Here is a 139674-nt window from a genome sequence, read left to right as displayed (position 1 = left end):
GCTACACCAAAGGCACCAAATCAATAGCCCAATCGGCAACACTTCAAGCTAACTGTAGATAGAGCTTACTGTATGTGTGTTCTTTTGTTTGCAACATACAATACAAGGTGAAAATGCAATATCAAAGTTTGCATTAAATATAACCTTTGGAGCTGTCCGACTGACCTGTACCAGGGCTCTCCGGCAGAGCTTGGCTTTCACAAGAGATTTGGCCACCCAGCGGGCTGCGTACGCCCCAGAGCGGTCCACTTTAGTGTAGTCCTTCCCTGAGAAGGCCCCTCCGCCATGTCCCCCCCACCCTCCATAGGTGTCCACTATGATCTTACGGCCAGTCAGTCCGGCATCACCCTGCCCAGAAGAGTACACAGCTTAACAGTTTACATGCACATCCACATTCCCGGGAGTTTTGTTTCGGACATTGCAATATGTACAGCAATGTGGCAAAATACCATTACAAATTTGGTTAATAATCATCTCTAAGCAAGTGTGTGTTGAAATCAATTTAACATTTCAGTGTGAGGAAACATTCACAAACATTTAAAAAACATATACAGTGGGGAGAACAAGTATTTGATACACTGCCGATTTTGCAGTGTTTCCCACTTACAAAGCATGTAGAAGTCTGTAATTTTTATCATAGGTACTCTTCAACTGTGAGAGACGGAATCTATAACAAAAATCCAGAAAATCACATTGTATGATTTTTAAGTAATTAATTTGCTATTTATTGCATGACATAAGTATTTGATACATCAGAAAAGCAGAACTTAATATTTGGTACAGAAACCTTTGTTTGCAATTACAGAGATCATACGTTTCCTGTAGTTCTTGACCAGGTTTGCACACACTGCAGCAGGGATTTTTGCCCACTCCTCCATACAGACGTTCTCCAGATCCTTCAGGTTTCGGGGCTGTCTCTGGATAATACAGATTCTCAGCTCCCTCCAAAGATTTTCTATTGTGTTCAGGTCTGGAGACTGGCTAGGCCACTCCAGGACCTTGAGATGCTTCTTACGGAGCCACTCCTTAGTTGCCCTGGCTGTGTGTTTTGGATCGTTGTCATGCTGGAAGACCCAGCCAAGACCCATCTTCAATGCTCTTACAGAGGGAAGGAGGTTGTTGGCCAAGATCTCGCGATACATGGCCCCATCCATCCTCCTCTCAATATGGTGCAGTCATCCTGTCCCCTTTGCAGAAAAGCATCCCCAAAGAATGATGTTTCAACCTCCATGCTTGGGGTTGTACTCATCCTTCTTCTTCCTCCAAACACGGCGAGTGGAGTTTAGACCAAAAAGCTTGATTTTTGTCTCATCAGACCACATGACCTTCTCTCATTCCTCCTCTGGATCATCCAGATGGTCATTGGTAAACTTCAGACGGGCCTGGACATGCGCTGGCTTGAGCAGAGGGACCTTGCGTTTAATCCATGATGGTGTAGTGTGTTACTAATGGTTTTATTTGAGACTGTGGTCCCAGCTCTCTTCAGGTCATTGACCAGGTCCTGCCGTGTAGTTCTGGGCTGATCCCTCACCTTCCTCATGATCAGGTAATGAGTGGAGAACAGGAGGGCTTCATAAAGAAAAACTAACAAGTCTGTGAGAGCCAGAATTCTTACTGGTTGGTACGTGATCATTTACTTATGTCATGCAATAAAATGCAAATTCATTATTAAAAAATCATACAATGTGATTTTCTGGATTTTTACCTCTACATGCTTTGTAAGTAGGAAAACCTGCAAAATCGGCAGTGTATCAAATACTTGTTCTCCCCACTTTAAGTTATTTGGTTAATGTGTAATGGCTCAGTAAGGAAAGCTGTTATGAAGTGATTCACTGCTCATTCTCACCTGAGGTCCGCCCATGAGGAACTTCCCACTTGGCAGCAGGTGGTAGATGGTCTTGTTGTCTAGCAAATGGGCAGGGATGACTGTCCGGACGACCTTGTCCATCAGGCTGCGGCGTATTTCCTCCAGACTCACCTCGGGGCTGTGCTGCACAGAGATGACCACCGTATGAACACGCATCGGCTCCAGGGCTCCACTGTTCTCACGGTATTCCACTGTCACCTTGCAGACAGAGGGGTGACAGACAGGTCAGAGGTCACAGTTTGGGTATCACTAAGGTTTTCTATAAATACCTTTCCTTTGTGCAAAGATAATATGCTTAAAAAAATATTGATTCATGTTTAATTGTACTAGTATTTTATCTGATACATTTTTTTTATCATTTTTAGAATCAATATGTATCACCTGTTTTTTACATTTACAGTACTGTGAGGAGCACATTACTATAATTTTCTCTTCACATATTAGGATATTTCAACTTTATTTCAACCCTACTACCAAACATAGGCAACCTTATTTAACAAAAATGCTAATGCAATTTCCTTGTGTGGAAAAAAGATGTACACCCTAGCTTTACATGTACACCCCTTTAGCAAGAATTACTAAATAAATTACTTTAAGTCTCTAACCTCAACTACAGGGATTTGTTTTGCCAGCTATTCCTTACGTAACTGTTTCAGCTGTGCGATGTTTGAGGGCTGTCTTACATGTGTGTCCCGGTTCAAGTGGGCTTTGACTGCCATTCCATTAACCCCTCCCCTTTTTATTTTGTTTGGCCATTGTTGATGCTGATTTGCTGGATCCATTTTTGGTAAAGTTTCAGCTTTTTGACAGATTGCTCAACATTCTCCAATGTGGAATTCATGGCTGATTCAATGATGGCAAACTGGCCAGGTGCCAAGGACAGCCCCCCCATAATGCTCCCTCACCACGCTTTAGAGTTGGCATGGGATTCTTCTTGTCAAAGGAAATGTTTTTGTTCCAGCCAAACATGACTCACCTGTCCAAAGCAAACTTTTTCCAGTAGTGTCTTTTTCTTTCCCCAGGAGTTTTAGTTTATGCATTCTGTTTCAGAAAATTCAAAGGGTACCCCATTTTCAAACTTTACAGCACTTTGGTTTTATTTCTGACGTTACGGGTTGGGACGCTATGGGACATCCACTGACAAGGTGCTATGTTCCTCTCACTGATGGGTCGACGTCTTCACTACGGGGCTCAGCTCATACCTAGACTATCGTGCACAGCGAAGTGTCTGAGGATTACAAGCAGGACTCACCTGAGTTTTAGAGTCAGGTCTGATCCAGGGACACTCCCCGTTGGCAGACAGCTCCTTCATCTTGTGGTTGAGTTTGTGAGCCAGGAGGATGGTGAGTGGCATACATTCTTCAGTCTCATCGGTAGCATAGCCAAACATCAGGCCCTGGTACAACCATAGGCCACGGCATTAGCGTGGCAATGTAGAATGCAGTGTACAACAAGTATGTAGAAAATGCATCCAATCACGATTTTAAGTCTCTTTGGATAAAAGCGTCTGTTAAATGAAACATTATTATATTAGACTTAATTAGACCCTAGGATATCCAGGAGATATATTAACCATTAAATTGACACTGCGTTATTATTACTAGACTGCAGACAGACTATGGTTGTAAAGTCTATGAAGAATCAGATAATGTAAATCACAGTAGATAAGGTAGAAGTCCACAGTGTACTTGAATACCAATACCTGATCTCCGGCTCCAATGTTGTCCTGGTCCCTGCCTTCAAACACACAATCCGATATCTCCACTGCCTGGGGTTCCAAGGCCACCAGAACATTGCATGTCTTATAGTCAAACCCTGTAGCAACAGATAAATACTGTACATGAGTTATTCAGTCACAGCACTTCAGTTATACAGTCACATCCTATAGGACAAGGTTACATTTCTTAAAGTCAAACCCCGGAAGAAATGCTGCTGCTTATAGTCATTGAAAGCCACAGCGGCTCTACATCACAGCCACTTTCACTCATGAATTCACCTCATGGTTTACCTTTCAAAACCAATTTGTTGTATTTTCTATTTAAATCATAGACCAATGTTATCATGCAAAGATAAGGATAAGGCTACACCTGCCCTGTACCTTTGGAAGAGTGATCGTAACCAATCTTCTTCACAGTGTTCCTGACCACATCCACGAGGTCCACCACAGCCTTGGAGGTGACCTCACCGCACAGCATGATCATACCGGTCTTAGTAACAGTTTCTGGGGCATGGAGTTCAGTCACACAAAAGTGAAAGGCAAAACATTCATATCAAAACTTTAAACAAGGAAAGGAAACTATTGTCAAGGTCATCAAGCTTGTCTCAAAGCTATAGAGGATGGACACGACTGGACACTCTTACCACAGGCCACTTTGGAATCAGGATCCTGAGTCAGGTATGCATCCAGGACAGCGTCACTTATCTGGTCACACATTTTGTCTAGGGGGAGATTACAGTGTATTAAATGATAGAGTAGTGAAACCATAATCCTACTCATCATTCCAAAAGGTAATAATGTCACCTTTTCTTCAGTGGAATGTATGCATGAAGTAGTAGGACATTGGTCCAAGTGGTTCTCGCTAAGCAGCAGGACATACACCTGGACCAGGTGACAGGACCCTGGCCAATAAGGAGACCATAGTGCCCAGTGAAGGAACGTCTCTAATTGGGTTGTCTTCCTTTTTTTACTCTTTCCCTTTTATTTATGCACTTTGAGATTATTCCTCTATAATGAAAAGCACTTTAGAAATGCAATAATCATTACAATTTATTATTTACGCTTTCTGGTAAATGGTTGGGTCCTGTGTGTTGCATGCATCCACATCTTGCTGAAGGCTGCTTTATTGAGTAAAGTGTATTTACTATTACTGGGTTGTGTGGTTGTCCCACCTAGCTTGAAGTAACTGTGGATAAAACGGTCTGCTAAATTACTAAAATATAAATGTGTTACATTATCAACTGTTATCTGGCGTGAATAAAGTGATCAAGAGGATTTAAACTACTTCTGACTGATTGACATATATAAAGCACATAACAAAATGAATAACAAAAATATTTTTGTAGACCAATCGGTCACAATTCTTTCTGTTATGATCCTCTCGATCATCTCCAATGCCCTTTATCTAGCAGTGGCATAGTCCATTGACAGTGGATGATGTAGCACCCAACTGTGCTACTCAACGATACGATATTGGTAGGCAGAAGTTTTTTCACGTAGTCAAAAAGCTGTGAAACGCACCCAAACTAAGTTTATATTATACCAAACGTTGTAAACTAGTAAAGATTGGATGATGATAATAATAATGCAAACGAAAACTAGCCTATCCAATACAAAGAAAAAGCACTCATGCACGACGAAAGCAAATGCGTTTTCTAGTTCACCCATTGTACAACTAAGACACAATGTAGCCAACAGACACATGAAAACATATTTTGGACTAAGTAACCAACCAACCAGCATGTCCCTCTCCAACTGATTCCGATGTAAACAAGAATGTTTTCCCACTGGACCTGTTGCCGCTGGGATTCATCTTGACTTGTGTTGGTCGGTTCAATGCAAAGTGCTACTTCAAAAGCTTGCGTTGAGTAATTACAGGTTACAACAGAATCACTTGCTATATGGGGCTGGTAAAAGATTAATGATTAATACAATCATAAATCTACTGAAGGCGATAATGTTTCAAGTTCGCCGAATGGCAATATTTTTATTTAACGTAGCGCCGACTACTGGTCATAATGTGCACGCGCCCAGCTGTGCGTATGACGCTTGTTTGAATCGGGAGACATTCTAGTAACAACACCTGGGAACCGAACTGCAGCTTAGTGATTAAAAAATGTCTGCAACTTGATGCTTAGTGATTTTTTTAATGTCTGCAAATTGATTGCTAAATGAGGTTAACAGATTTGTCAGCTTTATATGAAATCTTTATCATCTTAAGACAATATGACTGTTTTCCCATCAAGAATACCGCAGCAAATTGAACATTTGAAAAATTACGTCGTAGCTTATTAACTGAGGAACACAATGGAAGAAGTCTACTACTGTTGAGGCTGACAAGACAAATCATCCTGGCTGACCTTGCTATCAGAGGTGGAACATTCCAGGCTTGTGTGTGAGAGGTTTATTATAGTTCTTTGTTTTTGCATTAGATTTTATTTATATTATTTGAAGTCCTAATTGTTCTAACTGGTTTTACTTTTATGTGTTTGTATGTGTACGCATGTAGTGAGGGTGAGAAAGGAGTTGGGGTCAATTATCCTAATACAATTGTTGTACTTTTGGGTTGAAGGAAACAACACAGTTCCCAGTTGTTTGGAACTCGAATATTGAAGGACTATTCCACTGAATGGGAGAGAGAATTATTACTACACTACAATTGCCAGTGGAATTCCATGCGCTGGCCATAATCTCTTTTTTGTTTTAACAATCAGGTTCAGATTCCACATCCTGTCAGCGGATGGAGTGTTCTACTGTGTCACAGCTCAGTTCAGGAGAGCCCATCAATTCCTTAAAGGTCAATTTACATTTACAACCCTTTATTGTAACATGCTGACATAAAGAATTAGAAGGACAGATTCCACCACAGGACATGGGGAGATGATAGAAGCTTTTAAAAAAAGGAACATTGCATGTGAATTTGTTGACATTTTATGTTATTGCAAATAAAGTAGTGTAGTTTCAGTAAACTACACAACTATGTAGCAAAAAGTAAATACTGAAAACACTTCCTGGATTTTAGTGAAATTTTAACTGACATGTTAATTGCATGATATTTAGCCCACAAGGTGCCACAAATGGTTGTAATAAACCTCAGCCATCCGAGCCTGATACCATTAAGCACAGACACTGAAAAAAAACGTTGACCCCCCCCGACCATAAGAATGTTAAACTAACTGTTAAAAACTACAGTCTGATCTGCACATTGAGCACATTCACACAACATGCTCCAGCTCATTCACGCACACTGACCATGCACTCACTCAACCACATGCATTATCTACAGACATTCATTCAAACTCATACCTCCACACTCAACACACACACAGTTTTGCCGCTAGGTTTTACAGGGAATATGACTCCTTCAGTCAATACAGTTATGAGTTCTTTACTTACAAAAGTAGAACGTTAATGCAGATTTAATTTTGTTTGATTCTTTTGACGTTTTATCTTTCCAGTGGTATGAAATACATACTCACAGACTCCCATTTGTATGATCGATTAGTATGTTTTTAACTGTACTCTTATGCTTTATGTTAGAGTTACTTAATATGGACATTTTTCCTGTTTACAAACATTGGTTCAATAGGTCGATGCGCACGCATCTTGGAGGCACCATCAATCCAGCTCCTATACATTTACAGGTGTAACTAGTAACAATAAATCGGATTTGAGCTAGTGAGAGAAAGAAAGTTATATTACAATATTTAATTTGTTCCTTCTTTTCAACAAAGTTGTTAAAAATGTATGACCTGGCAAATTATATAACGAAATTTGAGTCTTCACGGTGTTAATGATAAAGATAGTCTTGACTATACAGTACTCGAATTACTTTATTGTGAATTACTATGTACATCATTATTTTCGTAACGCAGTGATTATACCTTATCAACTGTCAAATATGTCACCGTGATTATAGCAAGGTCTGTCATCATCTCAACATCTCTTAAGACCGATTTAGTTGATGATGGACTTGGACACGGTCTGTTCAAGATTAGCTTCTATGTTTTGCTTTGGGGCAAAGGGACTCGGTATAGTTGGCTTGCAGAACAGCCTACTACTTACGTGGATTATTAAATCATTATTAAGAATTTAGAAAATAACTTCTGGACTGGTCATTATTTAAGATGCACGCGCATCATTGATTGAGGTCAAGGTTTCTCGTACCTTTTCAATCAAAAGCTGCATTGGTTAGGAGCGGTTGAAGATTTTTGTGCCACACCCACGACATCCGCTATAACGTACGTGTTGGTTATTTGAACATTAAAACTTATAAACGTACGACTACTTTCCAGAACAAGTTATGAAGTAAGCACTATGAAATCTTAACAATTCGGTGATACCTAAATCATGCATGTCAAAACAATGAGACTGCTATGAGGGAGGAACTGTTTTTAAAATAAAAACATCAGAACATATTTCCATAAGTAAAGTGTATGACCAGCTCTTCCTGATTCTAATCTCATGTTTGGTTCAATGCTCTGAACAACACGACCGGCTAATTAAGGAAAACCGATGTAGTTTATTTGGCAAGTATAAGTGACATCATAGACATCCGATCAGATTATTCCTTCGCGAATACCCTCCAGACAAAGAAAGCGGCCTTTGCCCTGCCGTTTGAGTTCGTCTCTTTCCTGCATCAGGCGCTTGGACAGCTGATGGTATGTCCCGAAGACACAAGAAATGAGTAGAATAAAAAATCCCAGTCAGGACAAGTTACATCACGTGATACACATTTACATCTCTGTCAGAATCCCTTTCTAGCCATATGTGCTCAAAATGTCATATTGGGTGTGCCGTATAAATATATTAAACTACGATATTTATCATGCTAGTTCTATGTAAATAGATGAGTGACAAATATTGGGCCAATGGTACAGGAGAAGTAGTTAATGTGTAACTAAAGGGAGGGGCCGCCCTGTGCGGAACTTGTGTCTGTACCCGCTTGTTTTCCTCCAAAGCTGTCTGAAGCAAAGTTTTACTTTACTTTTACTCTACTTTTGTTACTATGCTAGTAGCTAGTCTGAAGAATACGTGTTTGTGAAATATTTAGCCTTTGGATTAATTCTGTGTTTCCGGACAGTTGCTGTAGATCTACTTTTCTGATATGGTAAGAATTCCTTTTTTTTACTTTAGTGAAGTGGAAGTTGTGCGTTAGTAATATGCCTAGAGGCTACAAGTTATCGGAACTGTTTGCATTATAGTGAGCTGAGCAGTTAGATTATGGATGCTAGGAAAAAGAGGCACACAGAGCACGGAGTGTGAATCCTGTTATTTAACATGTGACCTGCGTGTATATATTCGAATGTGGAATAGAGTCCATAGGTCTATAACATTGGCAGTACCTTTAAGACTAAAGAAATCGGTGACCTAGCTGTGAGTGTCAATAAAGGAATGGCTTAGCGTTAAAGCAATATTTGCTTGGCCTGCTTTCAGATTCTGTATGTCCTGCTGTTATTGAACTACATGCTTCCGCATGTATACTGTGGAAGTGAATTGGATAGAACTTTAGAACTAACTTTATAACTGCATACTACACTATAAATTAAATGGAAATGGAAATCCAACACTACTGTTGTTTGTTCCTTGGGGTTTAAGGCCGGGTGTCTCTGTAAAGCACTTTGTGACAACTGCTGTTGTAAAAAGGGCTTTATAAATAAATTTGATGGATTGAACTAATAATAAAAAATGGATTTAGGTGGCACAAATCTGACCAAACTTGACAGTTTTTACTCTAGTGGATTCTTATTACTTCTTTACTCATGACTCGTGATAGATATAAATATTCCATGTGTAACCTTTAAATTCTTCCAGTTTTTGTAGATCCTTTGCTTGGCCTTTAAGCTTCGCAGGGTAATTTTAAAGGAATAGCTCTGAAGTCCAAAAATTCAGATGAGTTTTGTTACACAGTAAACAGTCTATGGACTGCTCTTATCCTCTCAAGGATAGCAGTTCCTTTGCATAGACAGCAGCTTTTGTGTGGACCCCAGGTAAGGTAGAACACTTTAGCTACTCTGCTTTTGGCAATAACTAATTGGGACCACCAAGGTCCTTTGTCACTGATTATTTGGACATGCCAGGTCTGGGGGATTTTTTTTAAATCTTGCATTTTCATTTAAGAGTGCTAGGGTTAAAAAAAAAACCTAAATCTTTAATACATATGGAGCCAGAATTGACTCAATATTTTAGTTCTGGGTAAACCAAAATTAGAATATTCTAAGAGTGTCTGCAATCCACACTTTCATAGAGAAACCAGTGCCACAAAATGCTTATGTCAGCACTTTCTGGCAAAAGAAATTGTTTCATCAGCAAAGTGTCACATCATACTACTGCAGGACTATTTAGCAATAACTGGGGAATGGGGAATATTTCAAGCAAATATTTGAAACATTAACTTAAAACATTAATTGCAGATGTCTTTTCATTTGTTGTTGTATTTATGCTAGTACTACAGTAAAATTCATACACATGGACCCTTAAATACTTTAGGATAGGCCACAAGAAACATCTAGGCTAATAGTAGTTTATTAGGACCTACATTAAACATCTCATTTATTTTATATAAAAATTCATAAAATACTCCATAAGTTGAATTACTAGGTTAATAACATAAACAAATTTGCAAGTAACAATTAATAACTTATAAAACGTGTGTACTTATTATATCAATAGATATAAGTGCTACCATGAATAGATATTGGTGAGTCCTCCTATGTTGTTAGTGTTATTGCCAAATGTGATGCAAATTTCCACACTGATACATGTTCTCCCTTGTAATTGAGATGCTCTCTTGTGAAATGGGTCGTGTTTTCCTACAGTCATAGTAGTTACTAGTGTCACAGTATTGTAAAGATAGTCTTTACAGTATGTCCTACCTGATATGTTGATATTCAGAACAGATTCTCTTCCTTTCATCTTCCTCTATGTAGGCTGACTACAATTCTCAACAGCCAGCCTCCTCTAAACTGGATTCAGTGCAGGGCCAAGTTAATGAAGTCAAAGTTATACTCAAAGACAACATTAATAAAGTTCTGGAGAGGGGAGAGAGGCTAGATGACTTGGTCGACAAGACACACGACCTCCAAGCAACTGTAAGTATTATAAAATAATGGCAATAGTGTTTTTATTCGAATCTAAACTGGTTCCCCAAGTTTTGAGGGGAAAAAAAACCCATTCTGCTTCACATTGCTTGTCTGTTTCTGCTTAAATTTTGTTTATTTGTCTAAACCTTCCATTATTTCCTCCCATTTTCAGGCAGACACCTTTCAAAAGACGTCTACGCGTGTAGCGCGGAAGTACTGGTGGAAGAATATCAAGATGATGATCATTATTGGAGTGATAGTTCTGATCATCGTCATCCTTATCATCCTGTTTGCTACAGGTGTCATCCCCACCTAAACATAGGGGCAGACTCCAACAGTACCACTAAAATGGATAGGATGAACCATAATCACCGACAGCCATGTTTTGATTTCGATGAAACTTAGGTTTTGTATTCTCTAAGGCGGATTCAAAGTGAATTCTGTATAGTAAAGTGACGAAATAACATTTGACATTATGACATCTGTAAATAAGCATCCTGGACTTGATTGTTTTTAGATTATATGGATCTGTTGATTTCAGTTTTTGATAAACATAATGTTTGTAGATACATTTTGTGTATTTATGTCAATTAAAAAAAATAGATAATAGAGAAATGTTATCACCACTAACATTACAGTTAAGGGGCCTCATCTCACAGTGTAAGTGTGCAATGAATTCCTCAAACTGGATGATTTATATATTTGGCTGCCATAATCAAATAATACTTCACTCGTTACTATGTTACAGTACACTCCACTATCATTGTACTGTCCTAGGGATGAAGTCTAATGTAGCAAAATAAGTTCACACTGTACTTCCTATTCAGATTTTTTTAAATCAAGTTTTAATCAAAATTTATTTCAGACACATTTTAGTATTAATTTTTTTCTTAAGCATTTCTGCATGTTTAACAATCCTGTGTAAATATAACCATATCAGGTATCAATTAACTGAACGTGTATTTGCAATAACTACAATGAAGTATAGAAATGTATTTAATAGCCTGTGTACATGTGCTTCTTGATACCCTTTTTCTTGCCCTGACCAATCCAATTTGATTTATCCAATACAAATTTCCCCCTTGTATTTCTTTTAGGGTTTCAGTGACTTAACAGAAAGTGACATGGAACATAATACGGATTATCATTCAGTATAAGTGACTAATCAATGAAATTCAGTAACTGTATATTGGTTTCACCCAGTGTAACAACACAAGACAAACAGGCAAAGCTTTTAAAAGTTTCAAGAAGAAACAATCAAATACAACGCTGAAAATATATGTACGTAGTTCAACTGAATTCTTTGACTCTGTCCGTAACCAATCCGTCCGTAATAAAATAAATTCTTGACTGAAACATTTCACCTCGTCTGCCAATGATCCTCCAGAAGATCCTTTGATTTTCCATCGCCTCGTAGCCTGAAAAAGACAAACGAGTTAAACGGTTAATGATGAAGGTTACAACACACTAGTAGGGCTACAACTACATGTTAAAGGAGTCCCCCGTCTTTACCATGTCCATTAAGAAAACACAATGGAATATTCATAGCAATACTTTTTACAATTAAGAATTAAAAAACAAGTTAGTCCATAAGCTAGAAATCCTGAAGTGTGACAAATTGAAGAGGTCAAAGACCAAATACAAAAAAATCAATAAGTAAAGCTTTCAATTGGTCAAAAAGATACACATAAAAAAAAAACATTACATGCAAATTACCAGGAAACGTAGAGAAATACTTTGATACTTTTTCAAAAGGTTAAAAAGAGAATTTTGTTAGAGGAAAATTAACAATGCTTAAAGGAGAAGCTTTCCCACCGCTGTCAGTAACACAAGCAAACAATACAAGTACAAAAATAACGCACTTCTCCAACGTAGTGGCATCCAAGTACAAACCAGGTTTTAGCTCATGGACTACTGGCTATTACTGCTACAAGAGCTAAATAAAGAAAAGCAAGAATTACAGGTATCATTAGGAATTATACATATATTAAAATACACTGGAAAATCCAGAGAAAGCTGTGTCCTTTGAAAAGTAAGTAGTTATTTTTCTCAGTATCATTTTGTATTTTACCATTACTTGACAGGGGAGTAAGGGCCTGTAAAAAATGACATTGAAATTACATAATTTGTATTTACATTTTACATTACAAAAAAAAACATTACAGAAATTAAACCAATTTAGAAAGTAAAGAGGACAAAGCTGGGTATGTCCCACTTTGTTTTGGTTTACAATGCTGAGACAGGATGTTGGAAGACCATACCAAATGGCGGCATTCGAGAGTGTACGCCTCTCGTACCCGGTCCGCATTGAGCGGGCCAGTGAGTACCGGGGAGGTCAGCTCATGGCCTGCAAGGAAGCTCCGCTGGCAGGTACAAACAAGGTATATGTCAAAGTTAGGAGACAACATTCTTCTTTTCTCTCTTTCACTCTCTTTTCCTTGTAAATCCTTAAATCTTGGTATTCATTTTACTGTTGTAGTGGTACTTTACCTGTTAACTTTAAAATTACAAAATGGCTCATAAGAGGCAGCAGAAGGCCGGCTGTTAAAATTATTTGTCACAAAAAAAGACTGTAGCCTCTATGTTACCACTACTGTAAAGCACTTCAGGTGCTGTGAAAAACTATAAAGAGAAAAACATTTAGACGGATACCATTATTATACAGAGGTAGGTAAAATGTATCTAGGTTTGTTGTGGTTGACTTCTAAACATACCTGTCTGCGTGTGGAATGTCTGCGACATCAGTATGGCTTGTAATTGTTTTGGTGACCACCTCGTCTGGGGGACTTCCCATAACCACCCTGCTGATCTGCTGATGGGACAGAAACACCAAAAGGACATGGATATTCAATAGGTATATCTCTTGGATAAAATGTTTTGAAGATGCCTTCAAAATCAGCAGTTTTCCTGATATATTTCTGTTGATTATTTCATCATTTAGGATAGGCAAAACATGGGTAATATTATTTTTTATACAGAATGGCAGGATTTCAGTTAAACACTAAAATATAAGCCACAAAGGAAAACAAAACAAGATGTTGCGCAAAACAACAAATTACATACATCCTTTACAACAGTTTTTTAAAGTGCTTCTGTGAGAGAATGCAATAACATACTGCTGTAGTCTCCACCATATCCGCCATAATAGTTGTTGTAACCCGAGTAATCATAGCCACCATAGCCTTGGTTGTTGTAGCCATAATTGGCATAGTTATTGCCGTAGCTGTTGCCGTAACCTTGGTTCCAGTAGTTGCCATATCCCTGGTTCCAGTTCTGATTCGGTCCTGAAATACACAAGATCCACAAGGTAGCCCATTTGGCCAGTTCGCCCATTTTAACAGATCACAGAAACATGTGACAAACATTGAATATTCATCACAATAAATAGCCTTACACACGTAATTACAATACTACTCTATATATGCAAAATATTGGTACAAGAAACTAGTATAACTATCCAGCCAACTTACCCCCTCTGCCACGAGGCCTGGCGGAGTATCCCCCTCTGCCGCCCCCCCCACCTCCCCAGTGCTGCTGCTGCTGGTACTGCTCCTTGGACATGGCCACCTTTATCTCACACTGAAGACAGGAAGGAAAAAGCTCATGCTTCTAAGCTACGACTGGGAATTCTCAGTAACAATAAGGAAATAGAGCAACTGGGCCTGGCAAGGAAATGCCATCTGAAAAACATCCATTGAATGCAAAGGCCAACTGGCTTTGAAATTCAAAACATAGTCTGTGGGTAGTTTTGGCAGAGGGTGTAGTTTGGTTGTACTGTGTTGTACCTTGCTTAGTCCTATATTGTGGTACTTTTTCTCCATGACCTTCTTCACCCGATCCTCCTCTTTAAAGGTGACAAAGCAGAAGCCTCGTCTCTTGTTGGTTTTGGTTTCCATGGGGAGCTCAATGGACTCCACCTGTTCACAAAGACAGTCCTTGAATAGAATAAACCCCCTTATTCAGTGAGGTTTGGATGTTTAGAAGGCAGGCATTTCTGTGAACACAGTCAAGTTTGTTCCGCTAACTGGTTTAGTCAGATCTGTTCCAAACATTCAGCATAGTGGCCAGACAATAAAAATGTCTGAGGAACATCTGACAGAGTTAAATGAAAGTATACTGTATCCTACCTCTCCAAAGGCAGAAAAGTATTCTCTGATCTTCTCCTCTGGAGTATCTGGGGAAAGACCGCCAACGAAGACCTTCCTAATGGGCTCTTTGTTCTTCATAGCTTTGGCTTTCTTAGGGTCAATCACCTTCCCATTCAACTTGTGGTCCTTCTGTAAGACCACCTACCAGAAGCAAGCCACAGAGAAAAACAACCACAAGAACCAGATGTGGCGTATAAGATTTCCATTCCATTGCTGCCATGCCACAGTGACCTCATATAATGAAGAGAATGAGAAAAATTGTTTTACCTTCATGATTCACACAATCTTCCAGAATAATCAACACTACTGAATCCAATCAGGAATACCTTGTCAACGCTGTCAGCTGCTTTGAACAGGACAAAGCCGAACCCCCGGGACCGGCCTGTCATGGGGTCAAGCTTCAGAGTGCAGTCTACCACCTCCCCAAACTTGGAGAAGTAATCTTTCAAATCCTTCTTTGTTGTGTCCCAACTCAGACCACCCACAAACATTTTGCTGCATTTAGAGACAGATACAGATATTTCAGTTCTGCATACCAAATTCCAGCACAAGGACTGTGTTCAGGTTCTCTTCCAAAGTCCTTTTCTCATCTGCTTTTTTCACCCATGTGATGTAAAGAAAGAAAGGAAACAATGAGTTGCAGCCATTAGATAGGGAACACAAGACACTGTCATAGTTTAGGGTCAATGGAATCATTAGAATTAATAAGATTACTGTAGCAATGGCTTCATTGGTCTATATAGGCAATACATAAAGGAAATTATAGTTTACTATAAACCAGGTATTTTGAATCCTGAATGCTGATTGACTGAAAGCCATAATATACAGGTGTGGAATATCTCCAATATAAAACGGCTAAGAGTTGAAGTGATGTGATGTCACAGCCTTGGTATACGGTGGCATATGCCATGTCTATCAGCAAATCAGCATTCAGGCCAATATATCACAGCTAAGATCAGTTCTCACAGCTTAACTTTATTATCTTAGGGTCAACGCATTGCGAAGTGTCTGGTCACAGCGCTAGTCCTGGTATATTGGCAATATATCATTATTGGTGAATCCATTCCGTAATGAGTAATACTTTTTTAGAAAAGTACTTATCCATGTTATATTGGCCATATACCACACCCCCCTTCAGAGTTTTTGCTTCGGCAAAAAAAATGTGGATGATGTTAACAAATAGGTTACCTAATAACAATCTCATATGTCGACACTAAAACGTTCCCAGAGGTAGCATCACCTTCCAAACGCGAACACTGTTTCTTATACACGTCCCAAAATTCAGCAAACATGTGTTTATGGAAGCAAGATGGAAGGTTCTAGTGACCTGACGACAGCAGCGAGACAAAGATGCAGTTGATCTGATCTGCCAAGAAGGTACTATCATACTTCTTTGCCTGTGACATTAAGGTACTGGCATTCAATTTATTCCTAATTGAAGGTAGAAAATTAGCGACACGGCTTTAAAATTATATAAAAAAAATACAATCAGCTAGGAATTGTCAGTCTTTCGAAGCTGAACAAACACTACAGCTAGCTTATACTTTAAAACGTCTCACCCCTCATCCTCTTCGTTTTTGCTGGCATCAATCTTTGATCCCTCGGATTCTCCTGTCTGGTTGCCCTCTGCAGCTGTCGGTATCTGCTCCTCGCTGCTAGACTTTCCATCATCCTCCATTTTCACCAGAGTTGAATCTTCCCCGGTTTCAAGGTCCTCCGACATTTTTGATGTTGCACTAACGGCTAACTAGCTAGCTCATCAGCCGCTAACGAAGTTGTGTTTGCACGAGCGTTGCTGCTTTCTAATCTGTTCCTCTGTTAGATAAGATTGCTCCCTAGCTAACTGGGAATCGTTATATTTCTCCCCAGGTTAGTCTCTTGTTTAGTATAGACCAAAACGGAGAAAAACAACAAATAGTAGACAACGGGTGACTGACTCTTATGATTTCGGAATAATCTATAGTACTTTCATTATTTTAGCAATATACTGTCAGTTCACAGATAATATGCTTCAGTAAGCTAGCTACGTAATGTTAAACATAAATGGCGTCATGTATAAAATGGTGGGAGTACTGTTTTTGGGAGGTGCATTTCTAAACACACGTATGCCATGCTTTGGAAACTTACAGTACTGAACAGCTGTCTGTGCGGCAGTTAAGTGTGGTTTGGATGACAAAGGAGTATGACCTTTATTACACGACTAAATTTGACTCCTTTCATATACAGACGTGTGGTAGTATTTATTCTCACGTCGCGATAAACACTTGGTACAAGATTTATTGTTCAAGTCAGAAAATACAGCCAAAGTTATGGACTTATGAAATGCAGAACAGAATATAAAAGACAAAGTCAAGCTTATGTCAGTTTTGTACCCACTTTTAATAATACCATTATCCAAAAAATTTAAAGAAAATTCCAAGTTTAAAATCACAGGACAAGGTGAAAATCAAGGTCATAAGAACACATTAAATCAGGATGAAACCTAGACCTACAATCTCAGCAGAGTACACAACAAAGAGAAAAGGGTGGGAAGAACAGGAAACAAAAAACAGCAACCTCTGTATTTACAAAGTCAGACAAGCTGCATGTCATCATGTCAGCTTCAGCTAAGATGTGGGAAGCAAAATAAGGGTCTGGTGTTTAAAACATGAGCCGATCGGTGGACAGGATAGGAATCATCCCCAAAAGCTGGCACCTGGGTACAGGGTCATTCTCCAGCCAGCCTAGCCCATCTGCAAACAAGGACACAACACACTGGTTGTTAACAGCTGGAACTCTGTAGGGCACAGTGAACTTTTCACCTCCATGTTTCACTGTTTTAACTTCTGCTTGTGCTGTCAACTTTAAACTATTAAGTTTGTTTCTCTCCGTATTCCGTTTTAAAGATCATATGTAGAACGCACAGCTTCACCAAGGTTCTGTAACCTTTCCTGTAACAGCTCACTGGCCAGCAAAAGCTTCAGCTCCGATGAATTGGTGGGTCAATTTCACCATTAAGGAGCAGGCCCAAACATGACCCTACCTAAGGTATGATGTAACAACTTTGGTTGAAGTTTCAAGCCAGATACGCAAAATAGCTCATTCAATTTTGAGTAGTCAGCTTTTTATGGCATCATAAAGCTGGTTTACATATGATCTTTAACACCTAAGTTTAAAAAAAGTTTTGGGTGTTTATCAAGTGAAGTTCTCTAAGGGCTATAAAGAAAAAGCAAGCATTATGAGTTTAAGCAATTTAAGAAAAGGGTTCATTACAAAAACAAAAAACCACTGATGCTCCAGAACTGAAACACAAGACCACTCAAATTAAAAGAGAATACACAAATACAAGTTAAAGTACATTTTTACACTGTTTCAATTAATATCCTGTAAAAAATCAATTTCAGACAAATCATTAAAGCAATCACTTTAAAACTGAAAAAAAGATTCATTTTTCCCTTTTCTCTTATGTTTCTTTTTGTTTATCGCTGGTTACAGGAAGTGTGAAGAGACCATACCACAGGACAGCGTTTTCTTGTGCATGCCGTGCTCTCTGCCCGCTATGTGCGACGCCCAGAGATTGTCGTGGTCAGGCGACACACGGCCTGCAATGAAGTCCTCGCTGGCAGGTACAAACAAGGTACAACATCAGAGTTAGGAAAGGGAAAGGAAATCTAAGGACAGGTCCTTACTCTGTACCCTTAGCAGTACTTTACCTGTTAACAATGCTATCAAGTGTCTTTATGTTATTTCCTTATGAACACCTGTTAAAAAGCAAGGGAAAAAAGGAGAATCTACAGAAAAACACCTATGTTTTTTCTGGAGAGCTTAATAAAAGACAAACCTCTACACAAGCATTCTTGCAATTAAAGATCTATAGACACGACTTTAGTTTTATCTGTCAGAATGGGGGTGTGCATGGTAATGGTAACCACTTGCTTTCTCACTTGACATGTTTTAGAGTAATTGTTTATTGTCTATTGATCTTTAAGGTTTTCTTTAGGTCAAAGCTAAAGCGACGGTGGTCTTACCAGAAGTCTATGCAGGTCTTGTTGGATTGGATCAGATCAGCTCAGTAAGGCTGGTAGTTGTTCTGGTGGGTTGTGACCTCTCGAGAGGCCTTCCCATAGCTGCTCTGCTGACCTATCGGAAGGTCAAGGGTTAAAGGTTAGAGGTCAGGAAGTTTGAGTGTGACAGGATTTCTTCACAAAACAAAGTTGCAGAAGGAAATCTATCAGGGTGTTGTCAGTCAAATATACGGTTGAAATGGAAGTTGAGGTGCATGGGAGGCTTTTAAAGTTCATGTTCCTTGTTTAGGTGAAGTTGCATTCAGACATCTCCCTGTCAGGAAGCAAGTAGCCTGCAGTGTTGTTGTATCCAATTGTGTTATTTTGGCTCAGACTTTCAAAGGGAATGAGTGTCCGTGCAGAAACTAACAACCATGTGGTCAAGACGCATGTACCTAAGAGAGCACATCTTAGCCATTTTACCTTACATACCCAGGAAAGTGAAAACAAGTACTGTTAAGAAGTGTGTGTGCAATACAAATGTCCTCTTATATGGCTTAATTACATTTATTGTTGCAAGTGTTCTCTTATAAAATAGTGCACTGCCTGGATATAGACACCTCTCACAACCATGAACCAGAGCAAAGAGACCCAAGGCAGGCAGCATTCCAGACATGTTTTATTTTTCCAGAGCTATTGAGTACATACAAGGAGAGTAATTTTCCACCTGTCAATGTCTTAGCTAGAAGTACATGAGTTGTTGTTCGGGGCTGAAAGGCACTGCTTGTTTCGATAGTCGGCATCAATAGTGTAGCTTACCATTGTAGTCGTCGTATCCCTGTCCATAACCATAACTATTATAGTTGTAGCCAGAGTAGTCATAGCCTGTGTAGCCATTGTAGCCCTGGCTGTATCCGTTTCCGTAGCTACCATAGTTCTGGCTGTAGTAGCCGTTGTAACCCTGGTTGTAGCTACTCTGACCTAGATGGAGACAACAGAGAAGTTCAATGTCACAAGTCTGTATCGTTGTTTTCAAAGGCATTTTGATTTTCTACTGTGAAGTCCTTTATTGCTTCAGTACTGTTACTGTCCCTTGTGTCAAATGCCAAACAAAAAATTCCCTTGTGGAAGAATAAAATGTATTGACCGTAAAAAATGTTCTGATATATATTCTTCAGTGTCATGGAGTTAATGTATCTTTACATACCTCCTCGTCCCCGGCCCCTGTTTCCTCCTCCCCTCCCACCTCCGTAGCCCCCTCTCTCTCCTCTGTGTTGTTGCTGCTGTCTATACACTTCTTTGGGCTGGGCCACTTTGATTTCACACTGCAGAGAAAACAATCCATGAACCAGAACACTTCTGCAGGCCAGAATACAGCACTGACACTTTCTTCAAATAAAGTTGCATGTTATTATTCGTGGTTTAAAGTAAGTGGTCTGAACTTGGTTAAATAGCACAGGAATATTATGAATTATTTTGCATATCAGCACAAGATTTGTAACAGTTCAAATGGTCACTGTAAATAAGTGTAATCCAGCTACCTTTCCGCTTCCGACTTGGTGGTATCTACACTCCAATAGCTTCTGGACAGGAGTCTCCTCACAGTATGTCACGAAGCAGAACCCGCGTCGCTCGTTGGTTTTGGTGTCCATGGGAAGCTCGATGCTGTCAATCTTGAAACAACACAGGATGAAAAATGTTATACCACGTGACGACAGGTGGACTATGTAAAAGAGGCCTCCCATGTGCCACAGCAGTCTGAGGTGTTTTGTCATTGCACCAAGCTGACCAGCACAGTCTAGGTTTGAGCCATGACTGCCGCTAGGTGACAAGTGACTGCAAAGCCCCATGATATGACAATTGGGAAAGAGAGGGGTGAAAAGGGTGGGGGAGGTATGTAAATATTACATCTACAAACTACTGTTCAAAATTGGAGTCACTCAGAAATGTCCTTGTTTTCCATGAAAGCATACATTAAGTTTGAATAGAAAATAAAGCAAAATTAATAGGAAATATAGTAATTGACAAGGTTGGAAATAATGATTTTTAGTTTAAATAGTGTCCATCAAACTTTGCTCCATTTGCAGAATCCTCCATTTGCAGCAATTACAGCCTTGCGGACCTTTGGCATTCTAGCTGTCAATTTTTTGAGGAAATCTGAAGAGAGTTTACCCCATGCTTCCTTTATCACCTCCCGCAAGTTGGGTTGGATTGGCTTGATGGGCACTTATGTACCATATGGTCCAGCTGCTCCCACAACAGCTCAATAGGATTGAGATCTGGTGACTGTTGCTGGCCACTCCATTATAGACAGAATACCAGCTTACTGATTCTTCCCTAAATACTTCTTGCATAATTTGGAGCTGTGCTTTGGGTCATTGTCCTGTTGTAGGGGGAAATTGGCTCCAATCAAGTGCCATCCACAGGGTATGGCATGTTTGTACACAATGGAGTGATAGCCTTCTTCAAGATCCCTTTTACCCTGTACATATCTCCCACTTTACCACCACCAAAGCACCCCCAGACCATCAAATCGCCTCCACCGTGCTTGACAGATGGTGTCAAGCACTCCTCCGGCATCTTTTCATTTTGTCTGAGTCTGACGAATGTTCTTTGATCTTTTCAGTGGGAGATATGGCTTTTTCTTTGCAACTCTGCCTAGAAGGCCAGCATCCGATAATCAACTCTTCACTGTTGACTTTGGCTGATGTTTTGCGGGTACTATTTAATGAAGCTGCCAGTTGAGGACCTGTGAGGTGTCTGTTTCTCAAACTAGACTCATGTATTTGTCCTCTTGCTCAGTTGTGCCCCGGAGCCTCCCACTCATCTTTCTATTCAGATTAGAGACAGTTTGCACAATTCTGTGAAGGAAGTAGTAGATCATCAGTTTCTTGGCAATTTCTTGCATGGAATAGCCTTAATTTCTCAGAACAAGAATAGACTGAGTTTCAGAAGAAAGTTCTTTGTTTCTGGCCATTTTCTACCTGTCCGCGCCTGTAATTGAACCCACAATTGCTGATGCTCCTGATACTCAACTAGTCTAAAGGCCACAGTTTTCAGCTGTGCTAACATATTGCAAAAGGGTTTTGTAATGATCAGTTAGCTTTTTAAAATGCTAAACCTGGATTAGCAAACAGCGTGCCATTGAAACACAGGAGTGATGGTTGTTGATTATGGGCCTCTGTACATCTATGTAGATATTCCATTGACAATCAGCAGTTTCCAGCTACAATAGTCATTTACAACATTAACAATGTCTACACTGTGTTCCTGATCAATCTGATGTTATTGTAATGGAGAAAAAAAATAAGATTTTCCTCCAAAAACAAGGACATTTCGAAGTGACACCAAACTTTCAAACGGCAGTGTACATTGCCCCTTTTTTCTCTAACTTACAACAAAGGGGCTTCGCATACTCTGGAAAATGTGGCATGATGTGGTGCTTGCAGTTTTCTAGAGTGCAGAGCCCCAAGCAAGTTTACTTACTTGCTACAGTTGTGGCCTTAGCTAACCAAACAAAATCACCCTGGGTTGCCATTATTAAAATGGAATTCAACAATACAAAAGCATTTTTTTCCCCATTAGAATTTTGAAATTCATTGTTTAATATAACATTTTGTTAGAACCTTGGTCAATTGATATTACGAATGCATCATAGACATGAATTATCTGGGCACTGCATCCCCACTCGTACACGCAAGCATAGCTATCCAAAACAGAATAGTTGGGCATGGCAGCCAGACAAGCCTTTTTAGTAAGAAATGAAATTTAACACAAGCATATTTGGGGAAGCCTGTCTTAAGCCTACCTGTTGTAGTAGTAGTAACTCTCCCAGTGAAGCTGGGCAACAATAACTGTTAACTAATTTAAACATCACCAATGGAAGATGAATATTAGGACTAGTGAAGTCCAATCAAAAGTTTGGCTATTTAAGGAATTAAGGAAAATAGCATCCATAATTATGTGGAAAAGAGAACCATGTCCTGCTTTGCTGACTCGTATCCACTCATGTTTCAAAGTGTCTGCTGCATTCTTCATGCCAGTTCCCTGGCTTTCATTTTACATGGCCAGTTGGCTTTTAGTTTCAGCAGTCACAATTAAATTAAACAATTTCATGTGGCTCACGTCATATACAATTTTTACAAAGCGGTAACTTGCGTTTCACTTCCTCCTCATACATTATTTGCCAGTGTATCTTGTTAGCATCCACAGCTACACAGTACACAGCACATACACTTGTTTTTTGCCACACAAATTGTGCACGTCATGTGATCTTGTTCCCAGACACCTCTGCCCAAATGTGCTTTGTGCAGTAACGTGTGGATGAAAACAGCTGAGAAGTTTGTGAAAACAACCAGGGTGGCACAAATGCTATCGTGGGATGTCTCCCAATGAAGACGTGCCTGTCAACGACCCAGTTTAATCCCACAACTGACTCGAGGGTTGTGAGCTGGTGAGCTACATTCCCCCACTCTTGTTTAGGGGAAATGAATCTTATTTTTTTAAGTGTAGGTCTAACATACCTAAATTCTACAAAATACAAAAAAAGACATTGACCATACAAGCATTGTCACTACAACGTACATCTCCAAAAGCACCAAAGTATTCCCTGATCTCCTCCTCTGGGGTGTCTGGGCTGAGGCCTCCAACAAACACCTTCTTGGGCGGCTCCTTCCCCTTCATGGCTTTGGCCCTCTTTGGGTCAATCAGCTTCCCATCCAGCTTGTGCTCCTTCAGCTCCAACACCTGCACATAATACAGTGCTAACCTTTTCAGATGTACCGATTGTGCCGCCTCAGTTATGACAGTTGTATATCTATTAGGGCACACTACACCTTTAAAATGCAGACAACCTTCTCTGGATATAATTTTGAACCGGCATTTTCTTAGCTTTTAAAAGTTTTTACATTTCTGAAGATATATCTTGCTACCATACCATTAATGGGATTAACAGAACATGTAGCACATCAATCTGCAAAATTGTCAGGGAAACAATACTGAATATTCAGAAGGGTACAGATTATTCTGATGCAACTTTAATTGACTAAAATGTTATTAGTTGCCATTATTGACTGTGTTATTAGTTGCCAAGTTCTTGTAACTGTGTTCCGAAAAAGGTTTTAGTGCTATAAAGTGTGTGTGTGTTGTTCAATAAAGTGCATGGATGACAACTATATAGCTCTTCAATTTGTATCTGTAGAAATGAAAGTAAACCAGCCTGTACTGTGCCTGTTCTTACCCTGTCTACACTCTCTGCATCTTTGAAGAGGACAAAGCCGAATCCTCGGGACCGGCCCGTCATTAGGTCTGTTTTGATGGTGCAGTCCAGAACCTCTCCAAACTTTGACAGGTAATCTGTGAGGTCCGTTTTGCTGGTGTCCCAACTGAGCCCTCCGATGAACATCTTGCTGGGGATGTAGAATTAAGGGCAGTTGTTTAACTACGTCCTTAACTGTTACTGACAACTTTTATATTTCAGACTTCAGTAATCTTTAAGCTAAAAAGCTGAGTCAACAACTATGACAAAATTACCATAGAGTTAATTAATTGACAGTGTGCACCTGCAAGATGTTTATGCCGTAATTATTACAACTAGAACAGTAAAACCTGTTTACGGTTATCATTTGTCAATATCCTAAATCGTCACTACAGTCACGCATCCGATTCTAGCCCTGGAGGCCAAAGTGAGTATGCTCAGGACAAGTGTATGTTTGTTCTATCTGTCATGGTCAGAAGTAGCAGTGCACGAGAACAAAAACAGCGGCAATACCCAACCACCAACACTACTGTACACCGACGGCAATTGTTAGCAAATTTTTGCTAATAATTTTTTTTGGGAAAAAATAGCTATACATCGCGGTGACCGTTTTTTTTTTTTGACATATCCAAACTGGTTTCCCCATTGACTGTAGTTTCTTAGCCAAGTGAACTTTGAGTTGACATGACGCAAGCTAACGTTAGCAACTGATAATACCCAATGCGTGAATGATAAGAATAGGGACTGGCTAGTTAGAACCACAGACGTTAAGTATTATCAGTCCATTATATTGCCACTTAATTAAATGTAGCTAACGTTATAGTACTTGTAAAGCCCTGGTAAAAACAAACTACGCATACAAGCTACCAAGGTACCGCACTTGGCTAGTTGCTTACCCGTCATCCTGCTGGTTTTTACTTGCGTTGATCTTGGAGCCCTCTGGAAACTCATCTGTGCTGAAGTCAACTTGACCTTCGGTCTCCATTTTCGCTCTTCGGTGGTTATTTGCTAGCAATAAATATGTATTTAATCCTGATAGCTAGCTAGCTACTTTTTGGCCGAATTCAGTGGCGATTACTATGTAAAATGGCTGACATCAAGGGCGGACAGGGTGGTAAAGAGTGACGCAGATGTTTGTGGTGTTAGTGCCGTTGGGAGGCGCTGCAGATTGCTAAAAAGGCACTGATCAGAGCTCAGTTCAGAGGTTTTACCTAAAATGAATACGATTATAATTGTGAATTTTATAGATGATCCCAGATCAACAGTATTTCAAATGACTTCCTGATTATAAATATTTCTTAATTTTACTGAAGGTTATTATTCGGAGATGTTTGACCTGGCTAAACTATTGAAAGGATCACAGTAAATACATTTTTTTGCTTCAAAACGGTATGCTTGATTAATGCTTTTACGATTTCAATTTTTATTATTTTAAGGAAGACCAGAAACTGAAAGTTGTTTCAAACATTTCTTCAAAACAGATACTGCAAATATTTATTCTACACTCAAGTGTCTTCAATCTGTGGTCCGTGGTCCACGGAGGTACCTCGTACAGGTGCAATGATGGCAGAAAGCATTCATGGAGGAATTAGGGTTGCCTGTCTGGCTCAAAGACAGAACAACTGATATTTTACCTTGTCTGTTCGGGGATTTGAACCTCACAACCCTTCCTGTTACTTGTCCAAGGCTACATGCCGGAGCGGGAACATACTAAAATATTAATGCAAAATGCAAGTTATTACACATTTTGACTTGGCTGGTTTGGGGAAAAAACTAATTGTAGATTTTTTGTATTGATATTTGTTGTGCAGTACTAACAGCATCGTTACACCATGTACTATTCTGGCTATGTGTAAATGTACTTGGTAAATAAAGGGATTCCAGTTCTGACAGTCGGTGCTTCCTTGCACACAACCACAAAAAGAATTCTGTGACATCAGCAAAAATATGCAACATTAACAGGTTCTGTTCGCTCAAAATATTTTCAATATAAAAGTCATTGTTTTGCATTAGCAATCAGCAAAGATTTTTAGTTTCTCTTACTACTATTCTGTTTGTGCAATTATACCGTCTTTTTGTTACTATATACAGTATGTTGAATATTTTCATTGTAATAAGGACCTCAACGTATGTTTTTAACAATAAGGTATATATCAATGAATTTACTAACATTCAAACATATCTGTGACAATTTAATTTCCATTCTACTAAATCACACTGTCCCCCAAATTACTTTACGTCAGGTGCAGGTTCTAAAGCATTAGGATTTTCAAACATTGTGCATTGTGTGCATTGTTATATGTGTGGTGCATGATTATAGTTATGACATTTCTATAGACTAGTTACACTTATTGACTTATAAACACATATTACACTATAGATTATTTTAAAATCTTTAAAACAACAGACCTACAATATGAAGAGTTTGTGAATTAATGGTTTGCAGACAGTGATTATAACAATGTGGGTCTAGTTAAAGAAAAGGTGTAGTCTACAGGATTAACTGGTAACCTGCTATAATTATTTATTCTTTTAATCACATTATGGGTAGTTAACCGAGCATGTCAGAATGAAGGACAGAGGGTCACAGAGAAGATATTTTTCAGTCAAATCATAAAAAAAACAATTGACAACAAATAGAAGTACATTATAAGCCAATAGAAAAAGTTTATAATTATGCAAATCTGAATAGTATGACCTTGGATACAGTTCTACTGATTGTGGTAACATCTTAAAACGTTTAAAACATGTTCTGTTTGGACTTGACAGTAATTCTAAACCATGAATAATTATTGATGAAGTATTGGTGTTTTTCCCCCATGAGGTAATAAAAAAAAATGTCATACTTAAGAGTTTGAAAAAAAAATCAAACTTTTGTACCTATATGTTAAAATAAATTTCAACTGAAAGCAACATTTCAGAGAACATTTTTTGTAGGAGGACTTTATTTCGAAAATAAACCGCATGAACACGTGGCCCTAATCTTGATAACTTCACAATGCTTTTTAAAAAAACATTAGTAAAATGACCATTGTTATGATTCTTTAGTTAACTGTGTATTTTGACATTCCTAACCTAGCTAGTCTAATGGTTACTTTAATAAATAATTATTAATAGACTTCCATGGTGAATTTTCCTCGTGGCTGTAATGATCATCACCGCCTTGGTGGAAACTGAACACTTCCTGGGCTCCCGGCTATTCGTTTACACGCTTCATGTGTTGAGCACATTCAATGGACCTGACTGCTTTATGCCTGCTGACGAGCCGGCACTGTCCACCATTATCTAGTTAATTGAAAGGAAACCTAAAGAGATTTTAAAAGGAATTTGTAGTTTTTTTGGGGGGGGATTTAGTCGCTGTTCTCCAGCCTGGATATCCGAAGAGCGAGTAAAAGTTAGCTAGTACAGTACAGTAGATAGGCGGCTTCAGCTATAAAAAATGGCCATGGTTTCAATTCCTGCAAACACATCCGCTATTTTGCTGGATATTGAAGGAACTACGACACCAATAACGTTTGTAAAGGTAGCTATGATAATAAACCGAGACAAATGCACGTTTTTTGTTGGGTGTGCTATGGGTATCAAGTTGCATGTTTTGCTAGATCGATGGATAAGCTAATGACAGCTGGCTACATGCTAACCGTGGTATTTTCCTTCTGTACTACAGGACATTTTATTCCCATACATCAAAGATCATCTTGAAGAGCATTTGTCGGCGCACTGGGAAGAAGATGAATGCAAACAAGACGTGCATCTTCTGAAGAAACAGGTAACAGTTTTTTATTCTAAACTGGAAAGTGATGAGCAGTCATGACTGCACGCAATCTCAGACAATATCCAACAAAATAGATTTAGGTTGTGTGGAACCGGTGTGTGGAATGCTCCAGAAATACGTTACATTTATAAGCTGTCCGTCACTTGGGTGTCAGTCAACAGCCAAACTAGTAGTTAGCTACTGTTGATCGTTATTTACTGCAGGGATTTACTTTACTAAGACCCTTAATGGATGTAGGATTTCCTGTTTTTATTTCCGTAATATTGTTTCCTTCATAATCCAATGGGTTTACAAAGGAATATACTGCTATTTAGACCCCAGATAATGGGTGTATTTGGTTAGCTTCCAAACTTAGATATGCACTGCGTCTTTGAAGCCTGCAGGCTCTTATCTATGATGACCTGTTCACAGAGATGACTCAAAAGTAGCAAATATACAAAAATGAATTTTTTCTAAATCTAAGTCTGCCATTAAAATGTGTGACACAGAGACCCTCCAGATCTCAAGAGGGGAGTAAGTCCCTTCTCCACCTATTATAACATATTTTTGTTAAATAATTATCTTTTTTTAAAATGTACAAAGTCTTCCAGAATTATTGACACCGTAGCACAAAGGGCTGTGATTTAGAAATAAAATGTATTCATCAGGTTGATTTTACACTGAACAAAATAATTAGAATCTAACCTTTAATTGATTCACTGTACTAAATGCAGAGGTGCCAATAAGTGTGGCATGCATGTTTTGAAATAAAATACAAATTTCTTGATGATGATTTTATTTTTCTTCAGAAATGTTCACTCTAAGGTTAGATTACTAGGATTTTTATGAGTGTAAAATCAAGCCGATGACAATTACATTTTTCACAGCGTTTTTTTTGTTTATATTTAATTAGGATGCCAATAAATGTGTAAAGCACTGTATGTTCATATATACAGTATATTTACATTATAATCATTTAGCAGAATTACAAAAACATTTGCTTAAAAGTACTTTCGAAAGGTACAGTTGCTGAAGTACACATTTCACACACACCTTTTTTTGCAAAAAACAATCTGATGTGATTGGTCAGAAGGATTAGTAGAAAAAAGATCTGGGTCATTCAGGCCAGTAATAATAGTACTAATGTAAACTTAGCCATGAGATGCAGTTTGGTGGTCTGTGAATGGAGCTAACAAGATCTTTCCTTAAGTGAGTTTATTGAATTGGAGAATGCAGAACTGTAATCTGTTCTCATTATAGAGTTGACTACCATAATTGGAATTCCTGCCCACCAAATGCGGTCTGTTTTCAGTCTTTGATGGGGGTGGGGGGTTAATCGATAAGATTGCAGAGGCCAGCATTGAATTCTCAATGTCAATGTTGGATGATCCCCCTTGTGGCCCCAACATGTCATTCATGCGCTGTGTTTTCTTTTTTCTTTTCATTAATGAACGTCCCCCTGATGAACCCTCTCATCACATTAGGTTGAGGAGGACCTGCGTCTGAACCGAGCATGTGCGCAGCATGTCCTGGACCAGTCAGTGCACACCGATGAGGAGAAGGCCATCAGGGAGGTGGTGGACAACGTGCTGTGGCAGATGGCTTCAGACAGGAAGACACCAGCACTGAAACAGCTGCAGGGTCACATGTGGAGGGCGGCCTACGCCGCCGGGAGAATCAAAGGCGAGTAAGTAGCCAGAATTGTTCTTTCTACGGTGACGCTGTTGTGGCGTGTTTGATTGTAGTGAGTCAGGGATTAGTCACAACTTGATTTCAGTGCAAATTTTCTATAGATGCAGTTAATACTTCACAGCTAACATAGCTCAGAGCTGTGTGCGCAAATTGCAAGATTACATTCCTCACTGCGTAATGAGGTCCCATCAACTAATCTGCGGCTCAGCAAAACTGTCAAACACCCTACATTTGTAGAGAACTCCATGAATGCTGAGCAACAGTCTAAACAAATGTTGTAAGATCTAGCAGCAGCTCCTATTTAGAAGATTCAGAGCTGTAATTTTTCACATTCTGCATAATGCCTTCGATCCGCTTATCTCTTTCCATTCAGTGGGGGTGGGTAAGGGTCAGGAGGGATTTGGGGGTGGGGTGCGGGATAGTGAATGAGGAGGGAGAGGGGATGCAGAGTGATACAATTTTAATCACATATGCGACTGACGTTGTTGGTGCAGGAATTTATGAAATGACGTTTTCGTACTTGCGTGGTTACCAATTTCTACCCAGAAAAACAAGGGTCTTACAGTTTTAATGATTCTGCTGTTTAAATTCATAATCGGTAATCACACACAACGACTGATACAATTATGCGATGCGCAACTCAACAAGCCAATCGTAGCCTAGCTTAGTCAGAGGCTGGAATTACCTTAGGAGGATGAACGCGATTCTACGTTTGATTTTTAACACAATTTTGTTCATAAATTGAAATAGATTTGAACCGAGAACCATGGATGTGAGAGCTCTGATCTGTCCTCGTTGGGAGCGTATGTCATATCATATAATACATCTTTCATCTGTTCCACAGCAAAATATCAGAAACACATTTCACGTTTCAGACTACTGGCTCTCAGCTACTGTCTGATCATTGAAATGATCCCAAACCTGTTTAGCCATTATTGGGTTAAATACAAAACTTGACAGGATGTCCGGTGGTGGTCCGGATGTAGTTTGCTCATTTGATTATCAGCGAAAAGAAGTTACAGGGCTTGGCTCATTCTGTAAATGTTGCCTTAATGCAGCAATTGTACCAGCTTCATCGCAAACATAATATTGAGTTAGAACATAATTTGTATCATTGAAATGGACTGCCATTTTTTTCTCTGTGAGTATTTGTAATATTCGTTGATAAAATCCCAAAACAAAATAAATTTGAGCAAATGTAAAACACAATTTATCGTGTCCCCTTTAGACAAATGTATATTACTAGGTATATTGACAGAAAACTTTGTGCTTTACTTTCTTTTGTATTGGAGAGAAGAATGTGCCTGATTGAAAGCAGAAAAAAAGTTATTGCTTTTTTTTAAAAGTTGCTTTCATACTAAAAAAATAAATGGATCCTCTGCAATACACATGTATAGTGTGTTTTCAGCTGTTACTGTCCATAATTGATGTGGCTAATTATCAGCACTAGAGGAAAATCTCTACCCCAGCAATTAAATTGTGCTCTTAAATGTTTGGGGGGCTAAAATGCCGGCATTGAGCCCTGAGATATGTTTATCTGAAGGGAGTTGTTTTGGTGGAACAGGGGAAGAGTGGCAGCATAGAGCCCTGAGATGTTCATCTGAAGGGAGTTGTTTTGGTGGAACAGGGGAAGAGTGGCAGCATAGAGCCCTGAGATGTTCATCTGAAGGGAGTTGTTTTGGTGGAACAGGGGAAGAGTGGCAGCATAGAGCCCTGAGATGTTCATCTGAAGGGAGTTGTTTTGGTGGAACAGGGGAAGAGTGGCAGCATAGAGCCCTGAGATGTTCATCTGAAGGGAGTTGTTTTGGTGGAACAGGGGAAGAGTGGCAGCATAGAGCCCTGAGATGTTCATCTGAAGGGAGTTGTTTTGGTGGAACAGGGGAAGAGTGGCAGCATAGAGCCCTGAGATGTTCATCTGAAGGGAGTTGTTTTGGTGGAACAGGGGAAGAGTGGCAGCATAGAGCCCTGAGATGTTCATCTGAAGGGAGTTGTTTTGGTGGAACAGGGGAAGAGTGGCAGCATAGAGCCCTGAGATGTTCATCTGAAGGGAGTTGTTTTGGTGGAACAGGGGAAGAGTGGCAGCATAGAGCCCTGAGATGTTCATCTGAAGGGAGTTGTTTTGGTGGAACAGGGGAAGAGTGGCGTTGGATGGATTTTAACCCATGCTGCAGAAGCACGTGTACCGGAGGCAGCCGCGAAGAGCCCTAGACACACTAGGCCATTTACTGTTAGCATTTCTTCGTGTTTTTTTGTCATAGTTTTATTACTGTTTGTGGATAATGAAAAAAAAAAAATTTAAACTTGTTGTAGGGTGTTTAAAACCAAAAGCTCCTTTACCCCAATAGATGTTCTATACTGATGTAAAGCTCCATTGTGGGTTTCTAACCACTTGTGACATTCAAAATGTCAGAGTCCTGATGATTCACCCCATTGAACAGGAGGGATTATTGTGTGTGTGTGTGTGTGTGTGTGTGCGTACCAGAGTGTACCAGGATGTGGTCCCATCCATCAGAAGGTGGAGACGGCAGGGCCTGAAAGTCTATATCTACTCCTCTGGCAGCGTGGAGGCTCAGAAACTACTGTTTGGATACTCAGTAGAAGGAGACCTACTAGATGTAAGGAACTCCTCATTTACTTTTTATTGTTCCTAGCAAACACACAGTAATTTCAATGGTAATTTGTAATAAACCCCCAGGCAGCTAACTGCAGATTTTCTCCATACTTTCAGCTGTTTGATGGCCACTTCGACACCAACATAGGCGCTAAAGTTGAAAGTAAAAGTTACGAGAGGATTGCAGAGAGAATCGGCTGCCCGCCCGAGGAAATCATGTTCCTGACAGATGTCACAAGGGGTAAGTGTGGTTGCAGTCAGATTAGCAGAACAACGAACGCTATTTCCATAAATCACACTGAGCCACAGCAGGACCAGCCTCCGAAGCTCTGAAGGCCTTAGCCAGGACGGAATTCTACAGTGGAATTTTCCACTTGTCAGTCAAATGGCCTGCCCTGAATACCATTATAGACTGTTTTAAGGACACGCATGTTCTCATTAACCTACTGGGTAACATGAAGGAGAATCAATATAAAATGGATTCAGTTTTGATATCTGAAGTCACGTGCCCTTGCACTAATCCAGAAAAGCATTTGAAAAGGCTGTTTTATCTGTGAGTTAAAGCAGTGACTGTATTAGTGCTGCGTGCTGCAATTCAGCAGAGTGAGGGCTTCCCCGAGAAGATGCAACGCCATCATTTTAGTGTAGCAGTGCTGTAACTAGTTTTACAGAGTGTTGTGTTAAAGGGTGAGGTTGAAGTTTTACAGGGAGGAGTGTGTTGTGTTGAAGGATGAGCGGTTTTACAGGGAGTGTGTTGTGTTGAAGGATGGGGGTTTTACAGGGAATGTGTTGTGTTGAAGGATGGGGGTTTTACAGGGAGTGTGTTGTGTTGAAGGATGGGGGTTTTACAGGGAGTGTGTTGTGTTGAAGGATGGGGGTTTTACAGGGAGTGTGTTGTGTTGCTCCCTTCAGAGGCCAAGGCAGCCGAGGACGCGGGTGTAAACGTAGTGGTGGTGGTGCGCCCGGGCAACATGGAGCTGACGGAGGAGGAGAAGTTACACTACAACCTCATTACAACCTTCAGCCAACTGGAAGTGATAGACAGCGCTTAACTCAGGATGAGGGGGAGGAATGCTGTCGTCTGATTCAGCCCCTTCTCCTCCACAGCGTGCACTCATTGGCTCCCCCTTGTGGTTGGAAAAGTATTGGACTCAATATGGGAGTTCTCTCTATGCAGTATGTCTAACACGTTAGGGTTGCTTTTGGGTGGGGGGGTCAGGAGTGTAAACTTGGAGGAGAAGGGTGAAAAATCAGGACACAGTCAGAAAACAGGAATCAGAACACTACCCTCTTCCCCTAGCAGCAGATGTCCCTTTGGTCTTATTGAAGGGCTGGAACAGTAAAATGTATGGATGCACCTCTGAGTATATTGGAGGGCCAGGTGGAGCTGTTGTTTTATTTCTTTCATCTGGTCTATTCAGAGTCTGAATTGGATTGTGCTAAGGGAAGGAGCTACTAACTAAAATGGAACCAGGCCCTTTTCATAAGAACTTTGTCCCTGGGGTGGGGAGGGGAGAAAATTGCACCAAGCTTTTTGGGAGTGCACAGAGTAGCCAATCCAGCAGTCTGTTTCTGGTCTATCCAACATGTTGTTTTCTCTACCAGGGAACAGTGTAGCATTGTTGGAACCCAGAGCGGTCTGGTATCCAGGCTACACTCATGGTGTCAGGTCAGGTGGGCAACAAGGAGCACGTCATACCAGTCTGCAGACTGCTCATTTAAAGGACCTGCCTGGGTTTCCTCCTTTTTTTTTTTTTTAGCCTTTTAAATAAAAAACCCTATTTAAGTTGATCACTTTAAATGTATTTCTTTAATTGTGCTGTGGTTCAAAATCATGCTGATTGGACTTGGATGTTGGTGTATTACATTTCTGAAGTGTTTGTTTGCATAATGGTCACATTTTGAGACCTCAGGGTGAAACGGATCTCATGTGTGTTAATCAAAAATGCAAAGACTGGTTCTACTGTAAATAATGATTTATTGTTCTTACAAACAGCAGGACAACACTGATCCATGAGTTGGGTAAGTTCCAATGGTGACGATAAAGCCAAACTGTGTCATTTGAAATAGAGAACAGTGGAAAAATATCCCACGACATCTGTTTCATGGAAGCAAACAGTGATATGGTTCAGAATGGCACTCTTCAAATGTAATCTTTTTCAGAGGCTGTTGTTGGCTTCACTACAAATCATTGTCTGTTTTCATTCAGGTTGAGAGAGTAAGTAGACAGAAAAGAGATGTTGAGAACTCAATGAGAATGATACTTTGACTCATCACAGTCTGTTGAGGATTGGGCTACATTCATCATCTGAAACAGTGAGGTACTGAGTTAATATCAATCTGGGAGACATGACTTCTAAATCCATCTACAGCTCACAGATACATGATCAACAGCCATGCTCTTGCACATCCATCTACAGTGAAACTGTAGAATCTTTATTGAACAACACCAGTTACAAGGCAGTTACACTGCTGATGAGATTACAACAGTAAGGACTTGTGCTTTACGGAAAGAGTTTCAATGTTTTTCTAAGATCACCTCAACATACAGCATTGGTAGAAAGACATGTAACAGGTCATGACATTCAAATGACAATTCAAATGCATACATGCAGTAGTGGTTGACTAATTAATCAGTAACTAGCAGACCTGCGGAGACCTGGACTCCAAACGCTTCATGTTTGTTCATACATTTCCCCCAAAATAACAGGCAGCCTAACCTGTTTTTTCTAGAAGCCAAAAGCCCTAGTAGCTGGTTCTGTCAACCACACCCGACTTACAACTGGTCAGACTGGTACTCTGACACCTCAGAAAAGGTTTCTGACAAGCTCAGAGGTGGGTCGCGGTCGTCGGTGCAGACAATCTCAAAGTGGTAGTGTCTGAACTCAATGCCGAAGGTGGCGAGGAAGCAGAGGAAGAACATGACCAGTGCCCACTGCGCCCGCGCCGCATGCATGTGAAGACGCTGCGCCATTAGGGCGAAGTCTATACCCGAGGGATAGGAGTTAGGGTTAAGGATGAAATAAACCTCACTGAAAATTGCTTGTCTCAATGAGATGAACAACGATCTGACACCTGGGTAAGAGAAGACAATATTTAAAACCAGTACAGCTGTATCCTGCTCACAAAGCCATGCTAATGTTGTGGGCACCATGTCAGTGACTCAAAGTGTCTGCTAAAGGGGGGGTGTGTTCCTGATGTGAGCCAGGGGAAGGATACAGAGCAGCATGCAGGCGGTAACAGCCCCTGACAGGAGGAAGCGTGGGATCCCCGTCCTACGACCCTCGTTCCTCAGGTTGACCTTCAGAGTGATGAAAGACTGCACCCAACAGAACAATGTCCCCAGGCCAAAGGTCATAGACGTCCCAATGTTGTGGAGCTCCTCGTCATTTGACAACTGGGCCAGACACATTACATCGGATGTTACTACATTTAAGACCTGTCTGTGATCTGAACGTTTGATTTTGAGGATTGTACAATCACTGAGATATCGTTTCTAGAGACAGTAGTTTAAAGCAATCTGTTCCCACGGGTAAATTGATAGGCATAGTGTTTGGTCATATCCAAATGTAAAAAAGTTTCAAAAATGTTGGGGCTTGTTGTCAATTTCCAGTGTACAAAAACTACATCATATCTGGTCCCCCCAATTATACCCTTACATCCTGCCTATAACTTCTGACAATCATCTACAGTACAGGCCAAAAGTTTGGACACACCTTCTCATTCAATGCGTTTCCTTTATTTTCATGACTGTTTAAATTGTAGATTCTCACTGAAGGCATCAAAACTATGAATGAACACATATGGAATTATGTACTTAACAAAAAGGTGTGAAATAACTGAAAACATGTGTTATATTATAGATTCCTCAAAGTAGCCACCCTTTGCTCCGATTACTGCTTTGCACACTCTTGGCATTCTCTTGATTAGCTTCAAGAGGTAGTCACCTGAAATGGTTTTCCAACAGTTTTGAAGGAGTTCCCAGAGATGCTTAGCACTTGTTGGCCCTTTTGCCTTCACTCTGCGGTCCAGCTCACCCCAAACCATCTCGATTGGGTTCAGGTCCGGTGACTGTGGAGGCCAGGTAATCTGGCGCAGCACTCCATCACTCTCCTTCTTGGTCAAATAGCCCTTACACAGCCTGGAGGTGTGTTTGGGGTCATTGTCCTGTTGAAAAATAAATGATGGTCCAACTAAACGCAAACCGGATGGGATGGCATGTCACTGCAGGATGCTGTGGTAGCCATGCTGGTTCAGTATGCCTTCAATTTTGAATAAATCCCCAACAGTGTCACCAGCAAAGCACCCCCACACCATCACACCTCCTCCTCCATGCTTCACAGTGGGAACCAGGCATGTAGAATCCATCCGTTCACCTTTTCTGCGTCGAACAAAGACACGGCGGTTGGAACCAAAGATCTCAAATTTGGACTCATCAGACCAAAGCACAGATTTCCAATGGTCTAATGTCCATTCCTTGTGTTTCTTGGCCCAAACAAATCTCTTCTGCTTGTTGCCTCTCCTTAGCAGTGGTTTCCTAGCAGCTACTTGACCATGAAGGCCTGATTCGCGCAGTCTCCTCTTAACAGTTGTTCTAGAGATGTCTGCTGCTAGAACTCTGTGTGGCATTCAGCTGGTCTCTAATCTGAGCTGCTGTTAACCTGCGATTTCTGAGGCTGGTGACTCAGATTAATTTATCCTCAGCAGCAGAGGTGACTCTTGGTCTTCCTTTCCTGGGGCGGTCCTCATGTGAGCCAGTTTAGTTGTAGTGCTTGATGTTTTTTTTTAATGCACTTGGGGACACATTCAAAGTTCTTGCAATTTTCCTGACTGACTGACCTTTATTTGTTAAAGTAATGATGGCCACTCGTTTCTCTTTACTTAGCTGATTGGTTCTTGCCATAATATGAATTCTAACAGTTGTCCAATAGGGCTGTCGGCTGCGTATAAACCTGACTTCTGCACAACACAACTGATGGTCCCAACCCCATTAATAAGGGAAAAAAGTCCACTAATTTACCCTGACAAGGCACACCTGTGAAGTGAAAACCATTTCAGGTGACTACCTCATGAAGCTCATTGAGAGAACACCAAGGGTTTGCAGCGCTATCAAAAAGCAAAGGGTGGCTACTTAGAGGAATCTATAATATAAGACATGTTTTCAGTTATTTCACACTTTTTTGTTAAGTACATAATTCCATATGTGTTCATTCATAGTTTTGATGCCTTCAGTGTACTGTACTTCATACCAAGTTTTGGATGATTTTATTAGTGGACCCCAAAAATGCTGGTTCTGGACAATAGGACCTAATGGAGGTGTGAGGTCATTGACTTGGTTTTTCTGTTCCTGAACAGGGCCATTGTGTCCTACCTGGAAGTTTCCCACCAGGGTCATGCCAAAGCAGGCCAGGGACATAGCCACCAGACTGCCGATGTTGAGCCAGGGTTTGTGGACCTGGGGTTTCAGCTGCAGGTATCTGAGGACACCAATGATGAACCCTGAAAGGGGAATAACCATAAGGGATCTATGTGGTCTGCTGGTCTCCAAGCATTCGCTTCCTTATTCTTGGGCTCCAGAGTTGATACACGTTTCTGGTCCAGCTTAATACTAACATCAATAACTGTCTGAGAGCACTACATGGACAGTCATTACAGCCTTTAGAACTATGGACTACATTCATGCAAATGAATAGACAGACCTTCCCCTGTTTGATGTCATGTGCATCCTGCTGTTTCTATGCTTGTCTTCCTGCTTACAATGTTCTGATATTATTTCCATACAGTATTCAATGTTAATTGTGTCCACATTCAACCAGAGATAAAGAACATGCCCCTTTCTTACCTACGAAGGCAGCAAGGTTCATGACCTGGCTAAACACACAGCTAGCCGGAGGTGCATTGCCAGCAATGCTAAAAGAAGAGGATTTGTTGGGAAAGAACAACCAATTTGGTTGGTAGTATTGCTAACTATAAAAATACTACATTAAATTTACATAGCCTGTAATTCCCAGAAACAAATGTAGGGTTTTGGCTGTTTCAGGTCTTAGGCAATAGTAATATATTCTGTGTGAAGTGTACCTTATATATGGAGGTGATTTGGGCCCAGATCGCCTGTGAAAAAAATACAGTATTAGGAAATGATGTGGAGTCATGATAACTGGAATAACACATTCTATGATATTCATTATTATTCCACCTTACTTGTATTCTGAACTCAGAGGTGTTATCTTCTCATCTTCAACTGCTATGAAATACCTGTTGTTAATTACATGTACACACAGAGCGGTACGGACAAATAAGTGAAATAAAATTAAATGTGAAATAAATATTATTTTAAAATGAATCAACCTACACAACCCAGAGTCCACCAGCTGTAAAGACAGAATACATGATAGGGAGAAACGTCCAGGGACTGCAATTCCTCATCCTGTCTCCTGGAGAAAAAGACAATGTAAAACATCTCCACTGTTTGTCAAGGGTGAGACAGGAAATGTATAAAGGTAGAAGTGTATTAGGACCTGAAATGAAGAATAACCGGTAGTACCTATCCAGAGATGTGGGTGTGTGAGTTTGAGGGATTTACTATTACTCAGTACTCAAAGCACAGAGATACTGTCAAATGCCACACCAACTGACGAGACCCAGACAAAGTCGGACCCAGAGGTCAATCTACAAAAGAAAAAAAAATGTGTTCCCTGTTTTTAAAATGTATCACTCTGCAGTCATCTCTTTGAAATAAAAAAACTGCATGGTCAAGGCTACTAGTAATAGCCTGTTATTTGCTAATAATAAGTTCAGATAAACTGTAATAAATAAATAGACTTGTAATAGCCTTGAAGTAACCGACATACAAACAGGTCCACATACTGTTTCTAGGCAGAGCTATTTCAGCACTGAATAGCGCCGGAATGCTCATTGGGCCAGTACCACTGGACAGCCATTCCTTTATTTCAGAACCTCTGCTACTAGACAGCTGTAATACCCATTTCCCAAAATGCATGCTATTGCTACAGAATTTTGCACTGGTGCAATATTTATTTGGTGTGCAAGATAAGGACGAATAAATAAAGTGTAAATATTTTTACGTTTTCGGTTGTTTCCCACAACCTATAAAATGGAGGATACTTCCCCTAACCCTTCTTCAATTCGCTGTACCAACCCCAATGCCTCATGCATGTATGTTCAAACGTCAGACAAAAAAGAAATAGCCTACCTCGTCAGCCAGCGCCTGTTTAATTTTTATTCCGTGTTCTTCTCATTTCACATTTTACTCAAAGATTCAGTTTTTGTTAACAAATGATAATATTAACACGTGTAAGAGAACACAAAATCCGAAGATAGTGAAGTAGAGAGCGCAGTGGAAAACATGGACCCAGACATGGGCGATCTGATCTCTCATTGGAACACTGCAGATCTAGGCGAGAGAGCGGTAAAATCAAATGACACGCTTTTGACGGAACGCTGCAAGTCTGCTTCAAACTTTATGAGTAGGCCACCATGGACAGTCTATTTTGGTCTGCTGATTTCGGGTGTTAAGATACAATTTGAATTTGAAGAGCTTTATTTGAATGGGACCCTTATTTACATTACATTAAAATAACGTAAAATGTAAAAATAATGAGAATGACGGGAATAAAGACATGGGTTACGTTCAAAACGTTGTCCATGCCATTATGCGGGTGTGAAATATAGCATTTTTTCTGGATTTTTTTTTGTCCAAATTCATCTTTGCATGTATCAATGTGACGACCCAGAATACTTGCATACTGCAGAATACTGCAGATTTTGTCATGCAGAGTCTCAATGAAATTTATTTATCCTGTGGATTCAGAATCTCACAGCTATAAATGGCAATGGATCTTATAACTGATTGGAGTATTTTATGCCAGACCTGGTCGTAAAATTGCCTGTTATTTCTGATGGCATGAAAGGCCCTCCTTATCTTGTCTATCAGGTCATTCACAGGTCATTCACAGCCTTATTGAAGTCACTTGTGATGTTGATGTTTAGGTCTAGACAGTGTCTAGACAGGATATATTTTCATGGTCCTTGCTTCTGGACCTTTTTTGGAACATATTTTTTATCAGAAACCAGGCAGAGCTAGAAGAGGAACCTCTTCTAGCTTTAACCAACTCTGCAAGGAGAGTACGAGAGACTACATACATCATAACTAAGGAGACTGTAAATGGTCTAGGTCAAGGGACTTTTTGGAACCTGGTCAAGTCATTTGAAGCAGGAACATCTAGACATCATGAACAGGCATATTGGAATGTAATAAAAGGGCGTAACTGTGCAACCAAGAGGTCAAAATCCCTTTCAAAGACTGTAGATTCCTTGGAATTATGTGAATGAATGACTGCATTTGTGTATCTGATAAGGAGAACAAAAGCCTAGATATGCGACAAAAGCCGTGATGTATGTATTAGTGTGAATAACGTAACGTTTGTACCAAGGGTAAGTGACAAAAACTTGCAAGAAAATTGCCCTGAGTAAAAAAAATATTTTATAGAAGGGGCCGAGGGGGCTCAGTTACAGGGAAGATCACCTGATGCTCAACATGGGTGTGTATCTGTCTCTTGGCTACTGGACCCACCTTGGAACCCGAGGCTGACTGTACTGCTGACTACATGCCCGAATAAAAGTTATAACAGGACAAGTAAATAATTAATTAATTAGGGGATCCCAGAGGTAAAGTCTGCAAAACTATGTTAGGTGAATACTATAAGAGTATATGATCTTTTGGCCGACATCAACGTCATTGCATGATCAGAAGAAATACAGTTCAATAAATGCATTTGGGCTGTGTCCAGAGTCCTTAAACAGAAGTCCACAGCATATTCGGGTGGACAAGGACAGAGACAGCAAGGAACAATAAGGTGGGGTGTGGGCAGTGGCAGAAGGAAACATCAGGCAGCTACTTGATCTGCAACAGATTCAGGAGGACTTTGGACAGAGTCAGCTAGGAGTCATTTGGGCCAGGTAGTCCTGAAGGCATGGTCCAAGGACTCATGTCTTCCTAAAGTCAAACAGGACAGGAAAGCTAAAGAGAGCAGTCCTATGATTCACAAGGATACCTAAGCATACTAGTTCCCCGTCCTTAGCCTTTCCATCATGGTCTACCTTGTCCTGAAATTTACTGATAGCTAGCCACAGTCAGTCAAACAAATTTGACCTGAATCTGGATGGATTTTTGAAGTATAATTTCTGTAATCCCAAAAACTAAGCATGATCAAAAGCTCTCCCTAAAAGTTCTCCCTATAATTTCTCCCAGGTTGCTGCTGCATGAGAATGTGTTCTTATTTTTTATAAAAAAGTGTTTTTGTTCTGATTCAGTGCTATAAATATTTATCTGAATCTTAATGTGGTGCACTGGAAAAGGTTAAGTGCAATTCTAGGATTAATAAACAACCAAACTGGTCAGGGTGTTGGGTTTGTCAATTCAAAGTCTGCTTCTGAAGAACATGCCTAAGATGATGTGTCAAGTGTCATATACATTTCCACAGAATGAGATCCCAGTTAAATCAGTTTACAAGCAATTCCACCAAAGTAATAAATCTACCTGCATGTCAGGTCAAGGTCTGCATGTTCAGAAATATATAGAAGCTGTGCTTTGTCTTCAAGTTCAGTGTCAGAAGATGTTTTAGTGTTTTAACTTCTTCAGCGTTCTCACAGATCAACAGGTCAAGGGAGCAGAAAAAAGGTTAGTTTTAAATATGTCAAAGCTTTTGTACATTTTCAACAAAGTACAACTTTTACATGATACTTCAGATTTTTAAGGCTTTCACTGAATATTAGTGGCGGTTTGCTATGGGTTCTTTTTGTGTTAGATGTGCATAGTTGTTTGTTATTAGAAATTATTAGAAAAAGGGAAAAGAAAAGAGATTGTAACAAAAATCATGGACATATCAGAGAGCACTCAAGCTGCTAGGTAGAGGAGATGCAGACTGAGACATTCTTCTAAAATGAACACCTGTTGCTGTGTTCCACAGTGTTTTTAAATCTTATGTCAATCAGCTCACTGTAGGCTAAACTACAATGTTCTGCTGCCAATCTAGTCTGTGTGTGATGATGTCAACATACCAATCCAAATCTTTCAAATTTGAACTGACCATCAATTGACCATCAAAATGTTATTTCGAAGTAGTGGCATATTATTTAAAATAATTTATATAATGGATTACATTTTGAACGTAACCAACCCAACGCAATTTGCCAACCCAACCCAATTTGCAGTGGTCTCTTAATTTTAACCCTTCTGTTCCTCACTCAAGACCTCACTTCCTCAACCTTCCTTTTCACATTTTTTGTAAAGGAAAGAAAAAGTGCAGTGGTCCCTTAATTTTTCCGGAGATGTATGTATTTATTCCACATAAAGTCCTGTAGATGAACAAACAACATTTCACAGCATACCCTATCCACAGGACCTGTCCCCACCAGGAGAGCCTAATCATGGGGGCATCTGTAAGCATTAGGAACCAGACCCCCTACACTTGGTACTACGAACTTCTTGGCGATGTAAGTTTCTGATAAAATAATAATGATAGTTATAACCTCACATCATTACAGACAATAACTTAAACACAATTGAAATATGTCAAGATTATTATCAATGAATTCATGCAAGATACAGCAATCATTTTAACAAGCTAATCTAATATTGTTAGAATTAGTAGAGTTGATATCTGTTGATGTTGTTAATGTAAAATATTGATCTTAGCTCCATCTTAAAGCATGTTCAGCTGAATATTATTTCCACATATTGTGATGTAAAGTTTAAATATAGTATTGATTTTCTGTTTTCCAGGGAGGTGGCAGTGGCAGATTGAAGGCCAGGAGCAATGTCCAAATATACCTAAATGTTAGATGGATCCATAACTACCTGAAGCTGAAATATGACACTCATAGTTGGAACTCCTTCTCATATCAATTCAACAGTAACAAGGGGAACGGGGATATAACATTCACAATTATAGAGACCAGTGACCGTTCATATATTCAGCTACTGTGCAGCGCAGAGAGTGGTGCTCCATCATGTGTGAACTATGGTAAGCGCATTACTTATGTACACATAAGCTATGCGAAATTATCTTGTTTAACATGCTCAGATTGTAAATAATTAATCAATTATTAAGCCATTGTGTTTGATTGAAAACACTTGATCATTAGTTATTAATATTTGTATTTCTTAATCCATTTTGCAATTTACGAATGTTTGTGTATGGGACAAAATATGGTGCATTACAATATATATATATATATATATATATATATATATATATATATATATATATATATATATATATATATATATATATATATATATATATATATATATATATATTATTATTCTTTTATTATTATCTTTTTAAATATGTTAATATTTTGGAGGTTTAAATATTCCAAAACAAATAGCTAAAAGATTCATCTAATGATCATTTTAAAACCAGTTCATAATATTGATAAATTAATATAAAATAATGAAGACTCTTAGCTTTCATTCGATACCTCTGTATTTATCATGCTAATGGGTCTTTTTAAATAAAAATTAAGTATTTTCTTAGAAGGTAGCCTGATGTACATCTCACATGGCACCTTATTCGTACACATAGCTTCTGGCCAAAAGTTGTACACTAAAAATGTTTGACCATCAGGGAAGCAAGAGGAGGACCGCATCCGTCAGCAGCAGGAGGAGATGGAGCGGCGAAGGCAGGAGGAGCAACGAAGACAACAGCAGGAGGAGATGAGACGCCAGGAGCAACTGGAAAGGGAGAGAAGGATCCAGCAGGAAATTGAAAAGGAGAGTGAACTTTCTGGTAACAAGGTGTCAAAGGGAAAAGAAAAGTTGAGACAGAAGCTGAGTCTAAAAGCACAGCAGTTCAATCACCAGCGGACACAAGTTCTACACCAGATGATAGAAGATGATGCTGCAGCGGTCAGAAGGGATGAGGTAAGAGATGATTCAAGAAAGGTTATAGAATGGGTTTCCATTCTAATATGCCTCTCACCAAGTCCACTGCTGAAATCACTATTTAATTACACCTTTCTAACACTTTGGTACTGCACATTACTTCAATCACTATTTAATCATAACTTTCTGTCAGGTCCTGGCTGGGGGCCTGTAGGCATCTCTGCGCTGCTGTTTTGGTCAAACCCGTGACACTTTCAAGACTAATGACAATTGTTATTATAATATACAGTACAGGCCAAAAGTTTGTACACCCGTTCTCATTCAATGCGTTTCCTTTATTTTCATGACTATTTACATTGTAGATTCTCACTGAAGGCATCAGAACTATGAATGAACACATATGGAATTATGTACTTAACCATAAAGTGTGAAATAACTGAAAACGTGTCTTATATTCTCCTCCATGAACTGCCACCTTAACGTGGTGGAGGGGTTTGAGTACCTGAGTGACCCTAGGAGCTATGTTGTCTGGGGCTATATGCCCCTGGTAGGGTCTCCCAAGGCAAACAGGTCCTAGGCGACGGGTCAGACTAAGAGCGGTTCAAAATACCCCTTAATGATGAATAATTATTTGAGTTCCGTGACGTCGCCCGGTATGGCGCAGCCGGGGCCCCACCCTGGAGCCAGGCCCGGGGTTGGGGCTCGCACGCGAGCGCCTGGTGGCCGGGCCTTTCCCCATGGGGCCCGGCCGGGCATAGCCCGAAGGAGCGACGTGGGGCCGCCTTCCCGTGGGCTCACCACCCACAGGAGGGACCATAAGGGGTCGGTGCGTAGAGGATCGGGCGGCAGTCGAAGGCAGGGGCCTAGGCAACCCGATCCCTGGACACGGAAACTAGCTCTAGGGACGTGGAACGTCACCTCGCTGGCGGGGAAGGAGCCTGAGATAGTGCGTGAGGTTGAGAGGTTCCGACTGGAGGTAGTCGGAATCACCTCTACGCACGGCTTGGGCTCTGGAACCACACTCCTTGAGAGAGGATGGACTCTTCACCACTCTGGAGTTGCCCATGGTGAGAGGCGGCGGGCTGGTGTGGGTTTGCTTATAGCTCCCCAGCTCTGCCGCCATGTGTTGGAGTTTACCCCGGTGTACGAGAGGGTCGTTTCCCTGCGCCTTCGGGTCGGGGATAGGTCTCTCACTGTTGTTTGTGCCTATGGGCCGAACGGCAGTGCAGAGTACCCGACCTTCTTGGAGTCTCTGGGAGGGGTGCTGGAAAGTGCTCCAACTGGGGACTCTATCGTTCTACTGGGGGACTTCAACGCCCACGTGGGCAACGACAGTGACACCTGGAGGGGTGTGATTGGGAGGAACGGCCCCCCTGATCTGAACCCGAGTGGTGTTCAGTTATTGGACTTCTGTGCTAGTCACAGTTTGTCCATAACGAACACCATGTTCAAGCATAAGGGTGTCCATCAGTGCACATGGCACCAGGACACCCTAGGCCGCAGGTCGATGATCGACTTTGTTGTCGTTTCATCTGACCTGCGGCCGTATGTCTTGGACACTCGGGTGAAGAGAGGGGCGGAGCTGTCAACTGATCACCACCTGGTGGTGAGCTGGATCCGATGGCGGGGGAGGAAGCTGGACAGACTCGGCAGGCCCAAGCGTACTGTAAGGGTCTGCTGGGAACGTCTGGCCGAGTCTCCTGTCAGAGAGATCTTTAACTCCCACCTCCGACAGAGCTTCGACTGGATCCCGAGGGAGGCTGGAGATATTGAGTCCGAGTGGACCATGTTCTCCACCGCCATTGTCGAAGCGGCCGTTCGGAGCTGTGGACGTAAGGTCTCCGGTGCCTGTCGAGGCGGCAATCCCCGAACCCGGTGGTGGACACCGGAAGTAAGGGATGCCGTCAAGCTGAAGAAGGAGTCCTATCAGGCCTGGTTGGCTTGTGGGACTTCTGAGGCAGCTGACGGGTACCGACAGGCCAAGCGGACTGCAGCCCGGGTGGTTGTGGAGGCAAAAACTCGGGCCTGGGAGGAGTTCGGTGAGGCCATGGAGAAGGACTATCGGCTGGCCTCGAAGAGATTCTGGCAAACCGTCCGGCGCCTCAGGAGAGGGAAACAGTGCCCTACCAACGCTGTTTACAGTAGAGGTGGCCAGCTGTTGACCTCAACTGGGGATGTCGTCGGGCGGTGGAAGGAGTACTTCGAGGATCTCCTCAATCCCGCCGTCACATCTTCCATTGAGGAAGCAGAGGATGAGGGCTCAGAGGTGGACTCGTCCATCACCCGGGCTGAAGTCACTGAGGTGGTCAAGAAACTCCTCGGTGGCAAGGCACCGGGGGTGGATGAGATCCGCCCTGAGTACCTCAAGTCTCTGGATGTTGTGGGGCTGTCTTGGTTGACACGCCTGTGCAACATCGCGTGGCGGTCGGGGACAGTGCCTTTGGGATGGCAGACCGGGGTGGTGGTCCCTCTTTTTAAGAAGGGGGACCGGAGGGTGTGTTCCAACTACAGGGGGATCACACTTCTCAGCCTCCCCGGGAAAGTCTATGCCAGGGTTCTGGAGAGGAGAATACGGCCGATAGTAGAACCTCGGATTCAGGAGGAACAGTGTGGTTTTCGTCCGGGCCGTGGAACACTGGACCAGCTCTATACCCTCTACGGGGTGTTGGAGGGTTCATGGGAGTTTGCCCAACCAATCCACATGTGTTTTGTGGATTTGGAGAAGGCATTCGACTGTGTCCCTCGCGGCATCCTGTGGAGAGTGCTTCGGGAATATGGGGTCCTGGGTCCTTTGCTAAGGGCTGTCAGGTCCCTGTACGACCGAAGCAGGAGCTTGGTCCGCATTGCCGGCAGTAAGTCAGACTTGTTCCCAGTGCATGTTGGACTCCGGCAGGGCTGCCCTTTGTCACCGGTTCTGTTCATAATTTTTATGGACAGAATTTCTAGACGCAGCCAGGGGCCGGAGGGTGTCAGGTTTGGGGACCACACGATTTCGTCTCTGCTCTTTGCGGATGATGTTGTCGTGTTGGCCTCTTCAAACCAGGACCTTCAGCATGCGCTGGGACGGTTTGCAGCCGAGTGTGAAGCGGTGGGGATGAGAATCAGTACCTCCAAATCTGAGGCCATGGTCCTCAGTCGGAAAAGGGTGGCTTGCTCACTTCAGGTTGGTGGAGAGTGCCTGCCTCAAGTGGAGGAGTTTAAGTATCTAGGGGTCTTGTTCACGAGTGAGGGAAGGATGGAACGGGAGATTGACAGACGGATCGGTGCAGCTTCTGCAGTAATGCGGTCGATGTATCGGTCTGTCGTGGTGAAGAAAGAGCTGAGCCGCAAGGCGAAGCTCTCGATTTACCGGTCAATCTACGTTCCTACTCTCACCTATGGTCATGAGCTTTGGGTCATGACCGAAAGGACAAGATCCCGGATACAGGCGGCCGAAATGAGCTTTCTCCGCAGGGTGGCTGGGCGTTCCCTTAGAGATAGGGTGAGAAGCTCGGTCACCCGGGAGGAGCTCGGAGTAGAGCCGCTGCTCCTCCACATCGAGAGGGGTCAGCTGAGGTGGCTTGGGCATCTGTTTCGGATGCCTCCGGAACGCCTTCCAGGGAAGGTGTTCCGGTCCCGTCCCACCGGGAGGAGACCCCGGGGAAGACCTAGGACACGCTGGAGGGACTATGTCTCCCGGCTGGCCTGGGAACGCCTCGGTGTCCCCCCGGAAGAGCTGGAGGAAGTGTCTGGGGAGAGGGAAGTCTGGGCATCCCTGCTTAGACTGCTGCCCCCGCGACCCGGCCCCGGATGAAGCGGAAGAAGATGATGATGATGATGATGTGTCTTATATTTTAGATTCCTCAAAGTAGCCACCCTTTGCTTTTTTAATAGCGATGCAAACCCTTGGTGTTCTCTCAATGAGCTTCATGAGGTAGTCACCTGAAATGTTTTTCACTTCACAGGTGTGCCTTGTCAGGGTTAATTATTGGAATTTTTTCCCGTATTAATGGGGTTGGGACCATCAGTTGTGTTGTGCAGAAGTCAGCTTGATACAGAAAAAACGACAGCCCTATTCGACAACTGTTAGAATTCATATTATGGCAAGAACCAATCAGCTAAGTAAAGAGAAACGAGTGGCCATCATTACTTTATCAAATAAAGGTCAGTCAGTCCGGAAACCACTGCTAAGGAGAGGCAACACGCAGAAGAGATTTGTTTAGGCCAAGAAACATAAGGAATGGACATTAGATCAGTGGAAATCTGTGCTTTGGTCTGATGAGTCCAAATTTGAGATCTCTAGTTCCAACCGCTGTGTCTTTGTGCGACGCAGAAAAGGTGAACGGATGGATAATACATGCCTGGTTCCCACCGTGAAGCATGGAGGAGGAGGTGTGATGGTGTGGGGGTGCTATGCTGGTGACACTGTTGGGGATTTATTCAAAATTGAAGGCATACTGAACCAGCATGGCTACCACAGCATCCTGCAGCGACATGCCATCCCATCCGGTTTGTGTTTAGTTGGACCATCATTTATTTTTCAACAGGACAATGACCCCAAACACACCTCCAGGCTGTGTAAGGGCTATTTGACCAAGAAGGAGAGTGATGGAGTGCTGTGCCAGATGATCTGGCCTCCACAGTCACCGGATGGTTTGGGGTGAGCTGGACCGCAGAGCGAAGGCAAATGGGCCAACAAGTGCTAAGCATCTCTGGGAACTCCTTCAAGACTGTTGGAAAACCATTTCAGGTGACTACCTCTTGAAGCTAATCCAGAGAATGCCAAGAGTGTGCAAAGCAGTAATCAGAGCAAAGGGTGGCTACTTTGAAGAAACTAGAATATAAGACATGTTTTCAGTTATTTCACACCTTTTTGTTCATTCATAGTTTTGCCTTCAGTGAGAATCTACAATGTAAATAAAGGAAACGCATTGAATGAGAAGGTGTCTCCAAACTTTTGGCCTGTACTGTGTATATATATATATATATATATATATATATATATATATATATATAAAATAAAGAGACCACTGCAATTTTTCTTTTCCTTACCAAAAAAGTCAAAAATGAAGGTTTTGAGTGAGTATCAGGAGCATTCAATTTGCATTCAAATTTTAACCCTTCTTTTCCTCACTCAAAACCTTCCTTTTCAACTTTTTTGGAAAGGAAACAAAAAGGTGCAGTGGTCTCTTAATTTTTTCCGGAGCTGAATATATATATATATATATATATATATATATATAATAAATATTAGCAAAAAAGTTTAAAAAAAACTTTGTCTGGATCTGGAGGAGTGTTTTGGTTCATTGTCCTGCTAGAAGATCCAAGGGTGATCTAGTTTTAGCCTCATGGAAAAGGCAGAGATTTTGGTCTACACTGTCCTGGTTAAGTCCATGATCTAATTTATCCTAATAAGTTTACCAGGTTCTTTGAATGCAACACAACCCAAGAACATCACCAACCCACCACTTGAAGTGGGGATTAGGCTATTTTCTGCATGGCCATCCCTCTTCTTATGCCAAAACCACTTATAGTGTTTCTTTCTAATGCTTTATAAGTTCCAGTTTCAAAACAAGAAACCAGGCAAGCCTAGTTCAGCTGGCCCGCAATAGAAAGTGCTGATCATGGGTACCCTCTCAAGATTCAAACCCAGGTCTTCCCAGGTACCCAGGTCTTCAACCACTATGCCACAAAGCTGATCCTTTGCTGGGTGTCAGTATAGCATATTTACTTCCTGTTACAAAGATAAATAAGTTTATAACTAGCAAACATTGATGTCTGTCCTGAACCTCAGGCATAGTGTTTTTTGACTGTTTTGGGAGTCAAATACAGGACGTGTTGTTCCGTAGCCAGCGTCTCTAAGCACTACCCTATTTAACAAAGGGTAGTCAGTTAGTCAGTCAGGGACAGACTTACTCACTCACTCTGCCAGTAAGGGATATTCGTTCTTCTAGGCCGGCTCCGTTTACGCGGTCCGGCAAAAAGTTAAAATGAGGTCCCAGTAAAACCCAACGTTATCGGACACATTCCTGATGACTCCGATGAAATAGTAAAATATACACTACCTAAAAAGTTTGGGGTCACTTAGAAATTTCCATTTTTTTCAAAAGAAAGGTATTTTTTGTCCATTAAAAAACATCAAATTAATTAGAAATATAGTCTAGTCACTGTTAATGTTGTAAAAGACTGTTGTAGCTGGTTACAGCAAATTGTCTATGGAATATCTACATAGGCATACAGCAGCCAATTATCAGCAACCATCAGCTCTGTGTTCCAATGGCACGTTGTGTTTCCTAATCGAAGTTTATCTTTAGATAACCTGTTTGTGATTATGTTAGCACCGCTGGATACTGTTGTGCTGATTGAAGAAACAATAAAACAAGCCTTATTTAGGCCAGTTTAAGTATCTTCAGCGTCAGCGTTTGTGGGTTTGATTACAGGCTCAAAATGGCCAGAAACAAAAAATAAAATCTGAAACTCGTCAGTCTATTCTTGTTCTGAGAAATTAAGGCTATTCCATGCAGAACAGTGTAAGCTTAATGAAGCTGCCAGTTGAGGACCTGTGAAACAAGGATATTTCTAAGTGATCGATCCCATACTTTTGAACGGCAGTGTATATCAATGGGAAGATTTGATTTATCAGTTTCAATGGATGCCTGTAATCGAAAAAAGGTTCTCAATTTCTTTGTAATATCAAGCTAATAAACCACAATTACATTTTTTAAAGCATTCTCATCTCTTACCAAGGGGCAAATCATTCCTAATGGCGATATATATCTAAAAACAATGTTTTTTAACATATATACAATCGCCAGTGTACATGCAGCCAGTATGACCTATTTTTTCTTTTCACTTTTTTGTGCATTGGAACCATTACATTGAAGCCAGCGGAATTAAAAAGTAAATTTGAAGAACTTCTGCAACAATTTGAGATCACTGAAGACAAAGACATGCAAGAGGACAAACTTGAAAACCGAATGAAAAATCTACGGAATGAGCTAATCCTTCAATACTTTGGAGAACCTCAACAGGCCATCTGGTTTCAGTTGACCATTGATCGTGCAATCAGCAAAGGAGAGCATTCACTCACAGAGTGGTTTAGTATCCTCACTGCTTTGGCAGAGTTAACGTTGACCAATGACTCAGGCAATGGAAAAGTCTACCAGCCAGACTTGGACCAGAAGTATGACTTTTTCATCCGTCTTCTTGAACATCTGTATAGCACAAATCCCACACTGATTCAACAACTTGCTTTGAGTATTCTTAAAGATTTCCCAGAGGTTTCAGACAAAAACAAGTGTCTCCTTAGTCAAATTCTCTTCAACATGATCTGGGCACCCTCAGAAATTCTGCTCTTTTTACAAGGTGTTTTAGGCAAAGACCAAGAACTGGTAACCTCAATCCTACACACAGTGAGGACAAACAAATTGGATCTTCTCACTACTTTATCTGCCCTGAAAGGAAATGAGCCTGTCAAATATTTACAGTTGTATGCTGAGACAGAACGGGACAAGGATGCCAACAACATTGTAAATGAAATGCGAAATGAAAAGTACCCAGATAAATTACTATCTATTATGGAGGAAATTCTAGGGTTTATGACTGAGGAACTTCCAAAACATGCAAAAGAGGACTTGAATCAAGTAACTATAGATGAAACAAAGCAGATGATCAAGTCACTGGATTTGACTAACCCTGACCTTGCAGTTCTGAAGGTGATATTACTAAGGATGTCTATAGCAGTGCAAGACTGCTCAACCATTTACTTTCAAGATGGTAAAAATATAGAAGGCTATTTTCCTTGTATTAAACCACAGGAATCACTGCTAACAGCTAAGAAAATAGAAGGCTACTTTCCTCGACTCACTCAGCTGGCATCACTTCTCATGCTCCTTCTACCACAGTTAACTGGGGAAAAAGGTATCCTTCTTGAAATTGGAACAGGTGAAGGAAAGTCTTGCATCCTGGCCATGTTTGCCACCATCCAGGCCATCCGTGGTATTAACATTGACATTGTGACCAGTTCTCCAGTCCTTGCTCGCCGAGACCAGGAAGGGTGGAAGACATTTTATGACATGTTTGGTGTCACGTCTTCCGTTGTACCGCCACCACAGATCGAAGGAAGCTCCCCTGAAAGCAGGGATAGTAAGCTACAGGAGGCTTACAAGAAACAATTAGTTTATGGAACCGTTGGTAGCTTTGCAGCAGATGCATTGAGGCAGGAATTTGAGAAGGACACCACACGTGGGGAGAGGACGTTTGACATGGTGATTGTGGATGAAGTAGACTACATGACTTTGGACAATGGAGTTCAGGTGACGTTTCTTTCCCACGAGGCAAGTGGACTGAGGCATCTTGACCAAGTCCTTGCTAGTATATGGTCCATGGTATCTATGTGCCAGCCAATTGAGATGGAAGATACTGGAGAGATTGAGTGGGCAACTGGAATCCAGCATTTTCACAAGGCTGCAAAGGTAGCTGTGATCGGTTCAGAGACTTCAGAAAAGTTCTCAGAATTTGATATTTTGGCCACCGGAGTGCAGTTGGGTATTTTTTCAGGTGAAGAATTTAACACATTCATGCAAGTCCTAGAGAAAAACGAGAAAGACAACACAACGGAGAATAAAGAAATTGTTGATACATTCATGGCCAAAGTTGGAGTTGCTCAACAGTGTGATTTGCTCACCATCCTGGAAACCGCACTAGAAAATACTGTGGCCATTGACTGCTACACTGTGACAAACAATAAAGCAACACTGGTTGAGAAAAATTTTTTGGATCACAACCCTGATATCCTGGATATCAAAATGCTTCTCCTTGAAAACGGCAGAGCCAGTGAGATTATGCCTGAAGAGAAACTTATTAAGGCAACTGTCTCTGAGCTGAAGACTAAAATCAAATATTCTGGCAAATCTGAACCAAGTCAGAGTCAGAAGTCAGATTTTCTTGTTATCCCCTCTTTCCTTGAGAAATACCTTGAGGATCGATTACCAGTCTTTGTGCAAAACGCCCTGAAAGCCATCATGATGACACAAGGCAGAGAGTACATGATCGATCAGGCATTGGAAAATGTGACTGACAAGCAACTCTACCATGCCATAATCCCAGTTGATTTCCAGGCTAGTGGGGTGCTGGAGAAGAACAAACGCTGGGGGGACGGCCTGCAGCAGTTTCTGGAGATGAAACACCAGTTAGCAATTACTCCTTTGTCCAATGTGACAAATTACCTATCAAACTTCCATTACTTCAAAAGATACCTGAAAGGGAATGGGCTGTTTGGTGTTTCTGGGACATTAGGGGGCGATGCTGATAAGGATTTCCTGGCAAGGCATTATGAAACAAATAGCTACACAATACCAGCTCACCGCCATAAGAAGGTTGTGGAGCTTCCAGCAATTCAGGTTAGTGGGAAAGCCCAGTGGATGGATATCCTCTGTAAGACAGCCTGGAGAGTAGCAGATGGTGGTCAGGTTGTCTTGGTTGTATGTGAGGATGTCAAGACAGCAAATGAACTTCAGAACAAAATGTCGAGAGACAATCCACATCCCCCCATCACATTATATACAATTAGTGAGAAGCACAACATTGAGACCACCAAATTCATTGGAGGGCATATTATTATAGCCACGAATCTAGGAGGCCGTGGAACAGATATCAAAGTTGATAAGGATGTCAATCTCTGTGGTGGACTATTTGTCCTCCTGACACATTACCCTGGCAGCCGCAGGGTGGAGAAACAGGTGTTCGGACGAACTGGTAGGAAGGGAAACCCAGGCATGGTCCAGATGATCGTCTGTGAGGATAAACTTGCCCCAGCATACCAAGGCCAGCCTGTGGAGATCATGAGGCAACTAAGAGAGGATTACGAAGTTGAACGCATCAAGGATATGGAGACAGATGAGCTTCTTGAAATCAACATAAAAGAGGAACTGTTTGAAACGTTTTGCACATTTCTGGAAGAGTTTGACTGTAAAGAATTCACAAAGGATGAGAAAAGGGAACTGTCAGGAATAAATAAGAATAATGTCCCTAAATGTTTTGTAGATAGAAGCAAAAAGTTTGATTACCAGCCAGCACTCAATGCTTTGAAAGAAACATGGGCATTGTGGCTCACCGTTCATGAGGAGCACATCAATAGACACGAAGATATCAATGTTCTTAAAGCAGACCTTCTTGAGCATCTCACAAACAGGAGCAAGATGCTATTGAAAGGAAAAAGTCTCAACTTCTATGACCACATCAAGCAGGCACTTGGCAGAACAGATCTGCACTGCCGCAACAAAAATAATTGTGACTACGGAGCAAAATCCTACTGGAAAGATGTTGAAGACTGTGACCCTTTTTATGGTGCTGTGGCACTGTACAACCAAGCCTTCATCACCATCAACCTGGCCAAGGGGGACTACAAAGCAGAGGCACGTGGCTTACTGGAGAAGGCAAAGACAAAGATTGATGTTTACCTTTTAGAAACAACCAACACTATGGTTTCCTTTCAGATGGCCACGAGAGGGAACTTTGAACCACATCATGAGGGGGAACGGAACTTTCTAAAGCAGATAGATTCCAGGATGAGCATCTACAAAGCTTGGATTCATAACATTACCCTGGCAGTGAATAAACTGAAAGAGCTTCAGGATAAAGGCACGGCCATAACAGAGGAATCTTCAGTATTCAGCCTCTCAGAAAATCAAGACTACATCACAGCAAATGAACTTATAGCCCTGCATGAGAATGGCTTGTTCATTGTGTTTGAGGTGAAAAAGAAGCCTGAGTTCTGCTTTGATGCTTTGATTTGTTTCTTCATTGGAATGTGTCAGGTTGTCATAGGAATATTAGTTTGTGCCCTGTCGTTTGGTGCTGCAACCAATATTGGCATGAGTTTAATCTCTGAAGGTGTCAGTGACATGATAGAAGGGATATCAGGCATGATAAAAGGCACATTTGATTGGGTGTCGTGGGCTATATCCAAAAGTATTAGCATCGGAATGTCTCTGCTCACAGCCGGCTTCAGTGTCCTTAAAAATGTGGTCAAGTCAGCGTATCATGCCACAAAAGGACTCCTCAATGGTACAAAGACTCTTTCATCCGTTGCAACAGATGTCATTGGGACTGGAAAACATATGTTCAAGTCCTGTCAGGGAGCAGTGAAATCTGTGTCTACAGGAGTATTAAAGTCTTCTACAGCAAATATAAAAACTGCTCTAAAACATGCAACCAAGTATACAGTTCAGGAGGCAGCAAAGCAGGGCATTGAAACGGCACTAAACTACGCCATTGATACTGGAATCCAAGCTGTCTTCAAAGAGATATTGAAAGATGGATTCAAGATCTCTGTCTCATCAACCGTCAACCAGAATGCCAAACTGGGTAATTGTCTCACTGAGTACATTGCCTCTGCAGTACCAAAAGGAGCATTGCAAAACAGTAGCAACTATAAGATTGACTCAAAGCTTGAACAACAAATGAAAGATTTAGTTCAGATAATGACCAAGGATCTAATTCCTGAGCTCATGAATGATGACACCACATCCAAAGTAAGTGAAGTTATCAGCAGACTCTCTGAGGTGTCCAAAAAAGGATTGGAGCTTGTAGAAAACAGTGGGAAAAATAAACTGGTAAAAGGAATAAAAATCAGTTTACTAATAGCAGAACACTCCACAAACCTGGCCAAAATGGTTCAGTCTATTTCATACAGAGCATGTTATCAATGACATATTTGTAATTAATTTAATAAATACTATTGAAGACCAGCAACAAAATCTGGGGAAGTATGACCAAGATGGCAGACATGGCTTACCAGATGTTATTCGCTTAAAGAATGAGTTCCTCTTATCCATCTCAGAAAGTGTCTCCGAAGCATTCATAGATGCATGTTCTGGTCATATGTCTTCCTTTGTGAATGGATATGTCAAGAAGAAGTTCAATGGAGCCACAGGAAAAGTAGTCAACAATGTACTTGGCAGGTACAAAACAGAGGCCTTTTTCAAGGATCTACAACACAAACATGATATGAAAACAGCCAGTCAGACGACAGGGAAAGCTTCATCTGAGACTGAAACAAAAGAACTTCTGGACTATGCAGAAAAGATTGGTGATGTGAATCGTCCAGCCTCAGTCCTGGACATTTATGTCCTCACAAATAGTGACCTCCTTCAGGGTAAAGGCGTCCATTTGACAGTGGTGGATCAACATGGAAAAACACTCTCAGAGGAGTCCTATCCAGGAACAAACAGGTCAGCTGGTCAAATCACTCTAAGGCTGACCAAAGAGCCTCAGAAAACAGACAGGTAAGCATATGTGTCCTAAATTATTTGGTTGACCTTTAGAAATAATAAACCTAGTCAGTAGGCTGATCCTGCAAGTTTTCCATGCAGACAACATTGACGGAATGTGTGGTTGCAGGATCAGGTATGGAACACCATGTAAAAAATACTAATAAAATAAGATTTTCCAATACGAGGATCTTTCCACTTATAACTTTATTTAAGACAACAAATGATATTCTTCTATATCTGTTCTTTCAGTGAGAAAGGAATAATCTCCAAAGTAAAAGACAGAATCAAAGGAGTGCAAAATCTATACAGTGGTCACTTTGACCTCATCCAAGATGGAAAAGTTATTACTGTCCACTCAAAGAACCAGAACAGCTTCTACACTGCCATGGCACAAGCAACAATGTCAAACAAGACAAGTGATGAAATCAATAATGAAGCTGTGAATCTACGAAACAATGTTAAAGACCAGGTAGTGTACACATGTCTTTTGTAGTTTATTATATCCTTATATTTATTTCCAGATATTTATATATATTGTTTTAATCAAATTGAATTAAGGAGTACTAAGAAAGGAAGGCCATTCCTAAATATTAACTGTTCGATTAAAATAAATAGAATCTGTTAAATGCAAATGAATGAAAACTATATTTGGTTCTACTGAAATGTGATGTCTTTCCACAGATAAAAAACAACCTTCCTGCTCATTATCAAATGGTTCAAACCCAGAGGGCCTATGATGCACTTGAAAACCATTATGGAAAATATACTATAGTTGGAGGATCCAAGACAGATAGAGAGAAGAATGTGGAATATGAGAAGGATGTAAGTCCAATGAAGAAGGCTTGTTATGGTTCCACCGGGCTAACTGAGTATAAAATTGCCAAAAACTACCACCTTGCATTAGTTGGTCCTTACAAAAGGTAATTCTGTGCATATTTTATGTACATTATGTTCATTTATACCAATGTAGTTATAATAAGCCTGCTCTATTTTACACTTGAAATCATTATTGAGAAATAGAAACAATTCCGAAATCATTGACATACACAGATTTGTTTTTTACCTTATAATTGCACTTTTATAATACAACTTTCAACTTTTATTCACCCATCAGAGTCAAAACCACTCCCCTGTTCTCTCATGACATGGATAACCGAGGTATTGTTGAGGCAGACCATATCCCACCCAAGGATTCGCTAAAGTTGGCCAGAGACCATCCACAAATAGAAAATCTCAAACAGAAGAATCCAAAGCTTTATGATATGATAAACAGCATTGAATCTGATCCAAATGGAATGAACCTGCTTGCAATGCGAGTCCTCAAACAGCATCACAGAGATGCTCTGACCACCGGAAGCAGTAAGGAGTCTGACAACTGCAGGTGAATATTCTATTCCATTTAAGTACAACATGCTACTTACTATGTTCTCTAACACTGAGCTCCCACACTGGCTGTAGGAAACTGCTGGCAGACACACTTGTAAATGGAGATGCAGAGAAATCACTTAAGCTCTCTTTCATCATGGCTCATCCTGTGGCTTCCAACCAGCTCAGACACTATGCAGGTCATTATTTTTCTCTTCACCTTTTTGCGGTTTATAAAACCATGAGTCAGTAATACAATTAAATAATTTCTTCTTACCTGTATTAATCTTAGATTTTTCCCCCCAAAAAATAGTTTTGAATATTCACCCAACATATTCTATATTCTTCTAGGAAATCCTCTTTCCTTGGGCACTGATGCCAACTTCATGTCTACTGAAGGTACAGTGTCCTACTACAAAGCTGGCTTCAATCAGATGCTGAATCAACACAATGAAAAGGGAATCATAGATCAGAATCAGTTGGAGGGGCTGAAGTCCTGGGTGGCTGATGACAAATACCTGGACCTCAATACCCCTGAGTACACTGATGTACTTAAAGCCATTAAATGAAAAAACCTTCCATAGGGAAATGTTCATTTTATTTTCTTCTTATACACGTGTATACAAGAGGATATTGGTAAATTACTAAAATCTCATTTCTATCCTGAATTCATATAGGCATAGGCGGAAATCCCGGGGGGGAAGGGGGGGGGGCGATTTGAAGGTGATTTGCAGGTACGCTACGTGCATGGGTGGGAATCTGACAGAGTCAGTAGCTTGTGGCTGACTTTCAGTAAGTAGGTCAAACAAAGGATATGATATACATTTCTTTACTTCTAAATCACACGACCATCACCGGCCTTCATGTTAACTACAGCGAATTACAGGGCACATTTTGTTAGCTATAGCGGTTAGCTGACTTTGCTAGCTACAGTACAGTATAATCAACCAGTGTATTCAGTTTGAATTCGAGTCAATTTACATTTACAGTGCAATGTAGTGTTCCTTAGCTGGTGATCGTGTTCGTGTCTACCGTCTGAATGGCACTCAATGCATGTAGCTATTGTCAGGTTAATTCCAGTAAATTCGTTTTGTGTTGCTAGGGTTCACACACAATAGCTACATTTGCAGAGCTACTGTAGTGAGCCAACTGATGGTGCAAACTAAAACAGTATTACATTACTACTTTTGGTGTCCCCCTCAATAAATGCTCTTGAGAAAATGTAATGTAATTGTTCCCTCCAAAGATGGTATCAGATTTCCGCCCCTGCATATAGGTACTCTAAAATAATTTACGTTATTAGCAGGATATATTTGTTTGCAATTGATTATTACTTTCATAGCCTAACTACCTTTCAAAAGAAAGATATATTTTATCATCTTTTTAAAATAGAGTAACATATCAGCAAGTTGCGTGAAATATAAGCTTGCTAAATGAACGCTAGGTTCTTTACAGTAGATTGATTGTTTGATTCATTCATGACCATTTATGTACAGGACGGTATTTTTCAATGTAATTACTTACGGCATGGTATTCATACTATTAGTATCTAATAAAGCAATATGGCACAAGGGGGTGTGGTATACGGCCAACAGTTTTTATGCACTACATATCATGGAGTGCCTGGACAAAGTGCGTGGATGGTATATTGGCGATTACCACAAACCTCTGAGATGCATTATTGCAATTGTAAACCAGTGACAAATGCAGTTAGAGCAGTAGAAAGTGCTTTTGATATCATACCTATGGTATTCGATCTCATTTAACAAATGGGTAATCAGATTCAATAGGATGAAACATGGGACAGTCATTTCACAGACCCCCCCCATGCACACACACCCACCACCTAATGCACAACAAAGTAGGGACTACTATTTTACTGTACATTATCAAATACACAAATTCAGTCTATTGTGTTTGTACCGAATGAATTTGACTGAAGCAACAAAAGAGCGTTTCAACACCACGTTGCATCTATCTGGCTATACACTCATCTAAAGGATTATTAGGAACACCATACTAATACTGTGTTTGACCCCCTTTCGCCTTCAGAACTGCCTTAATTCTATGTGGCATTGATTCAACAAGGTGCTGAAAGCATTCTTTAGAAATGTTGGTCCATATTGATAGGATAGCATCTTGCAGTTGATGGAGATTTGTGGGATGCACATCCAGGGCACGAAGCTCCTGTTCAACCACATCCCAAAGTTGCTCTTTTGGGTTGAGATCTGGTGACTGTGGGGTCCATTTCAGTACAGTGAACTCATTGTCATGTTCAAGAAACCAATTTGAAATTATTTGAGCTTTGTGACTATCCTGCTGGAAGTAGCCATCAGAGGATGGGTACATGGTGGTCATAAAGGGATGGACATATTCAGAAACAATGCTCAGGTAGGCTGTGGCATTTAAAGGATGCCCAATTGGCACTAAGGGGCCTAAAGTGTGCCAAGAAAACATCCCCCACACCATTACACCACCACCACCAGCCTGGACAGTGGTAACAAGGCATGATGGATCCACATTCTCATTCTGTTTAAGCCAAATTCTGACTCTACCATCTGAATGTCTCAACAGAAATCGAGACTCATCAGACCAGGCAACATTCTTCGTCTTCAACTGTCCAATTTTGGTGAGCTTGTGCAAATTGTAGCCTCTTTTTCCTATTTGTAGTGGAGATGAGTGGTACCCGGTGGGGTCTTCTGCTGTTGTAGCCCATCCGCCTCAAGGTTGTGCGTGTTGTGGCTTCACAAATGCTTTGCTGCATACCTTGGTTGTAACGAGTGGTTATTTCAGTCAAAGTTGCTCTTCTATCAGCTTGAATCAGTCGGCCCATTCTCCTCTGACCTCTAGCATCAACAAGGCATTTTCGCCCACAGGACTGCCGCATACTGGATGTTTTTCCCTTTTCACACCATTCTTTGTAAACCCTAGAAATGGTTGTGTGTGAAAATCCCAGTAACTGAGCAGATTGTGAAATACTCAGACCGGCCCGCCTGGCACCAACAACCATGCCACGCTCAAAATTGCTTAAATCACCTTTCTTTCCCATTCTGACATTCAGTTTGGAGTTCAGGAGATTGTCTTGACCAGGACCACATCCCTAAATGCATTGAAGCAACTGCCACGTGATTGGTTGATTAGATAATTGCATTAATGAGAAATTGAACAGGTGTTCCTAATAATCCTTTAGGTGAGTGTACTACTGCATAACAAAATATTGCATTTGTGACAAATTAATTAATTGGATTGAAACAACAACAAGAGTATTTTTACTACAGACGGGGTGAAATCAGTTTTATATTTGAGATTCAACAGATTCACATTTGTTCGTTCAGGCTCACTTCCACATTTAGAGACCGAGGTAAAACAGTAAACCAGGTAACTGCTGAAATGTCAGAAGAAGAATATAATATCATTATGGACTCTCATCAACATCCATCCACATGCTTAATACTATACCACATTTCATATTGTCAAAGATATCTTTATTGATTCATAACTAATCAATAAATCAATGGAAGCATTTTTTTTTCAATTTCTAACCTGAAGATCTTACATTTTTCACCAAAACAAAGCTTGAACAAGTAGGCCAACTATGTGTAGAATAAAATACATTAGGTTTGAAGTTCCTATGACAATGATTGAAAAAGATATTGATGAAATATCGACCTAAACATGTTTCCATTGATTTATTGAGTAGTGATAAATCTACAGACCCTTTTGACAGTATAGTATTTAGCATGCAGATTGCTGTTTATGAGAGTCCACAATGATACTATATTCGTCTTCTGACGTTTCAGGTGTACACAGCAACAACTGTAATAACGTGACAGAATTACTCACTTTTGCTAATTTCATTCTGGGGGTGAGGAGTTCTGTGGTCTGTCGTAATTTTGGCATGAGCCAAACATTCTCAGAGTCTGCTTGTCTTTATTGAGTTTGTCATTGAAAGCTGTGCACTTTCATGAAAATTTAGGCCTACTCGAAAAATAACGTTGCCTTCATGGTCGTGAGAACTAAAATGTGATTGGATAATTTTTTATATATTTTTTTTAAGAATGACAGCTGTGGTAAATCACAAAAACTGGTCACATTCGAATGGGCAGTAGGTTGGAACAATAAAATAAAAAAACAGGACCAAGGGAAAATATGGTACAAAACATGATTTTTTCTAAATAAGCCAGGACAACTGAAAACAGAACTACGGAACTGTCCCGGGAAAAACAGGAAATCTGGTCAACCTTTTTAACAAGGCTATCATCCATTTAGCATTCAAGATTCTAACCACCCAGTTTATAATTAAGCAATAAGGCACTATAGGGGATGTGTTATATGATCGATATACCATACCTAAAACCAGTTCTTAGGCATTGTGGTGGCACTTCTTATATTGGCAACATCCAACAAACTGCTGCTAGTGTTACTAGTATAAAACGGTATAATTACCAATATAATTAGAGAAGTAAAAAGTGATGTCATACCAGTGGTATACAGCGTTGTAACACAGCTTTCAACCCATCAGCATACAGGATTAAAACCACCCTGTTTTAAATTATTTGCCTATTTGATCTGTGTTAGTGTTATGATATCATGTTAACATTTTATTTTCAGAAGTGGTTTCATAATCAGTTGTCACTGGCAATTTTGATGAGATGTTTTTGATTATCTTGCATTACTGTGATTTCTCTTTCGATTACGCATTCTACTTATATTATCAATACATTCCAAGCATTTTCAGATTTGTAATAAATATTACCTTTGATTACTTACAATATGAGTGTAATTGTGTTCCTTTCAAAGCATTTTAGTTAAAAAGCATATTTTCTGTGATTGGGATGGGTACAGCAACAGAATAGCATAGTGGTTAACTAGTCATAAGAAGACCTTGTAGCATATCCTTCTTTAGGCTGCTGTTAGATTCTGTCCAAGTTTGATCCAAGAAAAAAATAAATGCAACCATAGGTCAGGGGAGAGACATCTTTATTCAGCAAGAGGTTACGAAAACAATGGTCATAACCAACAATCACATAGTCCAATATCCTCCAATAAGAAAGGTTTATCCTACAAAAGACCCTTGTATGGTATGTTCCAACCTATGGTTAATTGGCCTATACATATAGCCTATGACAGTCACATGGGCAACTCCTATCAGGAGGTATGGACAGGATGTGGGGGCACATCAGTAACAGGCCTCATGTCCTATGCATTGTCCTAGGTTCAGAGTTAGTCAGCACATCTGTGTTGTTTTATGTTTCTCATGCCCATTTCCTATCACTGCTGACTGGGCAGTACAATCCTCCTCAGGAATGTTACATAACACTCTAGCATTTTTTAAACCATCTGTTTGAAATGTCAGTTTGAAGTGTTTTTTTCTTAAATGTACACTCTTGCCAGAAATATGAGTACCAGACCAGTTGTAATATGAGTATTAGACTAGCTGGGTTTTAGTTAATAGAGTATTGGCAGTTGATTTAATAGTTTAATTGCATTCTAAAAAATTATCTTTATGGTGTGTAATATGAAAATGGGACATTTTGTGATTAACTCACCAACATTAAGAACCCTAGCTATGCTGATGAACAATATATAGTCATCAGTCACTTTATTAGGTACACCTGCCATAAGTTTCAAGTGTAATAAAACAATCACTTAAACTTATAGAAAATGTATTATTGTGTAGGCCTGCTCAGTTGTTGTACTCCCAAATACTCAAGGAAAGCGTTGTCTTACTGTCACGGCTGGGTGTAGTGGAGTGTGTCGAAGAACTTGGAGCCAAACGCAGGGAGGCGATAAACAAAACTGTATTCTCAAAAATAATAATAATACAACAAAGGCACGCTATACACGGCGATAAAACGCTCAAACGAACGTGCCTCTCTCCACAATATAAAGACATAGAACAATACCACACAAAGACACCCAGAAACACAGGAACTAATATAGGCAACCTAATGAGGGAATGGACACCAGGTGTGTGCAATAACAAGACATGACAGTGCGGTGGGAGGAGGAGCGGCGTGGCTAGAGGACCGGCGACGACGCGCGCCGAATACCACGTCGGGGGGGATGGCGCGCGTCCTCCACGCGCGTCCTCGTTACACTTACAGATCCTTTTTGTTGCTGTAACATGAGGACTTGTTAAAATACTGAAAAACTAAATGTTATGCAATCATTACAGGCTACACACAGCCAAAATAAAATATGGACAAGACACAGCCATGAAATAGCACTTGCCAGACTGTAATATTTAAAGTAATATCCTGACCTAAATCACAAATATATTTTGCAGCTGTTGTGGAATTTTTTGAACTGATATATTCCTAATTCTATAAATGTATTAAGGTGTGACGGCTACTCCCCGTAGCTCTGCGTCCCTCTCCGGTGCTCCTCCTCGCCAGTGTTCTAACCACTGACTGGAGCAGATGGCAGCAGCACACACTTCACACCCACACACATTTTCAGTTAGCAATTATGATGCCTATTTAGGTTTCTCATTTTCACCCGTACCTCATTTTTTCAGGGAATCCTAATCAAGGTCATTCATTACACTTGTTCACTCCCTCTCGTTACCTAATCAGGTATCTCGGGTATCCTTGGGCCTACCTCCCAGGAGAGTGTGTCCAAGGACCGTGCATTCCAAGGAATAAAAATCAGTTTAAAAATAGCAGAACACTCCACAAACTTGGCCAATATGGTTCAGTCTATTCCTACAGAGCATGTAATCAATGACAAATTTGTCCTTAATTTAGTAAAAACTATTGAAGACCAGCAACAATATCTGGGGAAGTACGACCAAGATGGCAGACATGGCTTACCAGACGTTATTCGCTTAAAGAATGAATTCCTCTTCTCCATCTCAGAAAGTGTCTCCGAAGCATTCATAGATGCATGTTCTGGTCATATGTCTTCCTTTGTGAATGGATATGTCAAGAAGAAGTTCAATGGAGCCACAGGAAAAGTAGTCAACAATGTACTTGGCAGGTACAAAACAGAGGCCTTTTTCAAGGATCTACAACACAAACACGATATGAAAACAGCCAGTCAGACGACAGGGAAAGCTTAATCTGAAACTGAAACAAAAGAACTTCTGGACTATGCAGAAAAGATTGGTGATTTGAATCGTCCAGCCTCAGTCCTGGACATTTATGTCCTCACAAATAGTGACCTGCTTCAGGGTAAAGGCATCCATTTGACAGTGGTGGATCAACATGGAATAACACTCTCAGAGGAGTTCTTTTCAGGAACAAAGAGGTCAGCTGGTCAAATCACTCTAAGGCTGACCAAAGAGTCTCAGAAAACAGACAGGTAAGCATATGTGTCCTAAACTATTTGGTTGACCTTTATCAAGGATCAGGTATGGAACACCATGCAAGGCTACAATACTACTAAAATTCTTCAATATGAGGATCTTTCCACTTGATTAAAGACAACAAATGATATTCTTTCATATCTGTTCTTTCAGTGAGAAAGGAATAATCTCTGAAGTAAAAGACAGGATCAAAGGATTGCAAAGTCCACATAGTGGTCAATTTGACATTATCCAAGATGGGAAAGTTATCATTGTTCACTCAGAGAACAAGAACGGCTTCTACACAGCCGTGGCACAAGCAACAATGTCAAACAAGACAAATGATGAGATTGAAAATGAGGCTGTGAATCTACGAAACGTCCTTCTGTAGTTTAACTCTTTCATAACATAACATCTGGGTCAATGGCGAGACATTTACATTTTTGTGTCTGAAATAAATATTTTCAAAACTCAACAACTAATGTACAGTATCTCTCAAAAGTGAGTACACCCCTCAAACTTTTGTAAATATTTGAGTATATCTTTTCATGTGACAACACTGAAGAAATGACACTTTGCTACAATGTAAAGTAGTGAGTGTACAGCTTGTATAACAGTGTAAATTTGCTTTCCCCTCCAAATAACTCAACACAGCCATTAATGTCTAAACCGCTGGCAACAAAAGTGAGTAAACCCCTAAGTGAGAATGTCCATATTGGGCCCAAAGTGTCAATATTTTGTGTGGCCACCATAATTTTCCAGCACTGCCATCCTCTTGGGCATTGAGTTCACCAGAGGTTGCCACTGGAGTCCTCTTCTACTCCTCCATGAAGACATCACAGAGCTGATGGATGTCAGAGACCTTGCGCTCCCCCACCTTCCGTTTGAGGATGCTGCACAGATGCTCAATATAGAGGGATGCTCAATAGATCTAGAGACATGCTTGGCCAGTCCATCACCTTTACCCTCAGCTTCTTTAGCAAGGAAGTGGTCGTCTTGGAGGTATGTTTGGGGTCGTTATCATGTTGGAATTCTGCCCTGCGGCCCAGTCTCTGAAGGGAGGGGATCACACTCTGCTTCAGTATGTCTCAGTACATGTTGGCATTCATGGTTCCCTCAATGAACTGTAGCTCCCCAGTGCCGGCAGCACTCATGCATCCCAAGACCATGATACTCCCACCACCATGCTTGACTGTAAGTAAGACACACTTGTCTTTGTACTCCTCAACTGGTTGCCGCCACACACGCTTGACACCATCTGAACCAAATAAGTTTATCTTGGTCTCATCAGACCACAGGACATGGTTCCAGTAATCCATGTCCTTAGTCTGCTTGTCTTCAGCAAACTGTTTGCAGACTTTCTTGTGCATCATCTTTAGAAGAGGCTTCCTTCTGGGACGACAGCCATGCAGACCAATTTGATCCAGTGTGCAGCGTAAAGTCTGAGCACTGACAGGCTGACCCCCCACCCCTTCAACCTCTGTAGAAATTCTGGCAGCACTCATATGTCTATTTCCCAAAGACAACCTCTGGATATGACACTGAGCACGTGCACTCAACTTCTTTGGTCGACCATGGCGAGGCCTGTTCTGACCGCTGTATGGTCTTGGCCACCGTGCTGCAGCTCAGTTTCAGGGTCTTGGCAATCTTCTTATAGCCTAGGTCATCTTTATGTAGAGCAACAATTCTTTTTTTCAGATCCTCAGAGAGTTCTTTGCCATGAGGTGCCATGTTAAACTTCCAGTGACCAGTATGAGGGAGTGTGAGAGCGATGACTGCGATACTTGGCAGTTATACAAGCTGTACACTCACTACATTATATTGTATCAAAGTGTAATTTCTTCAGTGAAAAGATCTGAAAAGATACATACAACTCCGGAATAAATTAAGAGACCAATGCACCCTTTTCTTTCCTTGAAAAATAAAGTTTTGAGTGATGCGAGTAGGTAGCCAAAACATTAACATTATATTCTGTAACACAGCAAAAATACATCCAAAAATGTTTTGATAAAACTTCAGCGGTCCAACCATTGCACCACTGCGCACCCTTTAGAATTCCCATATACTGCAATGTCTGTATACAATGTCTGTATACAATGTCTGTATACAATGTCTGTATACAATGTCTGTATACAATGTCTGTATACAATGTCTGTATACAATGTCTGTGACGTAAACAATGGAGAAAAAATGTCTATGTATAAACAGGGTTGGGTAGGTAACTTTTTTTATTTAATCCGTTACAGTTACGAGTTACCTGTCCACATTTGTAATCAGTAACGTAACTTTTTGATTACTCAAACTCAGTAACGTAATCCGATTACTTAAGATTACTTTCATAGTAAGAAAAACTAAAAAGGAATAGCCTATAACTAACCAACGAGTTTACATAGCTGGCCAAAAATGGAATTCACATTTTACGGTATAGGCTACAGTGAATTTGGAAATGGGTTTCTAAACCATTGCTTTTTACTTCAATATGATTGGGTTACATTTCTACATGCTAAAGGTCTGTTAGATATTCAGTCATTCCAATTAATCCAATAAACCTCCATCTTCCAGAATCTGACTTTTTACCTGAACATAACCCAAAATATAATGATGCTTAAGCCTGTTCTGTTATTTATTTTATTCATGTTTTTAATTGCTCAAAACATTGTTGAAAAATAAATGGCAATTACTCGAAAAGGATATTGACATTGTTGTATATAAAAATTTAAATATCCGTAGCTTTTCGCGCATAAACTAAATCTGCAGTAGTGTGATGATTTGCTCCACAACCAACATAGTCAAAATGTTGCAGTAAACCCCTGCGCGCGAATGCACGTTTGCAATCGCGAACACCCACATAGAAAATACATTTACCCGCGCGAACATAACCTGCGATTATTATGGTCACCAGTGATAGATTTTCAAAACGCATATGAAATAAATAAACTGTGATTATAAACCTACACTCTTAGCTTAAAGTAAATGACGTCAGCAGCCAATGTTAACCAATTAACACAATTTTCAGAGACGCAAAGCGAGCAGAGCAGAACCACATGGCCTACCTTTTACAGTCTATGGTATGGACCGAGTTGATGTGGCCGCGTCAAAAGCAAAAAATCATCCATTGGCAGAGTGCTTCCCAACACACCTTTTCTCCTCAAATGTCCTGGTCAATTCCATATAATGTTTTATCTTGAAGGCGGCCATGTTACAACTATCTAACAAATAGTTACCTAATCTATTAAACAATTCCTGTAAATGTTCTTCGGTGCAACTCGTCCTGGCTGTGTTGTTCGGTGCATTTGACAAGTAATCCATGAAGAAGGCTTGTTATGGTTCCACAGGGCTAATGGAGTATAAAATTGCCAAGAACTACCATCTTGCATTAGTTGGTCCTTACAAAATGTAATTTGGCACAATGTTCATATATATACATTTATCATGAATTGTTTTACCCTTGACAATATTATTAATACCAGAAATCTTTTTCATAAAGCATTGACATACACATTGTATAAACAGACTGGTTAATACTTGAATTAAATACATTTTGTCTTATATACCCTTATCAGAGTCAAAAACACCAGCCTGTTCTCCCATGATACAGAGAACCGAGATATTGTTGAAGCAGAACATTTCCCACCAAATTATTCACTAAAGCTGGCCAGAGACCATCCAAAGATAGAAATTCTCAGACAGAAGAATCCGAAGCTTTATGATATGATAAAAAGCATTGAATCTGATCCAGATGGAATGAACCTACTTGCAATGCGAGTCCTCAAACAGCATCACAGAGATGCTCTGACCACTGGAAGCAGTAAGGAGTCTGACAACTGCAGGTGAATACTCTATTCCATTTAAGTACAACATGCTACTTACTATGTTCTCTAACACTGAGCTCCCCCACTGGCTGTAGGAAACTGCTTGCAGACACACTTGTAAATGGAGATGCAGAGAAATCACTTAAGCTCTCTTTCATCATGGCTCATCCTGTGGCTTCCAACCAGCTCAGACACAATGCAGGTCATTCTTTTTCTCTTCACCTTTTTGCGGTTTATAAAACCATGAGTCAGTAATACAATTAAATAATTTCTTCTTACCTGTATTAATCTAAAAAATTGTTTTGAATATTCACCCAACATATTCTATATTCTTCTAGGAAATCCTCTTTCCCTGGGCTCTAACGCCAACTTCATGTCTACTGAAGGTACAGTGTCCTACTACAAAGCTGGCTTCAATCAGATGCTGAATCAACACAATGAAAAGGGAATCATAGATCAGAATCAGCTGGAGGGGCTGAAGTCCTGGGTGGCTGATGACAAATACCTGGACCTGAATACCCCTGAGTACACTGATGTACTTAAAGCCATTAAATGTAAAAACTTTCCTTAGTAAATCCTGTAGTATAATCATAATGGAAATAACATATTAATAAATAGATAATTACATAATGATTCAACATTCATATTGCTACTAAAATTGACTTTTTTAGTTGAACATTACTTTTATAGCCTACTTACCTTTCAAAAGGTAGACATCATATGATATTTTCAAAATAGACATAGTAACATTCGCAAGTTGCGTGAAATATAAGCTTGCTAAAAGAATAATAGCTTCTTTACAGTAAGTTGAGATTTACATTTTCAGTGTGATTATTAACATTTGTAAACAGATTCTTGTGAAATATTATCAATGACTACTTACAATATAAGTTCAACAGTTTTATTTTTTCCTTTTAAATATAATTAAAATACACTTTTCTGTGTTAAAATTGCATCGGTAGCCTATACAAAAAACATCAGACCACTGACTCATCAGCACAGACCGTCTCAGGAATGTTACATAACACCAGCAGTTTTGAAATGTGTATTTCACATAAAAGTTTGATTAAAAAAAAAAGTTTTTGCCAATATAAGAATAGTTATCCGTGTATGAGTCAACAGAAAATTAACTTTCTGTATAAAAGGCAGTTACTTTCATTCATTTTTACTTTAATTGCATTCTCAATGATTATAGTGAAAATGGGACATTTTGTAATGGATATCTTGGCATGTCTACAATAACAGTAAAACATTTATTTGTGTTAGTGAGCAAGTGTGTTATAGTACAATGGGTTCAACGCATGTCATCATTTTGGAAATTAAATCACAAGTAATGACTCCAGTCCCCACGGTGGCCATACAGAAATTATGATAAATCCTGCATTGGCGCTATGAGAATATATTGTCGTGTTTATCATGGACTTCCCAACCAGACCTTGGTTCAGTGAAAATGCACCACTCATGCTTCTATAAAGTGTAGTGTTGGCAGCCCCTTTGCTCTGATCCCCAGTCCTTCTTTTCCAAGCCTGTATTATTTTCCCAGAGGCCTACTGGCCACACATATCCAGTCCATGAGATTGATAAAACAGGCAGTGTGGTTGAAACGCTGACCACACTCACTGGTGGAGTCGTCAAAGGGGAATGAACATGTGATGGAGGTTATGGAAACCTAACAATCTATAATTGTTCTGAGAAAAAAAGGCTATTCCATGCAAGAAATTGCCAAAAAACTGAAGATCTCATACATCTCTGTGTACTATTCCCCTCACAGAACAGCGCAAACTGTCTCTTAGCAGAATTGAAAGAGGAGTGGGAGGCCCCAGTACATAACTGAGCAAGAGGACAAATACATTAGTGTCCAGTTTGAGAAACAAACGCCTTACAGGTCCTAAACTGGCAGCTTCATTAAATAGTACCCACAAAACACCAGTCTCAGTAGCCGCATTTCCACCGCAGGAACTACACCCAGGAACTAGGAACCTTTTGAGGAACCAGGGTCTACATTTTAACCCCAAAACAGTCCCTGGTCGGGAGGTAGGACTTTCCCAGAGTACCAGAACTTTTGGGGTGGGGCTTGCCGTGCTGAGCATTTCTGATTGGTCGAGTAGTAGTCAACAGTGAAGAGCCGTCTGGGTTGCTGGACTTCTAGGCAGAGTTGCAAAGAAAAAGCCATATCTCAGACTGGCCAATAAAAAGAAAAGATTAAGATGGGCAAAAGAACACAGGCACTTGACAGAGGAAGATTGGGGGAAACGTGTTACGGACAGACAAATCTAAGGTTGAGGTGTTAGGATCACAAAGAAGAACTCTGTGGACTGTGCTTGATTGGAGCCAATTTCTTCCTAGAACAGGACAATGACCCATGTTGTGGAAAATGTTTCCCCTTTTTCCCACCAACATTCTCAAACAACTCAGGGGTTTGTGAATTCAATAGTGGACTTTATTTATTAAGGTAATAAAGACGTGCTGATCTGCAGAACAACCAACCCATGTTGGTCTGCAGAACAACTGACTTCCAAACTTCGGAAACACACTTTTGTACAGTATGGTTCTACAATTATATCAGCTCCTCCCATTATGCTAATTTCCAGATGGATCCTTCTCCAATCTTCCACCCTCTGGGATCTGCCTGCCAAACCACTGTTAATATTGGTGGCGTGGTGGTGACGTGATTTCTCTCATTCTCCCAAGATTTTGCCAAGAGAGTTAAGGACAAGAAACAGCTCCTTCTGTCCTCAATATGATATAACAACAACCACTCATTGCACTGACCATGAGAACAGTAGTCGAGCCAGAGCAAGAGAAATGTAAATCACTCTCTCTTAACAATTAAATGTGGAAAGACAATTAGACTGTTTGGGATGATATGAGCCCTGGTTAAATGTTTTATCAATTAACACAATTAATACACAAGTGACATTCTGTCTACTCTTCATCGTGTTAATGTGAAATAACACCATTTTATGAAGATATCCCTACACCCACAGCTCAGCTCCAAACTATGCAACAACTATTTAGGAGAAGCATTCAGCTGGTATTCTGTCTTTAATGAAGTGGCCAGCACAGTCACCAGATCTCAACCCTATTGATCTGTGGTGGGGGAAACATTACCGTATGGTACGTAAGAAATACCCATCAAGTCAATCCAACTTGTGGGAGGTGCTTCAGGATGCATGAAGTGAAATCTGTTAAGATTACCACAACACTTTGAAAACTAGAAAGCTCAAGTTCTGTAAGGCTGTAATTTCTGCATATAGAGGATTCTTTGATGAAAGCACAGTTTGAATGACACAATTATCATTTCAATTATCAAAATCATTATTTCTAACCTTTTCAATGACTATATTTCCTATTCATTTTGCTATATTTCCTATTCAAAACCCTAAACCTTTGAGGGTACTTGATACCTCTATATTTTAAAGGGTCAATATATTCAATTGTCATCTCACCTCAGACCAAATACAGCAATCTGTTTTAGCTAACCTAAATTACACACCTACTAAATGACAACACCTTTTCAGTTATGAAATCAGAGGAATTACAATCAGCACCCCTAATTCCCATGGCAATGACTGTCCCTAAAACAGCTGATGTGTAATCTTACAGGTTCGACTCTATTAACATTTTTAAAGGCAAATGAAAATTCCAGACACACTGACAATCCTTTGTTTAGTTATACACATTATAGTGACCTTGTTAAGTTCACTACTCACCCCTACATATTGGATAAGCAGAGCCAAAGGCTGTGGACACCTGCATTCAACACAATTTGCATGTTTTTTTCCAGAGATTGTACAAACACGCTACATAAGGCAAGTTCTCTATCTCTCAAACATGTACCCCAGACCCAAATGTGGGCCATTGCTATAGGGTACCAGTGTGGCAATGAGGATACCTTTTCTCCAGACTATTCCAAGACCGCCAGCTGCCTGTCACAGAGACTCCGTCGTAGCATTACGTTATAAGGAAGACCAGCATCTGGAAAGCTCACCATCTCCACTGGCTATAAAGCTCAATTTAGGAATGTTTCGTATCACTTGATTCAAGCTACAATGAAGTTACCCCAATTAAAAATATAGAATTACAGTAATGATGTAGCAGAAATGTCATACATTTACAGCTGAAAGCTCATACAGTGCTTTTCTGCCTTCCTCTGCTTCATGTCAGTAAAGAGAGGCAGGCAGTCAGAGCTTTCCAGTCCCTGCTGTCGCAGGCACAGTAGCTGCAGCTGTGATGCTGCTAATATGGGAACATGTAGAGCAAGGAACTCCTAGGTGCAAGACAAAATAACTTCTCTTATACAATTCTGATTGGCAATAGGACTGTCTGTAAACATGGATGTTTGATACACGAAAATAACTTTTTATAAGATACACATGAGGCCTAGTTGATAGGAGGACAGGCAAGAGATTGTTATAAATGCTTATAGTGATCATCTTTATTTTTTTATTACATAAAAAAAACATTACCAGTTCGAGATACTAAAAAGGCTGAGGAAGGCTCTATACAGTCAAGTAACATATATGGCATAATCTTTTCAGTTCACAAACCACACTGCGTTCAGAGTATCCTGAGAACATGATTAGTTAGAGGCCCACTAGCAAATAATTTGATAGTACTTGTAATGGAAAAGTCTAAAGTTGCATATAAAATGAACATCTCAAAGCCTATGATATTTAAGATATTAAAAAACTATGAAGCAGCATGTTGTAAATAAATACTATTTATTGAAAATATTGCATGTTGTCGATTGAAAAAGTATTTTTCTTACCAACATAAAGTGACCAACAGACTGGTTTAATCAGCAACAGCCTAAATCATACTGATGACAAGAACTGAGAAGAACATTTAAACGCTATTGCATGGTCACAATGGCATGATGACAAATAAATATGTCCTTATTATCCTGACATTAATAAAACCCAATTAAAACAGTCTGATTATGATTCCAGGCATAATGTCTGAGCATGCATTTCTCCTGGGTCTTAAGTTACAGTCTCTGGTTAAAAGGGGTGCAACCCCCCATTGCACACTGCTCTGTCTGAAAATCATAACACTGAAATTAAAACAGAATGAAAAAAAAAAGAAATTATAAAACAACAAAAGAATGAAGAAATATCTAAAAACAACATAAGATATCCTAAAACTGTTTCCTTTTAAAACACATGATTCAAGTTAAAACAAGACTGGCAATATTAATACATGTTGGTCCGTTCTGCATGATTTAAATGTGCTGTAGAGATACTGGTGGCATGGCTTGTGTTTGAGTTGTATAAGGAAGTGGGAGGGTTCTCTGAGTTTGGATTAAAAACAAGAAGGATCGGGCGGTGACGTCATACAACCGTGAGATTCTGCAGGAAGTCGAACAACTATGGGAGCCAAATTAGCTCCAACTATGTCTACTTCCTGGTCTCTTACGACATTCTCTGATCGGCCCCTTCTCATTTTTGCCCCAGACTCTGAGGGTGGGCAAGGCTTTCAGACACCTAGCTTGTTGGCTTGTGTCAACACCACCTTCAGCACAGGCATGAAGGCAGACGTCTCGCTGAAGTTGCTGCTGCTTACAATGTGTGTGTGGATGTTCAGGCTCTCCATGTAGGATCGGGAATCAATACACTGCACAATGTTGTGCAGCCCTCCAACAATGGCAGGAGAGAGCTAGAGGAAGACAGAGAATGAAACAAAGAGGGAGACAGAGAGACAGTGAGAGAGAGACAGGGGAAGTGGGAGAGATGTGTCGTGTGAGTACACATCTCAAAATGACACGCTACATTGTGAAATGGACCTCTGAATTGTACAAATATAGAACTCTTCCAACTTACGGTCTGCTCTCTCAGCTTGTCGTAGAGGGCCTCAAGGCGTTTGTGGGCGTCGTCAAGCTTCCTCTTGGTTTGCTGTAGGTAGACAGGAAGAAATACGAATGCCCTTAAATCAACAACCCTACACAGAGGACATATCTGACGAGGAACCATGAATATTTCTATACAGATAACAAAATTAGGAAATTGCAGCATATGATAATTTATGCACGTTGGAGCTATGCTTCAAAATTCTATACTCACAGGGTCTGTGGCAGCAGCCAAGCATTTCTGGATGAGGCCCTCGAAGGTGTTCTTCAGGACGAGGTGCTCCGCCGGGATGGGCTTTTTAGTGATCTTCTCAGCAGGGATAGACTGCATCGACTGTTGAGTTAACAGTGACACCACACTTACCAAACATTGGACCTTTCTAAGTTATAATGGTACCACCTCCTAATGTTAAGCGCTTTGAGGCCAGTACAACTGGTGTTAAGCATGGTCAACTATACACCTGTCATTCCGTTCATGTATGATCTAGCACCTGTATGACCTCTCCGATAGGGGCTCCGGGTGCTCCCTCCACACTCCCTCCGCGCGTCTTCGGCAGGCCAGGGTTGAAGATTGGGGGGGCCATCTGCTGCTGCATGCCCTGGTAAGGTGTCTGGATCTGGGTTTGGTCTGGGGCCATGGCCTGGGGGGGCATGGAGTGGGGCTGCTGGGCCTGAGGGTCCCCGGCACCCAGAGGGGAAAAGATGGGGGCTGTGATGGGGGCAGGCGGAGTGTAGTTCTCTGGGACCTGTAAGGGTGGAGAGGGTGGGTTAGTTTGCATGTTCCCTGCTCCTGTGTCCTGACGAACTTCTGACCCCAGGTCAGCTATCCCAGCATGACAATGTAAACGGTCGTCGTGCAACAGGTCTCACCTTCTTCTTCTTTGAATCTCTGGTCAGGTTGGGAGGGTCGTTCCAGCCGTTCTGAGGGCCTGTTGACAAGCAGATAGAAAACCCATTACTCATTTGTCCCCTCATTTTAGCCTGGGTGCCACGCTGTTAATCTCTGTGCCTTAAAAACAGGTTAGCTTGCCAGGCTAACATGAGCATGGCAAGAGAGATCAACAGAGACAATAGGACTTGTTTTTCATAAGCTGGTTTTGATAGATGGAAACAAAATATTTTCACATGATTTCATGAGTAGAATGTAAGGAAAAATGATGATTGCTTTAATTGCTGATTTTTTTATGATTTAAACCACCAGTTGTATTCAATAGTGTATCATCACCAAGCACAGCAGGTTTGTTTGGCAATTTTTCTTGTGCCACTTGATTCATCAGGATAGCCAAGGACCGAACTGAAGGATACCAACCTGAATCTATTTCACTTAATCCAACATTTGTGACTCAATGACACCCTGCAGTTCACCCAACTTAAGCTTGTATCAATGTTTACTTCCCTAGCAAGTGTGTCAAGGCTAGTATGATTACTGTCATGGGAGCCTTAAGTCTATGACCATGCTGATTAAGCAATAGCGCCCCTTAAAATGAGATGGTTTGAAATCAGCTGCTGGTTCTTTGATTGAAAGCGGAACGTTCTGTTGATTGTCAGTCTCACTAAAATTGGTTGAGGCCTGTAGTCGGGTTTGATTAGTATGCTCTGGTCGAGCCCAGAGGCAGAAATATTCAGGCAGGAATAGTATAAGGTAGCGGATACAGCTGTAGGTTTCAATTCACCTTCCCCTTCCAAGACACAGGTAGTGTCTGCTGGATAATATCCCTCTGTGGATGACATGAATAAACTGTAGAACACTTCACAACAGGGGCACACAGAGAACACATGCCAGTTCCAATAACAGCTAGGGAACTAACACTCACGACTCAACACGTGTGCCTCTAACAACGTCCCATGTGATTTAATTTAACAAGGTCACGCTAATTACCCGTTCACATATGGCTTTCCCCAAAAGGCAAAAGAGGGCCCTGAGGACTAACAGGGGCCCCACTGAGAAATGCTAGCTTAGCTTTCCTCACCCGGGGAGTGAGGCGTGAGAGAGTGGCAGCTGTTGAATATCTGAAGGCTGTCTCTGTGTGCTGGCACCATGCAGACACGTAGCCACTCGACCCTACAGTTACACGCTGTCTAAACAGCTGCTGTCACTTCCACCATTAACACCCGTTCCATAGCATCCTCCACTGGACACGTCAGGGTGGCGATTCTGGCTGACCTTTGAAACCTATCCGTGGCAACACTGAACTGGTTAAAAGGCATTGCTTCGTCCTAAGAGGTGTGGCTGCTGAAGTGACAACCCTCTAAATGAGTACGGTCATGTAGAGAGGGGCGGAGCCAGTGCGGACCTGTTCTCTGAGAGGCCGGGACTTGGTGGGAGGCGGTTTCAGGCCGTGTACCTGAGGATCCAGCTGGTGGGGGAGGCGGCATGTACGAGGCAGGTGACCCCGGTCCGCCATGTTGGAAAGACGCTCCAGAGGACAGAGGAGAGAAGGAGGTGGCAGAAGCAGGAGAGAAAGGAGTCTGAGACAAAGGGGCGGAGGACGCAGGCTGGCCCGTGAAAGGGGGTGGGTAGAGGGGTTGTTGAGTGTACTGGGGCATGAAGCCTGGAGCCGGGGCTTCAGGTGAGGAGCAGAAAGAGGGAGGAGGAGGCGCAGAGTATTGAAGAGGTGAATAGATAGATGGCCCTCCAGCGTCAGCCTGGTACTGACTGGCTGGAGGGTAGGCTGAGGGTTCAACAGGAGAAAGAACAGCATGCATTAGTCATTTAGTTCCCGTTCATCTGCTCACTGTTGTATTTTAAAAGTAGTAACATGCATCCTTATTTCTAACAGTTCATGAAGCAGTTTTATCTCAGGGAATGTTGACTATACATGGTTACAATACAGAAAACATGCATCAAATTAGTTAGAACTTCATTCACGAGTATTTCGATGCCGAGACTTTCAGGCACAGAAGAAATTCCTTTCAGAATGGAACGTCATGCAAAGAGGGTTAACAGCCAAACACGGTCATTACAGATTTTAGGGTGATATTTCATGTTCCGAAACATCGCCGTGTAAGTCTACAGCTCAACTAATTAGCAAAGAACATTCAAAAGAGAAAAAAACTGGAAAGAGTGTGATGGTTTGAATTTTTACAGTAAGGTATTGAAGATAACTGTCCTTGACGTCAGACAACCTGAATACCCAAAGCTAGCTCCTGTATGTGCAGGCTAAACACATGACCAGTTGGAGGAAGTAGCCACACACAGGTGTTCAGTCTGAAATTGTTCTTGCATGTTTACAGGGAACCTTTAACCTGGAAGTGGTATTGACGTTAAGAAAGCCTTACGCTGGTACTGATGGGAGAACATAGGGGGGAAGGCAGCGGACGAAGAGGCCGGGGGAGCTGCAGACCCAGGGGGCGGCGCTCCGTACATGGCAGGTGTCTGTTCAGCCTGTGGAGACAGACAGGACAAACACAGGAAATGACATCACACACCCAAACACCAATGGCTGTATTCCAAATGATAGTCAAGTACCTTTATTGGACACTCATATTGGGCAGAGGCACATTCCCTGGCTTGTAAAGACTAGCTTATAACACAGCCTTTGGAAAGCAGGACGTAACCAGGGATTCACTTCCTGGTCTTACCTCCCCTTTCATGGCGTGTCAGATCATGTCAATGAGCAGCACTGTGTTAGAGGGAGACCTGAACACTAGTACTATAGCTGAAAGGGACCAGGCGGTGTGGGGAATGTGGGGACAGAGCCGTGACAGGACATTACAGTTCAGGTAGAGAGATAGAGGTTTTGCATTGTGGGTGTCAGTCGATGACCCTGAAGTTGGGGTTCGGTTAGGGTGTGGGAAACAGCAGCAGGAGGACTGCAGATAATTACAGCCCCCCATTGGTCCAACTCTCTGGACGTAAGTTAGTGGGGCTCTGGTGAGGGGCTCAGGGGTGAAAGGTCAGGGGCATATTGCTGTGAAACTTATAAATGTGCCAAGACTAACTGTACCAGAGAAGATGAAGAACACAAGTAATATTATTGATAACAGTCTAGTAAGCATACAATTTGAAAAATACACAAATGGTGTTAATCATTCCATTACAAGCAATGTAGTCAACAAATTCATGATCTTCCAGCTACACCGTATGGGTCTACAGTCAACCAGAGAAAACATGAAACCAGCAGAGGCCAGGGGAAAGCGCTAGGAAGAAATAACTACAAAACTAACAACTGCACAACTAACAACTGCACAACTACAAAAGGTTGGGAGGTACCACCCAAAAATGACAAAGCTGGGCAAATAGAGTTGTGCTCAAAAGTTTGCATACCATTGGAGAAATTGGTAATATATGTACCATTTGTACAGAAAACATTAGTGGGCAGGTTAAACACACTTATGGGATTCACATTCAACTGTAGGTCATAACAGAATGGCACAAACATAAAACATGGCAACAAAGAATAAAATGACCTGACCCCTGTTCAAAAGTCTGCATACCCTTAGTTCTTAATACTGTGTATTGCCCCCTTTAGCATTTTGTAATAGTTGTTTATGAGGCCCTGAATTCTTCCAGGTGGTATAGCTGCCCATTCATCTTGGCAAAATGCCTCCAGGTCATGCAAAGTCTTTGGTCGTCTTGCATGAACAGCACGTTTGAGATCTCCCCAGAGTGGCTCAATGATATTAAGGTCAGGAGACTGTGATGGCCACTCCAGAACCTTAACCTTTATCTGCTGTAACCACTGGAGGGTCAACTTGGCCTTGTGCTTAGGGTCATTTTCGTGCTGGAAAGTCCAAGAGCGTCCCATGCGCAGCTTTCATGTAGAAGAATGCAAATTGTCTGCCGTATTTTCTGATAACATGCAGCATTCATCTTGCCATTAATTTTCACAAGATTCCCTGTGCCTTTAGAGCTCACACACCCCCAAAACATCAGGCAGCCACCACCATGCTTCACAGTGGGGATGGTATTCTGTTCACTATAGGCCTTGTTGACCCCTCTCCAAACATAGCGGTTATGGTTGTGAATATAAAGCTAAATTTTGGTCTCGTCACAAATTAGTGTGCCAGAAGCTGTGAGGTGTATCAAGGTGTTGTGGGGCATATTGTAACCGGTCTATTTTGTGGCATTGGCACAGTAAAGGCATCTTTCTGGCAACTCGACCATGCAGCTCATTTTTGTTCAAGTATCGTCATATTGTGCTCCTTGAAACAACCACGCCGTCTTTTTTCCAGAGCAGGCTGTATTTCTCCTGAGGTTACCTATGGGTATTTCTTTGTATCCCGAACAATTCTTCTGACAGTTTTGGCTGAAATCTTTCATGGTCTACCTGACCGTGGCTTGGTATCAAGAGATCCGTGAATTTTCCACTTCTTAATAACTGATTTAACAATACTGACTGGCATTTGCAAGGCTTTGGATCTTTTTATATCCTTTCCCATTTTATAAAGTTCCATTATCTTGTTACACAGGTCTTTCGACAGTTCTTTTTTTGCATGATCAGACATTTTCAAATTCAATGCCAAAATGTCACAGTTTCTGCCAGGGTATGCAAACTTATGAGCACAACTGTAAACATGTAAGGCTTAGAGATAGGGGTGTTCAGTCAGCTTTTAAAATAAGAGTTTGGTTAGTCAGGAGGGTGACATAACTGTACACTAGCCCAAACAGTAGAAGCCAAGCTGGCAGTATGATACGGAGGTGTGTGAGTGTGGCCACAGCCACAGTGAGGGCCAGTGTGTGGGTACCTGGGGCTCAGTGACGGCGGGGCCTAGAGGAGGGGCACTGGGAAGAGCAGTGGGAGTTTGGTTACTCCAGGAGGTCACTGTAGAGGCAGACCTCACCTGGAGAACACACACAGACCGCATGGTACACACAAACACACCAATGACGACCACACGGTGGAGGAGCCTCAACAGAAGCCCTCTCAGCGGACAACATGAAGGAAAAAGGGCCAGGCTTGAATAACACCCGGGTGTACTGACTGGGTCGGTACTGAGGACCAGCAACCATTTAGGGGATAGCCACGAGGCTGTTCCTTACCGGCTGGTAGTACTGTGGCTGTGACGGGACTGAGGTTGGCACCGGGGCTGGCGTTGGTGCGGGCTGCTGGGGTACCATGGGAGGTTGGGCCGGGGCGAAGAGGGGCCTCTGTTGGCCCGTTCCGGGCTGGGGCGTGGGGGTGAAGAGAGGCCTGGGTTGGCCCCCTGTGGGGTGGGGAGCCAGGGGTTGTGGCTGGACCTGGGCCACAGGTGTTGGGGCCGTTGCCGAGACGGGCGACGGTTGGCCCAGAGCTCTGCTGAGACGGTCGCGCAACTGCTGCACCGCGACCTGGAGGCGGAGACAACGCCGTAGAATTACAACTACTAGAACAGACGTTTTACGATTCAGGACAAGAAGTCGAAGGAAGATTATCTGCAAAACATATAGTGTGTGTGTGTGTGTCTCTGACCTGCTCTGTGTCGTGGGGCAGGTATGCTATGGCGGTGGTGAGGTTGCCCTGGGAGGCTAGCAGGCTGGCGTACTGACTCATCTTCTCGCCCAGAAGATGCCCCACGGCTGAGGGCCCGGAGGCACGGCTCTGGTCCACGGCCCTGCGGAGAACCACTACCTTCTCCATCAGGTCCTGCAGTAACACAGGCAACAGAGCCATGGTTGAATTTGAATGAACTAACAAATTAAATAAAAGATTTCCATGACCATTCAACAATTTAATCAGGCTACTATTTAAACATAACGATATAGGTTATTTGACATCAACTCGACAGCCCCACGGGGGGGGGGTAGATACCTGCAAAGACGCGCCATTCACAGCCTATTCATTTGGGGAAATGGCCTCATAAACTAATGTAAATACTACAGCCTGTGTTCTTAAAAATAATCGTTCTATGTATTCTTTTTCGTTTCTTCTTTTTTTTCGTATAATAAGACCTTCATTACAAAAACAAGTTTTTTTCAAATTCATTAACCATTGGGAAAAATAACTAATTCTGTAATTCAGATTGAGTTTGATCATCAGTTTGATGAGGACCCAGTAGATGAATTGATGCTCTGGTTGGATGGTGATGCTGTGGAAGAGAATGTGTATGCTAATAGGGCCAATCCGTATGCAAATGTCGAGAAACTGCGTGCGGCTCTGGCTGACACTGTTGGTCTGAAAGGCCTGGCGTTTCTAGTGTTAAGTGACAGAAAACCAGCAGGACAGGGGTACCTGCAGAGACAGAGGGCAGTGTCCATCCTGCGCGCCTGTCCAGCAGGAAACCAGCTTCTCCACATTGCCGGAGCAGATATAACACAGGGAGGCCCGAGTCTGCAGCCGCTCGTCCTCCGCAGCCTCCAGTCTGCAGCCGAGCAGGTCTGTAGAAACAGGAGCACGGCCGCGCACATGTTCACGCACAGCCCGGTGGAATGGAATGGAAAGACGAGGGAGAGAAAGGGGAAGAAGGACAGATATAGAAAAAAAACCCATTTAAGAGAAAATGAGGAGGCCACGGAAGGGGGTCAGCTCCTACCACACAGGGAGGAGAACTCCTCAGAATGGGCGTAGGTCATGACCGCAGCCAGAGCCTCCTTCCAGTTCTGCAGCTCACAAGTCTGTAGCACGTCACGCCAGTCCTCCGTTACCACGGCACTGATCAGCTGCCCAGCCATGACAAATCAAATGATACAGTCGTCAATATAACACTATTATCACCACTGCAGAATCACTGTGCTCAGGAGTTCACACGACAGCCAATACAGTACATTGATCCCAGAGGATACGTTGATGATAATCATTCAAATCAGAGTAAAAACAAGTTCTGAGTGGCGGTTCAATGCTCTTCACTGACCCACTATGGTATTACCTCTGTGCATTTACATCAATTCCCTGTGTACATGTAAGTAGCCAATACAGGAATACCATATCATGAATCAATCAACTTATCATGGTATTTTCTGGAAATGACAGTGTGTTAAGGGGGTCTGTTCAGTGTCAGTGTGCTACCTTGGTGATCTTGCTGTGGGTCATGGTGAAGTACTTCTGCTGTGTTTTCTTCAGAAGCTCCGCCCCCCCAGCGATGGCCAGGATGATGCTGTCTGCCATGCGGTTGTCATGGAGACAGAGTTCCACCGCGCCCTCAAAGTTCCCGGTCAGCAGGGCTTGTGTGATCAGGCCGTCCACGTCTGACGGGACAAACCAACAGCTGTTCATTTTCACACTTCAACAAAACACCGGAACACAGTCGGCCTGAACTATGAACAACAGACAGGTGGAAACATCAACTGATCTTTACCCTGACTGACAGTGAGGTCAATGCCCTCAGGGGCTGGGGCTGGATCCAAGGGCCCCTCTGGAAGGCTAGCCACTACCTCCGCGTCCACCGGTACGGCTGGCTCCTGACAGACCAGAGAGGGTTTTCCAATTGAATCTGACTTTGAGCAGTGTCCTCACTTGAGTCAGAGTACAACTGCAACTATTGCACAAATAACCTGCTTCCATTTGGGTCTCAACTGCATTTACTCAAAAGCACGACAACAACCAATGCCATTACTACACACCCCTTATACGACCTACCGTCACAGAGAGCGGTACATAGTAGAACAGAAGCGTGAGTCAAACACAGAGACAGAATCTGAATTCAAAGGGAAATCGGGGACTAGTAATTGCGCTACATCGTTAGAGATGAGACAATGTGAAAGCAGGGCAACAATATTAATGTGGAACTATGAGAACGGGTGGGGGTACAGTTAGGTGGAGAACAACGATAAGGGGTGTGGTAACAGCACTATGTGCCCCTCTCAGGGATGGAGTGTGGGGAGGGTACCTCCTCCAGAGGAATCGCTTCATCCACCGTCTGTTCCTCCACAACGGGCCCAGCTTCAGCCTCGAGGTTACCAGGCTCTGTCAGGTCTACCTCTGCTTCCGCTGGATCCAGAGCTCCAGTCATTTCCAGCGCCGCTGCCGGTCGGAGGTTTCCAGCAGCGATGAGGTCAAACGGATCTTCCGGTTCTGACTCCGGAACGAGTTCCGGTTGTGCTGTGGGCTGGAGAAGAGTGGCACTGGTGTCGTCCAACGCAACTTGGGGCGGGAGATCTGCTAGAGGCTGCAGGGTGGAGACAGGAGGAGCAGCCATGTGGGTGAGGGGGAGTTCAGCCTCTAGAGGAGGCTGTTCATCAGACACTTCACCATACAGGCCCAACAGAGAGACAGGCTGTAAGTCAACTTGGTTCAACATCGAAACGAGCTGCATGTCCACCGGGTTGAAAGCATCAGGTATGCCCGGGAGGTCAGCTGGGGCGGCCAGAGTGAGGTCATTTTCTGGCTCAAGATTCTGGCCAACGTGCAAGACAAGAGGCAGGTGGTCAGCGCTTGGTTCAAGCATTGGGACAGATTGGAGGACAGTCATTGGATCAGAAGTAGGTGAAAAGCCACCACTGGGCAGGAGGGCAAGCTCCGGCTCTGGATGGGGATCAGGTTCAGGCTGGAGGGCAGGCGGAAGCAGGGGTTTGAGAGAAGGGTGGTCTGGCTCAGTGCTGAGCGGGACAGCAGGGATGGGGTCAGGCCATACCTTTGGTTCTGGGTCAGCGTCAGAAGCAGAGGTCGGGGAAGGATCAGGCGCTGGCTGCACACATTCACACAGCACAAGGAGAGCAGCAGGAGGAGTAAAAGATGTGTAAAAAAGAGAGCCAGATCACACAGTCCAGCAGAGAAGAGTAGACCGAGATTCGTAGAACAACATTCACCAGAATCATTGACAAACCCCTTTCTGTTTCTGTTCATCGAAATAGTAGTACCATTGGCTTTTAGGTTCATTAACATCAGAATCACCAAAGTTTTAGCAGTTAAGAACCAAATCATAAAATAGCAAGGTAAAATTGATGGGAAGGCCAAATCAAAATGATCTGTTACAAGTCAGGAACATGATTCAACAACTAACAGTTGTGCTGACACATCCCTTTCTTACTTCCTACTCATTGTCACATGAACAATTGTATTGTGAAAATGTAGAGTTACATCATAGTTTTTTAACCGACCACATACACTCTCCTGTATGAATTATGAAACCAAAGCCACACACACACAGTCAATGAGCAGAGCCTTACTGCATTAGCAGCTTTAGCATCTACTTAACCACACACTAAACCTTCAGATGCCATGTTGGTTATTGTCTTTTCACAGATAATGAATTATGTTTCCAACCCACACAAAATGACTTACCTCTTTGGGTTGAATAGGTTTTTCCTCTAAAGCCACTGCAATCTGTAAACCAAAGACCAAGAACTACTGTTAAACCAGATAGACAGCGGTACCATCCGACGGGTCGTTGAGACAGACAGCATTACCGTCCGACTGGTCTGTCAGACAGACAGACAGAACACAGATAAACATCCACCGATGTCATCCGGTGAAATTAATTTGCCACCTGACCTTTGCTGCTAGCTCCTCTTTCTTGTATCCCAAAAGCTCCAGGTACTTTCCACGGGCGTCGTTCTCAAAGTTCACCTGAGAAACCAATTTAACAAGGGAGAAGGTAAGAAGCAGATATTTTTCAGCAGTACAGAGAGACAAACTTTCTGACCATGTTTCTAACCCTACCTTCAGAAAAGCCCAGACTGTCTTCTCAAACTCATTCTGGGCCGCGCCAATCTTTTTCTGGCAGAAGTCAGCGAAGCCGCCAGCCGCCAGTGTGGCCTGCAGCTGGGCCGAGCGCTCCAGGAAGGCGGTCTCGGTGACAACCTGACTGATGTGGACCACACGAGCTACGGGCTGCTGAGGCTGCTCTGGGCTGAGCTTGGTGTTCTCCAATGACACCAGCTTACCACCAAACTGGAGGGCAAGAGAAACAGGGAGAGGACAACACATTCATTTGCCTGGCAACACAAACCCCTTGCTGCCGCTAAATGATACGCTAGCAAACGTAGAGCAGTGAAAGATTTCCATCTATTTATTAGACCCATATGGACAACTTCAAAGGAGGCAGGACAGGATGTTGTGCATCATCCATCTAGGAACGCAACCCACAGACATAGAGACAGGGACCCACAGAAACCCGCAGACATAAAGACGGGGACCCACAGAAACAAAGACGGGGACCCACAGAAACCCACAGACATAGAGACGGGGACCCACAGAAACCCACAGACATAAAGACGGGGACCCACAGAAACCCACAGACATAAAGACGGGGACCCACAGAAACCCACAGACATAGAGACGGGGACCCACAGAAACCCACAGACATAGAGACGGGGACCCACAGAAACCCACAGACATAGAGACGGGGACCCACAGAAACCCACAGACATAAAGACGGGGACTCACAGCAAAGGAGGCTCCCACGGGTCTGCGGAGCCACTTGGGGGGCTTCTTGAGCGGGCTGAGAGCAGCATGGCCGGCCGGGGCCTGGGGAAGCTGCAGAGGGGGCAGAGTCTGACCCATCCCAAACGGATCCATGTTGCCAAACGACTGGCCTATCTGGTAGAGAGACCGGCCAAAGACAGGCACAGCTTTACTTTTTAATAGAATGAATCAGGTATTTATTCACCAGAACTTTTCTCGGCAATGGGCTAAAACGGAAGACCGACATGGAAAGCCGTTTCCAACCTTTCCTCTGGTCGTTAAACGGCTACCCACCGTGTCCGCCTGTGTCTGACTGACAGCCTGGCTGCTGCCCCCCATGATGGAGTAGACGCTGATGTGGCCGTCGAAGGCGGCGGCAGACAGCACGGCCGGGTTTCTGGGGCACCACTGGATATCAAAGCACCACTGAGTACTGGTGGGAAGCTCATACAGCACCTGGAGAGGAGCCACCACAAACAAAAACCATTCAAAGACAAACGGCTACAGGATGTCTGGTTAAATTAAGGTGTGTATGAGTCTGTCTCAGTAATTATAATTATTAGTGTTACAGTCTGTAGTTAGGGACCTCACTAAGTATGTCTGTGGAACCAAACACTCACTTCGGCAGTGTTGGGGTTCCAACAGAGGATTCGGTTGTCTTTTCCACAACTCAGCAGCAGCTCAGGGTCAGCTACACTCCAGGCAATAGCCAGGACACCCCTAAACACATGACAGACCTCATTGGCTTAAATTCAGTTTCAGTCAAATCTGCTTGTCAGTTGCTATTAGTAGAGACAGGTCTTGGGTGTGCCATCCTATATCACAATAAACATGTTTGGACCGCTCTGTTGTGAAAAATATGTACTTGAATATATATATTTTAAAGGCTGTAAAGTATATTCGGTGTTCCTTAAAATATATTTAACCCTGATTTGGATGGTATTAGAATTCCTTGCAATGTTCAGTAAATGGGTCCTCACATAAACACTAATTGAGTGACTTTGTGCTGACATGTAGCAGCAAGGAAATTACAGGGATTTCCACATAGCTGCTTGCTCCAGCCACAAACAGCGTTCCCATTGGGAAAACAAAGTAAGGCTAGGTGAGAAATAAAGGAATAGTCCCATTTCACAGCACTGGTGGGCTAATTGATACTGTGAAACATCATCCCACTATCACAGCAGATATATTGTCACCATTTTATGAATTCAAATGCAGAGAAATATCATCCCTTGTGTAAAAACCTATGAAGCGTTTGTTTTTCCTTACAGACCAGTACACATGAATAAGGTGGTGCATAGCGACTGTAGGTTGAACTTTTATGTACTTGTAGGCAGGGCCACTTCTCTCACCCATGTAAGAACTAACTCATACTGCAGCCACATTGTTGGGTATTTGCCTAAAATGTGAAGAGACGGGTGCCAGAGCTCAGCCTCAACACATGTTGCATGAACACGTTCCACTCAATAGAAAAGTGTGGACCAGTACAGACAGCCTATCAGGATTCTACAATAGACATTGGAAAAGACATATCAATGGATCCCAGACTGGTTACCTTGTGTGGTTCTCCAGGACTTTGAGAGGGGAGGTGGAGAAGCGCAAGTCCCACATCTGGATAACTGGCATCCTGTCATCCTCCGAGGCTAGAACCAGCTGAGTAGCTACCTCCGGGTTCCACTCAAGCCCAGAGCAGTGCATCTGAACAAGCACACACACCCATCATACAAACAGACAAACCGTCATTTGTTTAGTCAAATATATTGGACGGTTATCATCATTCAGCCCATCTGTCACATGCAATTAAACTACGCTAGGACAAAAGCATGCATCATGCCAAAAGCAACTATCAGGCCAAATCAACTGGAGGTTCAACTGTTACCTGCCACAGTTACTGGGTTCCAGGATGCCGTTTACCTCTCAATTCCATAAAAACTGTCAGTGTTACATTTGCTAAACTCAACTGAAACACAGACATCACAACCAGCTCCACCGTTCACACGAAGCAGCAGGCCAGGGAGAGGCTTTCTGAAGCTGAAGATCAACATGGCAGCCGACAACAAAATAAAACATACCTGCTCAGACAAAAACGGACATGCTGAGGCTTTAACGACACGACAGACATGCAGGTGTTGCTACACACCCTGTTGCTGTGGTCGCTGACTTTGATGATGAGGTCGTTCTTGCGGAGGTCCCAGATGGAGGCGCGGCCACTGGGACTGGCAGAGGCCAAGATGTGCTGGACCTGTCTATTCCAAGCCACACAGCTGATATCCTCCAGAGGCTGAAATAAACAGCCTGGTCATTGAAAATAATCCTCCACTATTAAAATATGTGTCTGCTGTATCCTAACAGACTGGACCAGCCATAAAAAATTGCCAGAAATCACTCCAAAGGCAAAAGTCTTAATTAACCACTCGGTGAAATGGGTCTTACCTGAGTTTTCGGACCAGGTGTCATCGGGGAGCCAAAGTTGTTCAGGTCCCAGATATAAATCTCTGATTCGTTACCTCCTGAAGCCACCAGGTTTGTCTGGGGAATGGAAGAGGAAACCAACACGTTATCACTAGCCCACGGCCACACCGTAAGGGCAATATCAAAAACACTGTCAGAAACCCAGAACAAACGTGTTAGACCAGCCAACAAAACATCTGTATGCCAAACATGTGACCGAAACCCTGGTATCCCCATGAAACATAACTCAAGTGTGATTCGAAATATTTCTTAGAAGAAAGTATGCAAGTATAGCGCACACCTAGAAAGGCAAAGTGTAGTGATGGTAGAGTGTTAATGAGGGGTACCTGGAAGGAGTTGACGTCCAGGGCCCTGACCGGCCCACTGTGTTTGACGTTCTGAGCGATCACAACGTCGCTGTCTCCGGCAATGATCTTGGCTGGGTCGTACAGGATGACGTCACCATTCTCTCCCCCCGCGATGAGCACTCCAGATGGAAGACCCTGCGCGTCCATGCCATGGGGACCCCACGCCAGCTTGTGGTACCTTGTGGACAAGAGCAGCGCATGCTACGATCAAGGCATACGACAATCTAACAAAGATTTGTGTGACAGCTTACTGTTCTGCCCCGATTCCCATTTCTGTAACCCTATGAAAACGATGTTGAACTCTTGGCTAGTTGAGTTATACCAGCTGTTGTTCTGAATTTAACCACAACAGTTTTCACAGCCACTCCTCCCTGCCTGCTCCTCTTTTTCCACCAGAGAAATAGAATTGACACAGGATTTTTCTTCCTCCGGCCTGGTTTGGGTAAAGACTAATGCAAGGGTTACCCCACCTATGGGACGAGGAGTATGCTCCGCGGAGCTTCATGTCCAGAGAAGGCTCAGCCAGGTCCAGCTCAAAGATCTCCAGAGAGGCAGTGGTGCTGAAAGACGCATCGAGCTGCTGGGCTGACGTACCTGGCCACAGAGACATATGAGGGGACAGTTACAACCAGTGCTTAAGTTGTAAATCCGGATGTCCTGGAAAACATTTGGCCGCGAAAGACATAGATCGGTTGGCAAATTGACACAAATAAAGCACACCGGTAGCGCAAATAGCGGAGTCGGATAACTACAAGCTAAACCTTTTACAATCTTTTCAGGTGGTGCTGAGGCTACAAGAGGCTGCAAGAATAGGAACTCTGATTGCTTTTAGGAGAATGTTTACAGTGCAAAGCGAACACAGTGATCGAAAAAGACAAGTCACGCGCAGCAGACCAAATTTGAGAAAAGTAGGTGCCGGAACAAACTGAGGAAAATCTGAGAGGTGCGGGATCCTGTTCCGGCAGGATCCAGCACAAATGAACCACTGGTTAGGACTGACCAGGGAGACTCAGTTATTAAAATGCTGTCCAGGTGGCAAATATTCAGTGTTTCAGTGGAATATCACTAAGTTAAATGCTTTGTTAATTTCAAGGATTTCAAAATCTTCTTATTATGGCTATTTAAACCACAAACATCTTCCAGCTGATAACAGTTGCAGTTAACATCTTCTTTAGTAAATCTGAATCCAACACAGAGAGAAAAGCTTAACCTGCAGCCTAACGCCATTCAGAAACGCATCTGGGGAAATTGCTTCATTATCCTGTAAGTTGAGAGCATGCTCAACAAAGTGTAGAAGACAGGAAAACACACACCTGCCGCCAGGTACACAGGGTGGTGCTGGGCTGGGCTCCAGCTCTGGATGGCTGTGCGGTTGACCTCCTTGAGCTTCATCCTGGTTCAGAGGAAACAAACACACCAAAAACAAGCTTTTAACCCATAGAAAGAATGAATGGATCTTATAACACCACAAACTGAACTCGACAGACAATTAAATTGAAGATCATCTCCATTCCATGATCTAAAAATCACTACAGAGAAGCAGATAAACAGCTGGCTGATGATTAAAATCAAGTACAAAAACTAAAATCTGATTATGACTGGATACGGTGTACTTGAACGTGGTAACAAGTATTTTATGGCAGTAAATATGGTACAGTAGGTAGGGCAAAGGTCCAGTAAAACAAAACTAGAGACATGAAATAGATTCCATGTCGTTCGTCAAGATAGTCACAGGAAAGGAACTTACTACACAATGGAAATGTCATTAAGTACAGTATAGTAATATGCTAAGACGCGAAGCTAATGCTAAAAATGCGTATGTGTCTTTGAATGAGATTATGGTTGACAGAAGAGTTTTTAAGCAAGTATATGCATAGGTGCAAATGACAGTAGTTACTGATCAAACACATGAATTAAACCAGTAGTTAGCGAATGTAGCAACGAAGAAATCTGCGAGCTACTGTAATAAGATAGCAAGGTTTTTCTAGCCATTTAGCTAAGTAGTAGCTAAGCAAAGTGCTGCACAAAACTGAGTAACACACCTAGCTAACTCAAAAAGGGCTTACCTTGGCAGTTCTGGGCGCACTTATAACATGAACACATACATACACAGACAGACAAGCTTCGATTACCCGTGCAAGTTCCCTTTCTTTTGATGCACGATGTATTAGCTAATAGCTAGAAGGCGAAAGCTCCGGGCTGCTGATTGACTGAAATTCCACGTCCCCACTGGTCTTCGGCTCCATCAACGTGGCATACAAATCTCCTCCCCTTCTTGAGAAACTTCCGGGAAACGTTGACTCGTCTATACGTAGCAGGCAGTGATAGCAGGCCATATCTTCAATTGCATGCATGGAAGTCAAGGCCTACTGTACTTTTACTTCGTACCGTTACACCATGTAACTGGAATCTACACGACAGCTATAATGTAACCCCACTTTCACTGTATATTGTAACAAATATAGCAAATGTATAGCAGTCAAACACTAATCATTGAAAAAAATTATATTGTGTTCTTATTTTGTTTCAGAACTTAGTTACCATAGTAAAGTGTAATTTTTTCAGTAAGCACTTCAATATTGTCAATAGTGTACTTGAACAATTAAGCATTGAGACAAACACAAGTCATTCAAATAAACATTTATTGTCTTTAGAACAAGGAAATGCTAATTATTTGCATTGTAATTTCACAACAAATTGAGTGGCATCATTGAAGTCAATTCCAAAATGGAAGTTTTGGGTACATCATTTGGAGGCACCTCATCTCAAGCCTGGAGAGAAAATAAACATGAACATTATTGTTGTGAACGGAGATGCCATAGCCAAAAAACAAAACATGTTATAATACAATAACAAGCCATACATATGAAACATTGAAGAGACTGCACCCTCATTCAAGTTCAATAAGGATCTTTCCTAGGCTTGCAAGACTAGGTCAGATGGGTAGTGATTGGTCTAATCATTGGGACAGCCTGCCTGCTTATCCACATCAATCATAAAATTACTATACATACCCATTGCTGAAGAGTACTCAGCAGACCATGATCCTCTCCCATCTAGTTACAACCTCTGCAGGACTCCATTTGTGGGTTTCGGCTGGACTGGACAGACTTCATGGTCACAGCATTCAGTTGATGTACCTAAAAGGTTGAAAGTGAAAATAATCAGTCAGTGAAATTACAACCTTCAATAAGAATGCACATCCTCATTAAATTAATAATAGAAACAATGTCAGGCGGATCAATTAAAAGGAAAGGTTCCTGGAGCATCCTGTAGGGCAAGGGTATTTCAACCCTTAACCCAACAAGGGCTTGCTGGTTCTAGTCTACACGAACCCACCTGATGGGTATGGTTAGGGCTTTTTCACAATGAAACCCTTTAATAGTATACCTCAAATGTATTACAAACTGTACTAAGAGCCATTAATAGTACCTAAACTAAGCGGTTAAAATTTTAAAATATATCCATGAATTAACTTCTCTTTTTAGAGTGTAGATTAATTTCCTACATACATTGCAAGTTATTGTTCAGTCAAACTGATTACATTGGAAGTATAAGTAAAGGCCATTTAACTTACCACGTGTTATGTGGCACACAGCATGCACCAACGTACCGGGAGTCACTGAAAAGGAAATATTGACAAACTGTTACAACACCGCATGCAAATATTGTCAAATAATTGGATATAACAGGTTATTTTCATTCGGTTCACCTTATTAGCCGTACACAATTGGCCGACCACGTGGGCACTACACACCCCTAGACTTATCGCTTATGATTTCTTCTAATCGTCCTCATAGTTGTAAAAAGTAATCACAGAAGTTCATGATGTGAACAGCAAAGATTTAAATCATCGGACGAGGAATAAAATACATCTCTTATCACTGATAGCCAAGTAAGTAGTTAGCTATGTTCAGTAGTATGCGATGGAACACAGCACGTGCTAGCTATATTTCAAGAGCGGACTTTACTTACTGAAAGGCGATGTTCGATATATGCATCAAATGGTTTTCATCGCGCCAACAATGGCGATGGTTTTCGATTTTCAAGGCATAATATAAATTATACTTTTAATCGGTTTTTCCACAAATACCGTACTGATGCTCATCTGTTGATCAAAATGAACTCTTGGAGCTGTGCGCATGTGTTTTATATACACCGCAATGCAATGTGGGAAAATATAGGTTCCGTTAAATTCTATAGCCCCCAAGTCAGATTCTACACCTCTGAAACACAGAAAATCTCGCGTGAATTGCTCAACTTCGTATACTGAATAAACTCTGCCTGTGAGAGATTATAATACATTTTCTTATTATATTTACTAAGATTTTAGAATGTAGTAAACAGTCGGGTCCCTTCAAGGGTGTGGCTGACACATGCGTGCCCTAATTCTGGCACCTCATTTCCTCCCTCAGGGTAAAAAGGATTAAACACACATTCAAAACGATAGGAACTTTCATAACTCCAGTTCTATGAGTGGAGTGTAGCCCATAGGGGCTGTGCTCCTATTGGTTTAACCCCTCTGCCAATCTGAATATTTTAATATGCAAATTACAACACATGAAGAGCTGGGGCGCAGCCCACACCACTGCCGTGCATTGCACATACTATGCCAAAGCGTGCACAGGACACAAACAATGCAACCTACGCCTGCATGGGGATGAGGTGAGAAGGCCCACAGCACCATCTTCATGGAACGAAACAACAGTTTGATAACTTTAGGCAGAAAAACATGGTTGGGGAGCAACACGGTCCTGCTGCCATCGCTGTTGATGACGAGATAGCCAGGCTCCGTCAACAGTGCACATAGATCACTGACACGCTTAGCGGACATCAGAGCCAACAACAGCGCCGTTTTCAGAGACAGCATCCTCAATGATCTGATCTATGGGCTCAAAAGGCACTTCGCACAACAACTCCAGAATGAAAGCCAAACCCCACTGTGGCAACGTCTGCCAAGCAACCGGCCAGAGACGGTGGGACCCAGCCAAAAACATTTCACCAAAGGATGATTAAAGACAGACAATTCATTGAAACCCTCATGACACACCGAGATCGCACACGCGTACACCTTCAGCGTGCCGGGCGACCTCTGCTTATAATGCAGTGATTGCAGGAAAGACAGGACACTGCTGATGTCTCAGCAAAGGGGGGCAACCCCCGCGCCTTCGCACCAGTGCGTAAAGAGTATCTACCGGCCCGTGTAGCTAGCGGACATGGAGACCACCCTCGCACCCTGGTTGGGATGACGTCCTCGGTCAATCCCCGCCATAACAACCTGTCCCTCTCAGGAGCCAGGCCTGTAATGGCTGGCCTATCACAGGGAACGCCCCGATCGCCTGCGTAAACGCCCCACAATGGTAAGGAACCGGCCATGGCATCCCCACCGTTATCTGCGCCGCTTCTGCAAACCATAGGGCCCCGGGGCGAAACGGGGCTATCAGAATGAGTGGCAGCCCCTCTGCTCACACCCGAGGCAAAACAGGAAGAATGCACTGGAAATGGGGGAACGTATACAGCAGCACTCTCGGTGCCCCAGCCGGTGCGCCAACGCATCCATGCCCAATGGGGGTCTGTCCTGTGCGTGCAGAGAAGACCACTCCTGGGATTGATTTGCAGTTTTCACACCAAAGTACATTCATCTCTAGGAGACAACGTGTCTCCTTCCCGAGTGGTATGACGGCTGCGTGGTCCCATGGTGTTTATACATGCTTACTATTGTTTTACAGACCAAGCGTTTGGAAATTGCTCCCAAAGATGAACCAGACTTGTAGAGGTCTACAATTGCTTTTCTGAGGTCTTGGATGATTTATTTTGATTTTGTCATGATGTCAAGCAAAGAGGCACTGAGTTTGAAGGTAGGCCTGGAAATCCATCCAAAGGTAAACCTCCAAATGACTCAAATTATGTCAATTTGATAGTCAACATAGTGTATGTATGTAAACTTCTGATCCACTGGAATGGTGATATAGTGAATTATAGGTGAAATTATCTGTCTGTAAACAATTGATGGAAAAATGACTTGTGTCATGTACAAAGCAGATGTGCTTACCGACTTGCCAAAACTATAGTTTGTGTGGTTGCCAAAACTATCATCTCTGGTGTGGTCGAAAAATTTGTTTAAATGACTTCAACCTAAGTGTATGTGAACTTCCAACATCAACTGTACTCATTCTCAGTGACTGTCACTAAGAATGACTACATTGTGTGTGTTTGTGTGTGTGTGTGTGTGTGTGAAAATCAGATAATCACATACTAAAACTATTTTAATCTTAACCAGGGTCTGGAACTGTTTCACCATAAATACATGACAAATGTCTGTGGTCCAGTGCGCCACCAAGTAAACTGGTGCCCGCCCTCAGACAGCCTGAAACCGCCACTGACTAGGGATGGGAAACCACGGCTTCCTGAACCATTGAGGCTTGTTTCGAAAAAACGCTTAATTGCTTGAAGCTTTCTAACACTGTGCACCGTAGGGACATCTGCTGGACAAAATGTAATATGACATGTTTGATTACCTCTCCATGAACTGCCACCTTAACGTGGTGGAGGGATTTGAGTACCCGGGTGACCCTTGGAGCTATGTTGTCTGGGGCTATATGCCCCTGGTAGGGTCTCCCAAGGCAACCAGGTCCTGGGCAACGAGTCAGACTAAGAGCGGTTCAAAACCCTTTAATGATGAGAAAAATCTTGAGGTCCGTGACGTCGCCCGGTATGGCGCAGGATTGGGGCTTGGGGCTCGTACGTGAGCGCCTGGTGGCCGGCCCTTTCCCCATGGGGCCCGGCCGGGCACAGCCCGAAGGAGCGAGGTGGGGCCGCCTTCCCGTGGGCTCACCACCCACGGGAGGGACCATAAGGGGCCGGTGCGGAGAGGATCGGTCGGCAGTCGAAGGCGGGGGCCTAGACAACCCGATCCCTGGACACGGAAACTAGCTCTAGGGACGTGGAACGTCACCTCGCTGGCGGGGAAGGATCCTGGGATCGTGCGTGAGGTTGTGAGGTTCCGACTAGAGGTAGTCGGGATCACCTCTACGCACGGCTTGGGCTCTGGAACCACACTCCTTGAGAGAGGATGGACTCTTCACCACTCTGGAGTTGCCCATGGTGAGAGGCAGCGGGCTGGTGTGGGTTTGCTTATAGCTCCCCAGCTCTGCCGCCATGTGTTGGAGTTTACCCCGGTGAACGAGAGGGTCGTTTCCCTGCGCCTACGGGTCGGGGATAGGTCTCTCACTGTTGTTTGTGCCTACGGGCCGAACGGCAGTGCAGAGTACCCGACCTTCTTGGAGTCTCTGGGAGGGGTGCTGGAAAGTGCTCTGACTGGGGACTCTATCGTTCTACTGGGGAACTTCAACGCCCACGTGGGCAATGACAGTGACACCTGGAGGGGTGTGATTGGGAGGAACGGCCCCCCTGATCTGAACCCGAGCAGTGTTCGGTTATTGGACTTCTGTGCTAGTCACAGATTGTCCATAACGAACACCATGTTCAAGCATAAGGGTGTCCATCAGTGCACATGGCACCAGGACACCCTAGGCCGTAGGTCGATGATCGACTTTGTTGTCGTTTCATCTGATCTGCGGCCGGGGGGCGGGGGGCGGAGCTGTCAACTGATCACCACCTGGTGGTGAGTTGGATCCGATGGCGGGGGAGGAAGCTGGACAGACTCGGCAAGCCCAAGCGTACTGTAAGGGTCTGCTGGGAACGTCTGGCCGAGTCTCCTGTCAGAGAGATCTTTAACTCCCACCTCCGGCAGAGCTTCGACTGGATCCCGAGGGAGGCTGGAGATATTGAGTCCGAGTGGACCATGTTTTCCACCGCCATTGTCGAAGCGGCTGCTCAGAGCTGTGGCCGTAAGGTCTCCGGTGCCTGTCGAGGTGGCAATCCCCGAACACGGTGGTGGACACAGGAAGTAAGGGATGCCGTCAAGCTGAAGAAGGAGTCCTATCAGGCCTGGTTGGCTTGTGGGACTCCTGAGGCAGCTGACGGGTACTGACAGGCCAAGCGGACTGCAGCCTGAGTGGTTGTGGAGGCAAAAACTCGGGCCTGGGAGGAGTTCGGTGAGGCCATGGAGAAGGACTATCGGCTGGCTTTGAAGAGATTCTGGCAAACCGTCCGGCGCCTCAGGAGAGGGAAACAGTGCCCTACCAAGGCTGTTTACAGTAGAGGTGGGCAGCTGTTGACCTCAACTGGGGATGTCATCGGGCGGTGGAAGGAGTACTTCGAGGATCTCCTCAATCCCGCCGTCACGGAGGGTTCATGGGAGTTTGCCCAACCAATCCACATGTGTTTTGTGGATTTGGAGAAGGCATTCGACTGTGTCCCTCGCGGCATCCTGTGGAGAGTGCTTCGGGAATATGGGGTCCTGGGTCTTTTGCTAAGGGCTGTCAGGTCCCTGTTCGACCAAAGCAGGAGCTTGGTCCGCATTGCCGGCAGTAAGTCAGACTTGTTCCCAGTGCATGTTGGACTCCGGCAGGGCTGCCCTTTGTCGCCGGTTCGGTTTGTAATTTTTATGGACAGAATTTCTAGGCGCAGCCAGGGGCCGGAGGGTGTCAGGTTTGGGGACCACACGATTTAGTCTCTGCTCTTTGTGGATGATGTTGTCGTGTTGGCCCCTTCAAACCAGCATGCACTGGGACGGTTTGCAGCCGAGTGTGAAGCGGTGGGGATGAGAATCAGTACCTCCAAATCCGAGGCCATGGTCCTCAGTCGGGAAAAGGGTGGCTTGCCCACTTCAGGTTGGTGGAGAGTGCCTGCCTCAAGTGGAGGAGTTTAAGTATCTAGGGGTCTTGTTCACGAGTGAGGGAAGGATGGAACGGGAGATAGACAGACGGATCGGTGCAGCTTCTGCAGTTATGCGGTCGATGTATCGGTCTGTCGTGGTGAAGAAAGAGCTGAGCCGCAAGGCGAAGCTCTCGATTTACCGGTCAATCTACGTTCCTACTCTCACCTATGGTCATGAGCTTTGGGTCATGACAGAAAGGACAAGATCCCGGATACAAGTGGCCGAAATGAGCTTTCTCCGCAGGGTGGCTGGGCGATCCCTTAGAGATAGGGTGAGAAGCTTGGTCACCTGGGAGGAGCTCAGAGTAGAGCCGCTGCTCCTCCACATCGAGAGGGGTCAGCTGAGGTGGTTTGGGCATCTGTTTCCTGGGAAGGTCTTCCGGTCCCGTCCCACCGGGATGAGACCCCGGGGAAGACCTATGTCTCCCGGCTGGCCTGGGAACGCCTCGGTGTCCCCCCAGAAGAGCTGGAGGAAGTGTCTAAGGAGAGGGAAGTCTGGACCCGGCCCCGGATAAGTGAAAGAAAATGATGATGATGATGATGATGTTTGATTAGGCGTATTATATTTAGACCGGAGTGGTGTATTCGAAGTAATGGTAAGGATGAATTAATAATGAAGACCATTGAAAAGGGTAACCTCAATAAAACAGGAATTCCTGGAGGAAGAAAGGCTGACATTTTGCGTTCAACAAAATTATATTACCCGCAACAATAAGAATCGAACCCATGACCATGTAAACAGCAGTCTGGAATAGTAAGGTTGCGCCATAGTATTAGATGCGTAGATTCGGGGCTAAGCCTTGAATGTATTGTGATCCTAGCGACACCTCTGAATTTGGCTATATCCACGTTTCCAAGCAACAAACCACAGTCTTTGCCTGTGCGTACATATTGGGATGATGCGCTTTCAGAAGTCTTTTGATAACATCTGAAAGCGCATCATTAAAAAAAACACTGAGAACCTCTCTTTCCAAAATCCTCCTTTCCAACTATGGTAGTTAAATAAGACAACTGATATTCGTCCACTTCTACTTCACCGAGACTTGATGAGGGATTTAAGTGTTCCCTTCATTTCTTTGAGCAGTGTATATATGGTTAACAATCAAATGATTAATTACTTATAAACTAGTTACTATGAATAAAGGTGCCATCAGTTGTCTTCATATGAATGACTTGTTTGTCATTGAGTCAGTGTTGCTGATACAAAGTATCTTCATTACCAAACACCAAGTAATAAAAGTAGGATACAATTATCGGTCATTAGCGAACTGTTAGTTAAACATTAAACTGTTGGTTACTTTAAAACCTTCATCTGGGTGATCACAGGGATGTGTAAATAATTGATCTGTTAACTATTTGCATATGTCAGATTTATTGCAGGACTTGTTAGGCAGAGAAAAGCTGTTGCAATGAAACATTTTCTACTTAATCAACTGAGTCAGTGTACTGGTGAAGTGATAGATCAAATAGGCCGATAGATGGAAGGTTTGCGAAGTGATTTCATGCTCCATTGTAAAAGTATTTTAGTATTTTTCAAATACAAAAATACAGAAGGGTAAATTCAGGTGAAGTGGGACACTTTGGTAAACTGCTTTTTAACCAACCAAAATGTGTTAGAATGTATTTAAATGACATATGTTAATTTAAATTGGTTGTTGTGAACACATCTATGTTGAAATTAAGCCAATTACCTTCTTCATTAACAAATTGTATATCTTTAAACATCATCTGACACCCTAATCTGTAGTTCCCACTTTGTTAGGTAAAGTGGGAACTACAGTATATTATCATTAAAATTAACTATTAGACACATGAGAAAAACGTTTTAACAACATTTATTAATATGTACAGTAAATATAATTAAATACAGATATCATATAATCCAGAATATTATGTATTAAAAGATTCATGTTTGCAAGTAGCATAGAGGCAAAGTGTTTTCAATTACTTAATACTATCCATGCTATTAATACTGATATGTAAGTTGGGATTTTCTTTTTAGTAACTGCATTTCTGGAATTGTTGTGGACATTTTAAGATTGTAAATTTGATTTGAACATTTCATTAATATAATTTTTCTTAGGCCTCATGTTTCTGCCATTCAAAGGACAGTTCCACAGATGAGATGACATATTGGAATGCAATACAGCATATATCCCCTCGTTCTAGGGGGAACCCCCTTTCTGCCAGCAATTTTACATGGCCAGCTAACTCACTCTCAGTCTCAGCTGAGAGCAGGGGACTCTTACCAGATGCTGTCTGTTGTGGAATACATTTAAGAAATTACCAACCTCAAATTTCATATTTAGACATAATTCTTACTAAAAACTTAAAATGTGTACATTTTATTCATGAAATGGCTGCACTGAGCTTACTAGCATTAGCCTTAAAACTGTCCGACTCAACCTGAAATGCCCTGTCCCACTTTATATAACACTGTCAGGTTGAGTGGGACAGTGCTATTTCATAAGTATTTGATTCAATTTCATGCTCATTGTTATTAATTTGTAATACACTGATATAATCAGTGGCGATTTTATATGTAAATATTGATGGGGCACAAAGCATTTGAAAATATAGGATTACATACCAGTAAAGATACAAAACTCCCTCTTCCTACTGATGTGTTTATTTAACACATCAACAAACAGCATGGCTCCACTAAACACTTAACGAGAGAGCGGCAATTGCTTCTACCAGGTGTTGTAGTACACATACTGGAGAGGGAGAGACCATCTTGTGTAATTGCTCTCCTTCTCTCTCTCTTTAAAATTACCACTGTCACATTTACAAATCAAAATTAGGAATGCAACCAAGCTCAGAACCAATGTGCTTACAGGGCCATAAGCGAACAGCAATGAGCTCAACATCACTTAAGGCCACAACGAAGCAGAAAGACAACTTTTTAGGGATACAGATCCATTCTATGACAACAACCTTAATAGATAAGCATGGACACACTGACACTCGTCACCATCTATATCAATCGATCCAGCACAAAAAGATGACCAATGCACGGACCAGCACCACAAAGGCAGGATAAATAAAATATGCTTTCACTCACCAAGGCTGAGGGCTCACTTGAAGAGAAAGGTGGCACGGCGGATCTTCCTCTGGGCAAACTTTTTGATGACTTTGGGAATTAAGTCGTGTAGCTGCTGAATCAGCTGGCTTTCGATGGACAACGTGGCCAATGCGTTGAGTCGCGGCTGTCCCATGGTATTGGGGGTGAAGGTTTTCACCCTCTCCCTGAAATAGGGCCAGGCCTGATCTGCTGAAGAGCGACGGACTCCGTCCTAGCTTGAGTGGTGCTCTTCTTTTATCTAGGAACATTGACAGGAGTCTCACTCCTAGCCTCACCATGAGATAGGGTGCAGGTCAGGCCGCAGGCTGTTAGCCAGCCTGCTAGCATAGTGGAGTCTGTCGATAGCATAGCCAGAGTAGTTAGTACAGCTTTACCTATTGCCACTGTGACTCGTTCCAGGCTGAGAAAAGTTTAACAAGGTAGTGCTAATAAAAACAACCTTATTAAGATAAAGCCTTCCTCCACCTCGGTCATAAATAAAATGACTGTATCACCTCGCATCTCAAAATGGGACTCCTAATGTTAGATCCCTTGCTCCAAAGGCAGTTGCAGTAGATGAATGAATCTCTGATCATGAACTAGATGTTATTGGTTTATGTGAAACGTGGCTAAAGCCTGATGAATGAATTGCCTTAAATGAGGCCTCTCCTCCTGGCTATACTAGTGATCATATCCCCGTGCATCCCGAAAAGGAGGGGGTGTTGCTAATATTTATGACAGTAAATATAAATTTACTCTCAAACACATCACTGATTTTCATTATTTTGAAGTTACTGTTTAGGCCCCCCGGGCCATACACAATGTTCCTCAATGAGTTTCCAGAATTCTTGTCTAACCTTGTAGTCATGGCAGATAGTATTCTAATTTTTGGCGATTTCAATATTCATATGGAAAAGTCCAATGATCCTCTTCAAAAAGCCTTTGAAGCCATAATTGACTCAATGGGTTTTATCCATGTCTCAGGTCCAACACATTGCCACAATCACACCTAAAATGTAGTATTGTCAGGAGAAATAAATATTGTAGATCTAATAATTTCCACCCAAAATCCTGGATTATCGGATCACTGTCTTATTACATTTACCGTAAAAACAAGAATTCCACTTGCTCCGCAAACAATGAGTTTCAAAAGCCGTACTATAAATTCTGGGACTACAAATAAATTCCTTGATATTCTTACAAGTTCGCTCATTAACTACAGAGTAAATAAATCTGTAAACGATAAGATCGAGGATCTAAACTCAACACTGCGAAATACATTAGACACGGTTGCACCACAAAAACTAAAGAAATACGCAACAAGAAACTTGCTCCATGGTACACAGAGAGCACTTAACCCTCCAGAAAGTGGAGCTCCACCAAGTTGGAAGTATTCAGACTAGCCTGGATAGACACAGTACAATACCGAAAATCACTCACGTCTGCTCGTCAGCTTATTTCTCCAACCTGATTGAGGTGAACAAAAACAATCCAAAATGTATCTTCGATACAGTTGCAAAGCTAACAAAAAAGCAAAGCTCAACAAGTGAATTGGGTCTTCACTTCAGCTTTGATGAAAAGATCATCATCATTAGAAAACAAATAACTGACTCCTCCTTAAATAGTTATGGTCCTCAAAATCTCTGTTGTCCTAAAAATGTCCTGAACCTCCCTGAACAGGTGTCAATGGGGAAAATTACATTTTTTGATATCGTATTGCTTCTGAACCCACAAACTGTCAGCTAGACCCGATTCCAAAAAAATTACTTAAGGAGCTATTTACTGTGCTAGGTCAGCCAATGTTGAACATAATAAATTGCTCCCTTTCCTCCGGGTGTACCAAACTCACTAAAAATAGCGCAAATTAAGCCTCTTCTAAAAAAAAATCTAATCTGGATCCCGACATATTAAACAATTAGGGGCCAATATCGAACCTCCCGTTCCTCTCATAAATCATAGAAAAATGTGTTTCCCAACAACTGTGTGCCTTCCTGAAGACAAATAACATTTATGAAATGCTCCAGTCCGGTTTCAGATCCCATCATAATTCTAAGACTGCACTCCTGAAGGTAACAAATTATCTTCTAATGGACTCAGACAAAGGTTCCACTGTCCTGTTGCTTCTTTATCTTAGTGCTGCTTTTGACACTATTGATCACTCCCTTCTCTTAGAGAGAATGGAAACTCATATTGGGCTACGTGGACATGTTCTAGCCTGGTTTAAATCTTATCTATCTGAAAGATATCAGTTTGTTAGTGTGGATGGCATATCCTCTGACAAGTCAAAGGTATGCTTTGGTGTTCCTCAAGGCTTGGTTCTGGGCCTATTATTGTTATCACTATATATGGTGCCTCTGGGCGAAGTAATCCGAAATCACAATGTAAATTTTCACTGTTATGCTGATGACACACAGTTATTTCAATGAAGCATGGAGAAGCCCCAAAATTAGCTACTTTGGAAGCATGCGTTTCAGATATTAGGAAGTGGATGACAGATAACTTCTTGCTCTTAAACTCAAGAAAAACAGAAATGCTCGTTTTAGGACCCAAGAAACCAAGAGTGTTGTTTGCAGATCTCACTGTGAACCTCGACGGCTGCATGGTTGTATCCCAAAAAACTGTAAGAAACCTCGGCGTTACCCTCGACCCTGACCTCTCCTTTGAAGAACATATAAAATATGTCTAATGAGTTGCTTATTTTAATCTTCGAAACATTGCAAAAATCTGAAACTTTCTATCAAAAGCTAATGCAGAAAAACAAATCCATGCTTTTGTTACTTCTAGACTAGATTACTGCAATGCTCTTCTTTCCGGTTACCCTGACAAATCAATAGATAAACTTAAATTAGTGCTGCACATGGCTGCTAGAATCCTAACTAGAACAAATTTTTTTTAACACATTACTCCTGTACTAGCGTCCTTACACTGGCTGACTGTTAGGGTTAGGGCTGATTTTAAGGTTTTACTATTAACCTATAAATCATACATGGACTTTCTCCTACTTACCTTGTTGAAATGATCCAGCCATACATAACCTATGTTGAAAACTTTCAAGTGTCTACTAAAAACCCATCTCTACAGCACGGTTTATGATTAGGTGTAGCCTGGCCCGGGGGCATGAATGTGACTAGAAGGCTTGATACTGTCCACCCTTGCTGTCTTGCCAGGTGGGCTCTCGTCGCCACTGGGATGCCCTCCCTCCAGTGCCTTTCGGGGAAGAGTCACTGGCTTGTTGTTGTCTCTCTGTTGCACACTTGTGCAATTGGGCTGTACTCTGCTGGCAATACTCAGCCCTCATTCAGTGTGGTTGCAGGTTGTGGGTGTCCCTTTGGTTGATGCCTGGTAATGTGGGTGGATTGATTTCCTGCCTGTTGGGCCCTGTCTGGGGCCTCCCCCGGGTAGGGCCACAGTGTCGCCGGACCCCCCCCCGTCTCAGTTCCAAGGTCTTACGCTGCTATACTATTGTGCTGGGGGATGGGGTCAGTTCTCCTTCCCCACTATAAATCGTTGTTGATATGAGGAATGCATTTTCTGAATTTTCCCAGTCTCCTCCCGTTTTAAACTTTCGGAGGACATGAGGTCCTGGTCCACACCTGCGGAGTACCTGGTTTGGGGGCCCTGTTGCTGTCCCTGTCCTTGTCCATCTGGTCATACTTCTGACCTAGTCTACATTTAAATATACTCTGGATTTAGCCCACATGCATTTATTAATTATTCCAATTGGACTCTTAATATCTCACCCAGCACAGCCAGAAGAGGACTGGTCACCCCCCTGAGCCTGGGTGACCAGTCCTAGGTTTCTTCCTAAAATTCAGGCATCTTAGGGAGTTTTTCCTAGCCACTGAAATTCAACACTACAGTTGTTTGCTCCTTTGGGTTTAAGGTCGGGTGTTTCTGTAAAAGCACTTTGTTACAACTGCTGTTGTAAAAAGGGCTTTATAAATAAATTTGATTGAACCACCATTTGTGTTTTACAGGAGACATCAATTGTCATCTGCATGTATGGCAACAAATTATGTCTCCTCCACTTGCTTGGTTATCTCCTCCCTGTACACTTCATACATACAGTCTAACAGTTCATTTTGTACATTGCTAGATGTCCCTTTGAAGATGGGCTGAGCATCATAGTGCCTTTATAGGCTCGAGAATATTCCAGGATTCAGGGAGTCCACCATCGTGCCCCTGCAGTGCGATTACACATTTTCCATTGAGTTTAATACATTATGTTCCGACTGAGAACGTACCTTTTTTTTGTCCACCTGTTTGTTATGCTGCTCAATGGAGCGCTTGTATGCACTGTCAACTTGGGCTGCGACATTTACCCTTCCAAGTAAGCCCAATTTCACAGCATTGTCCAGATGACTCCCGCTGCTCTCATGTTTTGCAATCCTCTCAGAAAGTTGTTTCAAATCTTTGTAACCCGTCCTCGACCAAGTACCATCTCCACCAAATAGCAGACATGGAAAACAGAAGAGTGCCTTCTTTTGTATGCTAACTGTTAGCCCCTTTTTCTTCAAAAACCACCCCACGTTAAACCGTGGTTTCTTTTACCAGCAGTTTGAGTGATGACAATATCCTGTGCCTGATGGGCACCAAAGTCCCTTTACTTCAAGTTTCTCCTCCAAATTAAGGGTTTCAAACCGGTGCTCAAGTATGAAATCCACTTTATTCGTTTTCTCAAGTTATCTGGCGTTTGTGAAGTTCACAAGCTACCTAAGACAATCTACCCTCCTCGCTCTTCTTGCCGACTAATGTTGGCGCAAGACAGACAGCCAGCCAATCAGGTCTGAAATACGAAATGACGCTGTAGTGGGGCTACCGGCTGTCAGCCCCACTTGGCATAAAATTTGTGTGATCTACATTGATCATACTAACATTCTGAGCATGCGTATTAATATTTTCACAGGTAAAATGTATATTGCATTGTGAGAGAGGGGCTAGCCCAACATTCACGCTTAGCCTATGGCCTACTACTGCGAACTCAAATCTGCAGTCTGAAGCAGCAAGGCATGGACCAATGAACATGAAATAAAATCCTAACACAAATTATATGCAATTTAGGAAGATGTAATACTCAAACCAATTATAGGAAGTAATTTGAGAAATAAAAATATTTATTTTGCTTTTCTTTCTGTTGACAACAGGTTGGGCTGTGCCCCATCTGCCCCTAATGACCAGTCACCACTGGATATAATAAACGTATTTAAAAGCCAATATTTTAAGTGATGTAATTATCAACTTTATTATTCTAAAATAGATTTTCCCTTGCCTGGTGACTTACCTTGAGGTTCTGTGTGTCAAGCAATTAGAAAAATAACAATTTGACCCCTTCTGTGATGTTTCATCAATCACATCCTTTGTTTCATATACAGTAGACATACAACAATACAATAACAACTGCTGTGACTGGCTTACAAAATTAACCCTGCATACCACCCATAAGTTTGTGTCCACCTCAACCTGATGTCCCACTCAACCTGACTTTACCTTAGTTTATTTTGATATATGGTGTGGCTGCTGTATTTTGTAGATTATTTTGATACATTTAAAATGTAATTATTTTATATTTTATTTTAAAATACATTTTGATGTATCTTTGCAAACACAATTATTCTCATGTACGATTCTCAAATTACTGTTCTATGACTACTATCAAATAACTAGCTCTATTTTACGACTCTCTTGACTAGCTTGCACTTTCAAATACTTCCATTCGCATGCGTGTCTCAAACTCCTACTGACAATCCCCGAAATGACCGGATTTCATTAACCTATTGTGCACGCTGTTTCAAAACTGCGATTCATAAGACGACACCTGTTGGGCCTGGTTGGAATCCGAATGTGATTGTGTGACTTCCCAAGCTTCGAACATCGAAACAGTTTAACTCGGAAAGCTAAACCATGGATCGGAGCGTCGCGTAGAACTGTCACTCTGTGCAAACAACGTTCCGTTGTCGTGAACAAGTACTTCTCCAGGTCCACTGCAGTTGTTTGTGACGGTGCATAGGCTTACATTTGTTGCATGCATAAATGCCATGGCTGAACGACAGAGGAACGTCCTGTGAAATATAGACTATATTCAGACATTTAAACATAATATTCAGCCAGTTGAAACTTATCTAAATTACAAATGTTAATGGAATTTAAAACATACCTCAAACTTGAAATATGGAAATATGTTGTCTGTCATAGGCTATAGACAATTATTTTACCTAGGTGATTCCCCAAGAGCTCTGGATATTACAAGCTCTCACCTTCATGAAAGTACACAAGCCACTTTTAATAATAAAAAGTATTGGTATTGAAATTGGTGATTCTAGCCCTGTGTTACTTGGTATTGGATCAAACCTAACATTTGTGGTATCGCACAGCCCTAATCCCTACTAACAACTAAGGATTACGGTACCTGGCTGAAGTCTAGTGAACAGCGTGATAAGAACCAGGACAGCATCAGATATGCTTTGTAGGTCTCATATTCAATGTCCAGAATTCACAGGGAGTTGGGGTGAAAAGACAAGGCCTTAATCACAATATGGATAACACAACATTAGGAAGAAAAACAGAAAATATATCTACAGTATAGGTCTTCCTTTTTCTACCAGTTAGTTTGTCATTATGGAGCTTCCCAGCGTTTTCCTCCATGTACCAAACAGCTGATTTTGACAAAGCAAATATTTTAGCTGTCTGATTTACCCTTGACACATATGTAATCAGAAATCAGCAAACAACTCCAAATACAAAACCTAGAATCAAGACCAGCTATTGACAGCTCGCCTGTGCATGCACTAATGATAGAAACAAACATACCGACCTTATCACAAACTACTGCAAAGCCATATGTTGAAATACTCTTGGCACTGTAAAAGTAGGGAACAAAAAAAAAAGAATTGCTACCTGATACTATTAAAAATACAAATTGATCAATGGATACACAATTTTACTCAGCACTTTAACCACCTAGTCAATATATTCCTTCAAATCCAACGTGTTAGAATACAATGCCAAAGAAAACAAAGTGTTGCTGTCCAAACACTGCAGTTCACCGTGTTTGTAAGCAATTACTGACAGCTTACTAATAAATACCTAGTTCAAGGATGCTCAAGAATTAATCCCACAAACTTTGTTACTAGGTCAACACTATTAACCATCGGCTACATAGCCTGCATGGGTTTGTAAAATACGATTGCAATATATTGCACCAAATGACAAATAAATTAGTACAGAACTATATAAATTTAATTTGTTTTGTAGATCGCTTACATTACAGTCACAAAATCTTACATACGCTCAACTGAATATAAATCTTTAAATCTGAAAATTAAAGTACTTTAATTCTGTGTGATACTGTTGTAATAGTCATGAGGATAACATAAGATAAATAATTCCGGACAGAGATGTTTACAAGAATGGTGACATATGAAAAGAAATAAAAACTAGAAAGTAACAAGCAATGGTCACATACAATATACAATCAACAAACCATAACACAGAAGTACTACAGAGCTGTTTAACAGGGTCTTTTGATACATGGAGGGGCAGCAGGAAACCTTACACATTTATACAGTTCAGTACAGTCAATCAGTGAAAAGGCCTGATATTTTAAAGATTCTGAGAAGGTACAAAGTAGCATCGTTTAATCTAGTGTACATGTATTACTATAAAGGGCTGTGGGTTAGGTTTCCTATTTGAAGGCTAGGTTTCTTTTTAAATGTTTACATTTGATCAATACGTTTCTAATCTCCAACAGAGCACAACTCCGCCGAGTAGTTTACCACATTTATTCTGTAAAATGTATCTCAGACACAATCTAAAAAAAACTTCTCACCTCTAAATCAGACTGAGGCAAGTGAGCTGTGCACTTTCAGAGCAGGGTTCTGGCTGAGCTCCTCTTCAGGAAGCCAGTTTGTAATGTTCCACTTTGTGGGATGACAATGCATACTAAATGCGATGAGACAAATGTTGCAAATACAACTAACAGAGGAGACAATTCCCACTCTCCACCTGAAAGACCATTGTATGGGTTCTGTACAATACACTTCCAACTGAACATTGTACAACATTACACCCACTTGAACAGGATCCAGAGAAATGTTTTCCAGTACTCACATTATGGATGCATGACTGAATCCATGATGCATTCAAACTCACACAGCTATTGTTGAAGCTGTGGCACAACAATCCTGTAATGCTACAGCAAGGTCCATCCATACAATAAACATGTACAGTCCATAGGGATGCTTCAAATTTTCAGAAGGATGTGTGATGTTGCTTAGCATGGGCTTACACTTCAACCCATGCCTGGAAAAAAGACACAAAGGGCCTCTTTTTAGATACGGGCAATCTATGTCAACAAACGCCTGCTTGGACGTCTTGGAACATGTGTACCTTAATAACATTGCAGGACACGAGAGACGACATAGCTGAAGTCCTTCAGTGACCTGAGAAGAGTGGGGAACATAAGGCCATGGTATCCTGTGGGAAATAAAGCTACAACAACTAATGAACAGCATTTGTTTTTTTTTAAAACACACTTAAACACGCACACCCAGAGATATGCAACAAACGTACATACACACAGAATGGAGGAAATTACCCAACGGGTCTTAAAAACATAACGCCCTTTCTTTAAGCACTACCCAGAAGCACACAAGGGGAAGAGTTTCAGTGCGACACAGAGGCCAAATCATGTGTTACCTGGGAATCCATGAAGACGTGGTAAAATACAAAGCTCCCAAGGCCAATCCCCAGCTCAGTGGAGACTACAGGAACTCTGCAAATACTAAAAACTTTGCAGTGCTTCATACATACAGAGAGAGTATGGCTGGTTTAGATACCCAAGCAAGGAATCTACTGACGGTGAACCAACGTGTGTGTGTGTGTGTGGGCACTAATCTCTGTGCTTTACAAAAGAGGCAAATTAAGTCACAAAAAAGTTAAAACTGGGCCAAATTCAAATATTCACAGTTCCGTAGAAAAGTGGACAACTTTCATACCTTTACAATTTTTAGTGCCATTGAGTCAAACAAATTACTTGCATTTGATATGGTGCAAATGGAATACTAACGGGTGATAAAAATCCAAGGGGGCATTGTTTTTGTTGTTAAGCGTGTCGATAAGCTCCAAGCACAGAATTAAACTTCAGTTGAGGCCAATAAATATAGCGGACACCATAAGTATATTTACTGTAGAGACAGTCATCATGATTAGACTCTGGGCTTGAACCTGAACAATGCTTTCCTCCTCTGCATCCAAAATCAGCAAAAATGATTAAAACATGTTAATATCGCACCAGAGAGAGGGACATATGGAAACGGAGCCATGATAGGATGGAAGGGGGGAAAAAACAAGGTGGTGAGAAAATATATAATTACAATAACTGTAAAAATACCGATTATCAAAAAAAGTGTACATGGTAAGTCTAAAACAACGCCAGATACCCAACCCAACCTTCACAAAAGAAAACCTGTGAAACCCCACTGTCAGTTCAACAGTACAGTGAAACCAAGAACTGGTTAAAACCCAAATCCTGGTCCCGCTTCATCTGCTCCCCGTTTTGCACCACCTCTGGTGAGGGAGTCTCTCCCGGAGTCCTTGTTTTTTCCGGAAAGGTGCAGCCGAGGCAGCGCCAGCTCCCTTCGTCATGACAACGCCACATCACTGCAGACGGGCCAGCAGGGAGCCATGCGCTGGGCTGTCCGAGTCTGTTGGTGCTGGGTGTAGCTAGCTAATGGCGCCCTCTGTTCCACCCGTCTGTCTACCGAACGCCATCTTTACAGGGATTGAGATAGAAAGATGGAGGGAGAGAGGAAGAGAAGAGACGGATATGGCCAGCAGATCACGGAACAGACAGTCCGTCCTTCCCACAGTCCTTTGTCCAGGGTGTGGGGGCGTGACACAGAACCCTGGGTCTGCCCCCCATCACCAACTGATCCTCTCCAGGGAGACCAACTAGCTCTGGAGACGAAGTACCCAAAGACCTCCCCGAGACTGAAACAGCTCGGCAATGTTTAGCTCGGAAGCCGTGGGGGAGAGAGAGGGCCGCCATTCCCTTTCAGTTTAACAGCACTGGTTCTCTCCGGGCCAGCTGAGAGACGGACAGAGGAAGCCCGCCGGGCCCGGGCCTAGCAGTTAATGGAGGGACAGTCTGTCTTGCCGGCCGAACTGATGATCCTCATGAGGCACCGTCCAAACTCTTCCAGGACCATCCTCTCGGCAGCGGCCTGGGGCTGATGGTTGAGCTCGGCCTGCTCCGCCTTCTCCAGCAGGCACTCACACGTGGCCTCGGCCACCTCCTTCGTCACAAAAGTGTAAGGCATCCTGGGGGAGAAAGGAGCTGGGGGTTATCCGCTGTTCAGCCATGAGGTAGAGGAGGGAGTAAAGAGGTGAGAGGCTGAATAGGGGAGTACAGGGAGAAGGGCTGATGGGGGAGAAGGGACAGGCTACCAAGGAGAGGGTAAAAGGGTTACAACATTTTTAGATCAGCGTTTTTTCCCCCTGCGGGAAACCCTACATGCGTCTCCTCAGCCTCCTTCCTACAGTCTCCCTCTACACGAGTCTCCTCAGCCTCCTTCCTACAGTCTCCCTCTACACGAGTCTCCTCAGCCTGCTTCCTACAGTCTCCCTCTACACGAGTCTCCTCAGCCTGCTTCCTACAGTCTCCCTCTACACGAGTCTCCTCAGCCTGCTTCCTACAGTCTCCCTCTACACGAGTCTCCTCAGCCTGCTTCCTACAGTCTCCCTCTACACGAGTCTCCTCAGCCTGCTTCCTACAGTCTCCCTCTACACGAGTCTCCTCAGCCTGCTTCCTACAGTCTCCCTCTACACGAGTCTCCTCAGCCTCCTTCCTACAGTCTCCCTCTACATGAGTCTCCACAGCCTCCTTCCTACAGTCTCCCTCTACATGAGTCTCCTCAGCCTCCTTCCTACAGTCTCCCTCTACATGCGTCTCCTCAGCCTCCTTCCTACAGTCTCCCTCTACATGCGTCTCCTCAGCCTCCTTCCTACAGTCTCCCTCTACATGCGTCTCCTCAGCCTCCTTCCTACAGTCTCCCTCTACATGCGTCTCCTCAGCCTCCTTCCTACAGTCTCCCTCTACATGCGTCTCCTCAGCCTCCTTCCTACAGTCTCCCTCTACATGCGTCTCCTAGGCATCCTTCCTACTGACCTCCTGGACTCCAGGCTGAGACCGAACGGTGGCTTTTTGGGTTACAATAGTTATTGGTTGCCTCAGAGCAGAGCAACCTTCAAAAAACAATTAATGGATTTTGATCAAACATCTCTGACTCACCATTTCAAAATAGCTACTTTGTTACATGAGCTGTGTGCGCGATAACCACCCGCTCCCCCTCCTCCTGACAAGGGAGTATCTACAATAACAGCATCCTGTTGGTGAGCAAAACATGTCGTAGATAGCTAGTTCAATATCCTGGGCAATGACAGCTTTCCTAATGAAGTGGTAAAAGACGCAGGACAGGGAAATGAAGCTTATAGTAGAACTCAACAAGGCCTTCATTATCACCAAAGCCATGATATCATTAACACATTTCAAATCAGTTCTACAAAAAAGACAGTTTCCCTCTCAATCCAAAGTATGTTCAAAACACAGCATGCGCCCAGTTTATTGGTGTCATAGTGGACTATGCAGTTGTGCTCAAAAGCTTGCATACCATTGGAGGATTGGTAATATATGTACCATTTGCAGGCAAAACACGTCTTTAATTTCTTATGGGATTCTCATTCAACTGTAGGTCATAACAGAATGGCACAATCATAAAACAAAACATGGCAACAAAGAAAAAAAGATAACTGACCCCTGTTCAAAAGTCTGCATACCCTTAGTTCTTAATACTGTGTATTGTCCCCTTTATTATCAATGACAGTGTGCAGTCTTTTGTAATATTTGTTTTATGAGGCCCCGAGTTCTTGCAGGTGGTATAGCTGCCAATTTGTCCTGGCAAAATGCCTCCAGGTCATGCACAGCCTTTGGTCGCCTTGCATGAGATCTCCCCAAAGTGGCTCAATGAAATTAAGGTCAGGAGACTGATGGCCACTCCAGAACAGTCACCTTTTTCTGCTGTAACCACTGGAGGGGTCAACATGGCCTTGCGCTTAGGGTCATTGTCGTGCTGGAAAAGTCCAAGAGCGTCCCATGCGCAGTTCGTTCTGGTAACTCGACTATGCAGCAAATTTTTGTTCCAGTATCATCGTATTGTGCTCCTTGAAACAACCAGAGCCTCTCCTGAGGTTACTTGTGTGCTTTTCTTTATATCCAAAACAATTCTTCTGGCAGTTTTGGCTGAAATCTTTCTTGGTCTACCTCACCTTGGCTTGGTATCAAGAGATCACCGAATTTCCCACTAAAGAAGTGATTGAACAGTACTGACTTGCATTTGCAAGGCTTGGGATTTCTTTTTATATAATTTTCCATTACCTTGTTAGACAGGTCTTTTGACAGTTATTTTCTGCTCCCCATGGCTCAGTATTTAGCCTGCTCAGTACCTCCACGTGAGAACTAACAAATTCATTGACCATCAAGCCACAGGTGTGGGAATTTCACCTTTAATTGCCCTTTTCACCTGTGTGTGTCACCTTGTGTGTCTGTAACAAGGCCAAACATTCAAGGGTATGTAAACTATTGATCAGGGCCATTTGGATGATTTCTGTTCTCATTATGAATTAAAAAGGAGCCAAACAACTATGATAATAAATTGCTTCCCTAAGTAGGAGTATTTTCATGATCACGATCCCTAAGTAGGAGTATTTTTGCATGATAAGTCATATTTTCTAAATCAATGCCAAAAATACACAATTTCTGCCCGTGTTTGCAAACTTATGAGCACAAATGTACATCCAGGACATGCTCTCCATAAGAATTGGTACAGTCAAATCAAAGTGTATATTTCTGCTGTACACAAGGTATATGAACATTTCACTAAAAGAGGAATATGAGGCAAGGGTCACCTTTCAAATCTAGCTATTTCAACACTTGTATGTCTTACCAACTAAGAATAACAGCACTGTCAGGGTTACACCCCCCCCAATTTATGTGAGCATCAATATTGGGACATTTAGCTCACAAGTGTTTCTAATTGATTTTACATTTCCTGTTGCATTCTGACTATTCACTATGTGGGCCAAACAAGCCTGAACTCGATATATTAGCATCACACCAATGCCCTCTAACAGAAGCAGCTGGTACCTTCAGGAAGATTCCAGTTCTGCCAGCCCTGCCCCTACACACCTGCCCCTTGGGACTGTTCTATACTTTCCTTTTACCTTTGGAGTCTGCGTTTGGTGTCAGTAAGCATAATCCAAAAAGAAGACTAGGGAGCTGTCAATGAAAGAAAAGCAAGCAATTTGGATGCTAAAAGAGGAAATTCTCTTATAGCACAGCCAAATCTACCGTTACCAATGTCTTGAAAAAGAAAGATACCATTGGTGTCTTCAGCATCTGTGCAGGTTACATCTTTAGAAGCATGGCTTCCTGGAAAACACTGACTACTCTGTGCGTCAAGATAGTCAACAAGGCACCTACCAGCATCAGCACATGAAGGGTTGAAAAAGTAGGAATGCAAGGCTTCATTGTAGAGATGTTTGGCAATCAACACTTTCACAATTTGATTTCAATAGTAGACTACAAAGGAGAAGAATTGTTGAACTGAAGATCCCATGAGTAAGTTACTGGCCCAGTGGGATCCACTTGCCATCTCTTGTTTTTACAGGCCCCCAGCCATTGACCAGTCTGACCCATTCTTGCCCGATCCCCTTAGAGATTGTCTAAAGGGGATGGGTGCAGGAGACAGGGGTGAGGCCAGAAGGCAGCGTGAGTCTTACCTCCCCCCTCCGCTGGTGATAGCTGGAGTGGTCCGCGTTAACAGGTCTGAGATCTGGGACGACAGCTTGGTCTTGGCTGCCGTCTGTTGTTGAACTCGGACCTCGGCGGCGTCGGCCAGGTGCATCAGAGTCTTCCGCTCTGGGCTCTCCTCAAAGTTCTTACAGCCCACACATTTACAGTTCGATGAACACATGATCTTGGCCTGGCAGACAGAGGGTGGGAGGAAACGGTATGACAGTGTCAAACAGGACAACCAGGGGTAAACTACTCCCTGAGCTGTTGATGAATTACGAAGCGTGCCCCCTCCTACGCAGTAGCGATCTCGACTTTTCAGTCGACGACATAGAATGCAACCATTAGTGAAACAAAATGCAGCAGTCACGTCAACCCCTTGGGACAAGTAACGTCTTCATCCCAACCCTTTATCTATACCGATATCAGAAGACAAAAGACTGTTTGAGTCCACTCTGAGAAAGACGAGAGAGAGCACGATAGACACCCACCTCGTAACACTCGCAATAGTTTTTCAGGCAGCCGGATCGTTTACAGTTGCATCCTTTGCTGTGTCGGCGGTCTGCCTCGCCCTCTTTACCTTTACCAATCTTAGGCTTGAATGCCTCTGGGTTCCGATCCAGACATGCCTGCGGAATGAAAAAAAACTCTTTAAAGCAAGTGCTCAGACTCAGCAGGTGCTAACTTTCCACACAAGCAACGACAACAGAGAGAAGAGTTTGTCACCAGCCACGTGACTTGATAGTGTGTCAAATTAAGAGTGGAGACAAACCCGATCGGCCCCCTGGCTGGCGGCTTGCGTCTCACCTTGATGGCTTTCGCTCGTTCCGTCTCGTGTTCCAGGTTGTTGGAGCAGTTGGTGCAGTTACAGCTCTGACAGAACTCGCCGTTGGCGAAGCAGTCGCAGTACCTGGGCAGAGGGCAAGATCACACTCAGGCGGCGTGGACAGCCAACGGATAACATCCGCTCCGTAAACACAGGACTTCTTGCGTACAAAGCAGGCATCTCGCTACACAGTCAGGTGAGTCGGCACAGTACGTACAGCTTTAGACACTGAGACTTGGTGCAGTTGCAGGGCTTCCGCGGTCTGGAGGCGGTGTCCGACGTCGACACACTGCAGGAGGAGTAAAATACCTGTATAATAAGTTGCCGCACGCATAGCCGATGACATTAAGATACGGCATAAAAAAATAAATAAACACCATCAAAACAAGGGCCTTCATGGCAAACGTTGGGGTTTTCACTGACATCGATGTGCCGGTCCTATTGCGGTGGCAGATTACCCTGTCTGAGGCGGTGTGGCGACTTACCCATTAAGAGGCAGTCTGGCCTGAGTCTGGATGCCTGTTGGGGTGGAGAACCCGGCGCTGCCAGCCAGAGTCACGTATGCCGACTGTTGGAGCTGGGCAAGAGAGGGTAGTGTGAGACCACAAACCAACCAACCCACCCACCCACCCAGAGAGAGAGATTCCAGCCAAATACCTGGGTGACGTATTGTGCGGGCAGCACAGCATAGCTCAGGTTGCCAGAACCGGGGGCGGGCGCCAGCACGGTGCCCGGCGGTAAGTTGGTTAGGTTGGGTTGGATCTGGGGCAGCGGCGTGGCGGGCATGATCAACCGCTGCTGGGTCTGGGTGGTGACCACCTGGCCAGACGTCAGGGGCTTGGGCACCACCTGGGAACGACGGAGGACACGGAACCCTTAGTTCAACACCACTACCGACACACGGCGCCGTCGCGGCTAAGTGAACAGTGGTTAGTGTTTCACCTGCTTCATGGGCTGTGCCGGGACGATAGGGACAGACATTCTGACCTGGGCCGTGTTGACCACCATGGGCTTGGCTGCGGAGAAAAGAGCAGCACATTATTGCATAGTTTCCTGGCGTTTGGACCTGAGACAGTCAGGAGAGCGAGTCTCCTACCGGTCATGGAGGAGTTGGTGCCGGGGCTGGCTGCCTGGCCCGTGCTGTTGCCCGTGGTGGCCGTCACCAGCCGGACGTAATGAAAGCGGCTGCCCGGCACCTGGATCTGCTGCACGTTGGACGGGGTGGACAGGGGGAAGATGGTCTTAAACTGCTGGGTACCCACCGTCACCGCCTGCATAGATTTCATGGGCTGCGTGGGCGGTGGGAGAAAAATCTGTCAACACGGTTTACGTTTACGTCCTTAAGCGGACGCTGACATCCTAGCGATCCCGAGCGGTGTGTTTTTTAATTGAGTTCCAAGGTCGTCAGCGAAACCAGACTCAGAGATTAGCGGTCTAGTTCAAATCAGGCGTTCAAATGGTGCTCAAGGAGACGTAGAAAAAGTTCTATTATGAAATACGTTCTGCCCCGGGGCTAGAGGGTGAGCAGAAACCCTGTCGCCAGCGTGAAGTACCTGTGAGGTGGACTGGCTGCAGACCACCTTGGCTGGGGAGCTGGCCGTCGACTGCTGCACCAGGATCTGCTGCCCCAGATGGGCCATGTTGAGCGGCAGGGAAACCGACTTCTGAGGGGAGCTGGGAACCTGCGAGGCCAACGACACCACTGTCAACTGCCAGGCAAAAAGACCAAAAAAATGGAAATCTACATTTACCCTTGAGATCAAAGCCAGAAAAGGAACCAGGCAAGCCCAGCCGGCCCGCAATTGAAAGTGATGAAAGTTGTTGCCCGCACTGGATTCAAACCCGGGTCACCCACGAGAGGTCTTCAGCCACTACACCACAGAACCGCACGCTTATCTAGTGTCGATATAGCGGCTCGACATAAGAATTCTGTTGCTCATTAATATCACGCAAAGTTTGAGTATTTCTCTAGACACCACTAAGCATTGTGTAAACTGATTAACGTTTCTTATAAAGTTAACCCCCACCACAAATAGCATCTATGAACTGTATGACTTTTGCCACTGGCCATTTTAACAGATTATTAGCCATTTGTGAATGACATTGATACAATAACTATTATATAAGTGATAACTGACTTCTTCGTCAAGTGAAAAGATTAGAGAATCGTGTAGCCAGCAACGTAGCTACTGAGGGTTGTAGCCAACAAGGTTTTTGTCTGACCTGAACAAATCCTGAGGCATAATGTGTTTTGAGTCATACGTGGGACCTGCTGTTCTGTAGTCCGCGTCTCTAACCACTACTCCGTTTAACTAGGGGAAGTCAGCCAATCAGTAAGAGACATTGGCTCTTCTAAGCCGGCTCTGCTTACGCGCTCTGGCAAAAACTAAAAAGTGGAGAAGAGCAATTGGTAGCGGAGTCTGACCTTGCTGGGCGACTTGAGGGGAGAGATGGCAATCTTGCTGGTGGAGCTAAGGGTCTCCGAGAGGGTTATTGTCCGCGGGGGGGTCACTGGGCTGCTCGTTGAAAGGACTCGACCTGGGGGGGGCGCGAATTGGGCATGCAGTCACAACATTGAGTTAGGAAATCAGCAGGGATCAAAGTCCACATACTTTACTCAAAATCAGCAGCTATGATACAGTTATAATACAGGCTTCACTCTCAGCGATTCACATCTGTACACAGCAGGCATATTTCAAACCAACATTTGGGTGTTTACCTGTAATGACATTGGATACTGATGTCTGGGCGGTCAGACCTTTGCTGTTGACAGCTTTAGTGATGATGAACTTGATAGGTCCAGCGGACGACACCTGGGCTTTCTTTGCAATCTGTCAGCAAAACACAGTAATTTACCATTTACCAATGTACTAACTAAAGCAAGGAAGAGGCCGGCAAAAAAAAAAAAAGGCGTAGTAAAATCACCAGCAAACTTCATCCACCGTTCTGCAGGTGTAGATATCAGATACCAATGTTTCTGTAAATAGCAGATAGACAAGCTCCTTTTAACAACCTAAATGAATAATGCATGCAGCAGAATTTGCAATGAACATCTTAATAGGAAGTCCTGTGTGTGTGTGGGATGTTGGAGGCTTGAGTGGAGCATCCAACTCCCTCATTCGAAGTCTCTTTGTGGCAACACAATATTCTCATTTATGTCATAGTGCCCGGAAAGACAAAGCCTAAAGACCAAAGGGGACCCACAGCTGAATCAATCTCCTCACTACGACGTGTGCACGGCTGAGCCCTGACAAACAGGTCAGCAAACGGGCCTCACCTGAACAGTCTTCAGCTGCTGGGCCTGAAGGCTGGATACCTGACTGACCGAGCTGACCGCCTGACTCACCATCACCGGTTTCAAGTCGGTCCTCCCCCCTATCGTCACCACCTTGAAATGCTGCGGGTGGGCCTTGGCCTCCCCCAGAACCTGCCCTGAACCCGGCTTGGAGCCTGTGTGGGGCAGCTGAAGTACGATCGGCTGGCCTGACTTTCCTATGGCCGTCACCATGAACTTCTGGCCCCCCGGAGGGGTGCTGGTGGTGGTGATTCCCGGGGACCTGGTAGTGTCTGCACCCGAGGAAGAGGCCACTTTATTGAGGATTATCTGGTGGTTGGCAGAGAGGGTGAAGGGGGCAGAGAGTTTCTGTAAGCCTCCTGAGGTGAGACTGATACCGGCCGGGCTAATGCTGGTGGTGGTCTTGGTGGTGGCGCAAGTGAGGTTGGAGGCTGTGGCGGGTCGCAGGGGGAGGGGGGAGGAGGAGACGGTGGAAGGGGTGAGGAGGAGCTGGGTGGCAGAGGTGGTGCTACAAAGGGTGGAGTCAGTAGGGGTGGAGGTGGTCAGGGCCTGAGTCAGTTGGGTTGGAGGGGCATCCGAACACAGGCTCACGATCTCTGGGACGGCAGGCACATCTGTTTCCATCGGGACTGGTGTGTCCTCACTAGGCAGTGATTGACCAGAGGCCGCGGGGGACTCTGAGTGGGGTTCGTCGTCCATGACGATGGCCTCTGTGTCCATGATTTCGTCGGGAAGGAGGCTGTTCAGTTCTGGCGACACCACTTCCATGTCTGCAGGTTTACACTACAGCTAGTCTCAGTCCCTGCTGGAGACAAAATAAACCTGTCAGTCCAATTGCTCCAACTATTAGTTTGTGTTAAACACCCTTTTTTTCTGTAGAATCAGGAAAGTACAATGAACAACAACATCAAGACTTCATCGAAACATTACAAATCAGAGGGTTTTACCTCCCACTTGGTGCCATTTAACAATTGTTTGACAAACCAAGAACAGTAACAAGTATGTTCTACAAGGGGAAGGGGGCAGTGAGACGCCTATTGAGTTTGCCAAAACTTGATTACTAAGACCTGCATATGAACATGTGTGGAACTTTCATAAAAGGTTGCAGATTGTGCCCAAATTACATCGTGTCATTTTCTCATTTTTGTAAGTAATTTGCAGCCAAAAACATACAGCCAAAAACAAGCAGAGTCATTTACATTATTTGGTGAATAACACATGGTCTGTTGATTATAGTATTGTTATCAGTTCAACCATAGAAAATACGGCAAAGAATGAATTGGAAATAGTTACAACACATGCAACAACGACAACCTGATTTGACAGGACACGTCCATAAATGATTGGTCAAAATATTATAAATGTTAAAATAATAGCTAACGTTAGCTAAACTCACTACGGTGAATGTGCCATGTTGGCTAACCACCAAGAACAATAACAAACATTATTTAAGCAACGACATTAGCTAGTTAGCTTGATCCTAACTCTGATTGCAACACCACCTAGTTAGGTGAAACGCTTAGCTTGCTACTCCGCAACAACTGATAAACGCTGCAAGTTAACACAGTTTAACTAGCTAACATGTCATCGATTGCATAGCGACGGTGTGGATAGCTAGCTAGTTAGCTTGGCTAGGCCGCCCCTTCGGACATCCCAGAAAATAACAATCTTTTTCTTACCTCCACCATACGCAAAATAAAACAGATGTCATTCTATACAAGTTCATAAACTACGGGGTATCGATGTTCATCTCCTTAAATTGTCTATATGATGTATGACCAGGGCCTGATTCTTGTTTTCTTAACTAGTAAGCAGCCTGTCAAAATCTTGAACTGATGACAGGAGCCGAACTGTAAAAACGACCAGCTAGCTTGCTAGCTACGTTTCTATTTTCAGGCCGGGGTTGGATTTCGAAAGATCCGCCATTTTTACCTCGTCATCATTTCAACTAAAGGGATAAGAGGAAGACAGAGCAACAGAGATGAACGCCCATACCATGGATCTTGTTTACCAATGAAGTCATTGTGCACCGTTTTCAATAGATTACCGCGCAGTGCAAAACACAAATATCAGAGTACTCTGCGTTTTGTCATCAAACTACTGACATTGTAACAATATATCCTGTAAATGATTGCACGATTGCTACTCTTTGCAGAACTAAACAGTGATTAACATAAAATACGAACAAATCGGCTACATCAAAATTCATTTAACTGTGAATTGTCCAGACCGTTTGTTGGTGGCCAAATTATTAAGAATGAACCAACAAGTATGAGAATTGCATTACTAATGTCGTTCCGAGTATAGTTCAGACATTTTTTCAATGGTAAACCGAAAAATAAAATGTTCAGCGCTTATTATAGAGTAATTGGTCACAGAACGAGAACAAAATCATTGAGCTCTTGAAAGGGGATAGCACCTCCCTTGTGAAAAATAAAACCTTGAGAGGAACCAGGCCCCACAGTCAAACATCTGACCCTGGCCAGTCAAAGCCCCAGCTGCGTTCAAGCCATGTCACAAAGCCGACAGTAGACACACCGACTAGATTAGGAATGTATTTTTCCGGCTAGCCAACACTGAATAGAAAGGATTACTGCAGTGACAAATACTCCCAGTTGGGAGCTAAACAATGACATGCGTACCGGCAAACTAGACCCAAATCTGAAATTGCTGTCTCTGAATGACAATGTGTAGGAAACAAACTAGGGGTTGAATTTACTATGTATTTGATGAATATCAAGCGCACTTTAGTTGCAGGCAGTGTAATCAATGTAAACGAACATTATTAATTTTAGCTATTCAGCGTTGGTAATACAAGTAGGCAGTAGCCTATATCTGAATGACTAGTAAATAAAATATGTTATCTAATGTGCTTATGAATGTTTCACAACTTCATATCGCTCCTACAAGGAGTACTATGCTAAGCTAAGTTAGCTAGAATAAGGTGTTTTCGTACGCGGCTAGTTAGCTGTCTGCTAACTGGCCAAATGGACATAATCAGCTGTTAGTTAGCAATTCTAGCCAGTAGCTAACCCAGTTAGCATTTGGCTAACATTATGTTGCCCCTTTCACTCAGCGAATAGATTCTTACGTGGCTTGTTTTTCTCCCCGATGAAATGCCTTTGGTGACTCGAAGCGACTTAAGGCACACACTCCGTCGCCGTTCGATACAGGCGGAGCAACATCTCGGCATAAATGCACAGAAACGTAGATGATTGTTCAAAATACCGCGCCGAGCGCCATTTCACCCTAACATCCCATAATAATGTCACGCCCTCCTTGACAACCACATGGCGCGTCATCGAACAACTTCCGGCATCACTTAGAACACGATAAATCAACAAACTCGTGCAAAGTACAATTTCGCAATGTAATAATTATTTATTTTGTCACAAATAACCACTGTTGTTAAAACAAATAGATCAAGTAGTCTTTATGGGATCCTTCAACTCTGAATTCAGTATAGCGCCATCTTTTTGGTTAACTCCTAAGACAGGGTTCTGGGCCCCAGCTGGGTTGTTCCATATTGCTCTCTGTAACACAACCTTCCTGGCTGAGATATTGGTGGCGTTTCAAATGCACCCATTACATTAAAGAGAAGTCCTCCAAAATAGACATTATAACTGTTTTAATCAGTACTCAGATGAAGTTCATTCAGAAAACACCTGATAGATGCAAACATGCACAAGTCTATGTCTATGCGATGGTGCAATATTTTTTTTTTTGTGTTACTGTTTAATACTCTTTCTAATAGTTTTTTGCACAGGTTATTAACAGTGCATTACATTTGGAATATATAAATACAATATATTTATAAAAACTATTATAATTGTTTATTTAACAATCTTGTAAGTGGCATCGGTAGGTCCAGCCATCTTAACACTTGTTTCTGGCTCATGTACTTTGCAGTGTAGGTATGAGTCTTGAGTTTACAGCAAAAATGTTCCTGTCTTTTCAAACTTACCTGCATGAAAAAGCATATATATATATTTCATATATTTCATAAATGTTATGCTTTTTCATGCAGGTATGTGTGTGTGTACAAAATCTAATCATTGCTAAATATTTTATTTATTAATGTAAATATTGTAAAACTATCAGTCATGATTTTCTCTTGTCTGTAATAAATGTTGTTGTTCAGGTAATGTACACGTGACATATGACAGAAAGGGCTGTGACCAACATGTTTTTGAATCACAACTGTGGCTTCCATTTCAGCAACTGTGAGAAATGCTGTCATGTGCCAAAGATTATTATTTAAATTTAGGTCATTTAAAACTTGAATGTTTGTAGCCTATAAAAAACTATAACAAATACACAAAGTCAGTTGGTAAAGCTTTTACCCTATGTTTCCATTCCACCTTACAGATTCAAAAATGTCAGGGTTTGTGTTGAAGAGTGACAGAACAAATGGGAAAAGGCTCATCACAAATATAAAATAATTTTACTGATATTGATAAGACCAAATTCATCAAAATACTGCTCAGTTCCAGTAGGTGGAGACATAGGCAGACGTGCACTGCATTCGCCTAACTACCGTAATATATTTTGCAATCAACAGACGTGAAAATTAATAATTAAACGTTGTTTGAAGTTGCACGGTTTCAGTTCAGTAATAAAATAGCATGTATCCTAGTATCAGTCAAATTTAAAGAACAACCTATTATCAAAACAAGAGCTGTTACATCGGGTTTCCTGTTTTGGAGGACCATAGGCGTTCCCAGTGTAGGGTGGGTATACCCTCTTGTCGCCCGAGAGTTCTCGTTGTTGACACCTCGTCGGAGAAAATGGCGACTGGAGTGAGACAGGAGCTTGCACAGCTTATGAATTCAAGCGGATCCCACAAAGATCTCGCTGGAAAGTATGTATTAAGCCAAATGGATTGAAACATATGTGCATGTGCATATATATTACTTTAGACCTGAGTGTCACGTTTACAGTGAATTAAAAAATTGTCAATAAGCACCCCGCAAATGCTAGCCATGCTAACTAGCTAGCTAGAGCTAACCAACAACTATTAGCATCATCGCACAACACACGCAACTAAGTATGTATGTACCGGTCTGTAGCTTGCTAGCTAGCTAGCTCGCTTGCTACCGGTATGTTAGCTATTAGATAGCAAGACAGTAACGCTGCTTAAAAGTATTGCCAAAGTCGAATGCATACAAAGGTCTTGTGTTGTGGTCATACCCTTTAATAATATAACATTGACTACCCGCTAGTTCATCTAAGAAATGTACCTAATTTAGTCGATAGTTTGCTTCAGTATGTTTACTGTATTGTACTAAGTATTTATTTTTGTTCTGCCATTCTGGCATTTTCAGTACTTATACCTTAATGAAAATAATGTTCTAAGGTCAGATCATAAATATATTTTCTCATTTAATATCGCAAGCTAATCCAAACCTTATGTTAATTGCAGATATCGACAGATTCTGGAAAAAGCCATCCAGTTTACAGATGCAGAACAATTGGAATCATTAAAAGCATTTGTTGAAGCAAGTAAGTGTTCTGTACAATATAATCGATAGAATGCTCACCATTTACTGCTACTTTCTGTCTGAGATTTATTATGATCATTGCTCATTGAAAATCACATAACGGTACTTCATATCCTTACTAACTGTAATCCTCTCTTTTACTGCAGTGGTCAATGAGAACGTCAGCTTAGTGATCTCTAGACAGCTGCTGACAGACTTCTGCACAAACATCCCCAGTCTTCCTGACAGCACAGCCAAGGCAGTCTACCACTTCACACTAGAGAAAATACAGCCCAGGGTCATCTCCTTCGAAGAACAGGTGAGCAGTAATATTTCACTCCAGGGGTCTTAGTATGTGCTGGGGGTCTCTTCACTGGCACATGGTTGCCGACAGAGTGCAAAGTAAGAACACCTTGTTTCCCAAGTCTTGAAATCATTTACATGTCTACTGTATGTCTAAATGCAAAGTCTTTCCCTAGGTGGCCTCCATCAGACAGCACTTAGCCACCATCTATGAGAAAGAGGAGGACTGGAGGAATGCTGCTCAGGTCCTAGTGGGCATTCCTCTGGAGACCGGACAGAAGTAAGTTACTGTCATTTCCACATTCATATTATAGTCATTTTAGCAGATGCTGTTATTCGGGATGACATACAGGATCAATTAGATTTAACAGTCTTTCTCAAGGACAAAATTGTCAGTTTCCTCTTCTTGCCGGCTTGCTTACTTGTCCGCTCCTCCAACCGTTAGGTTATTGTCCAACCTTTAGTCCCCTGTTTTTCCATCTGTTTCTGGGGGAGGCACCAGAAGAGTATGATTGGGTTTTAGCTCAGCACTAAACCAACAGACTGTCCTCTTCTTCAGGCAGTACAACGTAGACTATAAGTTGGACACGTACCTGAAGATCGCACGACTCTACCTGGAGGACGATGACCCTGTCCAGGCTGAGGCCTACATCAATAGAGCCTCTCTGCTCCAGAACGAGTCCACCAATGAACAGCTGCAGATCCACTACAAAGTGTGCTACGCCCGAGTGCTGGACTACAGGAGGAAGTTCATTGAGGCGGCCCAGAGGTACAACGAGCTGTCCTACAAGTCCATCGTGCACGAGACGGAGCGTCTAGAGGCCCTGAAGCACGCCCTGCACTGCACCATCCTGGCATCCGCAGGTATCAGCAGGCGTCCTTCCCCCACTGCGCCGTCATTGCCCGTTCCGACAGCGCCTGAATGTAGCTGCGTTGGTTGTGCCTCCAGTTTTCCCGTGCACTTGACGTGGGCTGGAAGATAGTTAAAATATGTTTCTCATATGCCATGTTTCTGCAGGCCAGCAGCGCTCTCGTATGTTAGCCACGCTGTTCAAAGACGAGCGCTGTCAGCAGCTGGCTGCCTACGGCATCCTGGAAAAGATGTACCTGGACCGGATCATCCGAGGGAACCAGCTGCAGGAGTTCGCTGCCATGCTTATGCCCCACCAGAAGGCCACCACGGCGGACGGTCAGTCTCCACCTCAGCCTCTCTCCAGGGTCCCTAGGTTTTTCGACGGATTGTGGAAGGACAAAATGAGCTCAGCTGCATGACTGTGGCTTTCTGTTTCCAGGCTCGAGCATATTGGACCGAGCCGTTATCGAACACAACCTCCTGTCTGCTAGCAAACTTTACAACAACATCACGTTTGAAGAGCTTGGGGCGCTTCTCGAGATCCCTCCCGCTAAGGTAAGGTGGACTCCACCGTACAAGACCCAAAGCAGTCTTTGAACTAGCAAACATGTTGCTTTTTTGGGAAGCAGCGTTAGCTTTAGGGTTATTCTTACGTGTTCTCTGACTTTAGTATATTTGTAAATAGTCAAAATTAGGCCTATTTATCTTCATCATCAGGCCTAAATATCTTTTTACATGTTGTTATGAGTGACAGTTTGTGTAGGCATAGCTCATTGCTCAAGGCAGTATGTGATCACGTTAAAAGAGTTAAGGATGTGATTTACGGGCAAAACTGGTTGAAGTTTGAAAAAAAGGAACCCGATCATTTACAGGATTTTTCTTTCCCTTCAAACCAAGTGAATGCAGGCATACAGTATTTATCCCGATATATAAATGCAAGAATATTTTGCCTTCTGTTAATATGAACCTTGAATTGTCAGTTTCCAAAGCGGAAGTCTTGTATTTTGAATATATATGTTGTTGTGCAGGACGATTGTCCCGATGGTGAGGTCCCTGGTTACAGATGCAATCTGGTAGGGAACATAATCACTACTACACTAATGAATGAGGTGTGAAACCCAAAATACAGACAACTAAAATTTAGTCAAAAAAAATAAAAGGCAGCAACAAAAAACAAGCCGTGTTTGGCTTCGTCTCTATCTCTCTCAGAGGGAATCAGACCTAAATGTGCACTCCCCTTATAATACCAGTAGTCATCTCAGCTAAGAGCTGTGTCCGATGTTTTTGTCCGATGTTTTTGGGGTCTTTCCCATTCGAAAGCCCCATATTGTGTCATTAAGTAAATTAGGTTACTTCAGGAAGTGGAATGTAGGATGTAGTCTTGTTTGGTGGTTCAGTTGATTAAATGACACCTATGTAGGATATGGGTCTGTCGTTTGTCATGTTGGTAAGTAGTAAATTAAGTGTGGTCAAAAAATTTTACTATGGTTGTAGCGTCGAAATACATTGCCTTTATTTTAATAAAGGTAAAATAGTGGATATTGTTTGGGTTTAATTATACAGATATTAGAAAAGCCTGAGCTAGCCTGAAGGTGGTGTTTCTGTTGTCAACATGGCCAGTATAATTTGAATCCTATTCTATATTTTTGGTTTCTTCTTTATATTATTACACAGTCATTCATTACATACACATTTAGTAAGTGCTGCTGAAGAATGTTTCTGTCCCTGTAACCCCCACTCTTATTGTGCTAAATGGAAATGATTATAAAGATATGTGAACTTTTCATTGTCTTATATCTAAACAGACTAGGCTTCAACATCCGTATTAGTACTTAACGTTTGGGAGATGTAGTGGTCAAAATGATGTGAACTGCATGCCTTTGTAACACTGAGATTAGCTATTCCATTAAAAGAATGGGATGAAGTTAGTCCATTATAACGGGAGTGTGACAGTATACTACATTCTCCATTGGGCTGAGTGAGACCCAAATACAATTGTAAGTAATGCATACCTTTTCAGCTGAAGTTATTACAACAGTTGTATACAGACTAACCAACACCTAACACTGTTATATACTCGTATTGACCTGGAATGAATCTGATCACATTTCCCTGGCCCAGTCCAGAAACAACCCCTAACTACCACCTTGGGGCCTGAGTAGGTTCCGAGACCAAACGATGATTGACAGATGTTTTAGCGTGTTTGACCATCTGGCGGTGTTGGACATTGCGGTGAAATGACCGCACAAATGGGCAGCAAGAAAATTATGTAATGTTGACCACTCATGTTGACCACTTCCCTAACTCCCACTCAGGTGGTAGTTAGGCAATATAAATAATCCAAGACGACTGTGTAAAATGTAGAAAGAACAGAGAGCACTAAAGCGTCCAGCATGTCCCATGGGCCTAATGTGCTTCCCCATCTCTCCTGCAGTGGCAGATGGTCATGGATCATTGCAGTGCCTCAGTGGACAATCCTTTCTGTGCCCTTTTGTTTTCAAATGTATTTTGTTTTGCTGAGATTAAAAACAAAGAAGTATATAATTAGAATTAGGCTAAAGACGTGAAGACATGATTTTACTCGCATGACTTTATGATCCTTTTAATTCAGTATGTTGATGGGGACACATCTGTTGACTGTCAACAAATAAAGGCAAAAGTGTCTGAAAGTAGCCGAGCGGTAGAAAGTGTTCACCCAGATAAACTGAGATACCAATGCTTTTGAAAAGGCTGCTAAAATCTTTGTTTTTAAAAGGTAGATTAGTATAACTTTTGAGTGTTTCCTTGTAGGTAACAAGAGAATACAATCATATTTGGCCTGGCCGATTGGACAATGTCATTCCAGATTTTACCCAAAGCTCAATCTAAGCTGGAACTGTACGCTAGGCAAGAAGGCTAACTGACCTCGGGTCAAGAGGCAATGGGACTAGGGTTTGTTTCTGGCCAGGACTGGGGTTGTCTTCTTCCTGTCATGTTCCGGGGATGTGTGCGTTTCCATGGAGATGCCAGTGAACTGTCCTTGTGTGTCTCTGTTCCCAGGCTGAGAAGATCGCCTCCCAGATGATCACCGAAGGACGCATGAACGGCTTCATCGACCAGATAGATGGAATCGTCCACTTTGAGAGTGAGTATTCAGCTGTGGGCAGACTCTACTTCCAGAGGTGTCTGGCGCTGTCCACCACCCGGTCAGCTTTAAGAGGATTAGATGCCTGCCTCTTTAGGCCGGTGTCTGGTTCCTCGTGAGTTTACTTAGGATTAGTTTACTTAGGCTAATTCACATGTTTCTTATTTCTAGCAACTGCGATCCAAGCATTGCTTTTGGAAGGGATTTGTTTGGTCTGTTATGTGTTTTTCATTTTCTAAATGCAAGCATTATTTTTCCTTCTCAGCACGGGAGCCCCTGCCCACTTGGGACAAGCAGATTCAGTCGCTGTGTTTCCAGGTGAACAACCTGCTAGAGAAGATCACTGCGGCCGCTCCTGAGTGGACTGCTCAGGCCATGGAGGCCCAGATGACCCAATAGACTGACTGATACCCCCCCCTTCCTGGAAAATCACCCCACACCAGGTCAACCCATTTTACCCCCTCCAAGTGTTTCCCCTAGAGGTTTTGGCTGGCCGTAGGTATGGGCGACCATGCAGCACTGTGCAAACACCAAATTCTTCAGTTGAAACCAGCAGAAGCCAAATCCAGATATATTTTGCCTGAGTTTGATTGAGCTTAGCTGCAAGCTCTGCCTAAGTAAATAGGGGAAACACTTCCCACTCCTCATTTCTCTCGCTCTCCATCTCTCCCTCTTGCTCATTCAAGTGTGAGACTAGGTCCAATCTGATGGTTCTCCAGCATGTTACTCAGAAGAAAACTAGTGTATATTATGCTCAGAAATCGACCATTTATCTTAATAGGACTAATAGATGGATACTTGAATCCATAGGCTCATCAAGTGACCAGTGGTGGCAGTTTCATGTACACTTTGATGTAATATAAACCAGAGAATGCAGACACTAGTGTCCCACAACAAAAGTTTGTTTAAAAATTTCAAATGTAAAAGACACACAGACGATGTCACAGGCCATGCCTCGTTGCTGTATTCATGTACAACGATTTCGTCACATTCTGTTTGGAAATATTTTGTCAGACCCAGAGTGCCACTTCCACAAAAGATCAATAAAAGTTGTGAAAGAAGTCTGTTTTTATTCTGTTTTATTTAAGAGTTGAACCATTGTTTCTGGTGAATTATGCTGATAAATCCTCTAATCCGGCATCTTCAACAAGGGTTGTTTTTGATGATTAGTATTTTCCTTCCAGTTTCTCTGGAAGAGAATATAAGAATAAAATGTTACTTCAGTTCTGTCAGTGTGACTTCCATTGTCCTCCTACCAGGAATGCAACGGAATACATACTGTACTTAAAGCTTGTGACGGAGGGATTTTGTATGCTAATTCAATTATTTTTTTCCAGATGCTTTGGTGTTATTCACACAAGTATATGGTAATATTTCACCACTCTTAGTACAAAAACACAACAAATGATCAAAAAGCAATTTTACATTGACTGAGCACAAAAAAACATCTAGTGAGACATGTTTCACATTGAAATACATTATGTTCATACGAAGTACATTCACAACTTTTGATAAGATTTTCTTTATTATTTAAATACATTTCACTATCACTATGCTCATTGTTTCTATTTGATCATCACTCAAACATTTGGTGAATTTATGTGTTTTACATTGTTTTGCGTACTACAGTACTTTCAGATTGAAAAGTACAGAATGGCCACCCTAAGGCCATAGATTTGTATGTGACCTCAGTGGGATTCAAACTCACAATCTTGGTTTTGGTAGTGTGAGCTACAGAGACCTCTGCATTCCCTATGTACAATACAATACTGTCATAAACAGGACATGACTGCCATCCATAGTTGTATCCACAACTGGTAAGCATGTAACCATATAAACCATGTGAACACTGGCAATGTCTTTCAACCTGGGGTAGGATAGACAGGAAGGCAGAGGAATAAGTAAGGTATCATACAGAGTCTAAACAGGGCCAAAACAACAAACTGAACTGCTGTGAACCATCACAAGTACATCTTTGTTGATAAAGCCGGTTTCTACCTGGGCAAAACCTGACTGTGTCGGTGCAATATAATTTGTCAATGAACAATTGTCTGTGTGCCTGGACAACATGGGAGAAACATCCTAATGTGTGTAGCCATATCTGAAGATGGGGTGGTAGGCCACTTGGGTCTTACAGTGCTGTGCCTGCTCACCTCATTGAATTCCTCAATGAAATTGTGTGTGATAATGTTTGGTTCCACCATTGAGAAGTGATTCAGGAATGGTTTTGGGCCCATCCTTGATTCCTGACCCTAGACCTGGCCCCGTGATCACCTTTTCATTATAGAGGTGGAAGGTCTATGACCGCCATCCCCATGAGCATGTGACCCGCCATGTCATGACATCATGCCCCAAAATGATTCCCGCAGTTTAGATATTCATTGTTACATGGACAAGGTATCATGGCCAAATGCCGAAGACAGAATTGATGCAAATTAGTTTAGTGTGCTAAACCTTGACATTTCTTTCTGATAGTATTTGTAACAATTGATTAGACAAAACATTGCAATAAAAGTAACTTTTTGCCTTGATGATTGTAGATTTTTGATCACCCTTGATTATGGGATAGATATGATGGAAATAATTTCCTGTCACTTGTAACAGGGAATGTAAAATTTGAGTTTGAAATGAACTGTAACAGATTAACTTCAGCACTTCAAAGAGTCATGTCTAACCTGTCTTACGTTGTTAGGTCTTGGACTATGACTGTTACAATGACTAAACTGAAAGAATTACACCGACTTAACAAATGTACTCGATGTTTTTCACCAAAAACAAAGTGGTTGAATCACTGACAAACCAAATGAAAGCAAAATAAGTTGTTTTGAATGCAAGATTGAATGATTTACAACTATGATCTATTTGGAATCTTTTACTAAGAGTTTTGAAACACATACATTCTACTGATAATAGTACCAAAGTGACCACAACAATCCTATATTGCCATGTATTTTCCCTCTATGGCCCCTGTTTCTTGTACCTGATGGTATCACAGAGCACACACTCATTGGCGTAGGTCACTCCGTCGGATCCACAAACAGGGTCAAAGTTAAAGGGACAGGCTGGCACCTGATAGTTATAGCAAAGCGGCTGAAGGAGAAAACATGTGAGTTTTCAATCTTTCCCCTCAGTGCTTGAATTCATCTTCAAACAAATAATATGTTTAGTCACATTAGACTCATGAGATGTTTACACAGCTAGCCTAGTTATCATTTTTCCAATAATTGGTATTTTGACCAATCAAATGATATCTTTTTACATCAGGTCATTATCAAAGCCGATCGGATTGGTTGGAAGGCAAATCAAAGAAGGTTATTGGACTGCCTTATAAAAAAGTAGATAAGTAAACATAAAAATACAGTTCCTATGAAAATAACCATGGCTAGATACATTACCTTCTTAACGTTGGCTCCCTGCACATCTGATGGACAAAACATTGCAATTCAGTCCGACAGTACATACAATTCGAGGCCAAATGTCGGTATATTTCAAAGGTGAATCAGATATGCTTACTTGAAAGACCGGATATGATTACAAGAAGGAGGAGACAGCTAGCTTTATGAGGCATACTGACACCTGAAGTGGTACGCTATGCTGAGTGTTTCTCCTGTCTGCAGGCTGTGAGTGTTTTGAGAAACCTCTTCTACAGTCATCTCATGTCTGGCCAAAGTCCCTGTCCTGTTGACAATGACACACCTTTTTGGCTCCAGATCTGTGTGGCAGTGCTCCTTGTCAGTTATTAATCAGTGTTTTTGCTTATGGCCCTCTACAGCTTTTCCCTTCCCATCAGTAATAAATGGCTTCGGTAAGTTATTACTGGCTTTATCTCTACGGCAGACAGGGAACAATCAGTCCCACAGTAAAAATCACCGGGTTAACCAATACATTTTCACAATGCTTCACTCTGAGCTGTGATTAAGCATTATTTGAATGAAACAGAATACATTTGACCAATGATACACTGTTTTATTTTTGAATCGTCAAGCTACAACATACTTCACTTCTTACTAAAAATGACAAATTACCTTTGATTAAAAGAATACTACGTTTAGGCTCTTCTAATTTGTAAAATCAAGGAGGGGAAAAATCAGGAAACTGGAATGCAAGTTCAGATCTTCAGGTGTCTGGCACTGTCTAGAAGACAAATAGAAATACACATAATGTGTAAGTACTGTATATATGTAACCATACCACAAAATACATATAATGTGTAAGTACTGTATATATGTAACCATACCACAAAATACATATAATGTGTAAGTACTGTATATATGTAACCATGCCACAAAATACATATAATGTGTAAATACTGTATCTATGTAACCATACCACAAAATACATATAATGTGTAAGTACTGTATATATGTAACCATACCACAAAATACATATAATGTGTAAGTACTGTATATATGTAACCATACCACAAAATACATATAATGTGTAAGTACTGTATATATGTAACCATACCACAAAATACATATAATGTGTAAGTGCTGTATATATGTAACCATACCACAAAATACACAATGTGTAAGTACTGTATATATGTAACCATACCACAAAATACATATAATGTGTAAGTACTGTATATATGTAACCATACCACAAAATACATATAATGTGTAAGTACTGTATATATGTAACCATACCACAAAATAATAGCATGACTCACTTTTGTTCCAAGTAAAATCTAAAGATAGTATGTAAGTTTAATCTAATCAGGTGTTACTGGAACATGGGTGCGAAATCCTAATTTATTGCTGTCTTTGGGTGTGTCTGTTTGTGCGTTTGGCGTTTGTGTATGCGCATGTACATGCTTTGTGTGGATGGAAGAAAGGATTCCTATGGGACCAAAGATACACGATGTTGCTGTAAAAGAAGGAGAGACATTTGTTTCCACCTGAGCTCAGAAGATTCTCTGTTCCTTCCGGAGATCAATGTCTCTCTTCACCTGACAGGCAGAGCAGACGTAACACCACATGACAGCACAATAGTCTTGACACAGGGAGCCCTGGACATCAGAACAGAACCGACAACACAGTTAGTCCAGGGGAGAGAAAACATTGAGTGGCTGTCCTACCTCTGAGCCTGTCCTTCTGGTTAGAACTCTGCAGGTGACAGGAGAAGAGACGGGGGGCGGTGTGGTTACAGTGTAAGGAGGCTCGGCAGGGTTGAAGATAATGTGGGGTAAAGTGGGGATGATTCACAGGGCCCATGGCTTGGCAGCGGGTCTTTTGAGGGGTCACAGGCAAGAGCCCTCAGGCTCGGTATGCAGTGTTAGTGAATGGAGCTCACCCGGATGTTGTATCGGGTCCGGTACATGGTTCGCATGGCCATGGTGGCACCGCACAGACAGCACTCGTCCATGTCGCTGGCGATGGAACAGGTCATGCATGGGAAGCACCACCAGCCATAACAACCTGGAAGGAATAAGAGGCACAGTGACATCACACCATTACTAGCCTTTACTTCAGGACTGAAAGAGAGAGACAAGAAAATGAAATGGAAACAACGTTGAATGTAGAAAGTGGCCGGACGTACTGAAAGTACATGGCAGCTATCAGTCCACTTACATGTCTTACAATCACTGAAGAAGTCACAGAGGCCGGTCTGGAAATCGGAAGCCGGGTAGCTCCCTGGTTGTGTCGTTATGGCAGCCATCAATCTTTATGGAATATTACATGGCAAATGTCACCATTAAATAAAACCCAAACAAAGGCTCTAAAAGAAAATGTTCAGTTATTTAGCGAACATTCTGATCCAGCAAAGTTTACATTCCCAAGTGCACATACAGCTCTGGAAAAAATGAAGAGACCACTACACCTTTTTCTATCCAATGTTTTGAGGGAGGAACAGAAGCGTTCAATTTGTAGTTGTTTCTTAATTTTAACCCTTCTGTTCCCCACTCAAAGCCTTAATTTCCGACGTTTTTGGAAAGGAAAAGAAAAAGGTGCAGTGGTCTCTTAATTCTTCCCTGGAGCTGTATTTTTTTAAGGACCCCCCATGGGAATCAAACTCACAACCCTAGCATTAAAGCATTAATCTCTTATCAAGTGAGTGACAATGGCTCCTACAATTCCTAATTCAATCCAATATATTATAAAAAGCCACTAGTAAACAGCCAAGAAACAAAATTGTAATACAGCTGAGGTGTGTGCTAGGGCTGGCCCTGACTAGTTTTGGGCCTTTGCTCTCTGACTAAAATAAAAGAAGGGCATCTGGTGAACAATTACTGAAACAGAAAAGGATCTAGGCAAGCCTAGTTCAGCCAGCCAGCAATTAGAATGGATGACTGTGGTTGTCCCTGGCTGGTTTCAATCCACAGTTTCCTGTGTGGTAGACTGTCTTTAACCATTACACTATTTAAACAGCGGGAATGTATCTTCTCAGCCATTACATTTTTGGACAACAAAACGTTTATTACTGGAACTAAAGTGTACTCATGTACAAAGATTACTGTAGATGGCTAGCTAATACAGTGGATATAAAAAGTCTACACACCCCTGTTAAAATACCAGGTTTTTGTGATGTAAAAGAATGAGACAAAGATAAATCATGCCAGAACTTTTTCCACTTTTAATGTGACCTATAATGTGAACAATTCAATTGAAAAACAAACTTAAATCTTTGAAGGGGGAAAATGACAAATAAAAACCTTACAATAACCCGGTTGCATAAGTGTGCACACCCTTATTAAACTAATACTTTGTTGAAGCACCTTTTGATTTTATTACAGCACTCAGTCTTTTTGGGTAGGAGTCTATTAGCATGGCACATCTTGCCATGGCAATATCTACACACTCGTCTTTGCAAAAGCGCAAAAGTTTGAATATTTAGGTAGACAACATTAATCATTGGGTTAAAATAACTAACGTATGGCTTTTATTAGCCATTAATAGGCCTACTAGAATCTACTACTACTTGGAATAGTCATAAGAATTGAACAATTGCTGGTGAGAAACTTTACAATTCCAAAGCTATTTAATTTCATGGCACCACAACATTAGTTTTTCTTTAATTCGTGAATGATATTGATACAATAACTATTAATATAGGTGGAGATAACTATCAACTGGAGATAACTAAGTGAAAAGATGAGCGAATCGTGGAAACCCCTCATCTTTTACTGCGCTAGGGGTTGTGATCTACATTACCCCAAAAAGCATACATGGATGCGTACTTCAAAAAATTATACCAAAAATAATATTCAAGCAATGAATTGTCAAATATTGATATTAACGAAATGTTCTCCAATTAATTTACATATATATATGTAAATGAGACACTGTTTTGTACAGTGTTCTGAAATTTGCACCAAATAGGGGAGAATTTAAATGCTTTTTAGTTTTTTTTCTTTTTCTTTTTGGAGGGTTGCATTTCTGTTATTGGACACAGTGGAGGGTTTTATATTTGCCTTTTAGCTGGGGTCGGGGACAGGGGGTTGCGTGTTTTCTTACGTACATAGGGAAGTGTGCAGTTTTTTCCCCCTTATTTACATATTATTAATAATTATAATGTCCATTATTTACATTAGTGTGAGTTTCACAACTACATTTTTAAAGATTATTAATTGACATTTTAGTACAGTTATGTGCACACAGCACATTTCAAACAGCATTTGGTGAGACAACACCTTTCCCACAGCTAACCTCAGAAGTGGAATGGATATAATGTGGAACCATGTACAGACGGCACAAGGCGAAAGCCCCTGATTGAAAAATACTATTTATCTGTTGTCTGCTAGTGTGTCTCTATGAATTCTTATATCCAGCTGCTGACATCTAAGTTCTTAAGTTCTTAAGTTAACATTAGTCCATGCAAGAAAATAAGTAAAATAAGTGACATAACACAGAAAATTACAATGTGTGTTATGAAATTATTTAAAAGAAATTCTAAAGTAAAACTCACCGGTTTTGATGTGGTTTAGCAGAAGAAGTACTGTACAGTTGAAAAAATGAGAAGTCTCCGTGGTGGATGGTAGAAAGCTAACTGAGAGGTCTGTTTGCCTAATTTTATACTGTTGCAGGAAAGGTGATTGATGCGCTCATTTCCTTCACTGACCTTTAGAGTAGGGGATAGGCTACTGCTAGTTAACTTTACTACATGGACACAGAAATGTCAATAATTTGTAAGTCTGTAATGTCAATCATTTTTTGACTGTATTATGCATCTGCACATAGTTAGAAAATATACATTGTTTTAAACTGATTAGGCAATTAACTTTTTAACACAACCCCTCAAAATGGACTTACATTTTCTCTGTTCATATCTATGCCATGAGTGATCAAAGGTGTGAGCTTTACAAAATTAAATTTTCTAAATGTCTATAAACTGTAACTATGATAGTGCAATTTTAATGTCTCAGGAAGTAGAGTTGGACACAGGCGCAGAGGTATGAAAAAAATAAAGGTATTTATTAAAAAACTGATGTACTTACAAACAGGGAACAACAGACAACACATGAATCAATGAGCAACAAAGGAAAAGGGAACTGGGGAGATGAAATTGGGTCTCCATCATTTCTGTCCTGTAGGCCCCAGGGACAATGGCAGCTCGTTGCGGAACCATTTCGGGGGCGGCAGCAGCTAGATTGTGCTATGTGTGATGGGAAAATGAAAGTAACATGACTCAAAGCAAATAAGGGAAAAAACACTCCAAAAGAATAGGGGTGGCAATACTCATGTTTCATTCTAATCCAGTGGATTTCACCCACCAGGATCCAGTAGTGACAGCATATGCCAGCAAGGGTAGCTTGGTGATAAAAGAACCACCATACCTTTTGTCACAGCAGAGAATGTGAAGTATTATAAACTGGTTGTTTATATGCTGATTGGCTGATATCCGTGGTATATGGGATAGCATGGGTATGATTTCACATCACTTTTTACTGCTCTAATTGCATTGGTGAGCAGTTTGTAACAGCAGTAACGCATCTTGGGGGTTTGTGGTATACTGCCAATAAACCACAACTAAGCGCTGTGTCCATGCATTCCACAGTCCGACGTGGTATATGTTTGTTATATACCATGCCCCCTTGTGCCTTATTAATTAAATATAACTTACCTACTTATCTACACCTACAGTAGGTTTAGACTGGGTATCATGATTCAGATGGGTTCAGTATAAAAACATAGTATCAGAGGACAATGCTTTCAAATAGAATATGACTTAACCTCTCTTCATAAGAAGTGAATGTTAGCACATACACATCTTGGTTGTGGTTCTAAAACCATCACGCACAACAAACAGCTAAGAGTTGTGAACTTAGTGTCGTGAGAATGCACCACACACTTGTGAAAATTGCAACAAAGTGATAAATAATAATAATAAAGGAATTGCTAATAACTAAGTTGAAGCAGAGCCATATGCAGAATATATAGGTTGTCAAACCCCACGCAATAGGCATGAGGGAAGGCTCAAGTTGAAGACCCAAGAGTCTGTTCAGTGGTGTTGATCTTTTGAGTCAATTGGTATTTTTATAAGCTATTGTATCTGACTGTTGTCATTTATGTTCAAAGTCCTCCACAAACAAAATGGTTTCTTTCACATCCATCCTCAGTATTTTATAGTAGTCACGTTTTGTCAGTCAGGTGCACACGCATGACTTTCTATTTATAGTGCATCCATCCTCTTGTGCTTACTGTGAAAACATACATGTACATTAAATGAGTTTGAATAAGGAATATAAGTTGAACAATTAATAATAATTGTTAACAATTAACAACATTAACAATGTTTACACTGTATTTCTGATCAATCTGACGTTATTGTAATGGAGACAAAATTGGCATTCTTTTGAAAACTAGGAAACTTCTAAGAGTATATACACTCACCTAAAGGATTATTAGGAACACCTGTTCAATTTCTCATTAATGCAATTATCTAATCAACCAATCACATGGCAGTTGCTTCATTCCATTTAGGGGTGTGGTCCTGGTCAAGACAATCTCCTGAACTCCAAACTGAATGTCAGAATGGGAAAGAAAGGTGATTTAAGCAATTTTGAGCATGGCATGGTTGTTGGTGCCAGACGGGCCGGTCTGAGTATTTCACAATCTGCTCAGTTACTGGGATTTTCACGCACAACCATTTCTAGGGTTTACAAAGAATGGTGTGAAAAGGGAAAAACATCCAGTATGCGGCAGTCCTGTGGGCGAAAATGCCTTGTTGATGCTAGAGGTCAGATGAGAATGGGCCAACTGATTCAAGCTGATAGAAGAGCAACTCTGACTCAAAAACCACTCGTTACAACCGAGGTATGCAGCAAAGCATTTGTGAAGCCACAACATGCACAACCTTGAGGCGGATGGGCTACAACAGCAGAAGACCCCACCGGGTACCACTCGAAAAAGAGGCTACAATTTGCACGAGCTCACCAAAATTGGACAGTTGAAGACTGGAAGAATGTTGTCTGGTCTGATGAGTCTCGATTTCTGTTGAGACATTCAGATGGTAGAGTCAGAATTTGGCATAAACAGAATGAGAACATGGATCCACCATGCCTTGTTACCACTGTGCAGGCTGGTGGTGGTGGTGTAATGGTGTGGGGATGTTTTCTTGGCACACTTTAGGCCCCTTAGTGCCAATTGGGCATCCTTTAAATGCCACGGCCTACCTGAGCATTGTTTCTGACCATGTCCATCCCTTTATGACCACCATGTACCCATCCTCTGATGGCTACTTCCAGCAGGATAATGTCACAAAGCTCGAATCATTTCAAATTGGTTTCTTGAACATGACAATGAGTTCAATGTACTGAAATGGCCCCCACAGTCACCAGATCTCAACCCAATAGAGCATCTTTGGGATGTGGTGGAATGGGAGCTTCGTGCCCTGGATGTGCATCCCACAAATCTCCATCAACTGCAAGATGCTATCCTATCAATATGGGCCAGCATTTCTAAAGAATGCTTTCAGCACCTTGTTGAATCAATGCCACATAGAATTAAGGCAGTTCTGAAGGTGAAAGGGGGTCAAACACAATATTAGTATGGAGTTCCTAATAATCCTTTAGGTGAGTGTATATATACACTACCCTTCAAAAGTTTGGGGTCACTTAGAAATGTCCTTGTTTTCTGCAGTGTAAACATTAATATTAATGTTGTAAATTAATTATTGAAGCAGGAAACTGCTGATCTTTAATGAAATATGTGCACAGGGGCCCATTATTAGCAACCATCAGTCCTGTTTTCCAATGGCACATTGTCTTTGCTAATCCAAATTTATTTATTTAATTTAAAAGGCAAATTGATCATTAGAAAACATTTTGCAATAATGCTAGTGCAGCTGAAACTGTTTTGCTGATTAAAGAAGCAATAAAACAGTCCTTCTTTAGACTAGTTTAGTATCTGAGCATCGCAATTTTGGGTTCAATTACAAGCTCAAAATGGCCAGAAACAAAGAACTTTCTTCTGAACATCATCAGTTTACTCTCAT

The 139674-nt window shown here is 42.2% G+C and overlaps 13 protein-coding genes and 1 long non-coding RNA gene across 41 annotated transcripts in view; 5 read left to right on the top strand and 9 right to left on the bottom strand.

Moving 5' to 3' along the window:
• The window catches only part of mat2al (methionine adenosyltransferase II, alpha-like), a 9146-nt gene extending 830 nt beyond the window's left edge, over positions 1 to 8316 (bottom strand). The window contains exons 1-7 of one of the 2 annotated variants that reach the window (XM_010877425.3): positions 8167 to 8316; positions 4229 to 4306; positions 3966 to 4088; positions 3570 to 3682; positions 3120 to 3263; positions 1847 to 2065; positions 166 to 348 (exon numbers count right to left, since the gene is read on the bottom strand). In XM_010877425.3, the coding sequence (XP_010875727.2) occupies positions 166 to 348; positions 1847 to 2065; positions 3120 to 3263; positions 3570 to 3682; positions 3966 to 4088; positions 4229 to 4306; positions 8167 to 8224 (918 nt within the window). In that variant the 5' untranslated portion in view covers positions 8225 to 8316. Of the gene's footprint in view, positions 1 to 165; positions 349 to 1846; positions 2066 to 3119; positions 3264 to 3569; positions 3683 to 3965; positions 4089 to 4228; positions 4307 to 5321; positions 5673 to 8166 lie in introns of those variants that run through there. The other variant, XM_010877424.5, reaches the window with a different exon arrangement.
• Positions 8317 to 8506: 190 nt separating this feature from the next.
• Positions 8507 to 11663, top strand: si:ch73-234b20.5 (vesicle-associated membrane protein 8). Its single transcript, NM_001303715.1, is given in 3 exon segments — positions 8507 to 8694; positions 10514 to 10675; positions 10839 to 11663. Coding segments are annotated over 3 exon segments (309 nt in total). The 5' UTR covers positions 8507 to 8691; the 3' UTR covers positions 10983 to 11663.
• Positions 11640 to 17000, bottom strand: hnrnpd (heterogeneous nuclear ribonucleoprotein D). 8 transcript variants are annotated; one of them, XR_002197799.3, is made up of 8 exons: positions 16374 to 16966; positions 15141 to 15309; positions 14794 to 14955; positions 14452 to 14601; positions 14137 to 14245; positions 13783 to 13950; positions 12529 to 13478; positions 11640 to 12084 (listed from the first exon to the last, which is right to left on the bottom strand). XR_002197799.3 is itself a non-coding variant. In XM_020053288.3 (8 exons), exons 1-7 carry the CDS (start codon positions 16535 to 16537, stop codon positions 13408 to 13410), a joined length of 993 nt encoding a protein of 330 aa, XP_019908847.2. In that variant the 5' UTR covers positions 16538 to 16969; the 3' UTR covers positions 11640 to 13029; positions 13381 to 13407. The 8 variants fall into 8 exon arrangements, 6 of the variants coding, with proteins under 6 accessions (XP_019908847.2, XP_019908848.2, XP_019908849.2 ...); XR_002197800.3 differs by having other exon boundaries at positions 12928 to 13478; XM_020053288.3 differs by having other exon boundaries at positions 11640 to 13029; positions 13381 to 13478; positions 16374 to 16969.
• enoph1 (enolase-phosphatase 1) lies at positions 16028 to 33900 on the top strand. Of its 2 annotated transcripts, XM_010877426.5 has the most exons (7): positions 16028 to 16191; positions 18289 to 18430; positions 27722 to 27823; positions 29293 to 29495; positions 31983 to 32115; positions 32229 to 32352; positions 33024 to 33900. In XM_010877426.5, the coding sequence occupies exons 2-7, from the start codon at positions 18332 to 18334 to the stop codon at positions 33161 to 33163; spliced, it is 801 nt and encodes a 266-aa protein (XP_010875728.1). In that variant the 5' UTR covers positions 16028 to 16191; positions 18289 to 18331; the 3' UTR covers positions 33164 to 33900. The 2 variants fall into 2 exon arrangements, with proteins under 2 accessions (XP_010875728.1, XP_010875730.1); XM_010877428.5 differs by lacking the exons at positions 16028 to 16191; positions 18289 to 18430 and adding an exon at positions 27077 to 27577 and having other exon boundaries at positions 33024 to 33899.
• On the bottom strand, positions 17175 to 25190 carry hnrnpdl (heterogeneous nuclear ribonucleoprotein D-like). Of its 2 annotated transcripts, XR_002197802.3 has the most exons (9): positions 24951 to 25190; positions 24037 to 24205; positions 23382 to 23543; positions 20339 to 20470; positions 20005 to 20122; positions 19617 to 19778; positions 18822 to 18933; positions 18309 to 18412; positions 17175 to 17546 (listed from the first exon to the last, which is right to left on the bottom strand). XR_002197802.3 is itself a non-coding variant. In XM_010877430.5 (8 exons), exons 1-7 carry the CDS (start codon positions 25037 to 25039, stop codon positions 18863 to 18865), a joined length of 903 nt encoding a protein of 300 aa, XP_010875732.1. In that variant the 5' UTR covers positions 25040 to 25189; the 3' UTR covers positions 17175 to 17546; positions 18822 to 18862. The 2 variants fall into 2 exon arrangements, 1 of the variants encoding a protein (XP_010875732.1); XM_010877430.5 differs by lacking the exon at positions 18309 to 18412 and having other exon boundaries at positions 24951 to 25189.
• A 172-nt stretch (positions 33901 to 34072) lies between the features above and the next one.
• tmem150c (transmembrane protein 150C) lies at positions 34073 to 39502 on the bottom strand. Of its 3 annotated transcripts, none has more exons than XM_010877434.3 (9): positions 39325 to 39502; positions 38630 to 38780; positions 38464 to 38545; positions 38313 to 38366; positions 38190 to 38222; positions 37954 to 38021; positions 37483 to 37610; positions 35331 to 35508; positions 34073 to 35096 (listed from the first exon to the last, which is right to left on the bottom strand). In XM_010877434.3, the coding sequence occupies exons 3-9, from the start codon at positions 38535 to 38537 to the stop codon at positions 34888 to 34890; spliced, it is 744 nt and encodes a 247-aa protein (XP_010875736.1). In that variant the 5' UTR covers positions 38538 to 38545; positions 38630 to 38780; positions 39325 to 39502; the 3' UTR covers positions 34073 to 34887. The 3 variants fall into 3 exon arrangements, with proteins under 3 accessions (XP_010875736.1, XP_010875737.1, XP_010875738.1); XM_010877435.3 differs by having other exon boundaries at positions 38656 to 38780; XM_010877436.4 differs by lacking the exon at positions 38630 to 38780.
• A 2226-nt stretch (positions 39503 to 41728) lies between these two features.
• On the top strand, positions 41729 to 55709 carry LOC105014817. The gene is made up of 5 exons (XM_034297041.1): positions 41729 to 41811; positions 42533 to 42626; positions 42916 to 43156; positions 43763 to 44058; positions 50883 to 55709. Exons 2-5 carry the CDS (start codon positions 42561 to 42563, stop codon positions 55707 to 55709), a joined length of 5430 nt encoding a protein of 1809 aa, XP_034152932.1. The 5' UTR covers positions 41729 to 41811; positions 42533 to 42560.
• LOC117592758 lies at positions 55698 to 58800 on the top strand. Its single transcript, XM_034297171.1, has 6 exons — positions 55698 to 56285; positions 56523 to 56742; positions 56955 to 57193; positions 57388 to 57654; positions 57732 to 57838; positions 57990 to 58800. Exons 1-6 carry the CDS (start codon positions 55882 to 55884, stop codon positions 58205 to 58207), a joined length of 1455 nt encoding a protein of 484 aa, XP_034153062.1. The 5' UTR covers positions 55698 to 55881; the 3' UTR covers positions 58208 to 58800.
• Positions 58801 to 73151: 14351 nt separating this feature from the next.
• On the bottom strand, positions 73152 to 90932 carry sec31a (SEC31 homolog A, COPII coat complex component). Of its 11 annotated transcripts, none has more exons than XM_020053550.2 (30): positions 90733 to 90932; positions 89980 to 90059; positions 89137 to 89260; positions 88646 to 88844; positions 88281 to 88376; positions 87988 to 88128; positions 87403 to 87545; positions 86468 to 86567; positions 86142 to 86303; positions 85830 to 85982; positions 85104 to 85334; positions 84936 to 85010; positions 84726 to 84767; positions 84076 to 84129; positions 83332 to 83988; positions 82801 to 82903; positions 82512 to 82690; positions 82039 to 82165; positions 81738 to 81883; positions 80979 to 81152; positions 80570 to 80857; positions 80275 to 80370; positions 77866 to 77971; positions 76881 to 77258; positions 76260 to 76304; positions 75457 to 75515; positions 75078 to 75332; positions 74801 to 74920; positions 74561 to 74632; positions 73152 to 74396 (listed from the first exon to the last, which is right to left on the bottom strand). In XM_020053550.2, exons 2-30 carry the CDS (start codon positions 90056 to 90058, stop codon positions 74217 to 74219), a joined length of 4584 nt encoding a protein of 1527 aa, XP_019909109.2. In that variant the 5' UTR covers position 90059; positions 90733 to 90932; the 3' UTR covers positions 73152 to 74216. The 11 variants fall into 11 exon arrangements, with proteins under 11 accessions (XP_019909109.2, XP_012992489.2, XP_010862064.2 ...); XM_013137035.3 differs by having other exon boundaries at positions 83332 to 83838; XM_010863762.4 differs by having other exon boundaries at positions 83332 to 83610.
• A 359-nt stretch (positions 90933 to 91291) lies between these two features.
• Positions 91292 to 92806, bottom strand: LOC105005664. The gene is made up of 4 exons (XR_827336.5): positions 92642 to 92806; positions 92244 to 92288; positions 91681 to 91806; positions 91292 to 91437 (listed from the first exon to the last, which is right to left on the bottom strand). It is a non-coding gene; the product is annotated as an uncharacterized LOC105005664 (long non-coding RNA).
• A 14869-nt stretch (positions 92807 to 107675) lies between these two features.
• On the bottom strand, positions 107676 to 121769 carry lin54 (lin-54 DREAM MuvB core complex component). 4 transcript variants are annotated; one of them, XM_010863766.4, is made up of 14 exons: positions 120158 to 120341; positions 118461 to 119283; positions 117903 to 118014; positions 117609 to 117721; positions 116737 to 116892; positions 116280 to 116472; positions 116126 to 116199; positions 115841 to 116032; positions 115669 to 115760; positions 115401 to 115472; positions 115165 to 115267; positions 114849 to 114986; positions 114345 to 114547; positions 107676 to 110828 (listed from the first exon to the last, which is right to left on the bottom strand). In XM_010863766.4, the coding sequence occupies exons 2-14, from the start codon at positions 119244 to 119246 to the stop codon at positions 110633 to 110635; spliced, it is 2430 nt and encodes an 809-aa protein (XP_010862068.2). In that variant the 5' UTR covers positions 119247 to 119283; positions 120158 to 120341; the 3' UTR covers positions 107676 to 110632. The 4 variants fall into 4 exon arrangements, with proteins under 4 accessions (XP_010862068.2, XP_010862066.2, XP_010862067.2 ...); XM_010863764.3 differs by lacking the exon at positions 120158 to 120341 and adding an exon at positions 121570 to 121769 and having other exon boundaries at positions 107677 to 110828; XM_010863765.3 differs by lacking the exon at positions 120158 to 120341 and adding an exon at positions 121570 to 121769 and having other exon boundaries at positions 107677 to 110828; positions 118461 to 119280.
• A 1431-nt stretch (positions 121770 to 123200) lies between these two features.
• On the top strand, positions 123201 to 129299 carry cops4 (COP9 constitutive photomorphogenic homolog subunit 4 (Arabidopsis)). 2 transcript variants are annotated; one of them, XM_010863769.4, is made up of 10 exons: positions 123201 to 123339; positions 123901 to 123980; positions 124126 to 124277; positions 124438 to 124541; positions 124821 to 125125; positions 125280 to 125450; positions 125554 to 125669; positions 126143 to 126187; positions 128154 to 128238; positions 128504 to 129299. In XM_010863769.4, exons 1-10 carry the CDS (start codon positions 123266 to 123268, stop codon positions 128635 to 128637), a joined length of 1266 nt encoding a protein of 421 aa, XP_010862071.1. In that variant the 5' UTR covers positions 123201 to 123265; the 3' UTR covers positions 128638 to 129299. The 2 variants fall into 2 exon arrangements, with proteins under 2 accessions (XP_010862071.1, XP_010862072.1); XM_010863770.5 differs by lacking the exon at positions 126143 to 126187 and having other exon boundaries at positions 123203 to 123339.
• Position 129300: 1 nt separating this feature from the next.
• LOC105005667 (serine protease inhibitor Kazal-type 2-like) lies at positions 129301 to 131911 on the bottom strand. The gene is made up of 4 exons (XM_010863768.5): positions 131752 to 131911; positions 131634 to 131659; positions 131219 to 131328; positions 129301 to 129427 (listed from the first exon to the last, which is right to left on the bottom strand). Exons 1-4 carry the CDS (start codon positions 131804 to 131806, stop codon positions 129382 to 129384), a joined length of 237 nt encoding a protein of 78 aa, XP_010862070.1. The 5' UTR covers positions 131807 to 131911; the 3' UTR covers positions 129301 to 129381.
• A 272-nt stretch (positions 131912 to 132183) lies between these two features.
• On the bottom strand, positions 132184 to 136287 carry LOC105005669 (placenta associated 8). Of its 2 annotated transcripts, none has more exons than XM_010863773.5 (5): positions 136147 to 136287; positions 133812 to 133959; positions 133534 to 133658; positions 133139 to 133249; positions 132184 to 132372 (listed from the first exon to the last, which is right to left on the bottom strand). In XM_010863773.5, the coding sequence occupies exons 2-4, from the start codon at positions 133897 to 133899 to the stop codon at positions 133145 to 133147; spliced, it is 318 nt and encodes a 105-aa protein (XP_010862075.2). In that variant the 5' UTR covers positions 133900 to 133959; positions 136147 to 136287; the 3' UTR covers positions 132184 to 132372; positions 133139 to 133144. The 2 variants fall into 2 exon arrangements, with proteins under 2 accessions (XP_010862075.2, XP_010862074.2); XM_010863772.3 differs by having other exon boundaries at positions 133812 to 133903; positions 136147 to 136286.
• Positions 136288 to 139674: the final 3387 nt, after the last annotated feature.

The sequence above is a fragment of the Esox lucius genome, chromosome 14, assembly GCF_011004845.1.
Source record: "Esox lucius isolate fEsoLuc1 chromosome 14, fEsoLuc1.pri, whole genome shotgun sequence".
NCBI classification, from domain to species: Eukaryota; Metazoa; Chordata; class Actinopteri; order Esociformes; family Esocidae; genus Esox; species Esox lucius.
The sequence above is the reverse complement of the archived record's forward strand: the minus strand, read 5'-3'. Positions and strand labels throughout refer to the sequence as shown.

Bases quoted from the DNA above. Each gene is read 5' to 3' on its own strand.
- hnrnpdl (XM_010877430.5), bottom strand. From the start codon at position 25,039: ATGGAGACCGAAGGTCAAGTTGACTTCAGCACAGATGAGTTTCCAGAG. The intron at 24,206-24,950 runs GTAAGCAACTAG...CTACATCCCCAG, and splicing joins AAAAACCAGCAGGATGACGG to CAAGATGTTCATCGGAGGGC. The intron at 19,779-20,004 runs GTATGTAAAGAT...GTCTCCATCTAG, and splicing joins CAGGGGCCGGGGACGAGGAG to GTCAGAGTAGCTACAACCAG.
- LOC105005669 (XM_010863773.5), bottom strand. From the start codon at position 133,899: ATGGCTGCCATAACGACACAACCAGGGAGCTACCCGGCTTCCGATTTC. The intron at 133,659-133,811 runs GTAAGTGGACTG...TATTCCTTCCAG, and splicing joins CTTCAGTGATTGTAAGACAT to GTTGTTATGGCTGGTGGTGC. The intron at 133,250-133,533 runs GTGAGCTCCATT...TCTGATGTCCAG, and splicing joins GGACCCGATACAACATCCGG to GGCTCCCTGTGTCAAGACTA.
- tmem150c (XM_010877434.3), bottom strand. From the start codon at position 38,537: ATGAGGAATTGCAGTCCCTGGACGTTTCTCCCTATCATGTATTCTGTC. The intron at 38,367-38,463 runs GTAGGTTGATTC...AATTAACAACAG, and splicing joins GCTGGTGGACTCTGGGTTGT to GTATTTCATAGCAGTTGAAG. The intron at 35,509-37,482 runs GTAGGACACAAT...TGTCTGGCCCAG, and splicing joins CCCTGGTGGGAAACTTCCAG to TTGTCAAATGACGAGGAGCT.
- LOC117592758 (XM_034297171.1), top strand. From the start codon at position 55,882: ATGTCTTCCTTTGTGAATGGATATGTCAAGAAGAAGTTCAATGGAGCC. The intron at 56,743-56,954 runs GTAGTGTACACA...GTCTTTCCACAG, and splicing joins GAAACAATGTTAAAGACCAG to ATAAAAAACAACCTTCCTGC. The intron at 57,194-57,387 runs GTAATTCTGTGC...TTCACCCATCAG, and splicing joins TTAGTTGGTCCTTACAAAAG to AGTCAAAACCACTCCCCTGT.
- cops4 (XM_010863769.4), top strand. From the start codon at position 123,266: ATGGCGACTGGAGTGAGACAGGAGCTTGCACAGCTTATGAATTCAAGC. The intron at 123,340-123,900 runs GTATGTATTAAG...TGTTAATTGCAG, and splicing joins CACAAAGATCTCGCTGGAAA to ATATCGACAGATTCTGGAAA. The intron at 125,126-125,279 runs GTATCAGCAGGC...ATGTTTCTGCAG, and splicing joins CACCATCCTGGCATCCGCAG to GCCAGCAGCGCTCTCGTATG.
- enoph1 (XM_010877426.5), top strand. From the start codon at position 18,332: ATGCCGTGCTCTCTGCCCGCTATGTGCGACGCCCAGAGATTGTCGTGG. The intron at 29,496-31,982 runs GTAAGTAGCCAG...TGTGCGTACCAG, and splicing joins GCCGGGAGAATCAAAGGCGA to AGTGTACCAGGATGTGGTCC. The intron at 32,353-33,023 runs GTAAGTGTGGTT...TGCTCCCTTCAG, and splicing joins CCTGACAGATGTCACAAGGG to AGGCCAAGGCAGCCGAGGAC.
- lin54 (XM_010863764.3), bottom strand. From the start codon at position 119,246: ATGGAAGTGGTGTCGCCAGAACTGAACAGCCTCCTTCCCGACGAAATC. The intron at 116,893-117,608 runs GTCAGACTCCGC...TTTGCCTGGCAG, and splicing joins CCCTCAAGTCGCCCAGCAAG to TTGACAGTGGTGTCGTTGGC. The intron at 115,473-115,668 runs GTAAGTCGCCAC...CTCCTCCTGCAG, and splicing joins GCCAGACTGCCTCTTAATGG to TGTGTCGACGTCGGACACCG.
- hnrnpd (XM_020053288.3), bottom strand. From the start codon at position 16,537: ATGTCGGAGGACCTTGAAACCGGGGAAGATTCAACTCTGGTGAAAATG. The intron at 15,310-16,373 runs GTGAGACGTTTT...CTCTAAATGCAG, and splicing joins AAAAACGAAGAGGATGAGGG to CAAAATGTTTGTGGGTGGTC. The intron at 14,956-15,140 runs GTATTCCTGATT...TGCTTCTGGTAG, and splicing joins CAGCTGACAGCGTTGACAAG to GTGGTCTTACAGAAGGACCA.
- LOC105014817 (XM_034297041.1), top strand. From the start codon at position 42,561: ATGGGGGCATCTGTAAGCATTAGGAACCAGACCCCCTACACTTGGTAC. The intron at 42,627-42,915 runs GTAAGTTTCTGA...TCTGTTTTCCAG, and splicing joins ACTACGAACTTCTTGGCGAT to GGAGGTGGCAGTGGCAGATT. The intron at 44,059-50,882 runs GTAAGAGATGAT...ATTACATTGAAG, and splicing joins CAGCGGTCAGAAGGGATGAG to CCAGCGGAATTAAAAAGTAA.
- LOC105005667 (XM_010863768.5), bottom strand. From the start codon at position 131,806: ATGCCTCATAAAGCTAGCTGTCTCCTCCTTCTTGTAATCATATCCGGT. The intron at 131,660-131,751 runs GTAAGCATATCT...TTTGTCCATCAG, and splicing joins AATCATATCCGGTCTTTCAA to ATGTGCAGGGAGCCAACGTT. The intron at 131,329-131,633 runs GTAATGTATCTA...TTTCTCCTTCAG, and splicing joins AGGGAGCCAACGTTAAGAAG to CCGCTTTGCTATAACTATCA.
- sec31a (XM_020053545.2), bottom strand. From the start codon at position 90,058: ATGAAGCTCAAGGAGGTCAACCGCACAGCCATCCAGAGCTGGAGCCCA. The intron at 87,546-87,987 runs GTGTGTAGCAAC...GTGCTTGTTCAG, and splicing joins TCAGCGACCACAGCAACAGG to ATGCACTGCTCTGGGCTTGA. The intron at 77,972-80,274 runs GTACCCACACAC...CTGTCTCCACAG, and splicing joins CCGCCGTCACTGAGCCCCAG to GCTGAACAGACACCTGCCAT.